Genomic DNA, 144,179 nt, shown 5'->3' with positions numbered 1-144,179 from the left:
TCTGTCTCTCTCTCTCTCTCTCTCTGTCTCTTTCTCTCTCTCTCTGTCTCTCTCTCTATCTGTCTCTATCTGTCTCAAACTTTCTCTCTCTGTCTGTCTTTGTCTCTCTCTCTGTCTCTCTTTGTCTCTCTCTCTGTCTGTCTCTCTCTCTCTCTCTCTCTCGCTGTCTGTCTGTCTGTCTCTCTCTCTGTCTCTCTCTCTCTCGCTGTCTGTCTGTCTCTCTGTCTCTCTCTCTCTGTCTCTCTCTCTCTCTCTCTCTCTGTCTCTCTCTCTCTCAAACTCTCTCTCTCTCTCTCAAACTCTCTCTCTCTGTCCGTCTGTCTCTCTCTCTCTGTGTCTGTCTGTCTCTCTCAAACTCTCTCTCTCTTTCTCTCTCTCTCTCAGTCTGTCTCTCTCAAACTCTCTCTCTGTCTCTCTCAAACTCTCTGTCTGTCTGTCTCTCTCAAACTCTCTCTCTGTCTCTCTCTCTTTGTCTGTCTCTCTCAAACTGTCTGTCTGTCTGTCTGTCTGTCTGTCTGTCTGTCTGTCTGTCTGTCTGTCTGTCTGTCTGTCTGTCTGTCTGTCTGTCTGTCTGTCTGTCTGTCTGTCTGTCTGTCTGTCTGTCTGTCTGTCTGTCTGTCTGTCTGTCTGTCTGTCTGTCTGTCTGTCTGTCTGTCTGTCTATCTTGCATGCGCTCCTGCTCTCTTCTCTCTCCTTTGTATCTTTTTCTCTGTCTCTCATTCTCCCTGACCCCCTCTCTCTTTCACTCCTATTCTGTCTGTTTCAGATAGAAAAGACAAAGAGAAGTGTCAACCGAACGAAAGAGCGAAAGATATAATGACGTCGAGATGGAGAGGGGGCGTGAAAGAAAAGAAGATAGTTATTTATTTAACAAACACTCACACACAGCTTGCTATCAGCTGGGTTGAATCCAACTAAATCATCATATTTAAGTTCCTGTAGGTGTGTGATTATCTTTGGTCCAGAGAGCTCAATGGGCGAAGAGGGCAGGAAGCTGCAGTGTGTTTGAGCATTGCTAGCAAGGGGTTCAATACTCAATACACCTGACACCAGCTGGGCAATGTCTATAACTGCATGTTAAAGATCTACTGGACTGTGAGCAAAATATGGTATTCTGTGCACACACTCACTCTGGCTTTGTCAATTAATCCATTATAGCAGTGTGTGTGTGTGTGTGTGTGTGTGTGTGTGTGTGTGTGTGTGTGTGTGTGTGTGTGTGTGTGTGTGTGTGTGTGTGTGTGTGTGTGTGTGTGTGTGTGTGTGTGTGTGTGTGTGTGTGTGTGTGTGTGTGTGTGTGTGTGTGTGTGTGTGCGTCATTGTTGTGTGACCATATTTCCGTGTCTGTGTGTGCCCATATTTACTACCTGTCTCTTCCTGTGCCATCCTTAACACACACGGCATGACTCATTGGGATGACTCACATCCCCCTCCCTCTCCATTCACATCTCATTATTCCACAGAGACGGAGAGAGGGGGAGGGAGCGACAGAGAGAGAGGGGGAGGGAGCGACAGAGAGCGACAGAGAGAGAGAGCGACAGAGAGAGAGCGACAGAGAGAGAGCGACAGAGAGAGAGAGCGCAACAGAGAGAGAGCGACAGAGAGAGAGCGACAGAGAGAGAGCGACAGAGAGCGACAGAGAGAGAGGGGGAAGGAGCGACAGAGAGAGAGGGGGAGGGAGCGACAGAGAGAGAGCGACAGAGAGAGAGAGCGACAGAGAGAGAGCGACAGAGAGCGACAGAGAGAGAGGGGGAAGGAGCGACAGAGAGAGAGGGGGAGGGAGCGACAGAGAGAGAGCGACAGAGAGAGAGAGCGACAGAGAGAGAGCGACAGAGAGAGAGCGACAGAGAGAGAGAGCGACAGAGAGAGAGCGACAGAGAGAGCGCAACAGAGAGAGAGCGACAGAGAGAGAGCGACAGAGAGAGAGCGACAGAGAGCGACAGAGAGAGAGGGGGAAGGAGCGACAGAGAGAGAGGGGGAGGGAGCGACAGAGAGAGAGCGACAGAGAGAGAGAGCGACAGAGAGAGAGCGACAGAGAGAGAGCGCAACAGAGAGGGCTAACAAGAGAATGCGAGAGAGAGATGGGAGGGTGGAGAAAGCCAGGAAGAAAGACAAGAAAAGAGAGATGAGAAAGAGAGAAAATTACTTATCATTGTTGACTAGAGGCACATATGAAACGTAATGTATTTGAAATGACTTACAAGCCAGCTTTTACATATCTGATAAAGTCAAAATCACTTCACTTACCACCCAACCATTTCACGTAGGCAAGAGGTGTCATACGGCACCAAAGCCTTCAGTATGGGGTTCTATTGTGTAAAGGTTAGCACTCTGAATCCAGCGATCTTACTTCAAATCTCGGGTGGACCTGCCTGACTACTGTGCTGAAATTCATACATGAACTGGTAGTCCTTGATTCGTCTGACTAGCTATTTGTAATCTACCAAAATCAAAAGGCACAGATAGCCTAGCCAACTCAATTATCCTCCAAAAAGTAGAACTAAAGTAAAGGTGTATAATGTTTTCCAATTAGATTCATTATTTAATCCAAATATTTATTTAAAAAACATTTAAAAGAGTCAGATCCCTTTTAGCCATTTGTTTTGTTAGCTACAGGTTGGTGTTGTTTCACTTTGTAGACATACTCTGACCCTAGGCTACTGACCCCAGGCTACTGACCCCAGGCTACTGACCCTAGGCTACTGACCCCAGGCTACTGACCCTAGGCTACTGACCCTAGGCTACTGACCCCAGGCTACTGACCCTAGTCTACTGACCCTAGGCTACTGACCCCAGGCTACTGACCCTAGGCTACTGACCCCAGGCTACTGACCCTAGTCTACTGACCCTAGGCTACTGACCCTGGGCTACTGACCCTAGTCTACTGACCCTAGGCTACTGACCCTAGGCTACTGACCCTAGTCTACTGACCCTAGTCTACTGACCCCAGGCTACTGACCCTAGTCTACTGACCCTAGGCTACTGACCCCAGGCTACTGACCCTAGGCTACTGACCCTAGGCTACTGACCCTGGGCTACTGACCCTAGTCTACTGACCCTAGGCTACTGACCCTGGGCTACTGACCCTAGTCTACTGACCCTAGTCTACTGACCCTAGGCTACTGACCCTAGGCTACTGACCCGAGGCTACTGACCCTAGGCTACTGACCCTAGTCTACTGACCCTAGTCTACTGACCCTAGTCAACTGACCCTAGTCTACTGACCCCAGGCTACTGACCCTAGTCTACTGACCCTAGTCTACTGACCCTAGGCTACTGACACGAGGCTACTGACCTTAGGCTACTAACCCTAGTCTACTGACCCTAGTCTACTGACACTAGGCTACTGACCCTAGGCTACTGACCCTAGGCTACTGACCCCAGGCTACTGACCCCAGGCTACTGACCCCAGGCTACTGACCCCGGGCTACTGACCCCAGGCTACTGACCCCAGGCTACTGACCCTAGGCTACTGACCCTGGGCTACTGACCCCAGGCTACTGACCCTAGTCCACTGACCCTAGGCTACTGACCCCAGGCTACTGACCCTAGGCTACTGACCCTAGGCTACTGACCCTAGGCTACTGACCCTGGGCTACTGACCCTAGTCTACTGACCCTAGGCTACTGACCCTAGTCTACTGACCCTAGGCTACTGACCCTAGTCTACTGACCCTGGGCTACTGACCCTAGTCTACTGACCCTAGGCTACTGACCCTAGTCTACTGACCCTAGTCTACTGACCCTAGGCTACTGACCCTAGTCTACCGACCCTAGTCTACTGACCCTAGGCTACTGACCCTAGTCTACTGACCATAGTCTACTGACCCTAGGCTACGGACCCTAGTCTACTGACCCTAGTCTACTGACCCTAGTCTACTGACCCTAGGCTACCTACCCTAGTCTACTGACCCTAGACTACTGACCCTAGTCTACTGACCCTAGGCTACTGACCCTAGTCTACTGACCCTAGGCTACTGACCCTAGTCTACTGACTCTGGGCTACTGACCCTAGTCTACTGACCCTAGTCTACTGACCCTAGGCTACTGACCCTAGTCTACTGACCCTAGTCAACTGACCCTAGTCTACTGACCCTAGGCTACTGACCCTAGTCTACCGACCCTAGTCTACTGACCCTAGGCTACTGACCCTAGTCTACTGACCATAGTCTACTGACCCTAGGCTACTGACCCTAGTCTACTGACCCTAGTCTACTGACCCTAGGCTACCTACCCTAGTCTACTGACCCTAGTCTACTGACCCTAGGCTACTGACCCTAGGCTACTGACCCTAGTCTACTGACCCTAGGCTACTGACCCTAGGCTACTGACCCTAGTCTACTGACCCTAGGCTACTGACCCTAGGCTACTGACCCTGGGCTACTGACCCTAGGCTACTGACCCTAGGCTACTGACCCTAGTCTACTGACCCTAGGCTACTGACCCTAGGCTACTGACCCTAGTCTACTGACCCTAGGCTACTAACCCCATTCTGGGTCGTGTGGTAGAAAGAGTATAGCCTATAGCACATAGGCCGGCAGATGAAGATATTGAGTCGTTTCCATTTTACCATCCAAAGGCATTTCATGGAAATACACTCCTATCCCCTGTAACCGGGTTAAATGCGTAGATGTTCTCCTTAACTCGATTTAACGGAGAGAAGGCGGGGGAGGGGGGCGGGGGGGAAATGCATACTTTCAACATGAAATACAATGCTCCACCTCCGTGCTAAAGTGGCTAATGCTTACGAATGCTCGTCCCAGATGTTGCATATCGCGTCCAGCCAATCAGGCTACAGCCACAGAGTTTCTAAACCAAGAGGTGCATGAGAGACTTCCGGGAACGATTGGGAAAAAGACCAAACCGACTAGGCAGGGGACTGGGGGTTAAAGTTAAAGTTAAAGAGAGAAGTGAAAAATGATTGTTTAGTTGTTAATTTTCTCAAATATCTAAACGCAAAACATAGATTCGAGCCAATGTCTTAAGTAGTTGAACATGTTATTACTCCATACTTTATAGTTGGATTGGACGGCCTGTACATGCAGCTCGTTAGACCCGATTACGTGATTACTACCTATGAGTTTATGCTGCATTTCTATGCTAGTCGGAACTAGGAAACTCGAAAAATCAGACTTGATGATATGTTGATCGTGGTACGTGTATAACTACAAGAAGTTAGCAAATATGACATTTCAGAGTTTCCTACTTCCGAGCCGGAATGTTTCAGAGTGTGAATGAAGAGGCTCCAACCTCCGGTACCGAGTCAATGTGCGGGGGTACAGGTTAGTCGAGGTCATTTGTAAAGTGACTATGCATAGATAATAAACAGCGAGTAGCAGCAGCCTAGTTAAATAAAGGTTTAATAAATAAATACAATTTAGAAGCTGTGTAAAAACAAGGGGGGGGGTCGATGTTAAAAATCAGACTGAAAGAGTACAGTTTTTCTTTTTGTTTGAAATCCAGGATAATGGTGTGAATTTGGTTAATGTTTTTGGTAATTAGTATGAATTTGTTAATTCAAAACATATTTTGATTTTGGGCAATATTTTACTACCACGTGGCGGCAGTACATCTTATGAGTGTAGTCTGCCAATAAACCTCATAGATGAAGAAGACTTCCGGCGCCGACAGAGATGGCCGCCTCGCTTCGCGTTCCTAGGAAACTATGCAGTTTTTTTTTTTTTTTTTACGTGTTATTTCTTACATTAGTACCCCAGGTCATCTTAGGTTTCATTACATACAGTCGAGAAGAACTACTGAATATAAGATCAGCGTCAACTCACCATCAGTACGACCAAGAATATGTTTTCCGCGACGCGGATCCTGTGTTCTGCCTTACAAACAGGACAACGGAATGGATCGCATGCAGCGACCCAAAAAAACGACTCTGAAAAAGAGTGAAACGTAGCGGTCTTCTGGTCAGACTCCGGACAAGGGCACATCGCGCACCACTCCCCAGCATTCTTCTTGCCAATGTCCAGTCTCTTGACAACAAGGTTGATGAAATCCGAGCAAGGGTAGCATTCCAGAGGGACATCAGAGACTGCAATGTTCTCTGCTTCACGGAAACATGGCTTACTGGGAAGACGCTATCCGATGCGGTGCAGCCAACGGGTTTCTCCACGCATCGCGCCGACAGAAACAAACATCTTTCTGGTAAGAAGAGTGGCAGGGGCGTATGCCTCATGACTAACGAGACATGGTGTGATGAAAGAAACATACAGGAACTCAAATCCTTCTGTTCACCTGATTTAGAATTCCTCACAATCAAATGTAGACCGCATTATCTTCCAAGAGAATTCTCTTCGATTATAATCACAGCCGTATATATCCCCCCCAAGCAGACACATCGATGGCTCTGAACGAACTTTATTTAACTCTTTGCAAACTGGAAACCATTTATCCGGAGGCTGCATTCATTGTAGCTGGGGATTTTAACAAAGCTAATCTGATAACAAGACTCCCTAAATTTTATCAGCATATCGATTGCGCAACCAGGGGTGGTAAAACCTTGGATCATTGTTACTCTAACTTCCGCGACGCATATAAGGCCCTGCCCCGCCCCCCTTTCGGGAAAAGCTGACCACGACTCCATTTTGTTGATCCCTGCCTACAGGCAGAAACTTAAACAAGAGGCTCCCACGCTGAAGTCTGTCCAACGCTGGTCCAACCAAGCTGATTCCACACTCCAAGACTGCTTCCATCACGTGGACTGGGACATGTTTCGTATTGCATCAGATAAAAATATTGACGAATACTCTGATTCGGTGTGCGAGTTCATTAGAACGTGCGTTGAAGATGTCGTTCCCATAGCAACGATAAAAACATTCCCTAACCAGAAACCGTGGATTGATGGCAGCATTCGCGTGAAACTGAAAGCGCGAACCACTGCTTTTAATCAGGGCAAGGTGTCTGGCAACATGACTGAATACAAACAGTGCAGCTATTCCCTCCGCAAGGCTATTAAACAAGCTAAGCGTCAGTACAGAGACAAAGTAGAATCTCAATTCAACGGCTCAGACACAAGAGGCATGTGGCAGGGTCTACAGTCAATCACGGACTACAAGAAGAAACCCAGCCCAGTCACGGACCAGGATGTCTTGCTCCCAGGCAGACTAAATAACTTTTTTCTTTGAGGACAATACAGTGCCACTGACATGGCCTGTAACGAAAACATGCGGTCTCTCCTTCACTGCAGCCGAGGTGAGTAAGACATTTAAACGTGTTAACCCTCGCAAGGCTGCAGGCCCAGACGGCATCCCCAGCCGCGCCCTCAGAGCATGCGCAGACCAGCTGGCCGGTGTGTTTACGGACATATTCAATCAATCCCTATACCAGTCTGCTGTTCCCACATGCTTCAAGAGGGCCACCATTGTTCCTGTTCCCAAGAAAGCTAAGGTAACTGAGCTAAACGACTACCGCCCCGTAGCACTCACTTCCGTCATCATGAAGTGCTTTGAGAGACTAGTCAAGGACCATATCACCTCCACCCTACCTGACACCCTAGACCCACTCCAATTTGCTTACCGCCCAAATAGGTCCACAGACGATGCAATCTCAACCACACTACACACTGCCCTAACCCACCTGGACAAGAGGAATACCTATGTGAGAATGCTGTTCATCGACTACAGCTCGGCATTCAACACCATAGTACCCTCCAAGCTCGTCATCAAGCTCGAGACCCTGGGTCTCGACCCCGCCCTGTGCAACTGGGTACTGTACATCCTGACGGGCCGCCCCCAGGTGGTGAGGGTAGGCAACAACATCTCCTCCCCGCTGATCCTCAACACGGGGGCCCCACAAGGGTGCGTTCTGAGCCCTCTCCTATACTCCCTGTTCACCCACGACTGCGTGGCCACGCACGCCTCCAACTCAATCATCAAGTTTGCGGACGACACAACAGTGGTAGGCTTGATTACCAACAACGACGAGACGGCCTACAGGGAGGAGGTGAGGGCCCTCGGAGTGTGGTGTCAGGAAAATAACCTCACACTCAACGTCAACAAAACTAAGGAGATGATTGTGGACTTCAGGAAACAGCAGAGGGAACACCCCCCTATCCACATCGATGGAACAGTAGTGGAGAGGGTAGCAAGTTTTAAGTTCCTCGGCATACACATCACAGACAAACTGAATTGGTCCACTCACACTGACATCGTCGTGAAGAAGGCGCAGCAGCGCCTCTTCAACCTCAGGAGGCTGAAGAAATTCGGCTTGTCACCAAAAGCACTCACAAACTTCTACAGATGCACAATCGAGAGCATCCTGGCGGGCTGTATCACCGCCTGGTACGGCAACTGCTCCGCCCTCAACCGTAAGGCTCTCCAGAGGGTAGTGAGGTCTGCACAACGCATCACCGGGGGCAAACTACCTGCCCTCCAGGACACCTACACCACCCGATGTTACAGGAAGGCCATAAAGATCATCAAGGACATCAACCACCCGAGCCACTGCCTGTTCACCCCGCTATCATCCAGAAGGCGAGGTCAGTACAGGTGCATCAAAGCTGGGACCGAGAGACTGAAAAACAGCTTCTATCTCAAGGCCACCACTAACATTGAGTGGCTGCTGCCAACACACTGTCATTGACACTGACCCAACTCCAGCCACTTTAATAATGGGAATTGATGGGAAATGATGTAAATATATCACTAGCCACTTTAAACAATGCTACCTTATATAATGTTACTTACCCTACATTATTCATCTCATATGCATACGTATATACTGTACTCTACATCATCGACTGCATCCTTATGTAATACATGTATCACTAGCCACTTTAACTATGCCACTTTGTTTACTTTGTCTATATACTCATCTCATATGTATATACTGTACTCGATACCATCTACTGTATGCTGCTCTGTACCATCACTCATTCATATATCCTTATGTACATATTCTTTATCCCCTTACACTGTGTATAAGACAGTAGTTTTGGAATTGTTAGTTAGATTACTTGTTGGTTATCATTGCATTGTCGGAACTAGAAGCACAAGCATTTCGCTACACTCGCATTAACATCTGCTAACCATGTGTATGTGACAAATAAAATTTGATTTGATTTAGAATAACGTTTTCTCACACCAAATATGGTAGTGAGAGGAAGTCCAGTAGTGAGAGAGGAAAGAACTACGTGAAACTGGGCCGACATTCTGCAAATTTTCTCATCGATTAAACATCTGATCTCAATACATTTTTCGGTTTCCAAAACTAAAATACGTTTCGAACAGAGTGCACGAAGTAGTGCATTAAGTTGTATAGACTTGACGCTTTGCCAAAGTAAAAAAGAAATGCATTGTTTAGTAGGAGTGTAATGTCAAATTGAGTTTGTGCACATGAGCACTTCACAGCGGAACAAATACATGCTACAATGCGCCAATAGGATCTTGCTTGCTCTTGGTTGGTTTATCCCACCTCCTTGCTTGCTCTTGGTTGGTTTATCCCACCTCCTTGCTTGCTCTTGCATGGTTTATCCCACCTCCTTGCTTGCTCTTGGTTGGTTTATCCCACCTCCTTGCTTGCTCTTGCTTGGTTTATCCCACCTCCTTGCTTGTTCTGCCCCGCTATGCTTAATTAGCTCCCACTGTGAACGACACAGATTAACTTAACTTGAGTTGGTTAAACATATTTTTGTCTTAGCTAGCCAACCTTGCTTTTTTATATATAAAAAAAGTTGGGGTGGCCATTTGATTAATTGTTCAGAAGTCTTATGGCTTGGAGGTAGAAGCTGTTAAACTTGGCGCTCCGGTACCGCTTACCGTGTGGTAGCAGAGAGAACAGTCTATGACTTAGGTGGCTGGGGTCTTTGACCATTTTTTGGGCCGCCTTCTGACACCGCCTAATACATAGGTCCTGGATGGCAGGAAGCTTGGCTGGGCCGTAAGCACTACCCTCTGTAGCGACTTATGGTCGGATGCTGAGCAGTTGCCATACCAGGTGGGGATGGAAGCGGTCAGGATGCTCTCAATGGTGCAGCTGTAGAACTTTTTGAGGATCTGGGGAGCCATGGCAAATCATTTCAGTCTCCTGAGGAGGAAAAGTGGTTGTCGTGCCCTCTTCATGACTGTCTTGGTGTGTTTGGACCAAGATAGTTTGTTGGTGATGTGGACACCAAGGAACTTGAAACTCTTGACCCCGTCGATGTGAATGAGGGCTTGTTCGGCCCTCCTTTTCGTGTAGTCCACGAACAGCTTCTTTGTCTTGCTCACGTTGAGGCAGAGGTTGTTGTCCTGGCATCTCTGACCTCCTCCCAATAGACTGTCTCATCGTTGTCGGTGATCAGGCCTACCACCGTTGTTGTCAGCAAACTTAATGATGGTGTTGAAGTCATGCACGGCCACGCAGTCGTGGGTGAACAGAGAGTACAGTAGGGGACTAAGTACACACCCCTGAGGGGCCCCTGTGTTGAGGAGCAGCGTGGCGGGTGTGTTCTTACCTACCCTTACCACCTCTGGGCAGCCCATCAGGAAGTCCAGGATCCAGTTTAGTCCCAGGGTCCTTAGCTTAGTGATGAGCTTTGTGGGCACTATTGTGTTGAACGCTGAGCTGTAGTCAATTAATAGCATTCTCACATAGGTGTTTCTTTTGACCAGATGGGAAAGGGCAGTGTGGAGTGCGATTGAGATTGCGTCATTTGTGGATCTGTTGTGGCGGTATGCGAATTGGAATGGGTCTAGGGTTTCCGGGATGATTGTGTTGACGTCTAGCCATGACCAGCCTTTCAAAGTCCTTAATGGCTACTGACGTGAGTGCTACGGGGCTGTAGTCATTTAGGCAGGTTACCTTCGCTTTCTTGTGCACAGGGACTATGGTGGTCTGCTTGAAACATGTAGGTATTACAGACTCGGTCAGGTAGAGGTTGAAAATGCCAGTAAAGACACTTCAAATTGTATTTGTCACATGCGCCGAATACAACAGTGAAACGCTTACTTACTAGCCCTAAACCAACAAATCAGTTTTAAGAAAAATAACAGCAAAATTAAGAAATACAAGTAACAAACAACTAAGGAGCAGGAGTAAAATTACAATAGAGGGGCTATATACAGGGTGTTACGGTACAGAGTAAATGTGGAGGCTATATACAGGGTATTACGGTACAGAGACAATGTGGAGGCTATATACAGGGTGTTACGGTACAGAGACAGTGTGGAGGCTATATACAGGGTGTTACGGTACAGAGACAATGTGGAGGCTATATACAGGGTGTTACGGAACAGAGACAATGTGGAGGCTATATACAGGGTGTTACGGTACAGAGTCAATGTGGAGGCTATATACAGGGTGTTACGGTACAGAGACAATGTGGAGGCTATATACAGGGTGTTACGGTACAGAGTAAATGTGGAGGCTATATACAGGGTGTTACGGTACAGAGACAATGTGGAGGCTATATACAGGGTGTTACGGAACAGAGACAATGTGGAGGCTCATATACAGGGTGTTACGGTACAGAGACAATGTGGAGGCTATATACAGGGTGTTACGGTACAGAGTCGCTCAGTGAGAGGCTATATACAGGGTGTTCCCGTCCTACAGAGACAATGTGGAGGCTGTATACAGGGTGTTACGGTACAGAGACAATGTGGAGGCTATATACAGGGTGTTATGGTACAGAGTCAATGTGGAGGCTATATACAGGGTGTTACGGTACAGAGACAATGTGGAGGCTATATACAGGGTGTTACGGTACAGAGACAATGTGGAGGCTATTACAGGGTGTTACGGTACAGAGACAATGTGGAGGCTATATACAGAGGTGTTAAGGTACAGAGACAATGTGGAGGCTATATACAGGGTGTTACCATACAGAGAACAATGTGGAGGCTATATACATGGGTGTTACGTTGTACAGAGACAATGTGGAGGCTATATAGCAGGGTGTTACGGAACCGACGGGACAGAGACAGTGTGGAGGCTATATACAGGCCTGTTACGGTACAGAGACAATGTGGAGGCTATATACAGGGTGTTACGGAACAGAGACAATGTGGAGGCTATAACAGGGTATTACGGTACAGAGTCAATGTGAGGCTATATACAGGGTGTTAAGGTACAGAGACAATGTGGAGGCTATATACAGGGTCCCTTACGGCTACAGAGTAAATGTGGAGGCTATATACAGGGTGTTACGGTACAGAGACAATGTGGAGGCTATATACTATATACAGGGTGTTACGGATGACAGAGACAATGTGGAGGCTATATACAGGGGTTACGGTACAGAGACAATGTGGAGGCTATATACAGGGTGTTACGGTACAGAGTCAATGTGGAGGCTATATACAGGGTGTTACGGTACAGAGACAATGTGGAGGCTGTATACAGGGTGTTACGGTACAGAGACAATGTGGAGGCTATATACAGGGTGTTATGGTACAGAGTCAATGTGGAGGCTATATACAGGGTGTTACGGTACAGAGACAATGTGGAGGCTATATACAGGGTGTTACGGTACAGAGACAATGTGGAGGCTATATACAGGGTGTTACGGTACAGAGACAATGTGGAGGCTATATACAGGGTGTTACGGTACAGAGACAATGTGGAGGCTATATACAGGGTGTTACGGTACAGAGACAATGTGGAGGCTATATACAGGGTGTTACGGTACAGAGACAATGTGGAGGCTATATACAGGGTGTTACGGTACAGAGACAATGTGGAGGCTATATACAGGGTGTTACGGTACAGAGACAATGTGGAGGCTATATACAGGGTGTTACGGTACAGAGACAATGTGGAGGCTATATACAGGGTGTTACGGTACAGAGACAATGTGGAGGCTATATACAGGTGGTACCGGTACAGAGACAATGTGGAGGCTATATACAGGGTGTTACGGTACAGAGACAATGTGGAGGCTATATACAGGGTGTTACGGTACAGAGGCAATGTGGAGGCTATATACAGGGTGTTACGGTACAGAGACAATGTGGAGGCTATATACAGGGTGTTACGGTACAGAGACAATGTGGAGGCTATATACAGGGTGTTACGGTACAGAGACAATGTGGAGGCTATATACAGGGTGTTACGGTACAGAGACAATGTGGAGGCTATATACAGAGGGTACTTGTACAGAGTCAATGTGGAGGCTATATACAGAGGGTACTTGTACAGAGTCAATGTGGAGGCTATATACAGGGGGTACTGGAACAGAGACAATGTGGAGGCTATATACAGGGGGTACCGGTACAGAGACAATGTGGAGGCTATATACAAGGGGTACCGGTACAGAGACATTGTGCGGGGGCACCGGTTAGTCGAGGTAATTGAGGTAATATGTACATGTAGGTAGAGTTAAATATAAATATAAATATATGCCATTTAGCAGACGCTTTTATCCAAAGCGACTTACAGTCATGTGTGCATACATTCTACGTATGGGTGGTCCCGGGGATCGAACCCACTACCCTGGCGTTACAAGCGCCATGCTCTACCAACTGAGCTACAGAAGGAGTTATTAAAGTTACTATGCATAGATATTAACAGAGAGTAGCAGCAGCGTAAAAGATGGGTGGGGGGGGGAATGCAAATAGTCTGGGTAGCCAATTGATTAGATGCTCAGGAGTCTTATGGCTTTGGGGTAGAAGCTGTTTAGAAGCCTCTTGGACCTAGACTTGGCGCTCCAGTACCGCTTGTCATGCGGTAGCAGAGAGAACATTCCACGACTAGGGTGGCTGGAGTCTGACCATTTTTAGGGCATTCCTCTGACACCGCCTGGTATAGAGGTCCTGGATGGCAGGAAGCTTGGCCCCAGTGATGTACTGGGCTGTACACACTACCCTCTGTCGTGCCTTGCGGTCGGAGGCTGAGCAGTTGCCATACCAGGCAGTGATGCAACCCGACAGAATACTCTCAAATGCTGCAGCTGTAGAACCTTTTGAGGATCTGAGGACCCATGCCAAATGGGCCCTCGCATGCTCTGAGGACACGTCCTGGTAATCAGTCTGGCCCCGCGTCCTTGTGAATGTTGACCTATTTAACGGTTTTTCTCACGTCGGGTACAGAGAGCGTGATCACACAGTCGTCCGGAACAGCTGGTGCTCTCATGCATGCTTCAGTGTTGCTTGCCTCGAAGTGAGCATAAAAGGCATTTATCCCGTCTGGTAGGCTCGTGTCACTGGGCAGCTCGCGGCTGGGTTTCCCTGTGTAGTTTACATATTTAATTGTGTCCATGGAAGTTTTTGTAGGTCATCTTGTTTTTTGGAGTCCAGCTTTGTTCTTGTTTTTATTCTGTTCTGAGTTGTTTAAAAATAATGTCATAGGGGACAAAAATTTGTTTTATAGTCATCATAAAGCTTGTCTTCCAAATCTTATTGTTCACAATGCATATTATTGCCCATCATAGATCTTTAGTATTGTCATCCATGTGATTATAAAAAAACATAGTGAAAGACTGTCTTGGAATTTATACACTGCTCAAAAAACTAAAGGGAACACTTAAACAACACACTGTAACTCCAAGTCAATCACACTTCTGTGAAATCAAACTGTCCACTTCGGAAGCAACACTGATTGACAATACATTTCACATAATGTTGTGCAAATGGAATAGACAACAGGTGAAAAGTATAGGCAATTACCAAGACACCCCAATACAGGAGTGGTTCTGCAGGTGGGGACCACAGACCACTTCTCAGTTCTTATGCTTCCTGGCTGATGTTTTGGCCACTTTTGAATGGTGGCGGTGCTTTCACTCTAGTGGTAGCATGAGACGGAGTCTACAACCCACACAAGTGGCTCAGGTAGTGCAGCTCATCCAGGATGGCACATCAATGCGAGCTGTGGCAAGGTTTGCTGTGTCTGTCAGCATAGTGTCCAGAGCATGGAGGCGCTACCAGGAGACAGGCCAGTACATCAGGAGACGTGGAGGGCAACAACCCAGCAGCAGAACCGCTACCTCCGCCTTTGTGCAAAGAGGAGCAGGAGGAGCACTGCCAGAGCCCTGCAAAATGACCTCCAGCAGGCCACAAATGTGCATGTGTCTGCTCAAACGGTCAGAAACAGACTTCATGAGGGTGGTATATGAGGGCCCGACGTCCACAGGTGGGGCTTGTGCTTACAGCCCAACACCGTGCAGGACGTTTTTCATTTACCTGAGAACACCAAGATTGGAAAATTCGCCACTGGCGCCCTGTGCTCTTCACAGATGAAAGCAGGTTCACATTGAGCACATGTGACAGACGTGACAGTCTGGAGACGTCGTGTAGAACGTTCTACTGTCTGCACCATCCTTCAGCATGACCGGTTTGGCGGCGGGTCAGTCATGGTGTGGGGTGGCATTTCTTTGGGGGGCCGCACAGCCCTCTATGTGCTCACCAGAGGTAGCCTGACTGCCATTAGCTACCGAGATGAGATCCTCAGACCACTTGTGAGACCATATGCTGGTGCGGTTTGTTCCTCCTAATGCAAGACAATGCTAGACCTCATGTGGCTGGAGTGTGTCAGTAGTTCCTGCAAGAGGAAGGCATTGACGCTATGGACTGACCCGTCCGTTCCCCAGGCCTGAATCCAAATGAGCACATCTGGGACATCATGTCTCACTCCATCCACCAACGCCACGTTGCACCACAGACTGTCCAGGAGTATCAGGAGCATGCCCAGGCGTTGTAGGGAGGTCATACAGGCACGCGGAGGCCACACACACTACTGAGCCTCATTTTGACTTGTTTTAAGGACATTACATCAAAGTTGGATCAGCCTGTAGTGTGGTTTTCCACTTTAATTTTGAGTGTGACTCCAAATCCAGACCTCCACGGGTTGATAAATTTGATTTCCATTGATCATTTTTGTGTGATTTTGTTGTCCGCACATTCAACTAATGTAAAGAAAAAAGTATTTAATAAGAATATTTCATTAATTCAGATCTAGGATGTGTTATTTTAGTGTTCCATTTATTTTTTTGAGCAGTGTACATCGAAATCAATACTTCTCGCCAGGTCCCATATTTCTTTAGTTCTGTAGCTAGCAGTTCAATAAATGTGCTCTAAACTCTCTTCATCACTACAATTAGACAACCATGGTATGACATGGCCTACAAGGGTGATCGGGGATTGGAGAAGCAGTTTTAGCGTATCTTCATACTGTACTGTCTTTGTCACAATAGACGACTGCATACAATGCTTTTGGAGCCATCAATACCACATCAATATCGCCATCTGCCGGCCTTTCGGCTAAGTAGAGCCTAATGTTCAAGCTTGGCTTCTGTGCCCAGAATGACAAACAAGTTGTTTATCTAAACGCGTTTCTCTGCGGGCGCGTTTGTGTTTTGTCCCTCCGAGTCGCCGTGTGTTTGTGTTGTTGGATATAGACGAAGATGGCGGACGAATTAGACCTCAGTGAACTAGACAGAGTACGGATTTCTGCTGCGGAGCTTCGAGTTGAAGCGTCGACTTTCGTCAACCACGGCGATGTCCACAGAGGTGAGAACGATCGCAGAAAGTGCTCAATACACTAAGAAAAATAACGCAAAATGAGCTAGCCAAAGTATAAAGTGCCACGGAACTAAGAAGCTAACGCTAACTTGCTAGCTAACGGTAGCTAGGCTCATCATGTGGTCGTTTGTTTTCAAACGCCTCCCCCATGCTTACATAGGTATGGGAAACATGTTTACATTGCCAAAGCAAGTGAAATAGATCATAAACAACATTTAAATGAAAAATAAACATTACACTGACAAAACAAAAGTTTCAAAAGAATAGAGACATTTCGAATGTTATTATGGCTATGTAAAGTTACGATGTTGTAACACAGTGTAAACAGTTGAAGAACATAATGGGAAATAAATCAACATGGGTTGTATTTAAAATGGTGTTTGTGCTTCACTGGTTGCCTTTTTCTTGTGGCAAGTGAAATGCTTACAAGCCCTTAACCAACAATGCACTTTTAAGAAAATACACACACAAAAAAAGTAAGAGATAAGAATAACAAATAATTAAAGAGCAGCAGTAAATAACAATAGCGGGGCTGTATACAGGGGGTACCAGTACAGAGTCAATGTGCTGGGGGCACCAGTACTGAGGTAATATGTACATTAGGTAGAGTTATTAAAGTGACTATGCATGGATAATAACAGAGTAGTAGCAGCAGCGTAGAGGGTCGGGGGGAAATGCAAATAGTCTGGGTAGCCATTTGACTAGATGTTCAGGAGTCTTGTGTCTTGGGGGATAGAAGCTGTTTAGAAGCCTCTTGGACCTAGACTTGGCGAATTTTATTTTATTTTATTTTTTATTTCACCTTTATTTAACCAGGTAGGCAAGTTGAGAACAAGTTCTCATTTACAATTGCGACCTGGCCAAGATAAAGCAAAGCAGTTCGACAGATACAACGACACAGAGTTACACATGGAGTAAAACAAACATACAGTCAATAATACAGTACAAACAAGTCTATATACAATGTGAGCAAATGAGGTGAGAAGGGAGGTAAAGGCAAAAAAGGCCATGGCGATGACGAGGATGAGGGCCTGTACGTGTTTGGAGTATATCTTTCCTGTCCTACTCATTAAAGATAAATTCTTTGTCCAGTTTGAGGTGAGTAATCGCTCTTCTCATGTCCAGAAGCTCTTTTTGGTCATAAGAGACGGTAGCAGCAACATTATGTACAAAACAAGTTCCAAACAACGTGAAAAAACAAACCAAATAGCACAGTTGGTTAAGAGCCAATAAGACGCCAGCATCCCCTCCTGCGCCATCTTGAACAGACGATGATTCCAACATTTTAGAATACCATATCAATCAATCACTTTTTATTCGTCACGTGCTTCAAAAACAAAAGGTGTAGACTAAGCAAAATGTTTACATACTGCCCTTCCCAACAATGCAGAGAGAGAGAAAAAAAGAGAAGTATTAGAAAAATAATAACACATGGAATAAATACAGAATGAGTAAGGATAACTTGGCTATATACACGGGGTACCAGTACCGAGTTGATGTGCAGGGGTAGGAGGGAATTGAGGTAGATATGTACATATAGGCAGGGATAAAGAGACTAGGCAACAGGATAGATAATAAAGAGTAACAGCAGCATATGTGATGAGTCAAAAGTGTTAGTGTGAAAAGGGTCAATGCAGTAAGTCCAGGTAGCTATTGGTTAACTATTTAACTAACTAGTTAGCAGTCTTATGACTCAGGGTATAAGCTGTTTAGGGTCCTGTTGGCTAACTATTTAACTACCTATTTAGCAGTCTTATGACTCAGGGTATAAGCTGTTTAGGGTCCTGTTGGTTAACTATTTAACTACCTATTTAGCAGTCTTATGGCTCAGGGTATAAGCTGTTTAGGGTCCTGTTGGTTAACTATTTAACTACCTATTTAGCAGTCTTATGGCTCAGGGTATAAGCTGTTTAGGGTCCTGTTGGTTAACTATTTAACTACCTATTTAGCAGTCTTATGGCTCAGGGTATAAGCTGTTTAGGGTCCTGTTGGTTCCAGCCTTGGTGCGTTGATACTGCTTGCAGTGCGGTAGCAGAGAAAACAGTATATACCTTGGGTGGCTGGAGTCCAGATGATCTCACTAGTGCAGCTGTAGAACGTTTTGAGGATCTGATGGCCCATGCCAAACCTTTTCAGCCTCCTGAGGGGGAATAGACGTTGTTGCATCCTCTTCGCAACCGTGTTGGTGTGTGTGGACCATGATAATTCCTTAGCGATGTGGACACCAAGAAACTCGAAGCTCTTGACCTGCTCCGCTACAGCCATTTCAATGTGGATAGGGGCTTGCTTTGGCCCTCCGTTTCCTGTAGTCCACTATCAGCTGCTTTGTCTTGCTGACTTTGAGGGAGAGGTTGTTGTCTTGGCAACACACTGCCAGGTCTCTGACCTCCCTGTAGGCTGTCTCATCGTCGTCGGTGATCAGACCTACCAACGTTGTGTCGTCGGTAAACTTAATGATGGTTTTGGACGGCCACGGCTCCATAGTACCGTTCCATATGATATAAAAAAAACATTTGGTTCCTACCGATCTAAAAAGCTCACACCTATTATAAGATGTTTATAAAGTAAGTTTGGTTTATAAATGTAGTAAAAAAAATAAACAACAGCAACTAGTTTCTTGTATGTGCTGTAACGTCCACTTCACTTTCATGCACATCTCAAGTGTGGCAGTTGTGGTCAGCCAGCCACATCCCCTTCCAGCCATCACTCACCTGCTTCTCTCCGTCCACTCTTCCTGTGCATCTATTCTGCCGTCAGTTTTTAAAATAAAAATTTGAGTTGATGTTGTTACATTTGTACATTTGATACATTGGAGCTGCGCCTAGGGCTTGTTACTCTAATACTGACTGTATTACCGCCACGCTGGTAGTCACGAGTAATAACTGTAGTTAAATTCCACGTGACCGCTTAGTCACGGTAATTAGGCTTCTCCAAGCTCTAATGCTGCTGATGGTCATTAGTAGCCTACCAAACTTGCTAACTGCCTGGTACTCAGTACTCTATTGTCCCTCTAATCACTCTGACATCAATGCAAATGTAATCCCAATAGCTTTCTGTAGGCAAGGAATACTATATTTATTTCTCAACTTTCCCAATATTAAGAACATTGTTTGGCTTAAAACAGGAGTATAGCCTAGCTGGCTGATATGAAAGGAGTATAGCCTAGCTGGCTGATATGAAAGGAGCATAGCCTAGCTGGCTGATATGAAAGGAGTATAGCCTAGCTGGCTGATATGAAAGGAGTATAGCCTAGCTGGCTGATATGAAAGGAGTATAGCCTAGCTGGCTGATATGAAAGGAGTATAGCCTAGCTGGCTGATATGAAAGGAGTATAGCCTAGCTGGCTGATATGACAGGAGTATAGCCTAGCTGGCTGATATGACAGGAGTATAGCCTAGCTGGCTGATATGAAAGGAGTATAGCCTAGCTGGCTGATATGAAAGGAGTATAGCCTAGCTGGCTGATATGAAAGGAGTATAGCCTAGCTGGCTGATATGACAGGAGTATAGCCTAGCTGGCTGATATGACAGGAGTATAGCCTAGCTGGCTGATATGACAGGAGTATAGCCTAGCTGGCTGATATGAAAGGAGTATAGCCTAGCTGGCTGATATGAAAGGAGTATAGCCTAGCTGGCTGATATGAAAGGAGTATAGCCTAGCTGGCTGATATGTCAGGAGTATAGCCTAGCTGGCTGATATGAAAGGAGTATAGCCTAGCTGGCTGATATGACAGGAGTATAGCCTAGCTGGCTGATATGACAGGAGTATAGCCTAGCTGGCTGATATGACAGGAGTATAGCCTAGCTGGCTGATATGACAGGAGTATAGCCTAGCTGGCTGATATGAAAGGAGTATAGCCTAGCTGGCTGATATGAAAGGAGTATAGCCTAGCTGGCTGATATGAAAGGAGTATAGCCTAGCTGGCTGATATGAAAGGAGTATAGCCTAGCTGGCTGATATGAAAGGAGTATAGCCTAGCTGGCTGATATGACAGGAGTATAGCCTAGCTGGCTGATATGAAAGGAGTATAGCCTAGCTGGCTGATATGAAAGGAGTATAGCCTAGCTGGCTGATATGAAAGTTAACAACAGGAAAAGAGTCCTCCATTCACTATTTAAGTGCATAGATTACTGGTATTTTTCACTATTTAAGTGCATAGTTTACTGGTATTTTTCCCCTGACCCGCTACAGGTGCCTGATAATGGTCCATTCTAAACTCATTTCACACACACTAACCCTACCAGTCAAAGGTTTGGACACACATTCCATTTGTTTCCCTCTTGATTTTTACAATTTTCTACATTGTAGAATAATAGCGAAGACATCAAAACTATGAAATTACACATATGGAATCATGTAGTAACCACAAAATCTAAATCGATTTTAGATTCTTGAAAGTAGCCACCCTTTGCCTTGATGACAGCTTTGCACACCATAGCTAAAAGCTTCAATCCCGGCCTTGGGGCAGCTGTGAGTGTGTGCCATGTCTGTTTTTTGTTGTTGAAATATGGGGCATAGGTTTGACCATTTTCATGCAGGCTCTCTCTCTTCTCTTCTCTTCTCTGGCTTTATTAACATGGTAAACATATGTTAACGTTGCCAAAGCAAGTGAAAAAGATAATAAACAAAAGTGAAATAAACAATACAAATTCACAGTAAACGTTACACTCACAGAAGTTCCACAAGAATAATGACATGTCAAATGTCATATTACGTCTGTATACACAGTGTTGTAACGATGTGCAAATAGGTAAAGTACAAAACGGGGGAAAAAACAACGTAAATCTGGGTTGTATTTACAATGGTGTGTGTTCTTCACTGGTTGACCTTTTCTTGTGGCAACAGGTCACACATCTTGCTGCTGTGATGGCACACTGTGGAATTTCACCCAGTAGATATGGGAGTTTATCAACATTGGGTTTGTTTTCAAATTCTTTGTGGTTCTGTGTAATCTGAGGGAAATATTTGTCTCTAATATGGTCATATATTGGGCAGGAGGTTAGGAAGTGCAGCTCAGTTTCCACCTCATTTTGTGGTCAGTGTGCACATTGCCTGTCTTCTCTTGAGAGCCATGTCTGCCTACGGTGGCCTTTCTCAATAGCAAGGCTATGCTCACGGAGTCTGTACATAGTCAAAGCCTTTCTTAAGTTTGGGTCAGTCACAGTGGTCAGGTATTCTGACACTGTGTTCTCTGTTTAGGGACAAATAGTATTCTAGTTTGGTCTGTTTTTTTTTGTTAATTATTTCCAATGTGTCAAGTAATTATCTTTTTGTTTTCTCATGACTTGGTTGTGTCTAATTGTGCTGCTGTCCTGGGGCTCTGTGGGGTCTGTTTGTGTTTGTGAACAGAGCCCCAGGACCAGCTTGCTTAGGGGACTCTTCTCCAGGTTCATCTCTCTGTAGGTGATGTCTTTGTTATGGAAGGTTTTTCTGGATCTTTTCTGGATTTTGATCATTAGCGGGTATCTCCCTAATTCTGATCATTATTTGGTGTTTTACGTTGTGCAAAGAGGATATTTTTTCTGAATTCTGCATGCGGTCTCAATTTGGTTTTTGTCCCATTTTGTGAATTCTTGGATGGTGAGCGGACTCCAGACCTGTCAACCATTAAGGGCAATAAGTTCTATAATTGATTCATGTATTTTTAATTGGTATTAGGGATGTACCGATATGCCATTTTTGGCCGATACCAATAACCGATTTTAAAAATTATAGCGTCCTTTTAAGCATTCTAGTACAATTAAATAGTTAACACACACATGGACGCAGTGGTCTAAGCCACTGCATCTCAGTGCAAGAGGTGTCACTACAGTCCCTGGTTCAAATCCAGGCTGTATCACATCCGGCCATCCCATAGAGCAGCGCACATTTTGCCCAGCGTCGTCCGGGTTTGGCCGGTGGTAGGCCGTCATTGCCCAGCGTCGTCCGGGTTTGGCCGTTGGTATGCCGTCATTGCCCAGCGTCGTCCGGGTTTGGCCGGTGGTGGGCCGTCATTGCCCAGCGTCGTCCGGGTTTGGCCGGTGGTGGGCCGTCATTGCCCAGCGTCGTCTGGGTTTGGCCGGTGGTGGGCCGTCATTGCCCAGCGTCGTCCGGGTTTGGCCGGTGGTGGGCCGTCATTGCCCAGCGTCGTCCGGGTTTGGCCGGTGGTGGGCCGTCATTGCCCAGCGTCGTCCGGGTTTGGCCGGTGGTGGGCCGTCATTGCCCAGCGTCGTCCGGGATTGGCCGGTGGTGGGCCGTCATTGCCCAGCGTCGTCCGGGTTTGGCCGGTGGTGGGCCGTCATTGCCCAGCGTCGTCCGTGTTTGGCCGGTGGTGGGCCGTCATTGCCCAGCGTCGTCCGGGTTTGGCCGGTGGTGGGCCGTCATTGCCCAGCGTCTTCCGGGTTTGGCCGGTGGTATGCCGTCATTGTAAATAAGAATATGTTCTTACTGACTTTCCTAGTTAAATAAAGGTTACACACACACACACACACCAAAAAGTTATTTTGTTGGCATTTACGTTATGTCCCCATTACCAGTAATAATCAACCTGACGATTTTGCAGGTTTTCCTACTTACAAAGCATGTAGAGGTCTGTAATTTTCACCATAGGTACACTTCAACTGTGAGAGACGGAATCTAAAACAAAAATCCAGAGAATCACATTGTATGATTTTTAAGTAATTAATTAGCATTTTATTGCATGAGATAAGTATTTGATCACCTACAAACCAGTAAAATTCCGGCTCTGACAGACCTGTTAGTTTTTCTTTAAGTAGTCCTCCTGTTCTCCACTCATTACCTGTATTAACTGCACCTGTTTGAACTCGTTACCTGTATAAAAGACACCTGTCCACATACTCAATCAAACAGACTCAAACCTCTCCACAATGGCCAAGATCAGAGAGCTGTGTAAGGACATCAGGGATAAAATTGTAGATCGGCACAAGGCTGGGATGGGCTACAGGACAATAGGCAAGCAGCTTTTTAGATTCCGTCTCTCACAGTTGAAGTGTACCTATGATAAAAATTACAGACCTCTACATGCTTTGTAAGGAAAACCTGCAAAATCGGCTGTGTATAAAATACTTGTTCTCCCCACTGTATATCGTCCATCCCTAATTGGTATGTCGAATTTGATGCACCTTTTGATGGCATAGAAGGCCCTTCTTGCCTTGTCTCTCAGCTCGTTCACAGCTTTGTTGAAGTTACCTGTGGCGCTGTTGTTTAGGCTGAGGTATGTATAGTTTTTTGTGTGTTCAAGGGCAACGGTTTCTAGATGGAATTTGTATTTGTGGTCCTGGCAGCTGGATCTTTTTTGGAACACCATTATTTTTTGTCTTACTGAGATTTATTGCCAGGGCCCAGGTCTGACAGAATCTGTGAAGAAAATCTAGGTGCTGCTGTAGGCCCTCCTTGATTGGTGACAGAAGCACCAGATCATCTGTAAACATTTGACTAGAGATTCTAATAGGGGGAGGCCGGGTGCTGCAGATTGTTCTAGTGCCCTCACCAATTCGTTAATATATATGTTGATGAGGGTGGGGCTTAAGCTGCATCCCTGTCTCACCCCACGGCCCTGTGGTAGGAAATGTGTGTTTTCTGCCAATTTTAACCGCACACTTGTTTTCTTTCTCTCTCTGTTTCTCTCTCTGTTTCTCTCTCTCTGTTTCTCTCTCTCTCTGTTTCTCTCTCTCTGTTTCTCTCTCTCTCTGTTTCTCTCTCTCTCTGTTTCTCTCTCTCTCTCTGTTTCTCTCTCTCTCTCTGTTTCTCTCTCTCTGTTTCTCTCTCTCTCTGTTTCTCTCTATCTCTCTCTCTCTGTTTCTCTCTCTCCTTTTTAAACTGTCTCTTGCTGAGGGTTAGTTGAAGAGCCTGATGAGTCAGTTTAGTTCATTAGCCGACTGGGAGATGAATCACACATAAGAAGTTGAGATAGGGTGTGATGTGCTCTGTGCAGGTGGACCTGTGTCTGTGTGTTAACTCTGCAGTGTTACTGTGTGTAGGACAGATAAAGAGGTCTGTCTGTTGTCTGAATGTTCTCTCTACAGCTTCTTAGAACACTTTCAAGTTCATAACACACACCTTGTCATCACTGCTAATATATCTCTCCCTTTCTCCTCATTCCTCTCCCTCTCAATATCTTTCCCCAACTATTTCTCTCTTTTCTATCTCCCCCTTCTCTCTCTCCCTGTCACAGAGGAGCAAGGAGAGGAGGGGCGTGGCGAATGCCAGCAGCAGAGTAACCACGGCAACGACGCATCAAAAACCGATCTGCAATGCTACACGTCCGAGGCCATCCATGGCAACCGTCACCATGACAGCAAGGAAGGCGAAGAGTTGACCTCCCCTCGTCACCCTGTAACCATGACCTCTGACCCTGAGGAGGAGCTGGTGATGTTACCACCGCCACAGGAGGAGGAAGAAGGACACAAGATGGCCGCCACTGAGGTGGTTTCAACAGAACCTGAATGTATAGATGGAGAGATGGGGACAGAAGGAGAAGATAAATATGGAGGAGGGGGTAGTCATGGTAGGGGAGGTTTTACTTTTAACCGCGAAGGCTCTCGAGCATCTGCACAACAGAGGACTCAAAGAGGTGACCACCACACCAATAGAGTCGACAACAACAACAGTAGCAGTGCAGGGGGGCCATCGTGCTCAGGCAACGGACCACAGAGCTCCATACAGAGGGATGGAGGGAGAGAGGACCAGAGAGATGGAGGGAGAGAGAAGGACCAGAGAGATGGAGGGAGAGAGAAGGACCAGAGAGATGGAGGGAGAGAGAACAACCAGAGGGATGGAGGGAGAGAGAAGGACCAGAGGGATGGAGGGAGAGAGAAGGACCAGAGGGATGGAGGGAGAGAGAAGGACCAGAGGGATGGAGGGAGAGAGAAGGACCAGAGAGATGGAGGGAGAGAGAAGGACCAGAGGGATGGAGGGAGAGAGAAGGACCAGAGAGATGGAGGGAGAGAGAACGACCAGAGGGATGGAGGGAGAGGGAAGGACCAGAGGGATGGAGGGAGAGAGAAGGACCAGAGGGATGGAGGGAGAGAGAAGGACCAGAGGGATGGAGGGAGAGAGAAGGACCAGAGAGATGGAGGGAGAGAGAACGACCAGAGAGATGGAGGGAGAGAGAACCACCAGAGAGATGGAGGGAGAGAGAACCACCAGAGGGATGGAGGGAGAGAGAACGACCAGAGGGATGGAGGGAGAGAGAACGACCAGAGGGATGGAGGGAGAGAGAAGGACCAGAGGGATAGAGGGAGAGAGGACCAGAGAGATGGAGGGAGAGAGAACGACCAGAGAGATGGAGGGAGAGAGACGGACCACAGTGGGAGAGACCCAGACCTCCTGGAGCCAGCAAGGGGTTCCCCTGGCTCTGCCAAGCCCACCAGGAAGACTCGTAAACCGGACCGGGAGATCTATCAGCCGGGGGGCCGAAGGAGCACCACCAGCACCCAGGGGAAGGAAGTGGGAAGAGAGACAAAGAAACCGAATACCCCTGGTCCTGGGTCTGGTTCTGTTAAAGAGGAGGCTGTAGTCAGGAGAGAGCCAGCCCCACAAAAAGAGACTGGAGGAGAGAGAGGGGGAGGGGAGGAGAAGGGGAGAGGTGGCAGGTGTGAGGAGAAGGAGAGAAGGCAGGGGAGGAGAGAGACTGGCAAAGCGGCAGCAGCAGTCTCAGACCCTGTATCAGAGAACCTGACTGGGAAGATGGAGAAACTCAGTGTGACTGTCCCAGCCGGGGGAGAGGAGGAGAATGAGAGAGGAGGAGGAGAGAAAGGAGAGGGTCAGGAAGTAGACAGGAGGAAGAAGGCTAGCGTTGAGGGCAGGAGGAGCAGAGGAGTTGAGGGAGGAGGTGAGAAGACAGAGGAGAAGAAGAGGGAGAGGGGAAACCGCAGGAACAGAGGAGGAGGGGAGAAGGGGGGCAATCAGGACTCCAAGAGAAGAGGAAGGGGGGAAGGAGGAGGGGGGAAGGGTGAACGAGTGATTAAAGAGAGAAATAAGAGAGAGTCAGAGGGGGACAAAGAGGGGGAAGCAAACCGTCCTGCAGATACACAGCCAACAAAAGGAAGAGAAAAACAGAGGGATAAAGAGATGGAAAGAGAGGAACCGAGGGACAGGGACAAGCAGAGAGGGAACAACAGACCCCGAGACATAGACAGAGAAAGAGAGGAACCGAGGGACAGGGAGAGGGACAAGCAGAGAGGGAACAACAGACCCCGAGACATAGACCGAGAAAGAGAGGAACCGAGGGACAGGGACAAGCAGAGAGGGAACAACAGACCCCGAGACATAGACAGAGAAAGGGATGGAGAGATGGAGAGAAACAGAGAGAGGCCAGCGGAGGGGAACGAGAGGAGCAGAGCCAACACTAGTCCTAACAACAACCACCACCACCCATCATCATCCTCTAAGCGTTACTCCAAATCAGACATCAGAAGACCCAGGAACCGCACCTACAGCACCAGCTCTGCCAGCAGTGGCACCAGTCTGGACGGACCTGGACTGGGACAGGGGGGGGGTTTGGGGGAGGACAGGGCCCGACGAGACCGGTTGGGGCGCAGGGAGCGAGAGAGAGGGGACGGAGGAGGAGGTCAGCTCCAGAACAGGAGGAGAAGCACTAGAGACTCCTCTACTGACTCACTGGAAGAGAGCAAGGTGGGAGAATGGATGGATGAGAGGAGGAGAAGGAGGAGAGACGGAGGAGAGGAGGACTGGAGCCCGGAGAGGAGGAAAAGGGGGGATGAGAGCAGAGGGACAGGAGGGAGGCACAGAGGAGGAGGAGGGAGAGGAGGTCTCCTGAGAATATCTCACAGTGACAGACAGTCAGGCTCCTCCCAGGCTACCTCAGGCCCTGGCGAGGACCCCCAGGGGCGACGCAGACAGGGCACTGGGCCTCGCAGCAGGGGGAGGGGCATCCTCATCCTCCCCGCCCACACCAACCTCTCCAATTTGCCGGCGGAGCCCGGGCCGAGGCTTCTGTTTGGTGGGATCCGTGGAGGAAGAGATGCGGGGCTAGGGAGAGGAGGAGGAAGGGGCGGAGGAACTAGGCGTCTCTGGGACCCAAACAACCCCGACCAGAAACCCGCCCTCGGGCTCTCCCAGCATCCATCGCTCCAGCAGCAGCCCATGTACCTGCAGACAGGCGTTGGTTACGGAGCGCTGCACTTCCTGGATACAGATGACGAGGCTGCAGGGAGTCCCCCGGTCCTCCAGGGGGAGCACTTCCACCTCCAGCAGCAGGCTGCAGCCAGGGCCCAGGCCTTCTACAAGTACCAGAACTCTGACAACCCTTACAACGCCAACCCTAACCCCAACACACGCTACCCCTACCCTTACCACACTATGCCCGCCGGCCCTTACCAGATCCCCCCCTCTAACGACATGTACCACCCGGGTCAGTTCTACGGGGGGTACAGGGGCCAGGGGTACCTGGATGGACCCGAGGCTGTAGCAGGGGGTGGATCCGGAGCGGGTGTAACCCCTGAGGAGGCTGGGCAACATGCAAGAGGAGAGCTGGGGAGACTGCTGAGAGCTGCAGACAGTCAGGAGTTACAGCTCACCAACCTGTTGTCTCGAGACAGACTCAGTGCTGATGGACTGGACCGCATGGCTCAGCTCAGGTAAGATAGAGGGATGGAGAGGAGAGGAAGCAACAGCTCACTAACCTGCTAAAGGAGGAGGGGGGGGTGGATGAATGGTGAAAGCTGCAACCTGCTGTCTAAAAACAAACTGCTCCTTTCTTTAACTTGCCCCCCCCCCCAGAGCTGACCTGTTGACCCTGTACGAGCGGGTGATCCTAACAGACATAGAGTTCAGTGACAGCCAGAACCTGGACCAGGCTCTATGGAAGAACGTGTTCTACCAGGTTATAGAGCGCTTCAGACAGCTCCTCAAAGACCCCAGTGGAGACTCAGCTCCGCGCATCACCACCATGCTACTGACACTGCTGGACGAGGTACACACACTGAACACACAGCATGTACACACACACAGACATCAATCGGCTGTTACCTAAAACACGTGTAAATATTGGACTATAAATTGTGCCTTCCTTTATTGTATTTACGCTGAAATGTTTAATCTATTCTACTGAGAAATGTACTTTTTGTTCTTATTCTTATCCTTCGTTATTTATTATTGTTATCCAAAAGGAACCTGTAAGTGAGCATTTCGTGGGACGGTGTGTATCATGTGTGTCCCGTACATACGACTAATAAAACTGACCTTGAAACTTGTACAGACAGACACACACCACGTACAGACACACACCACGTACAGACAGACACACACCACGTACAGACACACACCACGTACAGACAGACACACACCACGTACAGACAGACACACACCACGTACAGACAGACACACACCACGTACAGACAGACACACACCACGTACAGACAGACACACACCACGTACAGACAGACACACACCACGTACAGACAGACACACACCACGTACAGACAGACACACACCACGTACAGACAGACACACACCACGTACAGACAGACACACACCACGTACAGACAGACACACACCACGTACAGACAGACAGACACAGACACCACGTACAGACAGACAGACAGACAGACACACACCGCGTACAGACAGACAGACACACACCGCGTACAGACAGACACACACCGCGTACAGACAGACACACACCGCGTACAGACAGACACACACCACGTACAGACAGACACACACCACGTACAGACAGACACACACCACGTACAGACAGACACACACCACGTACAGTCAGACACACCACGTACAGACAGACACACACCACGTACAGACACACACCACAGACAGACAGACAGACACCACGTACAGACAGACACAGACAGACACACACCGCGTACAGACAGACAGACACACACCGCGTACGGACAGACAGACACACACCACGTACAGACAGACAGACACCGCGTACAGACAGACACACACCACAGACAGACAGACACCACGTACAGACAGACAGACACCACGTACAGACAGACAGACACCACGTACAGACAGACAGACACCGCGTACAGACAGACAGACACCGCGTACAGACAGACACCGCGGACAGACAGACAAGACACTGTGTACAGACAGACAGACACCACGTACAGACAGACAGACACAGACACCACGTACAGACAGACAGACAGACAGACACACACCGCGTACAGACAGACAGACACACACCGCGTACAGACAGACACACACCGCGTACAGACAGACACACACCGCGTACAGACAGACACACACCACGTACAGACAGACACACACCACGTACAGACAGACACACACCACGTACAGACAGACACACACCACGTACAGTCAGACACACCACGTACAGACAGACACACACCACGTACAGACACACACCACAGACAGACAGACAGACACCACGTACAGACAGACACAGACAGACACACACCGCGTACAGACAGACAGACACACACCGCGTACGGACAGACAGACACACACCACGTACAGACAGACAGACACCGCGTACAGACAGACACACACCACAGACAGACAGACACCACGTACAGACAGACAGACACCACGTACAGACAGACAGACACCACGTACAGACAGACAGACACCGCGTACAGACAGACAGACACCGCGTACAGACAGACAGACACCGCGTACAGACAGACACCGCGTACAGACAGACAAGACACTGTGTACAGACAGACAGACACCACGTACAGACAGACAGACACCACGTACAGACAGACAGACACCACGTACAGACAGACAGACACACACCACGTACAGACAGACAGACACACACCACGTACAGACAGACAGACACACACCACGTACAGACAGACAGACGCCACGTACAGACAGACAGACGCACACACCACGTACAGACAGACAGACACACACACCACGTACAGACAGACAGACAGACACCACGCACAGACAGACAGACACCACGCACAGACAGACAGACACCACGCACAGACAGACAGACACCACGCACAGACAGACAGACACCACGCACAGACAGACAGACACCACGCACAGACAGACAGACACCACGCACAGACAGACAGACACCACGCACAGACAGACAGACACCACGCACAGACAGACAGACACCACGCACAGACAGACAGACACCACGCACAGACAGACACACACCACGTACAGGCAGACAGACAGACGCCACGTACAGACAGACAGACACACACCACATACAGACAGACAGACAGACAGACGCCACGTACAGACAGACACACACCACGTACAGACAGACAGACAGACACACACCACGTACAGACAGACAGACAGACACACACCACGTACAGACAGACAGACACACGCCACGTACAGACAGACAGACACACGCCACGTACAGACAGACAGACACCACGCACAGACAGACAGACACCACGCACAGACAGACAGACACCACGCACAGACAGACAGACACCACGCACAGACAGACAGACACCACGCACAGACAGACAGACACCACGCACAGACAGACAGACACCACGCACAGACAGACAGACACCACGCACAGACAGACAGACACCACGCACAGACAGACAGACACCACGTACAGACAGACACACACCACGTACAGACAGACAGACACACACACAAGCACTGATTGCGTGAACAGCACTGTAATGCGAATAGTGTTGGTGACAGTATGCAGACTACATTTCTTCAGGGAACTAAACTTTTTCTATCATGCTGTTGTTTGTTTCCCAGGGGGCAGTATTCTTTGATGCGCTGCTACAGAAGCTTCAGATGGTGTTTCAGTTTAAACTGGAGGATTACATGGACGGCATGGCCATCAGACCACGACCACTACGCAAAACGGTTACTACTGTGTGTGTGTGTGTGTGTGTGTGTGTGTGTGTGTGTGTGTGTGTGTGTGTGTGTGTGTGTGTGTGTGTGTGTGTGTGTGTGTGTGTGTGTGTGTGTGTGTGTGTGTGTGTGTGTGTGTGTGTGTGTGTGTAATTAACCATGTTTAATGTGTGTTGGTTCAGGTGAGGTATGCTCTGATCAGTGCCCAGCGGTGTTTGATCTGTCAGGGGGACATCGCCCGTTACCGGGAGCAGGCCAGCGACTCGGCTAACTACGGCAAGGCCCGCAGGTACGTAGCACATCAACCGTGGCTATTGGCTATCACAAAACACATAATTGTCTGACCATTCATACATGTCCATTCACGTGTGTTCCTGTTTGTCTTCTCAGGTCTCTTTTGCTAAATATATTTTTCTCAGGGAGACTATTCCCCTGACTAGTAAATGTAGCATACACCACAGCATTGTTGAATACTAATTTCTGATTGGCTAGAAGGGCATTCTAGAATGTATATTAAAACCAGATAATGGGAGAGTTAGAAAATAAATCGTAACACCTTTATTGCAATTATGCACCTACACATATACTTGCTACACAGTAACAGAAAGCTAAACCAACAACCACACTGTCGTGTCTTTAGTATCATTGAAGGTGAAGACTTATTTTATCAAATCAGTTCTCTGTAATTATTATTACGTGATTAAACTGATCATGTAAATGTAATTAATTAGGAAGTCGGGGCACCGTGGAAAATATTCACCTCTTCAGATATTTTTTAATATCTGATCAATTCTTCTTCTATTAATGAATTATTATTATTACATTTGTCAGTCTCATCTGAACGTCGTGAATTGTTGGTTATCTGCACGAACCCCCCCTTTACTACAAATCATCCATACACCAATTGGCTCAATTATTTATTTACTAACTAATTAAACAATTTCAGAATATACAATACATAATAACATTATACAGTAAAATGCCGTCCCTAGTGGACTAAACAAGACAAAACAGTGGGGTTATAACTTGGTAAATTCAGAGAGAAGAGAAGGAGGTTTTGGAAGGAAGACTAAGGAACATGGGTCTCTATAGGACCTGGGAAGCTATTCTCACATAAATATATATGCCACTAACGATCGCTCATTCAGGAAAAAGCAATGCATTGTATTTACGTGAAGCTGGTGATGTGAGGCTCTGGTTTGCCCAGTTGATGTCGCCCTCGTCCTTTGTGGAAACTTTCGGGTCATCATGTGAGAAGTTCACGTGGTCAGAGAGGTTCATCTCACTCTGGAGATTGGTCCACGTCGGTCAGTGTTGTCGGAATAGATTTGCTACCTTTCCAGCTGCAGTCTTGTAGGCTGTCACCTAGGACTAATTTCTTCTTGAGTGATCAATAGTTCAGAGTTCATACCATTTCAAGCTCCCATGTTTCCTGGCCTGTATGGTTGACCCCTTTAAACGTGAAGACAAATCCTCGCGCTATTCGGAACATGAATGAATTTTTGTTATGTAGAGTGGATGTCCAACTATTCGCCAGCTCACGCTGGGGTTTGCTTAGTTCAATGTGGATTGGGTCATGTGGGCTCTTATAGAAATGTAGAAAAGGGGATGGTTCATCATTTCCAACCAATGCCTATTCACTTGGGCGTGGCTACTGACTTAGTTCAACTTTACAGGGAAGACAATTTTCTCATTTTTAAAAGTGAACATCACATTACATCATTTCGTAAATAGTTTCATCTTTACTCATTAATTTTCTATAAGAATTAGATGCAAACCTCATAGCTGAGGCACCTGTATAAACAGAGGGTAATGTGGCTGTATGAGGTCACAAACATGAAACAAAACGGACGGGTCGTAGTTGGCTTCTCCACCGACCCTTTTCACATTCTCCAAAATACGACTATTGTTCCATTCTCAAATTCTGGGATGTAGTAGAATTGAGCGGGAGAATCCCTTTGTCTTACTGTGAAGCTCTCTCTCAATTGCATGGTCAGGGAAAGTCTCTGTGGTATTTACGACGTGGTTGTAAGGTCATAAAACTGCCCCGTAAAACTGTGTGTGTGGGGGGGGGGGTGTGTTTACATCTCTGCTAGCCAATTCACTGAAAGGGCCAGCATTGACAATGCAAACTGAAATTGGATACATTGTAAACGCAGGTCCAACGAGAATTTTTTTTTAAATCCATAAAATTAAAATATCAATTAAATGTTTTTTATTTCTACTGGTAAATGTTTGCTTTACTATTGTTTTCTTCTAAAAACATTCTAAGTATAAACCATAAACTTGGTGAATACCATTGGTGTTTAATATGAGGGTTTCAGCATCAGCTGTCAGAGCAGTTTACGGATTACTGTACCTGTACACAGCCCATCTGTAAATAGCGCACCCAACTACCTCATCCCCATATTGTTATTTATCTTTTTGCTCTTTTGCACCCCAATATCTCTACTTGCACATAATCATCTGCACATCTATCACTCTAGTGTTAATGCTAAATTGTAATTATTTTGCCTCTATGGTCTATTTATTGCCTGACCTCCCTAATCTTCTACATTTGCGCACACTGCATATATATTCTTCTATTGTGTTATTGAATACGTTTGTTTATCCCATGTGTAACTCTGTTGTTGTTTTTGTCACACTGCTTTGCTTTATCTTGGCCAGGTCACAGTTGTAAATGAGAACTTGTTCTCAACTGGCATACCTGGTTAAATAAAGGTGTTCTCAACTAGCCTACCTGGTTAAATAAAGGTGTTCTCAACTAGCCTACCTGGTTAAATAAAGGTGTTCTCAACTGGCCACCTGGTTAAATAAAGGTGTTCTCAACTAGCCTACCTGGTTAAATAAAGGTGTTCTCAACTAGCCTACCTGGTTAAATAAAGGTGTTCTCAACTGGCCACCTGGTTAAATAAAGGTGTTCTCAACTAGCCTACCTGGTTAAATAAAGGTGTTCTCAACTGGCCACCTGGTTAAATAAAGGTGTTCTCAACTAGCCTACCTGGTTAAATAAAGGTGTTCTCAACTAGCCTACCTGGTTAAATAAAGGTGTTCTCAACTGGCCACCTGGTTAAATAAAGGTGTTCTCAACTAGCCTACCTGGTTAAATAAAGGTGTTCTCAACTAGCCTACCTGGTTAAATAAAGGTGTTCTCAACTAGCCACTTGGTTAAATAAAGGTGTTCTTAACTGGCCACCTGGTTAAATAAAGGTGTTCTCAACTAGCCACCTGGTTAAATAAAGGTGTTCTCAACTAGCCACTTGGTTAAATAAAGGTGTTCTTAACTGGCCACCTGGTTAAATAAAGGTGTTCTCAACTAGCCACCTGGTTAAATAAAGGTGTTCTCAACTGGCCACCTGGTTAAATAAAGGTGTTCTCAACTAGCCACCTGGTTAAATAAAGGTAAAATAAAAAACATTTAAAAAATGAAATATCCCCCTTTTTCTTTTTTGCACTATATTTAATTTACTATGTCAATATGTTTTGCCGTTAAACTGGTGGCAGTTGTGAAAATAGTCAATCATTGGACAAGTTGCAGAGGTAATTGAAAATAATGCTATTACTGATTAGATGCTTTTTTTCATTCATTAGATTCTCCTGGAGCATATGGTCTCTCTACTAAGAACTGTTGGACAATGTGGACACAGATATATATATATAAATATATATATGAATTTTAAAAAATGCAGTTATTAAAGTATAAATGACCAAAGTTGCAATAGATTGCCATAGACTTTCTGTTAATTACCCAAATTACAGGATTCCAGTAACTTCAGTAAATTACCGGTAGCTATCAAATCACATGCGCCGAATACAACCGTGAAATGCTTACTTACAAGCCCTTAAAACAACAATGCAGTTCAACAAATAGTTAAGAAAATATTTACTAAATAAACTAAAGTAAAAATTTTTTTTTACACAAAATGACTTAACAATAATGAGGCTATATACAGGGGGTACCGGTACCGAATCAATGTGCGGGGGGGTACAGGTTAGTCAAGGTAATTTGTACATCTAGGTATGGCTAAAGTGATTATGCATAGATAATAACCAGTGGGGGGGTCAATGTAAATAGTCCGGGTGGCCGTTTTATTAATTGTCTTTTGGACCTAGACCTGGTGCTCCGGTACCGCTAGCCGTGCAGCAGCAGAGAGAACAGTCTATGACCTGGGTGGCTGGAGTCATTGACACTTTTCTCTTCCTCTGTTACCGCCTAGTATAGAGGTCCTGGATAATATATAATAATAATATATAATAATATATATGCCATTTAGCAGACGCTTTTATCCAAAGCGACTTACAGTCATGTTGTGCATACATTCTACGTATGGGTGGTCCCGGGGATCGAACCCACTACCCTGGCGTTACAAGCGCCATGCTCTACCAACTGAGCTACAGTAGGAACCTTGGATGGCAGGAAGCTAGGCCCCAGTGATGTATTGGGCCGTACACACTACCCTCTGTAGTGCCTTACGGTCGGAGGCCGAGCAGTTGCCATACCAAGCGGGGGTGGAAGCAGTGAGGATGCTCTCGATGGTGCAGCTGTAGAACAATTTTTTAACATCTGGGGAGCCATGACAAATCTTTCCAGTCTCCTGAGGGGGAAAGGTGTTGTCGTGCCCTCTTCACGACTGTCTTGGTGTGTTTGGACCATGATAGTTTGTTGGTGATGTGGACACTAAGGAACTTGAAACTCTCGACCCGTTCCACTACAGACCCGTCGAAGTTAATGGGGGCCTGTTCAGCCCACCTTCTCCTGTAGTCCATGATCAGCTCCTTTGTCTTGCTCACATTGAGGGAGAGGTTGTTGTCCTGGCACCATACTGCCAGGTCTCTGACCTCCCTATAGGCTGTCTCATCGTTGTCAGTGATCAGGCCTATCACTGTTGTATCGTCAGCAAACTTCATGATGGAGTTTGAGTCGTTCTTGGCCACGCAGTCATGGGTGAACAAGGAGTACAGGAGGGGACTAAGCACGCACCCTTGTTGGACCACGGTGTTGAGGATCAGTGTGGCAGAAGTGTTGTTGCCTACCCTTACCACTTGGGGGCGGCCCATCAGGAAGTCCAGGATCCAGTTGCAGAGGGAGGTGTTTACTCCCAGGGTCCTTAGCTTCGTGATTAGCTATGTGGGCACTATGGTGTTGAACGCTGAGCTGAAGTCAATGGACATCATTCTCACATAGGTGTTTCTTTTGTCCAGGTGGAAAAGGGCAGTGTGGACTGAGGTTGCGTCATCTGTGGATCTGTTGGGCGGTATGCAAACACTTAATGGATACTGACGTGAGTGCTACAGGGCGGTAGTCATTTAGGCAGGTTACCTTCTCTTTCTTGAGCACAGTGACTATAGTGGTCTGCTTGAAACGTGTAGGTATTACAGACTTAGTCAGGGAGAGGTTGAAAATTTCATTGAAGATACTTGCCAGTTGGTCCATGCATGCTCCGAGTACACACCCTGGTAATCCATCTGGCCCCGCGGCCTTGTGTATGTTGACCTGTTTAAAGGTTTTGCTCACATCGGCTACGGAGAGCATGATCACACAGTTGTCCGGAACAGCTGGTGTTCTCATGCATGCTTCAGTGTTGCTTGCCTCAAAGCCAGCTTTACAACCCCTACACAGGAGTGGTCTATCTTGTGTAAAGTCATCTTCTCTTCTCTCTCTACCTTCTCCCTCTTCCCTCCTCTTCCTCCTCCTGTCTAGTTGGTACCTGAAGGCCCAGCAGATTGCTCCTAAGAATGGACGACCCTACAACCAGCTGGCCCTGCTGGCTGTCTACACGGTGAGAGGATGTGTTATTTTCTACAGGATGAGACGAGACAAATATCTGTGGTGTTGATGTAATGCTGTGTAAAGTATGTATTGCTGATTTCTCCCCCCCAAAAAATAATTTCTATGGAAATGGTGAATAATGTATATAGTTAGTAATATTTTGACAGAGAAAACCGACAGACACAAGAAAGATCTCTCTCTCTCTCTTTGTCTCTCTTTCTCCCTCTCTCTCTCTCTCTCTCTCCCTCTCTCTCTCTCTCTCTCTCTCTCTCTCTCTCTCTCTCTCTCCCTTTCTCTCTCTTTCTTTCTCTCTCTTTCTCTCTCTCTCTCTCTTTCTCTCTCTTCTCTTCTCTCTCTAGAAGAGGAAGTTGGATGCAGTGTATTATTACATGCGTAGCCTGGCGGCCTCCAATCCCATCCTCACTGCCAAGGAGAGCCTCATGAGTCTGTTTGAAGAGGCCAAACGCAAGGTCAGACACACACACACACACTGGCCACATATACACCTATAGCTCAAACGACACTGCTTTCATAGACCAGCTAATGTATTCATAGACCAACCACATCCAAGCATTTCATCTCCTGGTTCTGTCCCCTGTTTGTGTATTCAGGCAGACCAGATGGGGCGGAGGCAGGAGTCAGAAGGGGGTTCCAGGGGCCCGGGGGTCCAGGGTGGAGGAAGAGGACGGGGGGAGCCGGGGGCCAGAGTAGAGATCTGGCTTCGCCCTGTCGTCCAGGCAGGGGCTCTCTCATCGCACCGCGGGGGCAGCGAGTCCAGCAGAGACTCTGAACAGGACGGAGAGCTCGGCAACCTCAGCGCTAGTGATGTGAGTACAATACACTCTTTATGGCTTCTCTTCTGCTTCTCGTCTGCTTCTCTTCTGCTTCTCGTCTGCTTCTCGTCTGCTTCTCGTCTGCTTCTCGTCTGCTTCTCGTCTGCTTCTCGTCTGCTTCTCGTCTGCTTCTCGTCTGCTTCTCGTCTGCTTCTCGTCTGCTTCTCTTCTGCTTCTCGTCTGCTTCTCGTCTGCTTCTCTTCTGCTTCTGTTCCGGTTTTGTTCCGGTTCTTCTATATTGGACGCTGTTAATACTCCTCTGTGTCTCTTTGTGTCCATCTGTGGGTCTGCACATGTTCACTCATGCTCCAGAAGAAGTATACACACACACACACAGCAACAGAGACACACACAGCAACATAGACACACACAGGAATGGAGGCACACATGACCTTGTTTCCAGACACACAACAGGAACTATTCACCATTATACATCTCTCTCTCTCTGTGTCGGTCTTTCTTTCTGTCTTTCCGGCTAATATTCCCCTCTTCCTCTCATTGGGAAAAAAATCTTAAACCTGTTTTTGCTTTGTCATTATGGGTTACTGTGTGTCGATTGATGAGGGGGGGAAAATAATTTAATCCATTTTAGGATAAGGCTGTAATGTAACAAAATGTGGAAAAGGGGAAGGGGTCTGAATACTTTCTGAATGCACCGTATATGCTGTCACTCCCTCTGTTAAATACCTCTGGTTCTCAGGTATATATTAGAGGTCGACCGATTAATTGGAATGGCCGATTAATTAGGGCCGATTACAAGTTTTCATAACAATCGGAAATCTGTAAAAAAAATCAATCAATCATAATCACTAGTTAACTACACATGGTTGATGATATTTCTAGATATTATCTAGCGTGTCCTGCGTTGCGTATAATCTGACTGAGCATACAAGCATACAAGTATCTAAGTATCTAACTGAGCGGTGGTAGACAGAAGCAGGCGTATAAACATTCATTCAAGCAGCACTTTTGTGCTTTTTGCCAGCAGCTCTTCGTTGCGCGTCAAGCATTGCGCTGTTTATGACTTCAAGCCTATCAACTCCCGAGATGAAGCTGGTGTAACCGAACTGAAATGGCTAGCTAGTTAGCGCGCGCTAATAGCGTTTCAAACGTCTCTCGCTCTGAGCCTTGGAGTGGTTGTTCCCCTTGCTCTGCATGGGTAACGCTGCTTCGAGGGTGGCTGTTGTCATTGTGTTCCTGGTTCGAGCCCAGGTTGGGGCGAGGAGAGTGACGGAAGCTATACTGTTACACTGGCAATACTAAAGTGTCTATAAGAACATCCAATAGTCAAAGGTTAATTAAATACAAATGGTATAGAGGGAAATAGTCCTATAATAACTACAACCTAAAACTTCTTACCTGAGAATATTGAAGACTCATGTTAAAAGGAACCACCAGCTTTCATATGTTCTCATGTTCTGAGCAAGGAACTGAAACGTTAGCTTTTTTACATGGCACATATTGCACTTTTACTTTCTTCTCCAACACTTTGTTTTTGCATTATTTAAACCAAATTGAACATGTTTCATTATTTATTTGAGGCTAAATTTATTTTAGTGATGTATTATATTAAGTTAAAATAAGTGTTCATTCAGTATTGTTGTAATTGTCATTATTACAAATAAAATGGGGGAACAAATTGTCCGATTAATCGGTATCGGCTTTTTTTGGGGTATCGGTATCGGCGTTGAAAAATCATAATCGGTCGACCTCTACTGTATATGCTGTCACTCTCTCTGTTAAATACCTCTGGTTCTCAGGTTCCCTTGTCCACAGGGCACAGTCAGAGAAACACACCCATATTCTCTCTCTCACACAGACTGACATAAACACACATATATACACACACTAGAGATGTTTTCTCTCTCAGGATGTGGTGGCTCTGTGACTCACCCTCCTTAGTGGACAGACAGAGTGCGTCGTGGGCCGCGGCGCTCTCGCCGTCTCCATGGAGATACGCCCTCGTAAACACACACATACGCAGGCAGACACACAAACACGCACACACCCACTCACAAACACAGTCTTGTACAACTAACCTTGTTGGCGACACACAATTTAGTCCCATTCAAAATACAATTTTCCCTAACCCCTAAACCTAACCCTTACACTAACCTTAACCAAAAAAGCTAACCCTAACCCAGTTTTTGTTAGTTTACTTTTCTTGTGGGAACTTCTAGTTAAACATGTTCAGACAAGGCCTCCCAGGTGGCGCAGTGGTTAAGGGCGCTGTACCACAGCGCCAGCTGTGCCATCAGAGTCCCTGGGTTCGTGCCCAGGCTCTGTCGTAACCGGCCACAACCGGGAAGTCCGTGGGGCGACGCACAATTGGCCTAGCGTCGTCTGGGTTAGGGAGGGATTGGTCGGTAGGGATGTCCTTGTCTCATCGCGCACCAGCGACTCCTGTGGCGGGCCGGGCGCAGTGAGCGCTAACCAAGGCTGCCAGGTACACGGTGTTTCCTCCGACACATTGGTGCGGATTGCTTCCGGGTTGGATGCGCACTGTGTTAAGAGGCAGTGCGGCTTGGTTGTGTTGTGTATCGGAGGATGCATGACTTTCAACCTTCGTCTCTCCCGAGCCCATACGGGAGTTGTAGCGATGAGACCAGATAGTAGCTACCATGAAAATTGGGGAGAAAAAAAGAGTACAATTCACAAAAAAACAAACAAACAAAAAAAACATGTTCAGGCACACACAAGCAGGCAGAAACATGAAGGCAGAAACACACAGATGCCGACACACACATACAGACACATACACAGACACATACACAGACATTAGGGATGGGCACTGTTATATGAATTAGAATACTTGCGAGAGCATTCATTTTTTTAAAGAAAAAATAAAGAAACGCCCTATTTTAACAATGAAATAGATTTGTCTAAATGATCTGTGATATTGCTACACACGGATATACCATGACATTTTAAATTCAATAAAACACAAATACAAATACAAATTTTAATGTAGTTTTTAAGACGTGCCCCCAATAAAAATACATAATGTAGTCTTACAAAGGTTTCGCTGGCTGTGTAGCAAGCCATTTCCCAAGTTGAAACACCGTTCCAAATGTTTGTTGTTTTTACTCTGGACGTGTTTGTTGTAATTGTTGGCCAATCAGTGGCACCACAGTCCGAGGCTACACGTGTAGAAAGCAATGTGGGAGATCTCTAATCATTGCAAAATTGAATTAAAAATTACGGAATTAAGTTAGCTAAACGAGAAGGTAGTAGGTTGCGACGAGCAACCATCGGGTTGGCTGTTTAATCTGAATGGAATTGTTGTAGACAAGGATGGGAAGCACAGCAAATAGACTCAATTAGCCTAGTAGCTAGCTAACTGACTAACATAGCTAGCTGACTAACATAGCTGGCTGACTAACATAGCTGGCTGACTAACATAGCTGGCTGACTAACATAGCTGGCTGTCTCAGCTAGCTGACTAACATAGCTGGCTGTCTCAGCTAGCTGACTAACATAGCTGGCTGACTAACATAGCTGGCTGACCAACATAGCTAGCTGTCTCAGCTGGCTGACTAACATAGCTAGCTGAGTAACATAGCTAGCTGACTAACATAGCTGGCTGACTAACATAGCTGGCTGTCTCAGCTAGCTGACTAACATAGCTGGCTGACTAACATAGCTGGCTGTCTCAGCTAGCTGACTAACATAGCTAGCTGACTAACATAGCTGGCTGACTAACGTAGCTGGCTGACTAACATAGCTGGCTGACTAACATAGCTGGCTGTCTCAGCTAGCTGACTAACATAGCTGGCTGACTAACATAGCTGGCTGTCTCAGCTAGCTGACTAACATAGCTGGCTGTCTCAGCTAGCTGACTAACATAGCTAGCTGACTAACATAGCTGGCTGTCTCAGCTAGCTGACTAACATAGCTGGCTGTCTCAGCTAGCTGACTAACATAGCTGGCTGACTAACATAGCTGGCTGACCAACATAGCTAGCTGTCTCAGCTGGCTGACTAACATAGCTGGCTGACTAACATAGCTGGCTGTCTCAGCTAGCTGACTAACATAGCTGACTAACATAGCTGGCTGACTAACAGCTAGCTGACTAACATAGCTGCTCTCAGCTAGCTGACTAACATAGCTGGCTGTCTCAGCTAGCTGACTAACATAGCTAGCTGACTAACATAGCTGGCTGTCTCAGCTAGCTGACTAACATAGCTGGCTGTCTCAGCTAGCTGAGTAACATAGCTAGCTGACTAACATAGCTGGCTGACTAACATAGCTGGCTGTCTCAGCTAGCTGACTAACATAGCTGGCTGTCTCAGCTAGCTGACTAACATAGCTGGCTGACTAACATAGCTGGCTGTCTCAGCTAGCTGACTAACATAGCTAGCTGACTAACAGAGCTAGCTGACTAACATAGCTGGCTGACTAACGTAGCTGGCTGACTAACATAGCTGGCTGACTAACATAGCTGGCTGTCTCAGCTAGCTGACTAACATAGCTGGCTGACTAACATAGCTGGCTGTCTCAGCTAGCTGACTAACATAGCTGGCTGTCTCAGCTAGCTGACTAACATAGCTAGCTGACTAACATAGCTGGCTGTCTCAGCTAGCTGACTAACATAGCTGGCTGTCTCAGCTGGCTGTCTCAGCTAGCTTCTTCACATCGATTTGATGCCGTCAAGACAGGCACTACAAGATGGGATGATGGATAACTTATGGCATCCAGGGTTTCTTCTGCCATAGAAACCCTTGGGCGGGCAGCCTAAGTCCAAACAGTATATGTATTTTTATTTTCAACATTTTCGGGGTGGAAAAATGCTACGTGTAAACCTAAAGGAAAACTCCATCAAAAAACAATATTTTGGTGTTTGTTTCATTCGTCCATTGTTGATATAGTCATAATATATGCATAATGCATCATACGGGCCGGATGTCTGTACAATATTCTGAACAATTCAACCGTTGCCATTCCCACGCCCCCTGCCACACCACCTAAGCCCTTTTTTTGTCTAGAAAAAACCCTGGCATCTACAAGTTTGTCTAACTAGCACAAGTAAGTATTGGCTACTCTCTCTCCTTCCCGTCTCAAACACACCGACCCCCGCACAGCTGCAAGCAGAGCAGCACCTCTCTCCCATGTTTCTCTGGCTGTGTAGCAAGCCATTTCCCAAGCTGAAACACCGTTCCAAATGTTATTTTTTTATTTACTTGTAGTTCGACTATCCGGGATATCTGTAAAAAAAAATATATATATATATTATTCGAATAGTGAAATAATTTTAAACGCCCTTTACTAACACACACACACACACACACATCCATGTGTCAAACCTGTTAGTTAACAGGCTTCCCCATGACTATATCAGTAGTTAATGAGAAATGTCTGTCTTTGTGTCTGGAAGACTGTTTACCATAGTTTAACCTTCCTCTCTTTTTCTTTTCATCTCTTCAATTACCTTTGTTGTTTTTCTGATGTAAGTTGGCCTATAGTCAGGTTCTGGTGCCCACCTTTCTGTTCAGTCTCTTTCACCTACCTAGCTGTTATAACAAGTGTTATAACCAGTCCCCTTCACCTAGCTGTTATAACCAGTGTTATAACCAGTCCCCTTCACCTAGCTGTTATAACCAGTCCCCTTCACCTAGCTGTTATAACCAGTCCCCTTCACCTAGCTGTTATAACCAGTCCCCTTCACCTAGCTGTTATAACCAGTCCCCTTCACTTAGCTGTTATAACCAGTCCCCTTCACTTAGCTGTTATAACCAGTGTTATAACCAATCCCCTTCACCTAGCTGTTAGAACAAGTGTTATAACCAGTCCCCTTCACTTAGCTGTTATAAAGTGTTATAACCAGTCCCCTTCACCTAGCTGTTATAACCAGTGTTATAACCAGGTCCCCTTCACCTAGCTGTTATAACCAGTCCCCTTCACTTAGCTGTTATAACCAGTCCCCTTCACCTAGCTGTTATAACCAGTGTTATAACCAGTCCCCTTCACTTAGCTGTTATAACCAGTGTTATAACCAGTCCCATTCGCCTAGCTGTTATAACCAGTGTTATAACCAGTCCCCTTCACTTAGCTGTTATAACCAGTGTTATAACCAGTCCCCTTCACTTAGCTGTTATAACCAGTCCCCTTCACCTAGCTGTTATAACCAGTGTTATAACCAGTCCCCTTCACTTAGCTGTTATAACCAGTGTTATAACCAGTCCCATTCGCCTAGCTGTTAAATAGCATAGAACAATGAAAGAAGGCGACAGGACAGACATGACTAATCAATGCTAGACCTACTATCTGACTCATCCGTGCTCTGTTGCTCCTGTCTGTCTTCAGCTCAATAAGAGGTTCATACTCAGCTTCCTCCACGCTCATGGAAAACTCTTCACTAAAGTGGGGTGAGTTATTTTGGTGTGTGTGTGGTCGTGAATTAAATATGTAGACTTCATTTTTTTTAAAGCCCGTGTGGTTATGTGTGTGTGCTCTAACACACATATTTAACAGATCATGCTGTTGTATTTGAAGAAGGATTTTACTTCCAATCACTGTGATATGTGGTTGTCTTACCTAGTATCTCTGGGTAAGAGTGTTAAATGAGCAACATGTCCACTGTGTGGCAGCATGGAGTCGTTTCCAGAGGTGGTCAGTCGTGTTCTCCAGGAGTTCAGAGTGCTGATCCAACACAGCCCCTCCCCCCTGGGCAGCACACGCATGTTACAGATCATCACCATCAACATGTTCACTATACACAACGCTCAGAGCAGAGGTAACACATGCGCACACACACACACACACACACACACACACACACACACACACACACACACACACACACACACACACACACACACACACACACACACACACACACACACACACACACACACACACACACACACACACACACACAGAGAAAAGCGACCTTGTACAAAAGTATTGTGCAAAAACACTGAAGCCTATGATCTCTTTCTCTCTCCCTCTCTCCTTCCCATCTCCCTCTCCCTTCCTCCCTCCCTCTCCTCCCATCTCCTTCCTTTCTCTCTCCCTCCCTCTCCTTTCTCCTTCCTCCCTCTCCTCCCCTTCCTTCTCCCTTCTTCTCTCCCTCCCCCTTCCTCTCTCTCCCCCTTCCTCTCTCTCTCCCTCCCTCTCCTTTCCTCTCTCTCTCCTTTCCTCTCTATCTCTCCCTCCCTCTCCCCCTCCCTCCTCCCCCTTCCGTCTCCCTCCTCCCACTTCCTCTCTCCCTCCCTCTCCTTTCCTCTCTCTCTCTCCCTCCCTCTCCCCCTCCCTCCTCCCCCTTCCGTCTCCCTCCTCCCACTTCCTCTCTCCCTCCCTCTCCTTTCCTCTATCTCTCCCTCCCTCTCCCCCTCCCTCCTCCCCCTTCCGTCTCCCTCCTCCCACTTCCCTCTCTCTCTCCCTCCCTCTCCTTTCCTCTCTCTCTCCCTCCCTCTCCCCCTACCTCCTCCCCCTTCCGTCTCCCTCCTCCCACTTCCTCTCTCCCTCCCTCTCCTTTCCTCTCTCTCTCTCCCTCCCTCTCCCCCCTCCCTCCTCCCCCTTCCGTCTCCCTTCCTTTAGGAGGAGATGGTGAGGTGAGGTCTGTTTTACAGGAGCAGACTACATCTCTGGGTTTGGCCATGTTCTCTCTGCTGGTCCAGCGCTGCACAGAACTACTGAGAGACACACCTGCAGGTATGTCATTCACAGATGGGATATTTGTATATATTGTATGGTTGTAAAATGACTGTCTGACTGACAGTTCATATGAGGGAAGAGCACTCTAACCCTCTAACCCACTAACCCTCTAACCCACTAACACTCTAACCCACTAACACTCTAACCCACTAACACTCTAACCGTCTAACACTCTAACCGTCTAACACTAACCCACTAACACTAACCCACTAACACTAACCCACTAACACTCTAACCCACTAACACTATAACCCACTAACACTCTAACCCACTAACACTCTAACCCACTAACACTAACCCACTAACACTCTAACCCACTAACACTAACCCACTAACACTCTAACCCACTAACACTCTAACCCACTAACCCTCTAACCCACTAACACACTAACCCATTAACACACTAACCCATTAACACTCTAACCCACTAACACTCTAACCCACTAACACACTAACCCACTAACCCACTAACACTCTAACCCACTAACACTATAACCCACTAACACTCTAACCCACTAACACTCTAACCCACTAACACTCTAACCCTCTAACACTCTAACCCACTAACACTCTAACCCACTAACCATCTAACACTCTAACCCACTAACCATCTAACACTCTAACCCACTAACACTCTAACTGTCTAACACTAGCCCACTAACCATCTAACACTCTAACCCACTAACACTCTAACCCACTAACACTATAACCCACTAACACTATAACCCACTAACACTCTAACCCACTAACACTCTAACCCACTAACACTCTAACCCACTAACCATCTAACACTCTAACCCACTAACACTAACACTCTAACCCACTAACACTCTAACCCACTAACACTCTAACCCTCTAACCCACTAACCATCTAACACTCTAACCCACTAACCATCTAACACTCTAACCCACTAACACTCTAACCCACTAACACTCTAACCCACTAACACTCTAACCCACTAACACTCTAACCCACTAACACTATAACCCACTAACACTCTAACCCACTAACACTCTAACCCACTAACCATCTAACACTAGCCCACTAACCATCTAACACTCTAACCCATCTAACACTCTAACCCACTAACACTCTAACCCACTAACCATCTAACACTCTAGCCCACTAACACTCTAACCCACTAACCATCTAACACTCTAGCCCACTAACACTCTAACCCACTAACCATCTAACACTCTAGCCCACTAACACTCTAACCCACTAACCATCTAACACTCTAACCCACTAACACTCTAACCCACTAACCATCTAACACTCTAACCCACTAACACTCTAACCCACTAACCATCTAACACTCTAACCCACTAACCATCTAACACTCTAGCCCACTAACACTAACCCACTAACCATCTAACACTCTAACCCACTAACACTCTAACCCACTAACCATCTAACACTCTAACCCACTAACACTAACTGTCTAACACTAGCCCACTAACCATCTAACACTCTAACCCACTAACACTCTAACCCACTAACACTCTAACCCACTAACACTATAACCCACTAACACTCTAACCCACTAACACTCTAACCCACTAACACTCTAACCCACTAACCATCTAACACTCTAACCCACTAACACTAACCCACTAACACTCTAACCCACTAACACTCTAACCCACTAACACTCTAACTGTCTAACACTACCCCACTAACCATCTAACACTCTAACCCACTAACACTCTAACCCACTAACACTCTAACCCACTAACACTATAACCCACTAACACTCTAACCCACTAACACTCTAACCCACTAACCATCTAACACTCTAGCCCACTAACACTCTAACCCACTAACCATCTAACACTCTAGCCCACTAACACTCTAACCCACTAACCATCTAACACTCTAGCCCACTAACACTCTAACCCACTAACCATCTAACACTCTAACCCACTAACACTCTAACCCACTAACCATCTAACACTCTAACCCACTAACACTCTAACATTTACATTTACATTACATTTAAGTCATTTAGCATACGCTCTTATCCAGAGCGACTTACAAATTGGTGCATTCACCTTATGACATCCAGTGGAACAGTCACTTTACAATAGTGCATCTAAAACTTAAGGGGGGGTGAGAGGGATTACTTATCCTATCCTAGGTATTCCTTAAAGAGGTGGGGTTTCAGGTGTCTCCGGAAGGTGGTGATTGACTCCTCTGTCCTGGCGTCGTGAGGGGGTTTGTTCCACCATTGGGGGGCCAGGGCAGCGAACAGTTTTGACTGGGCTGAGCGGGAGCTGTACTTCCTCAGTGGTAGGGAGGCGAGCAGGCCAGAGGTGGATGAACGCAGTGCCCTTGTTTGGGTGTAGGGCCTGATCAGAGCCTGGAGGTACTGAGGTGCCGTTCCCCTCACAGCTCCGTAGGCAAGCACCATGGTCTTGTAGCGGATGCGAGCTTCAACTGGAAGCCAGTGGAGAGAACGGAGGAGCGGGGTGACGTGAGAGAACTTGGGAAGGTTGAACACCAGACGGGCTGCGGCGTTCTGGATGAGTTGAAGGGGTTTAATGGCACAGGCAGGGAGCCCAGCCAACAGCGAGTTGCAGTAATCCAGACGGGAGATGACAAGTGCCTGGATTAGGACCTGCGCCGCTTCCTGTGTGAGGCAGGGTCGTACTCTGCGGATGTTGTAGAGCATGAACCTACAGGAACGGGCCACCGCCTTGATGTTGGTTGAGAACGACAGGGTGTTGTCCAGGATCACGCCAAGGTTCTTGGCGCTCTGGGAGGAGGACACAATGGAGTTGTCAACCGTGATGGCGAGATCATGGAACGGGCAGTCCTTCAATGGGAGGAAGAGCAGCTCCGTCTTGCCGAGGTTCAGCTTGAGGTGGTGATCCGTCATCCACACTGATATGTCTGCCAGACATGCAGAGATGCGATTCGCCACCTGGTCATCAGAAGGGGGAAAGGAGAAGATTAATTGTGTGTCGTCTGCATAGCAATGATAAGAGAGACCATGTGAGGTTATGACAGAGCCAAGTGACTTGGTGTATAGCGAGAATAGGAGAGGGCCAAGAACAGAGCCCTGGGGGACACCAGTGGTGAGAGCGCGTGGTGAGGAGACAGATTCTCGCCACGCCACCTGGTAGGAGTGACCTGTCAGGTAGGACGCAATCCAAGCGTGGGCCGCGCCGGAGATGCCCAACTCGGAGAGGGTGGAGAGGAGGATCTGATGGTTCACAGTATCGAAGGCAGCCGATAGATCTAGAAGGATGAGAGCAGAGGAGAGAGAGTTAGCTTTAGCAGTGCGGAGCGCCTCCGTGATACAGAGGAGAGCAGTCTCAGTTGAATGACTAGTCTTGAAACCTGACTGATTTGGATCAAGAAGGTCATTCAGAGAGAGATAGCGGGAGAGCTGGCCAAGGACGGCACGTTCAAGAGTTTTGGAGAGAAAAGAAAGAAGGGATACTGGTCTGTAATTGTTGACATCGGAGGGATCGAGTGTAGGTTTATTCAGAAGGGGTGCAACTCTCGCTCTCTTGAAGACGGAAGGGACGTAGCCAGCGGTCAGGGATGAGTTGATGAGCGAGGTGAGGTAAGGGAGAAGGTCTCCGGAAATGGTCTGGAGAAGAGAGGAGGGGATAGGGTCAAGCGGGCAGGTTGTTGGGCGGCCGGCCGTCACAAGACGCGAGATTTCATCTGGAGAGAGAGGGGAGAAAGAGGTCAGAGCACAGGGTAGGGCAGTGTGAGCAGAACCAGCGGTGTCGTTTGACTTAGCAAACGAGGATCGGATGTCGTCGACCTTCTTTTCAAAATGGTTGACGAAGTCATCTGCAGAGAGGGAGGAGGGGGGGAGGGGGAGGAGGATTCAGGAGGGAGGAGAAGGTGGCAAAGAGCTTCCTAGGGTTAGAGGCAGATGCTTGGAATTTAGCGTGGTAGAAAGTGGCTTTAGTAGCAGAGACAGAGGAGGAAAATGTAGAGAGGAGGGAGTGAAAGGATGCCAGGTCCGCAGGGAGGCGAGTTTTCCTCCATTTCCGCTCGGCTGCCCGGAGCCCTGTTCTGTGAGCTCGCAATGAGTCATCGAGCCACGGAGCGGGAGGGGAGGACCGAGCCGGCCTGGAGGATAGGGGACATAGAGAGTCAAGGGATGCAGAGAGGGAGGAGAGGAGGGTTGAGGAGGCAGAATCAGGAGATAGGTGGGAGAAGGTTTGAGCGGAGGGAAGAGATGATAGGATGGAAGAGGAGAGAGTAGCGGGGGAGAGAGAGCGAAGGTTGGGACGGCGCGATACCATCCGAGTAGGGGCAGTGTGGGAGGTGTTGGATGAGAGCGAGAGGGAAAAGGATACAAGGCAGTGGTCGGAGACTTGGAGGGGAGTTGCAATGAGGTTAGTGGAAGAACAGCATCTAGTAAAGATGAGGTCGAGCGTATTGCCTGCCTTGTGAGTAGGGGGGGAAGGTGAGAGGGTGAGGTCAAAAGAAGAGAGGAGTGGAAAGAAGGAGGCAGAGAGGAAAGAGTCAAAGGTAGACGTGGGGAGGTTAAAGTCGCCCAGAACTGTGAGAGGTGAGCCGTCCTCAGGAAAGGAGCTTATCAAGGCATCAAGCTCATTGATGAACTCTCCGAGGGAACCTGGAGGGCGATAAATGATAAGGATGTTAAGCTTGAGAGGGCTAGTAACTGTGACAGCATGGAATTCAAACGAGGCGATAGACAGATGGGTAAGGGGAGAAAGAGAGAATGACCACTTGGGAGAGATGAGGATCCCGGTGCCACCACCCCGCTGACCAGACGCTCTCGGGGTGTGCGAGAACACGTGGGCAGACGAAGAGAGAGCAGTAGGAGTAGCAGTGTTGTCTGTGGTGATCCATGTTTCCGTCAGTGCCAAAAAGTCGAGGGACTGGAGGGAGGCATAGGCTGAGATGAACTCTGCCTTGTTGACCGCAGATTGGCAGTTCCAGAGGCTACCGGAGACCTGGAACTCCACGTGGGTCGTGCGCGCTGGGACCACCAGAGTAGGGTGGCCGCGGCCACGCGGTGTGGAGCGTTTGTATGGTCTGTGCAGAGAGGAGAGAACAGGGATAAACAGACACATAGTTGACAGGCTACAGAAGAGGCTACGCTAATGTAAAGGAGATTGGAATGACAAGTGGACTACACGTCTCGAATGTTCAGAAAGTTAAGCTACGTAGCAAGAATCTTATTGACTAAAATGATTAAAATGATACAGTACTGCTGAAGTAGGCCAGCTGGCAGTGGGTGCGTTGTTGACACTACACTAATCAAGTCGTTCCGTTGAGTGTAATAGTTTCTGCAGTGTTGCTATTCGGGGGCTAGCTGGCTAGCTAGCAGTGTTGTTTACGTTACGTTGCGTTAAAAGAACGACGATAGCTGGCTAGCGAACCTAGAAAATCGCTCTAGACTACACAATTATCTTTGATACAAAGACGGCTATGTAGCTAGCTATGTAGCTAGCTACGATCAAACAAATCAAACCGTTGTACTGTAATGAAATTAAGTGAAAATGTGATACTACCTGTGAATGCGACCGGGTTGTTGAGTTCTATACAGAAGACGTTGGCTAGCGTTGGCTAGCTAGCAGAGTCACCTACGTTAAGGACGACAAATAGCTGGCTAGCTAACCTCGATAAATTAAGATAATCACTCTAAGACTACACACTCTACACCTAAACAGCACAATTATCTTGGATACGATGATACGAAGACAGCAAAGACAGCTATGTAGCTAGCTAACACTACACTAATCAAGTCGTTCAGTTGAGTGTAATAGTTTCTCCAGTGCAGCTAATCAGTGGACGTTAGCTAGCTGGCTAGTGAAGACTACGTTAGGACGGCGAAATACGATAATTACGCAATTATCTTTGATACAAAGACGGCTATGTAGCTAGCTAAGAAGAAATTGCTAAGATTAGACAAATCAAACCGTTGTGCTATAATGAAATATAATGAAGAAGTTATACTACCCGCGGGAGCGAAGTGCAGATGCGACCACTCGCTCCAACCGGAACCGGAAGTCACTAACCCACTAACCATCTAACACTCTAACCCACTAACCATCTAACACTCTAGCCCACTAACACTCTAACCCACTAACCATCTAACACTCTAACCCACTAACACTCTAACCCACTAACCATCTAACACTCTAACCCACTAACCATCTAACACTCTAACCCACTAACACTCTAACCATCTAACACTCTAACCCACTAACCATCTAACCATCTAACACTCTAACCCACTAACCATCTAACACTCTAGCCCACTAACACTCTAGCCCACTAACACTCTAGCCCACTAACACTCTAGCCCACTAACACTCTAACCCACTAACACTCTAACCCACTAACACTCTAACCGTCTAACACTAACCCACTAACCATCTAACCCTCTAACACTCTAACCCACTAACCATCTAACACTCTAACCCTCTAAAACTCTAACCCACTAACCATCTAACTCACTAACACTCTAACTCACTAACCCACTAACCCTCTAACAGGCTATTGTGAAATGGTAGAACCTGCAGTAGCTAACTAGCCATGTGCTTTTCCACCATGCCCAAAACATGGTGTTTTATTTAGGTGCTATGGGAATGAATACACACAAACTGGGATCATGTTTTTAGGTTGGATGGATTCTTGGTTCTGACTCCTAAAACTTAGGGTTAATTATCAGGTATCCTATTGAAATATTGAGTGCGGTGGTTTAGAGGGCCTACACCAGAAGTGAATGGTCATCTGTAGGAGGAAGGTATAATGGTGGGTGAGCAATGAACCTTGGGAATGTACTGATCACATGTGTCAGCCATTGATAAGGGGAGAGAGCCATGGACTAGTGATGTAAGGGGGTCGAGGTCAGGTCACGATAAGGGAGAAGGAACAGTTTATTTCCTGCCTAGCAATAAAGTCGCCACCACTGGAGGAACCATGTCTTGGTCGGTTCAGCTGTTCGTCCCTCTGGGATGAATTCACTTGGTTTAAGCTTTCGTAGTGTCCGTTGAGTTCTTACTCTGATTATTACAACCTAACGGGTCACACCGACAAGTAGAAGAATATTTTCCGGGGGCATATTTATTTTCAATGATGAATCTGATTATGTCGCATTGGAGAAGTGAGAAGCTAAAAAGGCTAGCTAGCTTGCTATGTTTTTTGCCAGGCTAAAGCCAGCTAGCCAGGCTTGGTAGCTAGTTACTACTAGCAAGAGAAGGCGACTGTTCCTTGTTTTAAAAAAATGTAATGACAAATGTTTTTTTTTAAACTTTGCTATTGGGAGTGGGAGTGGGACCGGTGAGGATATCATGTTACCAAAAATCCAACTCCACCCACACAGCTTGTAGTAACCTTGATGGAGAGGTTTGCCTGACCTATGAACTCTACTCCCTAGGAAGGTAGACAATGATTCTCTTTCTCTCCCTATCCTTTTCTCCCTCTCCCTCACTCCATCTCTCAGAGTCCATCCCCGAGGAGGAGAGAGAAGATGGGGATGAGTGGGAGGAGGGGATGGTAAGAGTTTCTGCCTTCCCATTGGACCTGAGGGAGCTGCTGCCCAGCGTTAAAGTCTGGTCTGATTGGATGCTTGGACACCCCGACCAATGGAATCCTCCGCCTTGTAGTATAGAGTGAGTATACAATCCAAACACAGGACGATCTTCCTGTGGGGAGGTGTTACTGTCTCCTCTCTCTGCCTGTGGGGAGGTGTTACTGTCTCCTCTCTCTGCCTGTGGGGAGGTGTTACTGTCTCCTCTCTTCCTGTGGGGAGGTGTTACTGTCTCCTCTCTCTTCCTGTGGGGAGGTGTTACTGTCTCCTCTCTCTTCCTGTGGGGAGGTGTTACTGTCTCCTCTCTCTTCCTGTGGGGAGGTGTTACTGTCTCCTCTCTCTTCCTGTGGGGAGGTGTTACTGTCTCCCTCTCTTCCTGTGGGGAGGTGTTACTGTCTCCTCTCTCTTCCTGTGGGGAGGTGGGAGGTGTTACTGTCTCCTCTCTTCCTGTGGGGAGGTGTTACTGTCTCCTCTCTCTTCCTGTGGGGAGGTGTTACTGTCTCCTCTCTTCCTGTGGGGAGGTGTTACTGTCTCCTCTCTCTTCCTGTGGGGAGGTGTTACTGTCTCCTCTCTTCCTGTGGGGAGGTGTTACTGTCTCCTCTCTTCCTGTGGGGAGGTGTTACTGTCTCCTCTCTCTTCCTGTGGGGAGGTGTTACTGTCTCCTCTCTCTTCCTGTGGGGAGGTGTTACTGTCTCCTCTCTCTTCCTGTGGGGAGGTGTTACTGTCTCCTCTCTCTTCCTGTGGGGAGGTGTTACTGTCTCCTCTCTTCCTGTGGGGAGGTGTTACTGTCTCCTCTCTCTTCCTGTGGGGAGGTGTTACTGTCTCCTCTCTCTTCCTGTGGGGAGGTGTTACTGTCTCCTCTCTTCCTGTGGGGAGGTGTTACTGTCTCCTCTCTCTTCCTGTGGGGAGGTGTTACTGTCTCCTCTCTCTTCCTGTGGGGAGGTGTTACTGTCTCCTCTCTCTTCCTGTGGGGAGGTGTTACTGTCTTACTGTCTCTCTTCCTGTGGGGAGGTGTTACTGTCTCCTCTCTTCCTGTGGGGAGGTGTTACTGTCTCCTCTCTCTTCCTGTGGGGAGGTGTTACTGTCTCCTCTCTCTTCCTGTGGGGAGGTGTTACTGTCTCCTCTCTCTTCCTGTGGGGAGGTGTTACTGTCTCTCTCTTCCTGTGGGGAGGTGTTACTGTCTCCTCTCTCTTCCTGTGGGGAGGTGTTACTGTCTCCTCTCTTCCTGTGGGGAGGTGTTACTGTCTCTCTCTCTTCCTGTGGGGAGGTGTTACTGTCTCCTCTCTCTTCCTGTGGGGAGGTGTTACTGTCTCCTCTCTCTTCCTGTGGGGAGGTGTTACTGTCTCCTCTCTCTTCCTGTGGGGAGGTGTTACTGTCTCCTCTCTCTTCCTGTGGGGAGGTGTTACTGTCTCCTCTCTCTTCCTGTGGGGAGGTGTTACTGTCTCCTCTCTCTTCCTGTGGGGAGGTGTTACTGTCTCCTCTCTCTTCCTGTGGGGAGGTGTTACTGTCTCCTCTCTCTTCCTGTGGGGAGGTGTTACTGTCTCTCTCTCTCTTCCTGTGGGGAGGTGTTACTGTCTCCTCTCTCTTCCTGTGGGGAGGTGTTACTGTCTCGTCTCTCTTCCTGTGGGGAGGTGTTACTGTCTCCTCTCTCTTCCTGTGGGGAGGTGTTACTGTCTCCTCTCTCTGCCTGTGTGGAGGTGTTACTGTCTCCTCTCTTCCTGTGGGGAGGTGTTACTGTCTCCTCTCTCTTCCTGTGGGGAGGTGTTACTGTCTCCTCTCTCTTCCTGTGGGGAGGTGTTACTGTCTCCTCTCTTCCTGAGGGGAGGTGTTACTGTCTCCTCTCTCTTCCTGTGGGGAGGTGTTACTGTCTCCTCTCTTCCTGTGGGGCAGGTGTTACTGTCTCCTCTCTCTTCCTGTGGGGAGTTGTTACTGTCTCCTCTCTCTTCCTGTGGGGAGGTGTTATTGTCTCCTCTCTCTTCCTGTGGGGAGGTGTTACTGTCTTGTCTCCTCTCTCTTCCTGTGGGGAGGTGTTACTGTCTCCTCTCTTCCTGTGGGGAGGTGTTACTGTCTCCTCTCTTTTCCTGTGGGGAGGTGTTACTGTCTCCTCTCTTCCTGTGGGGAGGTGTTACTGTCTCCTCTCTTCCTGTGGGGAGGTGTTACTTTACCACACTGATTGTCCCTCGTCTCTCTACCAGTGGTTGTAGCTCTGGTGTGTGGCGTAGCTTGGCCGACCTGTGTAATGCGTTGGCTCGTGTCGACCACGGGGAAGCGCCGCTGTACAAGGCAGACGGGGACGGAGACGAGGGGGATGAGGAGCTCCGCCTGCTGCTATTGGAGGAAGACAGGCTACTGGCCGGCTTCGTCCCGCTGCTCGCCGCCCCACAGGAACCTTGCTACATAGAACTCACCAGGGATACTGTGAGTTTATACACCATATATACATTACATACATGCTCTCCCTCTCTCTCTCCCTCACTCTTTCCCTTTCTCTCTCTCTCCCTCTCTCTCTTGCTCGCTCTCTCTCTTTCTCTCTCCCTCACTCTCTCTCTTTCTCTCTCCCTCACTCTTTCCCTTTCTCTCCCTCCCCCTCACTCTCTCCCTTTCTCCCCCTCTCTCTTTCTCTCTCTCTCTTTCTCTCCCTTTCTCTTTCTCTCCCTTTCTCTTTCTCCCCCTCACTCTTTCCCTTTCTGTCTCTCTCTCCCTCCCCCTCACTCTCTCCCTTTCTATCTCCCCCCTCTCTCTCTCTCCCTCTCTCTCTCCCTCTCTCTCTTGCTCGCTCTCTTTCTCTTCCCCTCACTCTTTCCCTTTCTGTCTCTCTCCCTCACTCTCTCCCTTTCTCTCTCCCTATGTCTCTCTCTAGGCAATAGCAGCAGACTGTAAAAGGGTAACAGTGTTGAAGTATTTCCTGGAGGCTCTGTGTGGACAGGAACAACCTCTTCTGGCCTTCAAGGGAGGGAAGTATGTCTCCATGGCAACCTCTCCCCAACCCAGCAGCCCTGGCGACGCCCACAGTCGACACGATTCACTGACCGAGAGAGAGGTGTTTGTTTGTTTCTCTCTCTTACTTATCAAATGTGTTCTCCAAGTTTCTCTGTCTCTCAATCCTTGATGATTTGTTTTAAGTCTAGCACTGAGTTAGACACCTGTCTCAACTAGTCACTGTGATGAATGCCTTGGTTAGCTGAATCAGGTGTGTAGGTGTTGTCTGCTAACATGTCCCTCTGTTCCCCTCTCTCCTGTGGTGCTGTATCTTAGAGCGATGACGTCATCGTGGAGGCGGAGTCGTCTGTTTCCGAGGGGGATGAGGGCGGGGGCAGCGAAGATGACATCAGAGAGCTCCGGGCCAGACGCAGCGCCCTCACTAACAGACTGGCTCAGCAGCAACGACGCAGGGACAAGATACAGGTCACACACACACTATATACACACTCACAGACACGCACACTATATACAGACACACACACACACACTATATACATACACACACACACACTATATACACACTCACACAGACACTCACACTATACACACTCACAGACACGCACACTATATACACACTCACAGACACGCACACTATATACACACTCACAGACACGCACACTATATACACACTCACAGACACGCACACTATATACAGACAAACACACACACACTATATACATACATACACACGCACACAGACACACACACACACACACACACACACACACACACACACACACACACACACACACACACACACACACACACACACACACACACACACACACACACACACACACACACACACACACACACACACACACACACACAGACTATATACACACACACAGACTATATACACACACACACAGACTATATACACACAGACACACACACACTCGCACAGCCTCACACTATATACAGTCGTGGCCAAAAGTTGAGAATAACACAAATATTAATTTTCACAAAGTCTGTTGCCTCAGTTTGTATGATAGCAATTTGCATATACTCCAGAATGTTATAAAGAGTAATAAGATGAATTGCAATTAATTGCAAAGTCCCTCTTTGCCACGCAAATGAACTGAATCCCCCAAAAACATTTCCACTGCATTTCAGCCCTGCCACAAAAGGACTAGCTGACATCATGTTAGTGATTCTCTCATTAACACAGGTGTGAGTGTTGACGAGGACATGGCTGGAGATCACTCTGTCATGCTGATTGAGTTCGAAAAACAGACTGGAAGCTTCAAAAGGAGGGTGGTGCTTGGGAATCATTGTTCTTCATCTGTCAACCATGATTACCTGCAAGGAAACACGTGCTGCCATCATTGTTTTGCACAAAAAGGGCTTCACAGGCAAGGATATTGCTGCCAGTAAGATTGCACCTAAATCAACCATTTATAGGATCATCAAGAAGGGCAGCAAAGAAGCCACTTCTCTCCAGGAAAAACATCAGGGACAGACTGATATTCTGCAAAAGCTACAGGGATTGGACTGCTGAGGACTGGGATAAAGCCTGATGAATCCCCTTTCCCATTGTTTGGGGCATCCGGAAAAAAGCTTGTCTGGAGAAGACAAGGTTAGAGCTACCATCAGTCCTGTGTCATGTCAACAGTAAAGCATCCTGAGACCATTCATGTGTGGGGTTGCTTCTCAGCCAAGGGAGTGGGCTCACTCACAATTTTGCCAAAGAACACAGCAATGAATAAAGAATGGTACCAACACATCCTCCGAGAGCAACTTCTCCCAACCATCCAGGAACAGTTTGGTGACGAACAATGCCTTTTCCAGCATGATGGAGCACCTTGCCATAAGGCAAAAGGGATAACTAAGTGGCTCAGGGAGCAAAACATCAATATTTTGGGTCCATGGCAAGGAAACTCCCCAGACCTTAATCCCATTGAGAACTTGAGGTCAATCCTCAAGAGGCGGGTGGACAAACAAAAACCCACAAATTCTGAACAAAATTTCAATTGGTCAGAGTTCTTTTAGAATTTAGTTAGTAGCGACTCCCCTATACTGGCTGAGAGGTTGACTTGAAGTCGGCGGTTTACTAAATTGAGAGATTCAAGTTTGGACTGGATAAGAGATCCCGCTGGTGATTCCCTGCCCCACTGGAATATCGAAGAGTCTGTGCCACACAACTAGGGCGAGGTACTGAGCTCAACCGAGAGTTGCAGTTTCAAAGACTGGCTCTGGGTATAATTTGCATCAGTATACAAGCACCAAAGCCGCGGGCGACAGGGTCAATTCAGATAACCGTAGGTATTAACAGGAGATCAACTTAAGGACTAGAGTGACTCTCAGTCCCGTTGAACTACCGCAGCGTCCGTGCCATGCAACTAGGGCGAGGTACTGAGCTCAACCGAGAGTTGCAGTTTCAAAGACTGGCTCTGGATATAATTTGCATCAGTATACAAGCACCAAGGCCACAGGCGAGAGAACAGCTTGTCAGGACCCGGTTACGAACCCGGGTCTCCGGAGTGAGAAACAGTCACTTAACCAACTGAGCCACGAATAGTCGGCAGAACCCAGAAGATGAGGCAGACACAGCAGTACTTGAGACGGTGTATTTAATGAAGTAAAAAGTGAAGTTCTTCAGGAAAACATGTAACTCCACAACCTCAAAAGGAATTCCATAAGAACAAAGGTAATCCTCCAAGACAAAAAGGTAAATCCACAAGGTGGAAGGTAAAGCACAAAAAGCCTCAAAAGATACTAAAAAAAAAAAACAAACAAGAACAAAAAAACAGAATTCCTCAAGAGAGTCCACCGGGATCAACAAGAGTTCTCAGAGTACTAGGGCTGGGTGCTAACATACAAACACAGAGCACAGAACTGAGGAAAACAAAGGGTTTAAATGCAATCAGGGGAAACGAGGCACAGGTGCAAATAATAATGGGGATCAAGGGAAAACAAAAGGTCAAAAGGCACATATTATTATTATTATTATATTACAATGGGGGCATCTAGTGACCAAAAACCGGAACAACCCTGGCCAAATCCTGACACAGCTGTTCAATAGTTAAACGGTATATCGGAGTGGCCCTTCTCAGATCCAACAAGTTAGAATCTTTAAGTAATTTGAGTCAGGTGGCAATTACCCGAAGTCAACTGGTTGTCTAAATGAATTCAGAATTCAAGAAGTCAGCGCCAAAGTAATGGCAAATGTCTCTTTATATACCTTTTGATTCTCTGCACCCGATCTGCTGCTCCTCCCATTCCCTCAGAGCAGAGAGGGTGATGACATATCTTACAACAGGAAACACTTTTCTTACAGTGCGCATATGGGCCTCTGGTTATGACAGAGCCTATTACTCTAGCAACAATGAGGAAACACTTTTCTTACAGTGCGCACATGGGCCTCTGTTTATGACAGTGCCCTCACTCTATCAGCAATGAGTCTATCAGCTGTTCCCATTCAGAGGTGTCACTTGAGACAGAGGGTGATTCTTCCTGACACCAGTCAGGTTCAATAGTTGGTTGGCTTGAGTCGTTTCTGGTGGCTTTGCCCAATCCGGTATTTCAGTAGGCGAGGTCATCTATGTCTCTACCCTTGGTGGGTGAGACGGGAAGAGGACCAGGAGGTAGATCCATTTGGCGTTTTACTACAGTAGCTGAAAACGTCTGGTTTTTAATGGAATATCTACATAGGCGTACAGAGGCCCATCATCAGAAATCATCACTCCTGTGTTCCAATGACACGTTGGGTTAGCTAATCCAAGTTTATCATTTTAAAAGGCTAATTCATCATTAGAAAACCCTTTTGCAATTATATTACCACAGCTGAAAACTGACCCGATTTTAAGATAAGCAGAGTATATTGTTTATATGACTTTATTCCTGTGCATGTGAAAAAATACTCATTGCACGCTCGGAATATGGGACCAAATACTAAACTTAGACTTTATTCCTGTGCATGTAAACATACTCATTGCACGCTCGGAATATGGGACCAAATACTAAACTTAGACTTTATTCCTGTGCATGTAAACATACTCATTGCACGCTCGGAATCTGGGACCAAATACTAAACTTTTGACTCATTTATTTACAAGAATGTTTAGGTGTGTCAATTTTGACCCCTACCTTTTTTTGAGGAAAAAAATATGACTTAATAAACAACATCTCTTTCTCTGAGCAATTGTATTGGTATAAATGCATATAATTTCCCCATTTGTTTTGTGCATACTATACAGTACTAGTCAAAGGTTTGGGCATACTATACAGTACTAGTCAAAGGTTTGGGCATACTATACAGTACTAGTCAAAGGTTTGGGCATACTATACAGTACTAGTCAAAGGTTTGGGCATACTACACAGTACTAGTCAAAGGTTTGGGCATACTATACAGTACTAGTCAAAGGTTTGGGCATACTATACAGTACTAGTCAAAGGTTTGGGCATACTATACAGTACTAGTCAAAGGTTTGGGCATACTATACAGTACTAGTCAAAGGTTTGGGCATACTATACAGTACTAGTCAAAGGTTTAGGCATACTATACAGTACTAGTCAAAGGTTTGGGCATACTATACAGTACTAGTCAAAGGTTTGGGCATACTATACAGTATTAGTCAAAGGTTTAGGCATACTATACAGTACTAGTCAAAGGTTTGGGCATACTATACAGTACTAGTCAAAGGTTTGGGCATACTATACAGTACTAGTCAAAGGTTTGGGCATACTATACAGTACTAGTCAAAGGTTTGGGCATACTATACAGTACTAGTCAAAGGTTTGGGCATACTATACAGTACTAGTCAAAGGTTTGGGCACGTCTACACATTCAACGTTTTTTTCTTTATTTTGACCATGTTGAAAATAGTATAAAAATAAATAAATAAATAAATAAAAACCCCTGGAGTGAGTAGTTGTCAACATTTACCTGGTTTTGTATAGCTCAGCATTGACTTTCTACTGTCATTATTGATCATCTTTTTTTTAGGGTGTCAATAATTTCAGACGCCACTGTATGTCCTGAATTCTTGAGCGTATTAACCTGTGTGTTAACCTGTGTGTTAACCTGTGTGTTAACCTGTGTGTTAACCTGTGTGTTAACCTGTGTTTATACCATGTGTTTATACCATGTGTTTATACCATGTGTTAACACCATGTGTTTATACCATGTGTTTATACCATGTGTTAACACCATGTAACGTGTGTTAACATGTGTTTATACCATGTGTTTATACCATGTTTATACCATCTGTTTATACCATGTGTTAACACCATGTAACGTGTGTTAACATGTGTTTATATCATGTGTTTATACCATGTGTTTATACCATGTGTTAACACCATGTAACGTGTGTTAACATGTGTTTATACCATGTGTTTATACCATGTGTTAACACCATGTAACGTGTTTATACCATGTGTTTATACCATGTGTTTATACCATGTGTTAACACCATGTAACGTGTGTTAACATGTGTTAACATGTGTTAACATGTGTTAACATGTGTTTATACCATGTGTTTATACCATGTGTTTACACCATGTAACGTGTGTTAACACCATGTGTTTAACCATGTGTTTATGTGTTAAACATGTAACGTGTGTTAACATGTGTTTATACCATGTGTTTATACCATGTGTTTATACCATGTGTTAACACCATGTAACGTGTGTTAAGATGTGTTTATACCATGTGTTTAGATGTGTTTATACCATGTGTTTATACCATGTGTTTATACCGTGTGTTAACACCATGTAACGTGTGTTAACATGTGTTTATACCATGTGTTTATACCATGTGTTTATACCATGTGTTTATACCATGTGTTTATACCATGTGTTAACACCATGTAACGTGTGTTTATACCATGTGTTTATACCATGTGTTTATACTATGTGTTTATACCATGTGTTTCTACCATGTGTTTATACCATGTGTTAACACCATGTAACGTGTGTTAACATGTGTTTATACCATGTGTTAACACCATGTGTTTATACCATGTGTTTATACCATGTGTTAACACCATGTAACGTGTGTTAACATGTGTTAACATGTGTTTATACCATGTGTTTATACCATGTGTTTATACCATGTGTTTATACCATGTGTTAACACCATGTAACGTGTGTTAACATGTGTTTATATCATGTGTTTATACCATTTGTTAACACCATGTAACGTGTGTTAACATGTGTTTATACCATGTGTTAACACCATGTAACGTGTGTTAACATGTGTTTATATCATGTGTTTATATCATGTGTTTATACCATGTGTTAACACCATGTAACGTGTGTTAACATGTGTTTATACCATGTGTTTATACCATGTGTTAACACCATGTAACGTGTGTTAACATGTGTTTATACCATGTGTTTATACCATGTGTTTATACCATGTGTTTATACCATGTGTTAACACCATGTAACGTGTATTAACATGTGTTTATACCATGTGTTTATACCATGTGTTTATACCATGTGTTAACACCATGTAACGTGTGTTAACATGTGTTTATACCATGTGTTTATACCATGTGTTTATACCGTGTGTTAACACCATGTAACGTGTGTTAACATGTGTTTATACCATGTGTTTATACCATGTGTTTATACCGTGTGTTAACACCATGTAACGTGTGTTAACATGTGTTTATACCATGTGTTTATACCATGTGTTTATACCATGTGTTAACACCATGTAACGTGTGTTTATACCATGTGTTTATACCATGTGTTTATACCATGTGTTAACACCATGTAACGTGTGTTAACATGTGTTTATACCATGTGTTAATACCATGTGTTAACACCATGTAACGTGTGTTAACCTGTGTGTTAACCTGTGTTTATACCATGTGTTTCTACCATGTGTTTATACCATGTGTTAACACCATGTAACGTGTGTTAACATGTGTTTCTACCATGTGTTAACACCATGTAACGTGTGTTAACATGTGTTTCTACCATGTGTTTCTACCATGTGTTTCTACCATGTGTTTCTACCATGTGTTAACACCATGTAACGTGTGTTAACATGTGTTTCTACCATGTGTTTATACCATGTAACGTGTGTTAACATGTGTTTATAACATGTGTTTATACCATGTGTTTATACCATGTGTTTATACCATGTGTTAACACCATGTAACGTGTGTTAACCTGCGGTGTGTCTCTCTCTCCGTGCAGGCGGTGTTACAGACGTGTGGTCAGTTGGAGTTGGAGGTACGTCCTCTTTTCCTGGTTCCAGACACCAATGGCTTCATCGACCACCTGACCGGCCTCAAGACGCTGCTGCAGTCTGGGACTTACATACTGGTGGTGCCCCTTATAGGTAACTAGCACACATACTGACTGACTGACTGACTGACTTCATCATCAACCACCTCACTGGCCTCAAGACACCTCTCCCCCTCCTTTTATCTCTCCCTCACTCTCTCCCCTCTCTCTCTATCTCTCTATATCTCTCTCTCTATCTCTATATCTCTCTCTCTCTTAATCTCTCTCTCCCCACTGTCTCTCTCCCTTCTCCAGTGATAACAGAGTTGGATGGTCTGGCGAAGGGTCAGGAGAGCTGCGGAGGCTCTGGCGGTGGTCATGGTGGCGGCGGTTCCCGTGGTAACCCTGGCGCAACTCATGCGCGGGCGGTCCAGGAGAAGGCCAAGGTAGCCGTGGCGTTTCTGGAGCGAGGGTTTGAGGCCAGAGAGCCCTGTCTCAGAGCGCTGACCAGCAGAGGAAGTCAACTGGAGTCTATCGCCTTCCGCAGTGAAGACACCTCCGGACAACAGGTGTGTGTGTGTGTGTGTGTGTGTGTGTGTGTGTGTGTGTGTGTGTGTGTGTGTGTGTGTGTGTGTGTGTGTGTGTGTGTGTGTGTGTGTGTGTGTGTGTGTGTGTGTGTGTGTGTGTGTGTGTGTGTGTGTGTGTGTGTGTGTGTGTGTGTGTGTAAACACCCAGATCCTCTGTTTACAGTGCGATGTTTTACCATCTGTAGTATGTGAATTAGTTTGGAGTAGTCTGACTGCATATCAATGCATTTTCATCCAATTTTGGGCTGTCATTGAAAATCAACTTTAGATTTACCAGTCTCTCCTCCCTCCCTACCTCCTCCCTTCCTTTCTCTCTCTCCAGGGGAACAATGATGATGTCATCTTGTCCTGCTGTCTCCACTACTGCAAAGACAAGGCTAAGGACTTCATGCCTGCAAAGAGAGGTAGACAACCACACACACCACCACCCACACACACACACCACCACCCACACACACATTGTTCCTGATTTGTCTATACTTTTATATTAACCCCCCTCTTTCCCTCTTTCCCTCTATCCTCTCCTTCCTCAACCCCCCCCCACTTCTTCCCCTCTATCCTCTCCTTCCTCAACCCCCCCCCCCCCCACTTCTTCCCCTCCCAACCTCTCCTCCCCTCCACACTCTCTCCCCTACCTATTTGCCCTCTTCCTCCAACCTCTCCCCCCTCCAACCCATCTCCCCCTCCAACCCCCTCCAACCTCTCCGCCCCCTCCAACCCATCTCCCCCTCCAACCTCTCTCTCCCCCTCCCAACCTCTCTCTCCCCCTCCCATCCGCTCCCCCTCCCCCATCTCCAACCGCTCTCTCCCCCCTCCCAACCTCTCTCTCCTCCCCTCCACACTCTCTCCCCTATCTATTTGCCCTCTTCCTCCCTCCAACCTCTCTCTCCCCCTCCCATCCTCTGCTCCGCTCTCCCCCTCCAACCCATCTCCCCCCACCTCCCCCTCCAACCCATCTCCCCCCACCTCCCCCTCCAACCCATCCCAACCCCCCTCCCAACCTCCCCCCTCAACCTCTCCCCCCTCCCAACCTCTCTCTCCCCCTCCCAACCTCTCTCCCCCTCCCAACCTCTCTCTCCCCCTCCCAACCTCTCTCTCCCCCTCCCAACCTCCCTCCCCCTCCCCCCCCTCCCAACCTCTCTCTCCCAACCCTCTCTCCCAACCTCTCCCCCCCCTCCCAACCTCTCCCCCTACCCCTCCCAACCTCTCCCCCCCACCCCCCTCCAACCTCTCTCTCCTCTCTACCAGACGGTCCGGTGCGGTTGCGTCGGGAGGTGGTTCTTCTGACAGATGACCGTAACCTGCGGGTCAAAGCCCTGACCAGGAATGTGCCGGTCAGAGACATCCCCGCATTCCTCACCTGGGCCAAAGTGGGCTGAACTGGGGCACACCTTAGACCACGCCCAGAGCACCCAAACAACCAATCAACTGCTGAGAACTGCTGGCCACCTCCCATACCATCGGAGTGGAGGAGGAGCCTGTAAGCTAATGCAGAAGTGAAGACTGATGGAGAGAAGGAGAAGAAAGCTTTTTTTGTGGAAAAATGAAATATGGAAACGAAAAAGCATTTTTTGTTGTTGTGTGGAATGAGTTGAAATAGGCTGAGATCTTTTTACCCTCTCATTGTGATGAGGTGTGTGTGTTTGCTGCTGAGCTCAGGGAGCGGGAGGGAGGAGAGGAGCAGGGAGAGTTTTAAGAGATGCAGGAAGGCTGGCCCATGAAGAGATGTAGAAGACAGAAGGAGGAGAGGTATTTGTGTTCATTTCTGGTTTCTTCGGTCCAGCCAGGCTACAGACCCTGGAATCGAACCAGGGTCTGTAGTGAAGCCTCTAGCACTGAGATGCAGTGCTATAGACCGCTGCGCCACTCAGGGGAGTGGCAGGGGAGCCAGGTTGTAGTATCGGGGTACCAGCCAGGTTGTAGTATCGGGGTACCAGCCAGGTTGTAGTATCAGGGTACCAGCCAGGTTGTAGTATCAGGGTACCAGCCAGGTTGTAGTATCAGGGTACCAGCCAGGTTGTAGTATCAGGGTACCAGCCAGGTTGTAGTATCAGGGTACCAGCCAGGTTGTAGTATCGGGGTACCAGCCAGGTTGTAGTATCGGGGTACCAGCCAGGTTGTAGTATCAGGGTACCAGCCAGGTTGTAGTATCAGGGTACCAGCCAGGTTGTAGTATCAGGGTACCAGCCAGGTTGTAGTATCAGGGTACCAGCCAGGTTGTAGTATCAGGGTACCAGCCAGGTACCTTCATCTACCCACCCTCCTCCAGGTCCCCGTGACCCCGAACCACATTCTCAGCCTCTGATGACCCGGAAGTGGTCCGTTTCAGTTCCTGTAAAACCATGAAGTGATTTTCATCCCAGTTTCCCAGCAGCTTGTGGGAGTCTTTCCCAAGGCTGAGAGTCTTTCCCAAGGCTGAGAGTCTTTCCCAAGGCTGAGAGTCTTTCCCAAGGCTGAGAGTCTTTCCCAAGGCTGAGAGTCTTTCCCAAGGCTTCTGTAAAGGAACAGCTTTAAAGACAAAAAGACAAAGAAAAAAATACTTGTTATTTTTTAGCATTGTGAGGGAGTGTGTTGTTTCTGAGTTGGTTGGTGTATCCATTGGGAGTGTGATGTTTATGCTCTACAGAAGAGCTTTTCTGTCAGCAGACGTTCCCTTTTAGTTTGTTTTTAATCCTTTCAAAATATTATAATAAGATTGAACGTTAGTTTTAGGTCATTGTATTTTTTGTGTGTTTTGTTTTCCTTTGTTTTTATCACCACCCTCTGGGTAACTCGTTCAGCTTCTATAAATTATTTATCTATGTTCGTTCTAAGTGCAGAACTTTGTGCTGATCTGTTTCTTTATGAGTGGCTAAGACCCGGGCTGCGTCCCAAAATGGTACCCTGTGGGCCCTGGTCAAAAGTTGTGCACTAAGCCTATAAGGAACAGGGTGCCAACAGGGTGCCCTACACTGATCAGACAATTAACAATGTAATTATCTTTTGTAGCACCACAGTGTGCACACGTTAACAAGCGGTTATGATACGTGTGTGTTTACCACAAACGTGCGTGCCTGAGTGCACACTATTCTGCACTGCGTCAAGACAGACGGGGGAGTCTTTTCACAACCATAAAATGTCCCACACAATATAAACAAAGATGACATCAGTGACCGACATACCAGACGTACCATGTTTGATCAGCTATAATGGTTTACTCTGCATGCTGACGTTAAACGTGTTACCAGTCCTAATCTGTCCTCCAGACGTACCATGTTTGATCAGCTATAATGGTTTACTCTGCATGCTGACGTTAAACGTGTTACCAGTCCTAATCTGTCCTCCAGACGTAATATGTTTGATCAGCTATAATGGTTTACTATGCATGCTGACGTTAAACGTGTTACCAGTCCTAATCTGTCCTCCAGACGTAATATGTTTGATCAGCTATAATGGTTTACTATGCATGCTGACGTTAAACGTGTTACCAGTCCTAATCTGTCCTCCAGACGTACCATGTTTGATCAGCATGCTATAATGGTTTACTATGCATGCTGACGTTAAACGTGTTACCAGTCCTAATCTGTCCTCCAGACGGCACGAGGTAGTTGGTTTATTATCCGTCTATGACAGTAACACACACAGTTGAGTAATTTCACAAAACATTAAACATCAGTCTTGTAAGCTCAGGTCTATGAACAACTATAGATAGATTTGGTATAAATGAGTTGATACTCTCAAATCATTTGATCTTGACTTTTGTGTGTTGTGTATTTGCCAAAACCATAGCTAGTTAACTTGTTGATCCAACTTGTTTAGGAATATTTGAGTGCCTCCTCCCAATGATCTCTCCTTTCTCCCAAAGTGTGCACTTGTTCCCTTTTTGTGGGAGGTATTGGTGATCGAGTGCGCACTTCAGGAGGAAGGACAGATTCCCGGGACGCTCCCTCCTCCGCCTGCTCTCACTGTTCTGTCTATATGCTGGAGCCGACCCCAGGCCTGTACTATCCCATCACAAGGCTTTTTCATTCTTTTCCATGAGTTGTTTGATTAAATGATTTGTTTTGATTCAAATCACTTGTCTGTTTGTTTATTTATGTATGTGTGTGTGGTGTACAATGATGGGTTTACATCACGTGTCAAACTCATTCCACAAGAGGGCCGAGTGTCTGTGGGTTTTCACTCCTCCCTTGGACTTGATTGATGAATTAAGGTCACTGATTAGTAAGGAACTCTCCTCACCTGGTTGTCTAGGTCTTAGTAAGGAACTCTCCTCACCTGGTTGTCTTAGTAAGGAACTCTCCTCACCTGGTTGTTTTAGTAAGGAACTCTCCTCACCTGATTGTCTAGGTCTTAGTAAGGAATTCACACATGGTTGTCTAGGTCTTAGTAAGGAACTCCCCTCACCTGATTGTCTAGGTCTTAGTAAGGAATTCACACATGGTTGTCTAGGTCTTAGTAAGGAACTCCCCTCACCTGGTTGACTAGGTCTTAGTAAGGAACTCTCCTCACCTGGTTGTCTAGGTCTTAGTAAGGAACTCTCCTCACCTGGTTGTTTTAGTAAGGAACTCTCCTCACCTGGTTGTCTAGGTCTTAGTAAGGAACTCCCCTCACCTGGTTGTCTAGGTCTTAGTAAGGAACTCTCCTCACCTGGTTGTCTAGGTCTTAGTAAGGAACTCTCCTCACCTGGTTGTCTTAGTAAGGAACTCTCCTCACCTGGTTGTCTAGGTCTTAGTAAGGAACTCCCCTCACCTGGTTGTCTAGGTCTTAGTAAGGAACTCTCCTCACTTGGTTGTCTAGGTCTTAGTAAGGAACTCTCCTCACCTGGTTGTCTAGGTCTTAGTAAGGAACTCTCCTCACCTGGTTGTCTTAGTAAGGAACTCTCCTCACTTGGTTGTCTAGGTCTTAGTAAGGAACTCTCCTCACATGGTTGTCTAGGTCTTAGTAAGGAACTCTCCTCACCTGGTTGTCTTAGTAAGGAACTCTCCTCACCTGGTTGTCTAGGTCTTAGTAAGGAACTCTCCTCACCTGGTTGTCTAGGTCTTAGTAAGGAACTCTCCTCACCTGGTTGTCTAGGTCTTAGTAAGGAATTCACACATGGTTGTCTAGGTCTTAGTAAGGAACTCCCCTCACCTGGTTGACTAGGTCTTAGTAAGGAACTCTCCTCACCTGGTTGTCTAGGTCTTAGTAAGGAACTCCCCTCACCTGGTTGCCTAGGTCTTAGTAAGGAACTCTCCTCACATGGTTGTCTAGGTCTTAGTAAGGAACTCTCCTCGCATGGTTGTCTAGGTCTTAGTAAGGAACTCTCCTCACATGGTTGTCTAGGTCTTAGTAAGGAACTCTCCTCACATGGTTGTCTAGGTCTTAGTAAGGAACTCTCCTCACCTGGTTGTCTAGGTCTTAGTAAGGAACTCTCCTCACCTGGTTGTCTAGGTCTTAGTAAGGAACTCTCCTCACCTGGTTGTCTAGGTCTTAGTAAGGAACTCCCCTCACATGGTTGTCTAGGTCTTAGTAAGGAACTCCCCTCACCTGGTTGTCTAGGTCTTAGAAAGGAACTCTCCTCACTTTGTAGCTTCCGAACAATGACTTTCCTGAGAGTGGAAGACTCACACAGAGTATCCTGTATGTGGAAAAGGCTGTACATCACGGAGTTATCTCAAAGACCACCAGGGAATTCACACCGGAGAGAAACCTTATCTGTGCACTGTTTGCGGCAAAAGCTTCACTTGGAAGCGAGTCACACAGGGGAGAAATCACATCAGTGTAATGTTTTCAGCAAGTGCTTCAGTCAGAGCGGATACCTGTCATGTCATATGATGACTCACACAGGGGAGAAATCCAAGAAACCATTTAAGTGTTCTGTATGTGGACAACGTTGGATATCATTAAGTATTCTAAAACGCCACCAGAGAATTCATAATGCAGTGAAAACATACCAGTGCAACAGTATGCAGCAGAAGCTTCACTCAGAGCACAGTCCTGACACAACATATGAAGACACACACAGGGGAGAAGCGATATAAGTGTTCTATGTGTGAAAAATGCTTTACAACATTAGGTGATCTGACACACCACAAGCAAGTTTAAAATGGAGAGAAAATGTATAGCTGCAATGGTTGTGACAAATGCTTCAATCAAAGTAGTTCCCTTAAATCACCCAAGAAGAATATTCACAAGAGGGAGAACCCATAGGTGTCCAATGTGTCAGTCAGAAGATAGAAAGGCTTATTCTAACTGACAACTGAAAAACACAACATGGATTTTGGCCGCTGGTCAGCCGGGCTACTAGACCACAATTTTAACCAGGTCCAAAATCTGTGCCGTGTGATTTTTGAAGAGTGCAGTCTGTTGATCTGTGAGCAGCAGGAGTCCTTATTGATTGTTGAAATAATGAAATAGGATCATTTGAACTGTCTTCTATCTTCATTTAAAGGAAGCTTTAGTCATTGTTAAAGGACAATGCTCATTGTTCACAAAAACATCTGATTAAAATGGATGTTGAATGATTGTAATTTTGAATAAACTTGATCTTGTTTTTTTATTTTACATGGCTATCTGACTAAGACAGCAGGGATGGTGTTCATAATGCCTCTCATGGTGAATTTCCACCTGATACTTCCCCCTCACCAGTGTGTCCCCAGTGTTTATGTTGATGTTGGCTCTCGTGTTGATTTGTTTCCATCAGTTCTGTGACAGTACAACCTCTGCACCCTCAAGACAATTGCTTTGTGAGAAGGTGTTCATCGTGGAAGGTGTTAATTTATGTTCACAATTAGCCAGTGTTATGTAAATGAAGGCTGACAAAGTATCAGTGGCCTGTCCTTGGCCCCAAGTCACAGCAGGTCAACTGAGGCCATGGCCCAGAAAGATACTGGAGCCGGTCTGTGGAGTGGAAACACAAAAGTCTGAGCCTTTTTGTTGTTGTAAAACACTGTGGGTAAGTCTTAGGTGGATATGCAGCTTCAGAGTGCTGATATAGGATCAGGTTGTCAAATCTGATCTAGTCAAATCTGATCTAGTCAAATCTGATCCTAGATCAGCACTTCTACTTTGTGACTATGATAATAATACAGGTCCAGGAGCGAGGACTCGTTAACACAAAGCAAATTATTATACACTGGGTGGTTCGGGTCGTGAATGCTGATTGGCTGACAGCCGTGGTATATACCACACCCCCGTGCCTTATTGCTTAATTAGGAGAACAGTAGGTCTATGGTTTCTCCACCCTTGTTGATGTATATACTGTAGGTCTATGGTTTCCCCACTCTTGTTGGCGTATATACTGTAGGTCTATGGTTTCTCCACCCTTGTTGGCGTATATACTGTAGGTCTATGGTTTCTCAACTATTGTTGATGTATATACTGTAGGTCTATGGTTTCTCAACTATTGTTGGTGTATATACTGTAGGTCTATGGTTTCTCAACTATTGTTGGCGTATATACTGTAGGTCTATGGTTTCTCCACCCTTGTTGGCGTATATACTGTAGGTCTATGGTTTCTCCACCCTTGTTGGCGTATATACTGTAGGTCTATGGTTTCTCCACCCTTGTTGATGTATATACTGTAGGTCTATGGTTTCTCCACCCTTGTTGGCGTATATACTGTAGGTCTATGGTTTCTCCACCCTTGTTGGCGTATATACTGTAGGTCTATGGTTTCTCCACCCTTGTTGATGTATATACTGTAGGTCTATGGTTTCTCCACCCTTGTTGGCGTATATACTGTAGGTCTATGGTTTCACCGCCGTTGTTGACCTAGCTACAGTAGGTTTATACAGAAGAGATGTACGGTCTCCCAAACCCTCTGTTCAGTGGGGGACTTTCTGTCTGTCATTGGAGCCTTACTTTCTTTATTTGATTAACGCGCAAATCAAATTTTATCGGTCGCATACACATATTTAAAAGATGCTATTGCGGGTGTAGAGAAATGATTGTGTTCCTAGCTCCAACAGTGCAGTAATATCTAACAATTCACAAAAATACACACAAATCTAAAAGAATGGAATTAAGAAATAGATAAATATTAGGACAAGCAAAAGGTCCGGAGTATATATCTACACATATATATATATATATATATATATATATATATATATCTACACATATATATATATATATATATATATATATATATATATATACATATATATATATATATCTACACATATATATATATATATATATATATATATATATACATATATATATATATATATATGTATATATACATATATATATATATATCTACACATATATATATATATATATATATATATACATATATACATATATATATACTACATATATATATATATATATATATATATACATATATATATATACATATATATATATATATATACATATATATATATACATATATATATATATATACATATATATATATATATCTACACATATATATATATATATATATATATACATATATATATATACATATACATATATATATATATATATATATATATATATATATATATATATATATATATATATGTGATGGGATGTATAGACATTATGGACAGTATATGATAGAATATGTAGTATACCTGAAGAATAGATTGATATAATAGTATATGTACAGCAAAAGTTCAATAGGATGACCTTGACTAAAATACTGTTTATACAGTATATACATATGAAGTGGGTAAAACAGTATGTTAACATCATTAAAGTGACCAGTGTTCCATTAAAGTGACCGGTGTTGTCACGCCTTGGTCATTGTATTTTGTGTTTTTGTTATATGTTTGGGTAGGCCAGGGTGTGACATGGGTTTATATGTTGTTTCTCGTATTGGGGTTTGTAGTATTTGGGATCGCGGCTGAGTGTTCCATTAAAGGGGTGTTGTATAGGCTTGGCTGCCTGAGGCGATTCTCAATCAGAGTCAGGTGATTCTCGTTGTCTCTGATTGGGAACCGTATTTAGGTAGCCTGAGTTTTGCTGTGTATTTGGTGGGTGATTGTTCCTGTCTTTGTGTAGTGTTCACCAGATAGGCTGTATAGGTTTCTCGTTCCGTTTGTTGTTTTTGTATCGTTTTCATTCATTAAAGATCATGAGTAACAAACACGCTGCATTTCCGTCCGACTCTCTTCCTTCAACAGACGAACGCCGTTACAGGTGTTCCATTATTAAAGTGACCAGTGTTCCATTATTAAAGTGACCAGTGTTCCATTATTAAAGTGACCAGTGTTCCATTATTAAAGTGACCAGTGTTCCATTATTAAAGTGACCAGTGTTCCATTATTAAAGTGACCAGTGTTTCATCATTAAAGTGACCAGTGTTCCATTATTAAAGTGACCAGTGTTCCATTAAAGTGACCAGTGTTCCATTATTAAAGTGACCAGTGTTCCATTATTAAAGTGACCAGTGTTCCATTATTAAAGTGACCAGTGTTCCATTAAAGTGACCAGTGTTCCATTATTAAAGTGACCAGTGTTCCATTATTAAAGTGACCAGTGTTCCATTATTAAAGTGACCGGTGTTCCATTATTAAAATGACCGGTGTTCCATTAAAGTGACCAGTGTTCCATTATTAAAGTGACCAGTGTTCCATTATTAAAGTGACCAGTGATTCCATGTCTATGTACATAGGGCAGGAGCTTCTAAGTTGCAGGGTTGAGTAACTGGGTGATAGCCGGCTGGTGACAGTGACTAAGTTCAGGGCAGGGTACTGGGTAGAGGTTGGCTAGTGATGGCTATTTAATAGTCTGATGGCCTTGAGATAGATGTTTTTCAGTCTCTCTGTCCCAGCTTCGATGCACCTGTACTGACCTCGCCTTCTGGATGATAGCAGAGTGAACAGGCTGTGGCTCGGCTGGTTGTTGTCCTTGATATTATTTTTGGCCTTCCTGTGACATCGGGTGCTGTATGTGTCTGGGAGGGCAGGCAGTGTGCCCCCGGTGATGGGTTAGGAAGACAGCACCATCCTCTAGAGAGTTCTGGATTACGGGCGGTGCAGTTGCCGTACCAGGCAATGAAGCTCAACAGGAGGCTCTCAATAGTGCATCTGTATAAGTTTGTGAGGGTTTTAGGGGCCAAGCTGATTTTCTTCAGCCTCCTGAAGTTAAACATTCATGCACCACTGGAAGAAACTCATAACTTGTGTTTTCTAACAGCAGATTTAGCTAATGCAATTGAAAAACACTTGTATTTAACTTGAAGCTACTCAGTGTGGAGGTGGGATGGGCTTTGAGCTGGGATAGGATGAGGGGGAGTGTTTATGTAACGGCTGTTGGTGGAAGAAGGTGAGTACCAAGGTACAGCGTGTTCATTATTTCATAGAACACTGAATGACAAAACAACAACCGAAACAGTTCTGTCTGGTGCAGACACAAAAACAGAAAGCAACTACCCACAAAACCCATGTGGGCAAGAGCTACCTAAGTATGGTTCTCAATCAGAGACAACGACAGACAGCTGTCCCTGATTGAGAACCACACCCGGCCAAAAACAAAGAAATACAAAAACATAGAATGCCCACCTTAGTCACACCCTGGCCTAACCGAAATAGAGAATAAAAAGCCTCTCTATGGCCAGGGCGTGACAGTTTATTTTGTAATTAAGATGTAGATAAGGAATTAAGATCTCAATAAGGAAATACACACCTAGACAAAATGAGAATGACGAAACAGATTTTATCCTACTTTCAGTGTTAGTAGATGCACAACTGGAAATAGTATTTAGGATTGTATTCCTCTCACCTTAGCTTGAATTTCATTGGGTCACCAATGTCACTTACATCACCAACCCGGAAGTTGATTTACCTCAGTATTTTGCACACAATCAGTCGTTTTTCCTGTCCAGTGTTATATTCATGTGATGTATACAGAGATGAGTTGTTCTTTCCTTTGACCTTGGAACATGTTCTGAAACCCAAATGCAATGCAAATTTAACCATATGAACACATTTGAATCATTGTTCATATTATTTGTCATATTTCAATTATAAATACTGATTATTTACACTTTTCTACTCAGGGATGGAATTGAATGATTTTGGGCACTGGCCAGCCAAGCTACTAGACCACAATTTGAACGAGCCCCGGTCCAACATCTGTGCCATGCTATATTTGAAAAGACAAAGATAACATCTCAGTTACATACTTGTCGTCCTCTCTCTTCATCTCCTCAAAACCCATTGGATGAAAAGCCAGAGGTCCCTCCCCTCCGACCTTCTCCTCTAATGGTTTTTGAGAAGGAGAGAACATGAGAAGTATGCAAGTGAGATCTTACCCAGGTTTCTCTAGCAGTCAGGCTAGTTGATATGGAGCGAGATACCTGCCAAAAGGTTGAACGTACATATCGCTAGGTTCGTAAGAAAATCCATATGTTATTTGCAACGCTCATAAGAAAAGCAATTTATGAAACGGAAACGTGGCATTTCATCTGTGAACATACAAACACCGTGTTATGATTGCGGACCAACATTTTAGGCTTGAACAAATCTTGTTGTTGCAATTCTGACGTACAATTATACCTTTCTGTCACGCCCTGGGGCCTGTTGCACAAAAGTAGAATTAAGACATCCGGGATAAATGACTCAGCTGAGCTCAATGAAGCCAAAACATGTGCGTCCAGGCTTAATTGGTTGCACAAAGACCAAGCCAGGATGAGCAGACACGGATTCATTAAACCAGGTGAAACCAATCCTGGATAGGTGCGCGCTCACGGCTCACTCAAATAGACCCCGCCACAGATCACAGATTAACTGATTTACCATGGCAACTAGAGCCGCGTACTTTTCCCCGTCGGAAGCACAAATCCTCATGGAGGCATACGAGGAGGTAAAAGATATAATTAAGAAGAAAGGAAACACCGCCACAGTGATAAAGCAAAGAGAAAAAGCGTGGCAAAGTATTGCAGACCGCCTGAATGCGTAAGTAGTGCACAATTACACACTCACCGCTCCGCTGAAACATCACAATTACAATTCAAATATTTAATTCACATCTCCAAAAACGCAGTTGTACTGTAATTATGAAACGGTTAAATTTTTAATTGAAATGCACTGCAGATATGAGTGAAATTGTGTAAAGTAAGTCCATCACACTGTATAAAGCTATGATAAATTATTATTAAAGCCTTACATTATTATTTAACGTTACTACGCTCAGTACGGTTTAATCTTAGCCGTTGTACTCTGCTTCTTATGTTGTCCACCGTTTTTTTGTGTTTCTCCTGCTTTCATTAATGTAAAGCTGCTTTGACAGAATGAAACAATTGTGAAAAGTGCTATATAAATAAAATTTAATTGAATAAATAGATGAGCTATAATAATAATCACTTTAATTTATATAGCGCCTTTCAAAGGACCCAAGGTCGGTTGCTCACTGCACTGCAAAAATGTCTTTCTTACTTAGTATTTTTGTCTTGTTTTCAGTAAAAAAAAAATATCTAAAAAACATCTTGAATATTTTCTTGAGCAAAATTACCTAGGAAAATAAGCAAAAAAATCTGCCAGTGAAACATTACATTACATTACATTTAAGTCATTTAGCAGACGCTCTTATCCAGAGCGACTTACAAATAAACGAGAACTTTTCTAAAATTAAGTGTTTATGGAAAAAGTAAACTTATTTCAAGAGAATTTTTATTATATTGACAGATTTTTTATTTGCTTGTTTTAAGCACACATTTACTTAAAGTTTATATTTTTTGTCTAAACTATACTTATTTTGCTAGGTCATTTAGCAAATCAAGAAAATACATCTTTATTTAAGTTTTTCTTTTGTTGATATTTTTACTGAAAACAAGACAAAAATACCAAGTAATTTTTTGCAGTGTGACTCCATTAAATGTGTGTGCGTATGTGTAGATTAAACATGAACGGGCCAAAACGGACATGGCAGCAGGTCAAAATCAAATACAAGAACATTCTGCAGAATGGTATGGTCCCTGACTAATATTTAACAAAGCACAAGCATATATTGTACCCAGAAGGTGCCTGCTCACACATTGTCTGTACTGTTTTAGCAGTGAAAAAGAATACCCACAGACAAGGCACGGGTGGTGGGTCACCAAAGGCTGACCTTACCCCAGCAGAGGACATGGCCTTGGAGCTAAATAAAGGCAGGCCCGTCTTAGAGGGGATCCCTGGGGGGAAAGAGACGAGCATAGGTTCCTCCCAAGATGCCACCCGCTTCATTCAAGGTATGTCCTTCCATCTCTACATGGGATACAACCACATTCATATTGAATCAATTTGGACTGTCTGACTTTGGTTTACCTATTGCCTTGCAGTGTCTGGCAGCACTGTGTTCCTGTTAGAGCCACCAGCACAAGCACCAGACGATGCTGATCCAGTGAGTACTCCATCAAAGGCATACTGTAGGCCTGGCATGTCTTGTCTACTAGCTTCAATATGAATCCGATTAAATGTGATAGGGTGAAGGCCCCAGTGCAGCAGCAACAGCACATGATGGAGACGATGATGATGAGGAGGAGACCATCTCTCTGGATTCCAGAAGGCATGAGGTATCATGGTAAGACTGTGAAAGTACTATTTACTCTACAATGGTGAGGAGTCCTCATCAAAATCAAAAAATCTAATTTCTTTTACAGGACCCAGATGCTATACAGTGGGAAAACCAGCCTGGCAACATAGTGCGTATTAATAAAAGGACACCACATCCTGCCAAATTCCAGCTGCGCTAATTGTATTGTGTTCACAGAGCTCACAAGCTATCAGAAAGTTGTATGGCAACCACCTCCGGCGCCAAATAGAACTGGCAGACATAGACATTCAGTACAAGAAGAAAAAGATGGAAAATCTTGCACTGGAGTCCGAAATAAAAAAGAGGACAATTAGGAAACTGGACCTTGAAATAAAAAAACTTGAGAGGGAGGTGAGATATGCCTTCAATGTACACTGTATGCTAACTGTAACACAAATGTATTAATCATTATTTGTATTTCCTCCCCCAGCTCCAAGAAGATGACACAGCTCAAAATAAAAATGAGGTATATTCTCGTAAAGTCAAGTGAGCCATGACATATGAGCTCTTATTGTGAGCACACAGGACGGTGGCATCTTTCTAAGGTTTTTTTTATTTCCCCAGCAATCAGTACAACCAAGTCATCGTTATAAGGCATCGCCTCTTTTGCCCACCCCCAGCACCAGGTGTGGCCACTAGCCTATATGAAGGCCCAAAATTGTGTGTTCCTTTCTGCTCTGACAATGGCATGCCCATTCGTGCGAGATGTGGTGGATGAAGAAGCACTTGTGCTGAGGAGAGCGTTCAGGCGAGAAAGGGTCTTCAGGGACCGGTTGGACCCACTGGCCTTCCCTGACGACCATCTATATGAAAGATACAGGTTTTCTGCAGATGGCATCAGGTATCTATGCAGACTACTGGGTCCCAGGATTAAGCACCGCACTGCACGGAGCCATGCACTGAGTGTGGAGCAAATGGTTTGTGTGGCCTTGTGCTTTTTTGCTAGTGGAGCCTTCCTGTACTCAGTGGGGGATGCAGAACAGCTGAACAAGGCCACAATTTGCCGCACAATAAGGAGTGTGTGTCTGGCTATCAAAGCATTAGCAGATGTCTTCATCTCCTTCCCTGGCCACAGAAGACTCTGTGACATCAAAGAGGAGTTCTATAGGATTGCAGGTAAGAGGATCTACAAATTACAGGACAACTGTTAACACATAGTAGGATACTCATTACTTTGTGTGACAGGTTTCCCCAATGTCATTGGTGCAGTGGACTGCACACACATAAGGATAAAAGCCCCTCAGGTGCCCATGAGGCCGATTTTGTGAATAGGAAATCCTTTCACAGCATTAATGTTCAGGTGAACATAACTTTTGATATTGTCCATTGACGAACACTCTGCATTGCCAGTGATGTGCATTGATTGGTGTAATATTCCTCATCTTATGATTTCAAATGGTCTGCAATGCTGACTGTGTGATCAGCAATGTTGTGGCAAAATGGCCTGGCTCAGTCCATGACTCCAGAATCTTTCGGGCCTCTGAAATCTATCAGTGCCTATCACAAGGTAAGCCACACAACCCCTATTTATAACCATCATGGCTGTGTCAAGAATATCACTGTGTTTATGAGGTAGTAATGATGAGATTTTGTGTTGACAGGTCAATTCTCTGGTGTGTTGCTGGGAGACAGGGGGTATGGCTGCCAGCCTTTTCTCCTGACACCTTTCACAGACCCCCAGGAAGCACAGCAGGCCTACAACCATGCCCATGCCAGGACCAGGGCCAGAGTTGAAATGACCTTTGGCCTCCTGAAGGCACGCTTTCACTGCCTTCACAAATTAAGGGTCAGCCCTGTTAGGGCATGTGATATTACTGTGGCTTGTGCTGTCCTCCACAATGTGGCCTGCCTGAGGAAGGAGAGGGCCCCCAGAGTGCCACCAGCCATGGACTGGGACAATCCGGCAATCTTACATTTACATTTACATTTAAGTCATTTAGCAGACGCTCTTATCCAGAGCGACTTACAAATTGTACAAATCTTCCCTGATGACGACAGTGGTCGGCTGCTGAGGGACCAATATGTGTTGAATTATTTTAGTTAGTATGTGTGCTTTCAATTTTGGTTAAATATGTCCTGCGGTGGCAGAGGAATTTGTTTTTTTTGGGTTCGTTTTTTTACGAATTTGGCCTCTTATGATGTTTGTGCGGTATACTGTGTGTAATACAAGGCTGCAGGGAGGCTACTGCATCCATTCATTTGTCTGTTCAGTTGATGTGTATGGATTTGTCCTGCATTTATTTTAGTGTGCAGACATGCAGGGTGTGTTATATACAGACCTTTGAATGTGTATGTATCATTTTGTATAATATGCTTGGATTCTGTGCTTTCCATCTTGTAGAGTCACTGTGACTTAAGTTTCGAAAGGAGCTGATGGTTTACCTGCTTTGTTTTGTCCTTATTCAATAAAGGAACATAATGTTACACATTGTGTTTTTATATTCATATGGAATGTGTATTTGTTTATATGACAGAGTACTAGGGCCACACTGAAGAAAAAGGATAAAGTCATAAATTTATGAAGCTGGTTCTTTCTGCAGAAAAGCTACATATTGTTTTTACAGTTTTGATACTTATGACAATGTGATACTTAATATTCTGGCACATCAGCATGTCTTTGTTTATGAAACCATACTGAAGTACAATTTCACGAAATGCCCCACATCTGTCATTTTAACAACTGTCCTCCTTTAAAACAACTGGTTACAATATTATGACTTGTCTTTTTTTTCCCCTCTGTGGCCCTAATATTCTATCATTTTATATATAGTCTATGGGAAACTGTAAATTATCTAATGATAGCAACATCTAAAAATAATTTTTTATCCAAAATCATTGAAATTAATGATCACAAACGTTTAAATAATGACAGTGGGTCTAGTTATATGTGATAACAATGTATAGTGAGCAGTGAAATAACTATTGGTTTCCATTTGTGGTGACTGCTGACTGACATTAGGGATGAGATTAAATAGATCCTGGAATTTAGCCTGGTCTGGAGCAGGCTAGCTCCACAGAATAAATCTCCATGGTAATTTATACCATAACATATCCTCCTGCCCCCTATCCATCTTTAGTGCAACCGGATTACGGATCAATTGAGCCAGGATCACCAAGATATCCTGGCTTAATCCCTTATCCTACTTTTGTGCAACAAGCCCCTGGTCTTAGTATTTTGTGTTTTCTTTATTTGGTCAGGCCAGGGTGTGACATGGGTTTTTTATGTGGTGTGTTTTGTCTTGGGGTTTTTCGTAGGTATTGGGATTGTGGTTTAGTGGGGTTTTCTAGCATAGTCTATGGCTGTCTGGAGTGGTTCTCAATCAGAGTCAGGTGCTTATCGTTGTCTCTGATTGGGAACCATATTTAGGCAGCCATATTCTTTGAGTGCTTCGGGGTGATTGTTCCTGTCGCGGTGTTTGTTGTCGCCAGATAGGCTGTATAGGTGTTCACGTTACGGTTTTTGTATTGTTCGGTTTTTTTCATCGTCATTAAATTAACTTTCAAAGTTTTGGCAGTTTCATCTCTCCAACAAAATAAATGTACACCAAACAGCCTGTGATGAGTTCTACACAAACAAGCAGTTTAGCCTTTACGAAGACTCCCTAAAACCACTGCTACAGAGTTATTGTAAAGTGGGGGAATAAATTTATGCCAGACTTAGCCTACATTTAATCTCTCCCTTGTTCCTTTCAAAGTCCATATGTTCATGACCCGAATCATGTAAAATGATTTTACATTTATATTAACCCCTCTCACAGAATATGCTTTGGCAAGATGTTAAGGGATGAAAAATACAAATATTCTATAAAGAAAATATTTGGAGTGGCAAAGGCTCCAGTGGTCATACATAAATAATAGATCAACCAAACATCTATTATTATGATTATTACTGTATGATTCATTATTCTGGTAGATACTACTGGTTATGATTCATTATTCTGGTAGATACTACTGGTTATGTTTCATTATTCTGGTAGATACTACTACTGGTTATGATTCATTATTCTGGTAGATACTACTGGTTATGATTCATTATTCTGGTAGATACTACTGGTTATGTTTCATTATTCTGGTAGATACTACTGGTTATGATTCATTATTCTGGTAGATACTACTGGTTATGATATTCCTGGTAGATACTACTGGTTATGATTCATTATTCTGGTAGATACTACTGGTTATGTTTCATTATTCTGGTAGATACTACTGGTTATGATTCATTATTCCTGGTAGATACTACTGGTTATGATTCATTATTCTGGTAGATACTACTGGTTATGTTTCATTATTCTGGTAGATACTACTGGTTATGATATTCCTGGTAGATACTACTGGTTATGATTCATTATCCTGGTAGATACTACTGGTTATGATTCATTATTCTGGTAGATACTACTGGTTATGATTCATTATTCTGGTAGATACTACTGGTTATGATATTCCTGGTAGATACTACTGGTTATGTTTCATTATTCTGGTAGATACTACTGGTTATGATTCATTATTCTGGTAGATACTACTGGTTATGATATTCCTGGTAGATACTACTGGTCATGTTTCATTATTCTGGTAGATACTACTGGTTATGATATTCCTGGTAGATACTACTGTTTATGTTTAATTATTCTGGTAGATACTACTGGTTATGTTTCATTATTCCTGGTAGATACTACTGGTTATGTTTCATTATTCTGGTAGATACTACTGGTTATGATATTCCTGGTAGATACTACTGGTTATGATATTCCTGGTAGATACTACTGGTTATGTTTCATTATTCTGGTAGATACTACTGGTTATGTTTCATTATTCTGGTAGATACTACTGGTTATGTTTCATTATTCTGGTAGATACTACTGGTTATGATATTCCTGGTAGATACTACTGGTTATGCTATTCCTGGTAGATACTACTGGTTATGTTTCATTATTCTGGTAGATACTACTGGTTATGACTCATTATTCTGGTAGATACTACTGGTTATGATATTCCTGGTAGATAATACTGGTTATGTTTCATTATTCTGGTAGATACTACTGGTTATGTTTCATTATTCTGGTAGATACTACTGGTTATGATATTCCTGGTAGATACTACTGGTTATGCTATTCCTGGTAGATACTACTGGTTATGACTCATTATTCTGGTAGATACTACTGGTTATGCTATTCCTGGTAGATACTACTGGTTATGACTCATTCTTCTGGTAGATACTACTGGTTATGATTCATTATTCTGGTAGATACTACTGGTTATGTTTTATTATTCCTGGTAGATACTACTGGTTATGATTGCAGACAGAGCCCAGAGAATGGGATGGTGCAATATTGAATTAGTCATATTTTGATAAGGTGCATGCATGGGGATGTCCACCGTCACCCAGAGATATGCCCATGCTGTAGAGATCCACCCAGCGGACAGAAACGTCACTGTTGTTGGCATAATACAGCTAGTGCTATCTAGACTTGCAGTGGCAAACACATCCATTACATTAGCAACCTAAATGTGAGATAAACTCAACTGAGGAGTAATAGAGAATGGAGACTTTTAACTTGAAAACGTGCAGGATACCTCTTTCTGGTTTCCCTGACTACCTTTTTTAAAGCATTTGTGTAAATAAAACCTATCTAATATGCACATATTTGGATATAAGCGGATTTTCCACTCTTAAAGGGCCACAATAGTAGCAATGATGACGCTGGGGGTGGAAACCCGGTGCATTTGGAAATGAGAAGTGCTCCTGAATAGAATGGACCCCCCCCCCCCCCCCTTTACTGAGACACAGCATACAATTATGTAGGGTGCAATATGTATGACCAATATGAAGGAAAAAAACGACTGGATTTAAGCTGATGGGCCCCTCTTTAAGGGCTGCAAAATGAGCAGTGATGCTCCTCGTGGTTTACACTTTGTGGATTTGGAAAGTAGAAGTGCTCCTGACTAGAATGGAACTCTTTTATTTTGACAGAATGTTCAGGCAATTATGTATGCTGCAATGAATAATAGAAGTACCCACACAAAAAACATTGTTGACCACTTCATATAGACTATCTTATAGAAACACTTAAAATTATTATTTGTATGATAAGTAGTATAACATTTCGATAATTGTGCACATTATCCACCATTTTCCCCATCATTATTCATTGACAAAATATACAGGACAAAAGAAAATCCATGACCCGGAAGTACTTAGTTATTATTGCGTATTTCACAGCGGTAATGGCGCTTGTTTGCATGTTTTCAGCAGAAAGTGTGGGTCTAATAGCAATATGTAGTTTGAGCGTCTGAAATGTTGATTTGTACGTAAAATGTCTAAACTACAGGTGTTGAGTGTGTTTATTAACGAGCGGCTAACAGCAGCGGCTGTAGATATATTTGGTTCGGCGGAGAAGACGTTAGCAGAGTACCGGGAGCGGCTGACAACAGCGGCGGTAGAGATATTTGTTGTGGTAGAAAAGACGGTAGCAGAGGTTCAGGGAGAGAACGACCGTCTACGGGGGCTTCTTCTGGATCATTTCGGAGCAGGTTTGTAGCCACCACTTACACCAAGTTATCGACTTACACCAAGTTACCGAATAACAACATATTGTGTTTGCTGAATCACTAGCCGTGGACGTATCGTATTCACTACTAAGGTCAGGTAACTTAAGCTGTTTTGACCTAAAGTTTAGTAGCTAACGTTAATTATCTAGCCTGGCTGACGCGACTCACGCTGAGATCCTATAGGCCTTTCTCTGCTGCGTTAACGCAGCTGCTGAACACTACGGGCACAGATCGAACAAGGACTTGGCTAGTGATTTAAAGTGTGTATCGAAGGAGGTCATTCTCCGGTCAAATGTTTTACTGAAGTCTTCTAAACAAATATACTAATGTTTTAACGACCTTTTTTCTTCTATCGTCTACACTTGATGCTAAGTAGCTAACGTTTGCAAAACTAACGTTTGTTAAATATTATAACTAAAAAAATAGCTTAGCTTAGCATAGCTTAGCTTAGGTATATAACGTATATACAATAAAATAAATATGTTATTTCCATTTTGTTTTAACAGTTAACAATGCATTGTACCGTATATATACAAAAGTATGTTGACACCCCTATTTCAACTACACCCGTTGCTGACAGGTGTAACGTTATAAAGTCGAGCACACGGCCATGCAATCTCCGTAGACACACATTGGTAGTAGAATGGCCCCTTTCTGAAGAGCAGGGTGGGTACAATTTGTGGAACATTCCAAACAGGAATCTGTTTTAAAAAACTTTGTAAAGTACAAGGTTGCCAACAAACCCTACCCAGTATCTTATTCTGCCGCGTTGTTTGTTGGCAACCTTGTTATTTACAACGTTTTTGGAACAGATTCCTGTTGGAACATTCCACAAATTATACCCACCCGAAGGCAACAAGGCAACAGTGACTTTAAATGTGGCATCGTCATAGGATGCCACCTTTCCAACAAGTCAGTTAGTCACATTTCTGCCCTGCTAGAGCTGCCCCAGTCAATTGTAAATGATGTTATTGTGAAGTGGAAACGTCCCAGAAGATTGTTACCAGCCCCAATGCATAGTACATTTCGGCGGAGGCAGAGTAAAGGCTGTTCTTCATGGTTCGGGCTAACCCCCTAGTTCCAGTGAAAGGACATTTTAATGCTGCAGCATACAATAACATTCAAGATGATTCTGTGCTTCCAACTTTGTGGCAACATTTTGGGGAAGGCCCTTTCCTGTTTCAGCATGGCAATGCCACTGTGCACAGAGTGAGGTCCTTATAGAAATGGTATGTCTATCGGTGTGGAAGAACCGGATTGGTCTGCACAGGGCCCTGACCCCAACCCCATCTAACACCTTTGGGATGAATTGGAACGCCAACCTTGAGGCAGTCTTAATCGCCCAACATCAGTCCCTGACCTCACTAATCCTCTTGTGGCTGAATGGAAGAATGTCCCTGCAGCAATGTTTCAACGTCTAGTGGAAAGCCTTCCCAGACGAGTGGAGGCTGTTATAGCAGCAATAGGGGGGAGACCAACTCTATATTAATGCCCATAATTTTGGAAAGAGTTGTTCGACGAGCAAATGTCCACATACTTTTGGTTATGTAAGCTAGCTATAATATTAGTGTTAGGGGTCAACATTGAAACTGGTTCTGGTGTTATACTTTGTATTTCATGTTATAGAGAAGCATCTCAGGAACACGCAACACTTTCATGAGGTTAGGACTTACCATTGAGCCACACAGGGGACGTGTTGAAAACTTAGCAATCAAACACGGAAATGGTTCCAATCGTTTTTCCACAATTCCTTTAATCCAATGTGTATTTTTATTTTTTTAACTTCAAATAAAGGCTGTTGTTTTGTGTAGGCTTTACCCTGTTTAAATTCATTGTGTCAGAATGCACTGCTGTCTGTAGTAAAGCAATTCAGAACTAACTTGACATGTTCTGTTGCAGATTCAAACCCAGATGAACTCATTGCAGAATGTATCCATAATCATTCATTAATAAAGCATATTTATATGACAAGAATATACCTAGTCACCCATCAAACACCTGAACTCCAACAATTACATGGTTTTAAAGAAATCAAAATGGTAAACAATGCATACATATGCCTTTTACACATAACATCTGAATTTAAGTAAACATTCAATGATTTATTCATCAATGCCACAAACCTGGGATATCGAAGAGCATTATATGAACTGTTCTATCTGAGAGCCCACGGGTTCTTCTGCTTGTCCATTATAGGAATTAGACCAGCACAAATAACACAATGTAAAACAGCATATTGAGATTTTGGTGGGTGAGTTACAAATGAAACAACTGGATGTGTGAGGTAGGTGTTAATAAAATACTAGGTCAACTCCAGCAGAATGAGAAACACTCATAACAGACTGACTCCAGCAGAATGAGAAACACTCATAAGACTGAAAACAAGGAAACCATGCCTAAACACAGCTATATCAACACCCTTCTAGTCAATTTAACAGGTCCATGTTGCTGCTGTCTACTGTGAGCAGCACATTTACCACTGCATTTAGTCTGAACCCTAGAATAAACAGCAGGAGAAGGACCGCATTAAGACAGGTGGCAAAGGTTAGCAAGAACAGGACACCACATGTTACTGAGTCTAGATGTTATTCAATCAGGAAAATAACAAGTGTAGGAAGCAGCATACTACATCACTACAGCATACTACATCACTACAGCATACTACATCACTACAGCATACTACATCACTACAGCATACTACATCACTACGGCATACTACATCACTACGGCATACTACATCATACTACATCACTACAGCATACTACAGCATACTACATCACTACAGCATACTACATCACTACAGCATACTACATCATACTACATCACACTACATCATACTACATCACTACAGCATACTACATCACTACAGCATACTACATCACTACGGCATACTACATCACTACGGCATACTACATCACTACGGCATACTACATCACTACGGCATACTACATCACTACGGCATACTACAGCACTACGGCATACTACATCACTACGGCATACTACATCACTACGGCATACTACATCACTACGGCATCACTACAGCATACGGCATCACTACAGCATACGGCATCACTACAGCATACGGCATCACTACAGCATACTACAGCACTACAGCATACTACAGCACTACAGCATACTACAGCACTACAGCATACTACATCACTACAGCATACTACAGCACACTACATCACTACAGCATACTACATCACTACAGCATACTACAGCATACTACATCACTATATCACTACAGTAACGTATCTTTATGCTTTATGTAACACTTAAAGTTTGTTATATTTTAAAACAATTTAAGAAATGAACATGCAACTTTTATAGGAACTTAATATGCTAATTAGTACATATGGAATTGAAAGGAAAAAAAATCCAGTATGTTAGGCCCATTCATTTAAAGTTGGTCATATTAACATATACTGAGTACACATAACATTAAGAACACATGCTCATATTTCGTTTGTCATTTCTCTAAAAACTTTCCACCGACACTTGCGAATAAGGCCGGCCTTATTGATTGATTTTCTTTGAACGATTCATGATTATTTTTGACACACAAAATGATTCACTTCGCCATTGCGTTAGTTCAGATTGCGGTGAATCGAATAATGAAACTCATTTCATGACGCTCCCGACAAACAGTTCTTGTGCTGACGTTTCTACCATTTTAGAATTCTCTCTCTCATTATTACCATTGTCATGTTGTTTTTGTCTGTTCACAAACACAACTTTCTGCAATAGAACTCTATTACTGGCGTTCTGGATTCAGTTGAAAGTTGATCATGAAAGATTTGTTTAGATTAAAGTCTCATTCAAACAAAAAGCGAAATGACCCTCATTCCCTCTCCACCAAGCCAATGGGTGGTCATCTCCTCTGAAGACATCAGTAGGGAGGATGTGAGTTCTGCGCTGGTCCGCTGTTGAACACTGAGAATGACTGTTTGCTTTGCTCTCACAAGAGGACTGCCCAGTGATGTCTTCTATGGTCAACATGCGTCCACGATCTCAGGTGAAATTGTCGGTAATCACCATTGAAAGGGTCTCCTATCACAATGTAGGCCTACAACATTTGGTTCCAAATCACCAATCAAAGTTATTGGTACCACATGTAACCATACGATTGGTTCATATTGATGTACTTATTTACACACAGGGAAATACAATATTGGTAAGATGATTTTCATATTGTAGTCTTATGATTTGACTTTGGTTTGTGGTTTGTAGAGAACCCAGGCTGAATTGCTAGGCAACGCAAAGACTCCCTGCCCCGGGTAAAAAAATAAATAGACCATACAATGTTCGGACAGGTCGAAGGGACGATGTGTCATTCCAGAGATCGATGTGTCATTCCAGACAGCTTCTCAATTACCGTTAGACCGGCAGTTATTTGCTTCACAATCACCAGCTGACAATTTCATGACCTCCACAGCCCTAAGCACGGCATAGAGAATTCAGAATGTGAAGTATTTTGAATTGTTATTCACTATTTTTACTCCTTTCATTCTCTACAGACCCCAAGCAGGTAACTCTCCCTGAAGAGGAGGTTCCCCCTAACCAGCAGCCGCACTGTGAGCAGGAGTGGAGCCCCAGTCTGAGGCAGGAGGACCCAGAGCCCACCCAGATTACAGAGGAACTCCGGACCAGTCAGGAGGAAGAGCAGCTTCAAAGACTTAGGTCTGCTACCACAGAGGTCATACAGTTGATATTTATTCCTCCCTGTGTGGAAAGTGACTGTGATCAGGACAGCAAAAGGGACTCTCTACCCACCAATGCAACTGAACAGACCCAATCAGATGAAGAGCACTACAGTATCAGAGTATCAGAACCAACCAGTGACTCTCAGACGCTCTCTGTACTACATCCAGACTGTTCTGCAACTCCAAGTGAAATCATTGTAAGTATTGATGAGGAGGAGAGTGAAGAATTACCGTCAGGGTCAAAGAGAACCCGGGACAAGAAAGGACAAAGCTCTCAAGTCTGCACTGAGGCCAAGACAACCAACGAGCAGAAAGCACCATTGAAGTGTCACACAAGCAAGAGGCGATACAAGTGTCCTGTGTGCAGTAAACTGTTTAAGGCACCAGTCAGTTTAAAAGTACATCAGAGAATTCACAAAACGGAGAAACGACACGCATGTCCTTTCTGTGGAAAAGGCTTTAAATCACTAAATGGTCTACAACGACACAAAAAAGTTCACACAGGGGAGAAAGCACCACAGCGGTGTTCTTTGTGCAGTGAATCCTTTCTTTGCACAGCTTCTTTAAAAGATCATCAGCGAATTCACACAGGTGAAAAAACACATCTGTGCAAAGAATGTGGCAAATCCTTCAGTGTCAAGACCGACTTCAACAAGCATATGAGCACTACTCACCCAGATGCAAAACCGTACAATTGTCCAGTGTGCAAGGAATGTTTCAACACACCAGGCTCTCTGAAAATACATGGGAAAACTCACGGAGCGAATCCATGCGTCTGTCCTGTGTGTAACACATGCTTTAAGAGGCCACGCTACCTAAAGGAACACCAACAGAAGTTTCATGGTAGTGAGAAACCATACACGTGTGCGGTGTGCAGTAAAACCTTTTATAATGTAAGCCATTATAAAGTACATCAGAGAAATCACACAGGGGAGAAACCATTCAAGTGTCCTGTGTGTATTAAAAGCTTTACTAGCTCAGGCCTGTTAAAAATACATCAGGTAATTCATACAGGTGAGAAACCACATAGGTGCAAAGAATGCGACAAATGCTTCTACCGCAAGGGACATCTGGTCAAGCATATGAGGACTCACACAGGGGAGAAACCATATGGTTGCCGTGAATGTGAGAAATGCTTCACTCAAAGGTCATCATTAAAAGACCATATGAGGATTCACACAGGGGAGAAACCGTTTTGTTGCACTGAATGTGAGAAACGCTTCACTCAAAGGGCAACATTAAACGTGCATATGAAGATTCACACAGGGGAGAAACCATATCAGTGTAAAGAATGTGACAAATCTTTCAGTCAAAAACATGAACTGAGAAAGCATATGAGAATTCACACAGGGGAGAAATCATACAAGTGCCCTCTTTGTGAAAAATGCTTTAAATCATTGGGTGGTCTGAAACAACACGAGCTGAATCACTCTGGAGAGAAACCATCATATCTATGCAGCGATTGTGGTAAAAGCTTCCGAACAATGAGTTACCTGAGGGTTCATATGAAGACTCACACAAAGAGCGAACCGGGGAGTCGGACAGAGAGCGAACCGGGGAGTCGGACAGAGAGTGAACCGGGGAGTCGGACAGAGAGCGAACCGGGGAGTCGGACAGAGAGCGAACCGGGGAGCCGGACAGAGAGCGAATTGGGGAGCCACAAAAAGAGAAGACTGCATATGTGTCCTGTATGCGGGAAAGGCTTTGCATATCCAAATGTTCTAAAAATCCACCAGCGAATTCACACTGGGGAGAAACCACATCAATGTCACATTTGCAACAAAAGATTCATTCAGAAATGTGATCTGACGAGACATATGAGGACACACACAGGGGAGAAAAGGAGAGAAAATCAATCAGAGAAACAGTTGTATCTTTGCAGTGATTGTGGCAAGTGCTTCCGGGAGAAACGTTATCTGAGAAAGCATATGAGAATTCACACAGAGAGAGATTCGGGAAATAAAACCGAGCGAGAGCTGCATAAGTGTCCTGTTTGTGGAAAAGGCTGTACATCACTGAGTTATCTCAAAGACCACCAGGGAATTCACACCGGAGAGAAACCGTATCTGTGCACTGTTTGCGGTAAAAGCTTCACTTGGAAGGGAGTCCTTAGAGAACACATGAAGACTCACACAGGGGAGAAATCACATCAGTGCCATGTCTGCAGCAAAAGGTTCATTTATAGCAGAAAACTGTCACTTCATATGATGACTCACACAGGGGAGAAGCCATTTAAGTGTTCTGTATGTGGGAAAGGTTTTACATCATCGGGTGATCTGACTCGCCACAAGCGAATTCACACTGGAGAGAAACCGTATCGCTGCAACGATTGCAACAAATGCTTTAGTCAGATAAGTTCCCTTAAATCACACATGAAGAATATTCACTAAAAACAGTGTCCATTGTGAAAAATGTCCGTTTTTTGAAGATGAAGGCTTATTCAAACTGACACCTGTAAGTGAACATACCCCTCAGGTTTGATATTAACTGAATTATACTGTACTGGCCCTTACTTTATGTGCTTTGTCTGGGTCTGCATGGCAAATTGCCCAGGAAAACACTAAAGGGCCCTTCCTGACTATTGAAATGTGTGTTAGTGATGCTGTTGCCTCCATGTTTGCTATCTCATAAACTTCTGAAGAGAACGTTGATGTCATCTATATGGATGTATGATCTGTGGTAACTTGTATCTGGACAGGGTGAACTTTAAGCTACTATGTGTTAAGTGATTTTTATTGTCCTTAGGAATTCTGCCTTATTTGGTTTCATCCCCCACACAAGCTGTTAGACTCTGACACCCTGTGGATTTTGGGCCTGGGTGATCAGGTTACTGTAACTTATGGTTTGATTAAGTCACCTTGAAATGTTAGAAAGGGCCTTTTTTCTGTCTGTTCCTCATATAGCTCTACAGAAAAGCTATATGAACATGTGTTTCTGTCTGTTCCTCTGGTCCTACGCTCTACAGAAAAGCTATATGAACATGTGTTTCTGTCTGTTCCTCTTGTCCTACGCTCTACAGAAAAGCTATATGAACATGTTTTTCTTGTAGGCTGCTCGGCCTGAGTAGGTCTGTTTTTGGTCATGCTTATCCTTTTAACTGTAAGATCCCAGCCCCTCCATTTTTTTTTCTCTCACACACACCGGATAAGTGCAGTGAAATGTGTTGTTTAGTAGTACAGCACCCCTGGAGTAAATTAGGGTTAAGTGCCTTGCTCATGGGCAAAGACAGATTTTTCACCTGGTATTCAAAACAACGACCTTTCGGTTACTGGCCCAATGCTCTGACCACTAGGCTACCTTGCCGCCCCTTGTCATATGCCTTGTCACACTTGTAAATGCTTTATAACTTAAGCTTCATGCCTGTGAATCGTTAAAGTTAATTCTGTTTTCCTTTACCATTTAGTTCAATCTGTTTTCCTTTACCATTAGCCTATTACTGTAAAAAAACAATCTAAGTATATTCTTTATGGAATCAGATAATTCATTAAGATATAAATTGTGAAGTCTTATCACATGTCACATGTGAGGTGTGTGTGTATATATATGTATATATATATATATGCATATGCATTATATGATCAGTATTATTTCACTACAAACCTGTATTATGTAATGGTTATTACTTTGAAACCTTCAATAAATGTTTTTGTAAGTTATTTTGTTTATTTATATATTTCTGTTTAAGATGGTAACTTTCTTTTGGAGTTGCAGGGTTTTTATCTACTCCAGCACTAACATGCTTCGGGATGGGTTATATTATGAAGAGTACATGTACAGGTAAGATGTGACGTGTTGCTCGTACACCATGCCACAGTGTGACACCATGCCACAGTGTGACACCATGCCACAGTGTGACACCATGTCAGTGTTCTACCTGTGAGTCCAGCTTCACTTGCTGGAATGTAACCATCCCATCTTCACTGCAGCTCAGGACTCATGTTATAAATCACCAACATGTTTATCTTATGAACTGGATTTCACCATGTGTCTGTGTTGTGTGAAGTATCTGTATGTAGGCTCCTGTCATGTAGAATTAACTGCGTTTCGGTTTACAAACGCGTTCATTCATACTCAAACCCCATAGTTAAAAAAAACAAAACAATTATAAACAAACCCCAGAGTAAAAACACAACAATTATAAACAAACCCCAGAGTAAAAACACAACAATTATAAACAAACCCCAGAGTAAAAAACACAACAATTATAAACAAACCCCAGAGTAAAAACACAACAATTATAAACAAACCCCAGAGTAAAAAAACAACAATTATAAACAAACCCCAGAGTAAAAACACAACAATTATAAACAAACCCCAGAGTAAAAACACAACAATTATAAACAAATCCCAGAGTAAAAAAACAAAACAATTATAAACAAATCCCAGAGTAAAAAACAACAATTATGGATCGTCTTTATTAAAAGGAGGTAGTTTCAACAGGCAGAAAATGAATGGCGGCAGACCACTGTACACTTACCCAGTGCTAATCTTTAAGCCTTTCCCTAGCTCTTACACTAATCTCACTAAAGATATCCCAAACCTTAACCTAACCCTTGTCCCAAACCTTAACCTAACCCTTGTCCCAAACCTTAACCTAACCCTTGTCCCAAACCTTAACCTAACCCTTGTCCCAAACCTTAACCTAACCCTTGTCACAAACCTTAACCTGACCCTTGTCCCGAACCTTAACCTAACCCTTGTCCCAAACCTTAACCTAACCCTTGTCCCAAACCTTAACCTAACCCTTGTCCCAAACCTTAACCTAACCCTTGTCCCGAACCTTAACCTGACCCTTGTCCCGAACCTTAACCTGACCCTTGTCCCGAACCTTAACCTGACCCTTGTCACAAACCTTAACCTAAACCTTGTCACAAACCTAACCCTTGTCACAAACCTTAACTCAACCCATTTTGACCCCTGATGGTTTTTTTGTTTCCCAGTTGATTTCCACTTTGTTCAAATATGCCAGGAAATGACCCTCTGGTCCACTCCCTGTCTGCTGAACTCTGGGACAGTCTTGGACTAGGATAATCTCTCTTGATCGTCCTACTCTAGGACAAGGTTCTATACTGTCTTGTATTTCTTATTAATGACAAATACAAAGAGTTCTGTGGGAAATGTAATAAAAAGTTAAATTCCACAAACTGCACGAACACAGCTACAAGATATCAGTATACAGTGGAAAGAAAAAGTAGGTGAATCTTTTTGGAATTACCTGGACTTGTACATAAATTGGTCATAAAATGTGATCTTCATTTAAGTCTCAACAATAGACAAAACAGTCTTCTTAAACTAATAACACACAATGGTATGTTTTCATGTCTTTATTGAACACACCGTGTAAACATTCACAGTGCAGTATGGGAAAAGTATGTTTTAATAACTGGTTGACCCTCCTTTGGCAGCAATAACAACCAAATGTTTTCTGTTGTTGCGGGTCAGACCTGCACAACGGTCAGGAGGAATTTTGGGAAAATTACAAAACTGTTTCAGTTCAGCAATATTCTTGGGTTGTCTGGTGTGAACCACTCTATTGAGGTTATGCCACAGCATCTCAATCGGGTTGAGGTCAGGTCTCTGACTGGGCCACTCCAGAAGGTCAGGTCTCTGACTGGGCCACTCCAGAAGGTCAGGTCTCTGACTGGGCCACTCCAGAAGGTCAGGTCTCTGACTGGGCCACTCCAGAAGGTCAGGACTCTGACTGGGCCACTCCAGAAGGTCAGGTCTCTGACTGGGCAACTCCAGAAGGTCAGGTCTCTGACTGGGCAACTCCAGAAGGTCAGGTCTCTGACTGGGCAACTCCAGAAGGTCAGGTCTCTGACTGGGCCACTCCAGAAGGTCAGGACTCTGACTGGGCCACTCCAGAAGGCATATTTTCTTCTGTTGTAGCCGTTCTGTTGTTGATATACTTCTGTGTTTTGGGTCGGTGACCTGTTGCCTCACCCAACTTCTGTTGAGCTTCAATTGTTGGACAGAGCCTAACATTCTCCTGCAAAATGTCTTTATAAACTTAGAAATGCATTTTTCTGTCGACGATAGCAAGCTGTCCAGACCTTGAGACAGCAAAGCAGCCCCAAACCATGATGCTCCCTCCAACAAACTTTACAGTTGGGGTGAGGTTTTGATGTTGCTGTGCCTTTTTTTTCTCCACACATTGTGTTGTGTGTTCCTTCCAAACAACTGTAGTTTCATCTGTACACAGAATATTTTGCCAGTAGCGCTGTGGAACATCCAGATGGTCTTTTGCAAAATTCAGACAGCAGTGGCTTCTTCCGTGGTGTCCTCCCATGAACACCATTCTTGTTTAGTGTTTTACGTATCGTAGACTTGTCAACAGAGATGTTAGCATGTTCCAGAGATTTCTGTAAGTCTTTAGCTGACACTCTAGGATTCTTCTTAACCTCATTGAGCGTTCTGCGCTCTGCTCTTGCAGTCATCTTTGCAGGACGGTTACTCCTAAGGAGAGTAGCAACAGTGAACTTTCTCCATTTCTCTTACCGTGGACTGACAAACGTCAAGGCTTTTTAGAGATACTTTTGTAACCCTTTCCAGCTTTATGCAAGTCAACAATTCTTAATATTGGTTCTTCTGAAATCTCTTTTGTCCAAGCCATGGTTCACATCAGACAATGCTTCTTGTGAATATTTTTTTTTATAGGGCAAGGCAGCTCTAACCAACATCTCCAATCTCGTCTCAATGATTGTACTCCAGGTTAGCTGACTCCTGATTCCAATGAGCTTTTGGAGAAGTCATTAGCCTAGGGGTTGAAATACTTTTTCCAACCTTCACTGTGAATGTTTAAATGATGTATTAAATTAAGACAAAAATACAATAATTTGTGTGTTTATTAGTTTAAGCAGACTGTGTTTTGTTTGTTCTGACTCAGATGAAGACCGGATCAAATTTTATGACCAATATTATACAGAAATCCAGATAATTCCAACGGGTTCATGTACTTGCCACTGTACCTACACACCTAATATAAACATCTCTGAAAGAACATTTTATAGCGGTGTTTCTATGATTGTTTGCAGTGTTATTGATATCACTCTACCGATTCAGAACCATGTTCCCTGTCCTCAGGTGACAAAAAGCTGTGGATTGCGTACAGGTTCCAGTAACATGCTTTAAAAAATAAAATGTTGTCCCCCCCCTAGGCATCATCATGCTGTCCCCCCTAGGCCTTATCATCATGCTGCCCCCCCCCCCCTAGGCATCATCATGCTGTCCCCCCTAGGCCTTATCATCATGCTGCCCCCCCCCCCCCCTAGGCCTATGCCTTATCATCAAGCTGTTCCTCGCCATAAGCCTTATCATCAAGTTGTTCCTTCCAGTAGGTGGCAATGTAGAGGTTAATCCAGGCCCTGCAGTGCCTAGCTCCACTCCTATTCTCCAGGCGCTCTCTCTTGATGACTTCTGTAACTGTAAAAGCCTTGGTTTCATGCATGTTAACATTAGAAGCCTCCTCCCTAAGTTTGTTTTATTCACTGCTTTAACGTAGATATCATCTTAACCAACTTGCCCTCTAAATACACCTCTGCTGTTTTCAACCAAGATCTCAGCGATCACTGCCTCATTGCCTGCATCCGTAATGGGTCTGCGGTCAAACGACCTCCCCTCATCACTGTCAAACGCTCCCAGAAACACTTCAGCGAGCAGGCCTTTCTAAATGCCGTATTCGACTCTGTCAATCACCGCATCCTTAACAGCCTTGGTTTCTCAAATGAATGCTTCGCCTGGTTCACCAACTACTTCTCTGATAGAGTTCAGTGTTTTAAATCGGAAGGCCTGTTGTCCGGGCCTCTGGCAGTCATTATGGGGGTGCCACAGGGTTCAATTCTTGGGCCGACTCTCTTCTCTGTATACATCAATGACATCGCTCTTGCTGCTGGTGAGTCTCTGATCCACCTCTACACAGATGACACCATTCTGTATACTTCTGGCCCTTCTTTGGACACTGTTAACTACCCTCCACACGAGCTTCAATGCCATACAACTCTCCTTCCGTGGCCTCCAACTGCTATGAAATACAAGTAAAGCTAAATGAATGCTCTTCAACTGATCGCTGCCTGCACCTGCCCGCCCATCCAGCATCACTACTCTGGATGGTTTTGACTTAGAATATGTGGATAACTACAAATACCTAGGTGTCTGGTTAGACTGTAAACTCTCCTTCCAGACCCATATCAAACATCTCCAATCCAAAATTAAATCTAGAATTGGCTTCCTCTTTTGCAACAAAGCATCCTTCACTCAAGCTGCCAAACACACCATCGTAAAACTGATCATCCTCCCGATCCTTGAATTCGGCGATGACATTTACAAAATAGCCTCCAACACTACTCAATAAATTGGATGCAGTCTATCACGGTGCCATCCATTTTGTCACCAAAGCCCCTATACTACCCACCACTGTACGCTCTTGTTGGCTGGCCCTCGCTTCATACTTGTCGCCAAACCCACTTGCTCCAGGTCATCTACAAGACCCTGCTAGGTAAAGCCCCGCCTTATATCAGCTCGCTGGTCACCATAGCAGCACCCACCCATAGCACGCACTCCAGCAGGTTCATCTCACTGGTCACCCCCAAAGCCAATGCCTCCTTTGGCTGCCTCTCTTTCCAGTTCTCTGCTACCAATGGCTGGAAAGAACTACAAACATCACTGAAGCTGGAGACTCATATCTCCCTCATATCTTCCTCACTAGCTTTAAGCACCAGCTGTCAGAGCAGCTCACAGATCACTGCACCTGTACACAGCCCATCTGTAAATAGCCCAAACAACTACCTCATCCCCTACTGTATTTATTTATTTATCTTGCTCCTTTGCATCCCAGTATTTATACTTTGCACATGAATCTACTGCACATATACTATTCCAGTGTTTTTCTTGCTATATTGTATTTACTTCACCACCTTGGCCTTTTTTTGCCTTTACCTCCCTTATCTCACCTCATTTGCACACATTGTATATAGACTTGTTTTTCTACTTTATTATTGACTGTATGTTTGTTTTACTCCATGTGTAACTCTGTGTTGTATGTGTCGAACTGCTTTGTTTTATCTTGGCCAGGTCGCAGTTGTAAATGAGAACTTATTCTCAACTAGCCTACCTGGTTAAATAAAGGTGAAATAAAAAAAGTGAAGCTCCAGAACAGACACAACCAATGTTCCCTAAAAATAATTTAGGCACTGAGAAAATTTCAGGTCTGCAGAGCACAACTTGAATGTTGTTATAATTCTGTGCATATTCCAACTCTCGTATACTGTGAACACTGAGGCTGTACCTACTTTTCGGTACAGTTTTAAGAGGCCAAGTAGGCTACTGGCTACTAAGCTTATTCAAACCTGTCTCAAAATACAACACTGCCCCTTTAGGACAAAAAAAGCTCTACCTACTAACTCGCTTTTCAAAGATGTCTAGAAATGTGCACTCTTGTCAGAAGCAATCACTCACCTATTTTTGACGATATAACAAACTGACCCTAGCCCCCCGACACAAACTACTGCAGCATAAATACTGGAGGCTGAGACAGGAGGGGTGAGGAGACACTGTGGCCCCATCCTATGATACCCCCGGACAGGGCCAAACAGGAAGGATATAACCCCACCCACTTTGCCAAAGCACAGCCCTCACACCACTAGAGGGATATCTTCAACCACCAACTTACCATCCTGAGACAAGGCCAAGTATAGCCCACAAAGATCTCCGCCACGGCACAACCCAGACAGGAAGATCACATCAGTGACTCAACCCATTCAAGTGACACACCCCTCCCAGGGACGGCATTGAAGAGCACCAGTAAGCCAGTGACTCAGCCCCTGTAATAGGGTTAGAGGCAGAGAATCCCAGTGGAAAGAGGGGAACCGGCCAGGCAGAGACAGCAAGGGCGGTTCGTGGCTCCAGAGCCTTTCCGTTCACCTTCACACTCCTGGGCCAGACTACGCTCATTCATATGACCCACTGAAGAGATTAATCTTCAGTTAAGACTTAAAGGTTGAGACCGAGTTTGCGTCTCTCACATGGGTAGGCAGACCGTTCCATAAAAATGGAGCTCTATAGGAGAAAGCCCTGCCACCAGCTGTTAGCTTAGAAATCCTAGGGACAATTAGGAGGACTGTGTCTTCTGACCGTAGTGTACGTGTAGGTATGTACGGCAGGACCAAATCAGAGAGATGGGTAGGAGTAAGCCCACCATGTAATTAAAAGGTCATTTACCACCTTCACAAGTGCAGCCTCAGTGCTATGATGGGGTCTAAAACCAGACTGAAGCATTTTGTATACATTGTTTGTCTTCAGGAAGGCAGTGAGTTGTTGCGCAACAGCCTTTCTAAAACTTTGGAGAGGAATGGAAGATTCGACATAGGCCGATTTAGTTTTGAAAATATTTTCTGGGTCAAGGTTTGGCTTTTTCAAGAGAGGCTTTATTAATGCCACTTTTAGTGAGTTTGGTACACATCCGGAGGATAGAGAGCTGTTTTATTATGTTCAACATAGGAGGGCCAAGCACAGGAAGCAGCTCTTTCAGTAGTTTAGTTGGAGTAGGGTCCAGTATGCAGCTTGAAGGTTTAGAGGCCATGATTATTTTCATCATTGTGTCGAGATATAGTACTAAAACACTTGAGTGTCTCTCTTGATCCTAGGTCCTGGCAGAGTTGTACAGACTCAGGCCAACTGAGCTTTGAAGGAATATGCAGATTTAAAGAGGAGTCCGTAATTTGCTTTCTAATAATCATAATCTTTTCCTCAAAAGTTCATGAATTTATTACTGCTGAAGTGAAAGCCATCCTCTCTTGGGAAATGCTGCTTTTTAGTAGCTTTGTGACAGTATCAAAAATACATTTTGGATTGTTCTTATTTTCCTCGATTAAGTTGGAAAAATAGGATGATCGAACAGCAGTGAGGGCTCTTCGGTACGGCACGGTACTGTCTTTCCAAGCTAGTCGGAAGACTTCCAGTTTGGTGTGGCGTCATTTCCGTTCCAATTTTCTGGAAGCTTGCTTCAGAGCTCAGTTTTTTTCTGTATACCAGGGAGCTAGTTTCTTATGAGAAATGTTTTTAGGGGTGCAACTGCATATAGGGTATTGCGCAAGGTTAAATTGAGTTCCTCAGTTTGGTGGTTAACTGATTTTTGTCCTCTGACATCCTTGGGTAGACAGAGGGAGTCTGGAAGGACATCTAGGAATCTTTGTGTTGTCTGTGAATTTAGAGCACGACTTGTAAGTCGCTCTGGATAAGAGCGTCTGCTAAATGACTTAAATGTAAATGTAATGTAAATGTTTTGATGTTCCTTGGTTGGGGTCTGAGCAGATTATTTGTTGCAATTGCAAACGTAATAAAATGGTGGTTCGATTAAAAAAAAACATTAAGATCCACAATATTTATTCCACGGGACAAAAGTAGTTCCAGAGTATGACTGTGACAGTGAGTAGGTCCAGAGACATGTTGGACAAAATCCACTGAGTTGATGATGGCTCCGAAAGCCTTTTGGAGTGGGTCTGTGGACTTTTCCATGTGAATATTAGTCACCAAAGATTAGAATATTATCTGCTATGACTACAAGGTCCGATAGGAATTCAGGGAACTCAATGAGGAACGCTGTATATGGCCCAGGAGGCCTGTAAACAGCAGCTATAAAAAGTGATTGAGTAGGCTGAATAGATTTCTAGAAGCTAGAAGCTCAAAATATGAAAACGTCATTTTTTTTTGTAAATTGAAATTTGCTCTTCTAAATTTTAGCAACACCTCCGCCTTTTGCAGGATGCACGGGGGATATGCTCACTAGTGTAGCCAGGAGGTGAGGCCTCATTTAACACAGTAAATTCATCAGGCTTAAGCCATGTTTCAGTCAGGCCAATCACATCAAGATTATGATCAGTGATTAGTTCATTGACTATAATTGCCTGAACGAGGCAGTTAACCTGCTGTTCCTAGGCCGTCATTGAATTTGTTCTTAACTGACTTGCCTAGTTAAATAAAGGTAACAAAAATATTAACAAAATGTACACACGTGGATACATGCAGCTCTCGCTTTGATCTCAAAACAAGCGCATCTACTCACAACCGCACATGCTGTAAATACAGTCCAGTTCAAAGTTAATGGCATAGATCCATATATGGCATGGTGTATTTGCATATAGACCTCCTGCAGCTCTGATTGGTTATGCTGCACAGGTCTGTACAGTACTGGCTGAGTCATGCGTGTCAATGCAATAGAATCCTAGTTCGATGCGTTCTGCCTACAACAAAATCCCTTGCATAGTTTTTGTTTCGTTATGTTGCATTGAAAGTGGCTCATATTGTGTTGATTCGATCACAATTGCCACATTTAAAGGTAAACAAACGTTGATAGTGTTAACAGAGAACTCTAGAACAGTGGTCACAAACGTTATCTGAGTCAAGATCACTTTTTGAGTCAATTTAAAAAAAACTCCAATGCAACATTAACCAATTAAAGAGTGCCGTATGATAACAAAGCTATGATACAGTAATGCACAGGAGGCTGCTGAGGGGAGGACGGCTCATAATAATGGTTGGAATGGAGCGAATGGCATGGCATCAAATACACAGAAAGCATGTGTTTAACATTCCACCGATTCAGCTCCAGCCCTTACCACGAGCCCATCCTCCCCACCAACCTCCTGTGAGTCACATGCTGCAGCCCTTACCACGAGCCCATCCTCCCCACCAACCTCCTGTGAGTCACATGCTGCAGCCCTTACCACGAGCCCATCCTCCCCACCAACCTCCTGTGAGTCACATGCTGCAGCCCTTACCACGAGCCCATCCTCCCCACCAACCTCCTGTGAGTCACATGCTGCAGCCCTTACCACGAGCCCATCCTCCCCACCAACCTCCTGTGAGTCACATGCTGCAGCCCTTACCACGAGCCCATCCTCCCCACCAACCTCCTGTGAGTCACATGCTGCAGCCCTTACCACGAGCCCATCCTCCCCACCAACCTCCTGTGAGTCACATGCTGCAGCCCTTACCACGAGCCCATCCTCCCCACCAACCTCCTGTGAGTCACATGCTGCAGCCCTTACCACGAGCCCATCCTCTCCACCAACCTCCTGTGAGTCACATGCTGCAGCCCTTACCACGAGCCCATCCTCCCCACCAACCTCCTGTGAGTCACATGCTGCAGCCCTTACCATGAGCCCATCCTCCCCACCAACCTCCTGTGAGTCACATGCTCCAGCCCTTACCGCGAGCCCATCCTCCCCAGCTAAGGTGCCACCAACCTCCTGTGAGTCACATGCTCCAGCCCTTACTGCGAGCCCATCCTCCCCAGCTAAGGTGCCACCAACCTCCTGTGAGTCACATGCTCCAGCCCTTACCGCGAGCCCATCCTCCCCAGCTAAGGTGCCACCAACCTCCTGTGAGTCACATGCTCCAACCCTTACCGCGAGCCCATCCTCCCCTGGTAAGGTGCCACCAACCTCCTGTGAGTCACATGCCCCAGCCCTTACCGCGAGCCCATCCTCCCCAGCTAAGGTGCCACCAACCTCCTGTGAGTCACATGCCCCAGCCCTTACCGCGAGCCCATCCTCCCCAGCTAAGGTGCCACCAACCTCCTGTGAGTCACATGCTCCAGCCCTTACCGCGAGCCCATCCTCCCCAGCCAAGGTGCCACCAACCTCCTGTGAGTCACATGCTCCAGCCCTTACCGCGAGCCCATCCTCCCCAGCTAAGGTGCCACCAACCTCCTGTGAGTCACATGCTGCAGCCCTTACCGCGAGTCCATCCTCCCCAGCTAAGGTGCCACCAACCTCCTGTGAGTCACATGCTGCAGCCCTTGATTGGAGTCCATCCTCCCCAGCTAAGGTGCCACCAACCTCCTGTAAGTCACATGCTGCAGCACATTCTTACTTGATTGGAGATGTGGCACAAAGCAGAATAACAACCTCAACTCTGAAATCGTCATATTAAAGTCTTAGATTTGAAAAAGTTGGGGGGGAAAAACAGCCACATCTTGCACCTGTTGAATAGCAGCAGTGATAGGATGTGTTCGTATAGGCCTTAGCTTTGAGCAATGAGCACCCTCCTGTGGCAACTAGTGTAATTACATTCGTGCTTGGAAGCAACAGCAACAAAACACGAGAGAGCAGAGCATTCGAGAGCAGGAGGGAGAATCGTCATAAACACTCTTCTCAGGGAGGGAGAAGCCCAGAGCTGGAGGGCAGGAAATGCTGGAGGTGACCGGGGTTGCATCCCATATGCCACCTTATTCCCTATATAGTGCACTACTTTTGACCAGAACCATTTGGGAATGGGATGCCATTTGAGGATGCGCACAGAGACAGGGGCAGACCAGGGCAACTCTCTCTGTTTGCCAACACAGCCCATGGTCCTGTTTGTGATTATGGACCCTGGAGGTTTGTGGACACTAACTGACCAACTAAACTGTTGTTTTTTTTGTGTGTGTGTGAGTGAGTGAGAGAGAGACACAGACAGACAGCAAGAGAGACACAGACCGAGAGAGAGAGCTATAGAGAGACTCACAGACAGAGAGAGAGAGCTATAGAGAGACTCACAGACAGAGAGAGAGAGCTATAGAGAGACTCACAGAGAGAGAGAGAGAGCTATAGAGAGACTCACAGACAGAGAGAGAGAGAGAGCTATAGAGACTCACAGACAGAGAGAGAGCTATAGAGAGACTCACAGACGGAGAGAGAGAGCTATAGAGAGACTCACAGACAGAGAGAGAGCTATAGAGAGACTCACAGACAGAGAGAGAGAGCTATAGAGAGACTCACAGACAGAGAGAGAGAGCTATAGAGAGACTCACAGACAGAGAGAGAGAGAGCTATAGAGACTCACAGACAGAGAGAGAGCTATAGAGACTCACAGACAGAGAGAGAGCTATAGAGACTCACAGACAGAGAGAGAGCTATAGAGACTCACAGACAGAGAGAGAGCTATAGAGACTCACAGACAGAGAGAGAGCTATAGAGACTCACAGACAGAGAGAGAGCTATAGAGAGACTCACAGACAGAGAGAGAGAGCTATAGAGAGACTCACAGACAGAGAGAGAGAGAGAGAGAGAGCTATAGAGAGACTCACAGACAGAGAGAGAGTGTTGTGCAGTGTTTCTCTCTGCCACTGCTCCAGCAGCATACTTCCCCAGCGCCTGGATACAGACCACACAGACAGGACCTGATTCCCATCGTCAGGACAATGGCCGCCCAGCAGCCAATCAGGGCTCTAGAAGACCCGTTCTGCAAGCTGATTGGCTGCCTGGCCTGAAGCCTGTTGTGGAATGCCCATCCTTAACCCTTTCACTACCACACACATTTCACTGCCTCTTCTCAGCAAACCATCTTTGTCACAAATCTTATTTCCTTTCAGAGCCATATACATATGTAGTTGTCTTTTCCTTATGATGTGATATTATGATGTGATATGTGATATGCTGTGAATTGCTGTGAATTGAGTGTATGTAATCTTCTGACCCACTGGGAATGTGATGAAAGAAATAAAAGCTGATATAAATCATTCTCTCTACTATTATTCTGACATTACACATTCTTCAAATAAAGTGGTGATCCTAACTGGGGTTGCAGGGTAGCCTAGTGGTTAGAGCGTTGGACTAGTAACCGGAAGGTTTAAAGTTCAAACCCCTGAGTTGACAAGGTACAAATCTGTCGTTCTGCCCCTGAACAGGCAGTTAACCCACTTTTCCTAGTCCGTCATTGAAAATAAGAATTTGTTCTTAACTGACTCGACTAGTTAAATAAAGGTAAAAGAAAAAAGAAAACTGACCTAAGACAGGAAATATTTACTTGGATTAAATGTCAGGAATTGTGAAAAACTAGTTAAATATATTTGGCTTCAACTGTAAGTAATTCAGAGCCTTTACTTTGTTAAAGCACCTTTGACAGTGATTACAGCCTAGAGTCTTCTTGGGTATAATGCTACAAGCTTGGCAAACCTGTATTTTGGGTGTTTCTCCCATTGCTCTCTGGAGATCCTCTCAAGCTCGGTCAGGTTGGATGGAGAGCATCGCTGCACAGCTATGTTCAGGTCTCTCCAGAGATGTTTGATTGGGTTGAATTCCGGGCTCTGGGTGGGCCTCTGAATAACATTCAGTGACTCGTCCTGGAGCCACTCATGTGTTCCCTTGGCTGTGTACTTAGAGTCGTTGTCCTGTTGGAAGGTGAACCTTCGCCCAAGTCTGAGGTCCTGAGTGCTCTGGAGCAGATTTTCATCCTTATGTACTTTGCCCATTCATCTTTCCCTCTATGCGGACTAATCTTCCAGTTCCTGCAGCTGAAACACATCCCCACAGCATGATGCTGCCACCACCATGCTTCACCGTAGGGATGGTGCTAGATTTCCTCCAGACATGACACTTGGCATTCAGGCCAAAGAGTTCAATCTTGGTTTCATCAGACCAGAGAATCTTGTTTCTCATGGACTGAGAGTCTTTAGGTGCCTTTTGGCAAAAACTTCAAGCGTGCTGTCATGTAACTTTTACAGAGGAGTGGCTTCTGTCTGGCCACTCTACCACGAAGACCTGACTGGTGGAGTGCTGCAGAGATGGTTGTCCTCCTGGAAGGTTCTCCCATCTCCACAGAGGACCTCTGGAGCTCTGTCAGAGTGACCATCAGGTTCTTGGTTACCTCCCTGACCAAGGTCCTTCTCCCCGATTGCTCAGTTAAGCCGGGTGGCCAGCTCTAGAAAGAGTCTTGGTGGTTCTAAACTTTTTCCATTTAAGAATGATGGAGGCCCCTGTGTTCTTGGGGACCTTCGATGCTGGAGCCCACTGTGTTCTTGGGGACCTTCAATCAAGGATATATTTGGAAACAGGATGCACCTGAGCAAAATGTTGAGTCTCATAGCAAAGGGTCTGAATAGTTATGTAAATAAGGTATTCCTATTTTTTATGTTTAATAAATTTGCAAACATTTCTAAAAACCTGTTTCTGCTTTGTCATTATGGGGTATTGTGTGTAGATGGATGAGGACATTTTTATTTATTTAATCCATCTGAGAATAAGGCTGTAACATAACAAAATGTGGAAAAAGTCAAAGGGTGTATGTATGTAATGTATGTATGTATGTATGTATGTATGTATGTATGTATGTATGTATGTATGTATGTATGTATGTATGTATGTATGTATGTATGTATGTATGTATGTATGTATGTATGTATGTATGTATGTATGTATGTATGTATGTATGTGTGTGGGAATACGGTGCCCTTCGGGACTCAACCTATGTGATGTTGTCTGTCTCTCACTGATGTTTTATGTCCAGTCAAAATCTCACTTTAGCTTGGATTACATACATGATTCATCACTTTAAATTACAGTTTGACACTTTTGGGGGTTCACATTTGAAGGACACAATGCTATTGACAGAACTGTATATGAAGTATTGGTGGTCATGGTATATGAGATATCTGGAAATCAGGGATACACATATACAGGTGACCAGACCTGAACCAGACAGCACCTTGTGTGTGTGTGTGTGTGTGTGTGTATGAGAGAGAGAGACTGACTCTACCCTATGAGTGGCAAACTGACTATTCAAAATAAAAAAGGTTTCAGTCACTATTGGACACTGTACGTGTTTATACATTATAATTGCAGCAGTGCATGCCTCATCCAGATTTTTAGTGAATGCTGAAGCTCAGTCAGGACTATGGGTGTGTGGAGGTTATTTGGGCTATTTGTGGCAAAGACTTAGATCATAATCGGCTAAGGAGCTCAGCAAGACTCAGGACACACACACACACACACATGCAATAAAGCATATAGCTATGAACAGAATTGCCAGGAAACCAAACATTGAATTGAGTTGAATTCTATCTCAGGCAGAAAGGAGCGTGTGAAGTTAGGAAAGATTCCTCTCATAACCTCTCCGAGACAGAATGCTAAATAAAATGTTCTTTTAACGTACTGGTTGTCCGTGCCCTTGGTACTTTTTGGCGGTAGGAATGTGAGACGATATATCTACAGGAAAGTATAATGACATCAACTTTTCAAAGCTCTGGTGATACACTCAGATTTCTATGACCCGAAGCATGTGCAGAACCATGTAAACACGTGCACGAGCTCGGCAAGTATGCGTGTGTCTGGTGCATGTGTTTTTATACACCAGATGAAGGCAATAAGAAAGTACTATCAGCACTTTGAACAGGTTATGTAATTATACTTTCCTGTAGATATATTGTCTCACATTCCTATCACCAAAAAGGACCTGACAGACAACCGGTAAAGTACTTTAAAATGTAATTTTATTCAACATTCTGGCTCGTTGAGGTCATGAGAGGAAATGTTCCTGATTCAAAAGCAATTTTCTAGCCTGACGTAGAATTCAATGCAATTCTACACCGGGTTTCCAGGCAATGAAGAGGATTGTGTGTTTACTTTGAATGTTGAACTAGACTTGAACATTTGAGAACATAAAATGAATAATAATAATATTTGATAAGTATTGTGAATCTACCCTGACTGTCAACCACCAACAACTTGTGTGCTTTTACTCATAACCAACTACCAAATCCCTCTTGTGTTGTCACGCCCCGCCAACTTGGCATCAGGGAGGAATCAGGGAGGATTCAGATTGCGGATCTTGGCTAGATGTTTCGCAGGAGGATAGCTAGCACGGAGAGGAGGGGACAGTAACTTCAGCACCCACCCGGGGGTAAACAGCGACAAGGCCACCCAAGTGCGGCACACTAATCGTTTTAGTCAGAACTAGGTGCTTCTCAGTTTTAACAGTTGTCGTGGTTTGTAGATATTTTGCCCTATGATTGTCACGTTAGTAAGGAGGAGGTGAATTCTCGCCGCCGCCATCTTTGGAAACTGATTGGGAGGAAGTGGAGAACTTCGTTGGCTGACTGGTTTATTAACCCAGCTATTGGTAGTTATTTTCAGGGCCTCGAACTGGCCTTACTGTACACACACATTACACTTGTTTTTCTGGGTTGACCAAACACAACGAGTCGGCATCGTACAAACCTGGAAAAAGGCTAGCTAACAAAACTCCCAATCTGTGCTCCACCTCCAGACAGTTTGTTCCTTGCCTCGCTGGACATTTGCTTCCTGTTATTCTACCTGGACCTGTGGCCTCTGACAGGTAAGGTGTCCGCTGTGCATTCAAGACAACTTCTGCTGGTGAGAAATGTGTTTATGTGGATAACTTGCCGTCTAAGCTAGGCTTCTTAGTTAGACAACATCATTAAATACTGTAGTTTTAAGTTTACGACGTGGATGGTTAATGTTAGCTCGATGACATCCAACGAGCTAACTTTAGTCAGAGAGGAATGTTTTTTTTTTCCTCTTAACGTTTGTGAATTGGGGAATGCTAACTGGCTACATGGCTAACTAGCTACATGGCTAACCGTTGATAAGCTTATGAAGCGACGGTCTCCTTTTTTAAACTTGTAAAACAATTCAATGGCAGCTAACTGAAAAGACAGATTGTGAAAAGCTGGGAAGGACATGGCTAGCTAGTTAACGTTCGTCCAGCGATAAATGCTGGCTTTGTTAACAGCTAACGTCTACTGTTTTTTTTACTAGCCAGATGGCTAACTAGCGAATCCTCTCTGAATGTAGACAGGTAGTTTTGATGTGACACTCCCTGGTGTGTTTTTCCCTCACAGCAGTAGCTTCACGACCAAATGTCAACCACTCCAGTCTAAACTGTGAACTGAATACAGCACTAGTTATGTCCTAAGTGTTGCTAGGTTTAATGTTTACAGTCAGCAAATAAGAAACTTTGACAAATCTATTGTATTTTCTTGGTACGCCTGCATTCATTGCTGGCTTGTTTGTGGGCAGTGACGCGAGTCACATTCCTAATTTCTGTGTTGACATTGCGTTACATTCTTTCTCGGCCTTGACTATCTATGCCTGTTCGCCAGCATTGCACACTCCAGATGGTGACAAACTGTATTTAATGGAAAACAGCTCTACATAACGATTGATTTTGTTAGACAATGACATCCTAAATGTAAGTTGGCAACAACTCCCCATCACACCTTTCCTACACATTAAGGTTGGAGGTGTTGGGAATGACAAAGCAAGAACACTTTTTTCCCCGTTAACAATGCACACCTTTTGCATTGATTTAACAACATTGCTTTCAAACACTTGGCTTTCTTGGAGTTTGAATGTACAGTAGGCTATATCACAACCAGTGATATAAGGTAGCTATCCACAGACTGTCCTCACATCTGCACTCAATGATTTGAGGTTTCGTCCATCACTCGACCAGTGAGAGTTTAAATAAAACTGTATTTGTCACATGCGCCGAATACAACAGTGAAATGCTTACTTACAAGCCCTTAACCAACAATGCAGTTTTAACAATGGCAACAATACCAACAATGCAGGGGCACCGGTTAGTCGAGGTAATTGAGGTAGTATGTACATGTAGGTAGAGTTATTAAAGTAACTATTCATAGATAATAAACAGAGAGTAGCAGCAGTGTAAAAGGGGGGCAATACACATAGTCTGGGTAGCCATTTGATTAGCTGTTCAGGCTTGGGTGTAGCCATTTGATTAGCTGTTCAGGCTTGGGTGTAGCCATTTGATTAGCTGTTCAGGCTTGGGTGTAGCCATTTGATTAGCTGTTCAGGCTTGGGTGTAGCCATTTGATTAGCTGTTCAGGCTTGGGTGTAGCCATTTGATTAGCTGTTCAGGCTTGGGTGTAGCCATTTGTTTAGCTGTTCAGGCTTGGGTGTAGAAGCTGTTGAGAAGCCTTTGGACCTAGACTTGGCGCTCCGGTACTGCTTGCCGTGTGGTATAGCAGAGAGAACAGTCTACGACTAGGTATAGAGGTCCTGGATGGTAGAAAGCTTGGCTCCAGTGATTTACTGGGCCATACGCACTTTATTTTACCTTTATTTAACTAGGCAAGTCAGTTAAGAACAAATTCTTATTTTCAATGACGGCCTAGGAACAGTGGGTTAACTGCCTGTTCAGGGGCAGAACGACAGATTTGTACCTTATCAGCACAGGGATTTGAACTTGCAACCTTTGGGTAACTTGTCCAACGCTCTAACCACTAGGCTACCCTGCCGCACTACCCTCTGTAGTGCCTTGCGGTCAGAGGCCAAGCAGTTGCCATACCAGGCGGTGAAGCCTGGTATGGAGTTTAGCTACAAGGGTAAGTCGCGTCATAGTTTAGCTACAAGGGTAAATAGCGTCATAGTTTAGCGTCATAGTTTAGCTACATGGGTCGGTAGCGTCATAGTATAGCTACATGGGTCGGTATTTACATGGGTCAGTAGCGTCATAGTTTAGCTACATCTGTTGGTAGCGTCATAGTTTAGCAACAGTTGAAGACGGAAGTTTACATACACCTTAGCCAAATACATTTAAACTCAGTTTCACAATTCCTGACATTTAATCCTAGTAAAAAGACCCTGTCTTAGGTCAGTTAGGATCACCACTTTTATTTTAAGAATGTGAAATGTCAGAATGATAATAGTGATTTATTTCAGATATTTCTTTCATCACATTCCCAGTGGGTCAGAAGTTTACATACACTCAATTAGTATTTTGTAGCATTGCCTTTAAATTGTTTAACTTGGGTCAAACATTTTGGGTAGCCTTCCACAAGCTTCACACAATAAGTGGGGTGAATTTTGGCCCATTCCTCCTGACAGAGCTGGTGTAACTGAGTCTCATTTGTAAGCCTCCTTGCTCATACACTCTTTTTCAGTTCTGCACACAAATTTTCTATGGGATTGATGTCAGGGCGTTCTGATGGCCTCTCCAGTACCTTGACTTTGTAGTCCTTAAGCCATTTTGCAACAGCTTTGGAAGTATGCTTGGGGTCATTGTCCATTTGGAAGACTCATTTGCAACCAAGCTTTAACTTCTTGACTGCTGTTTTGAGATGTTGCTTCAATTTATCCACGTAATTTTATTGCCTCATGATGCCATCTATTTTGTGAAGTGCACCAGTCCCTCCTGCAGCAAAGCACCCCACAACATGATGCTGCCACCCTCGTGCTTCACGGTTAGGATGGAGTCCTTTGGCTTGCAAGCCCTCCCCCTTTTTCCTCCAAATATAACGATGGTCATTATGGCCAAACAGTTCTATTTGTGTTTCATCAGGCCAGAGAATATTTCTCCAAAAAGCACAATATGTGTCCCCATGTGCAGTTGCAAACCGTAGTCTGGCTTTTTTATGGCGGTTTTGAAGCAGTGGCTTCGTCCTTGCTGAGCGGCCTTTCAGGTTATGTTGATATAGGACTTGTTTTACTGTGGATATAGATACTTTTGTACCTGTTTCCTCCAGTATCTTCACAAGGTCCTTTGCTGCTGTTCTGGGATTGATTTTTCACTTTTCGCACCAAAGTACCTTCATCTCTAGGAGACAGAACGCGTCTCCTTCCTGAGCGGTATGACGGCTGCGTGGTCCCATGGTGTTTGCTTGCATACTATTGTTTGTAGAGATGAATGTGGTACCTTCAGGTGTTTGGAAATTGCTCCCAAGGATGAACCAGGCTTGTGGAGTTCTTTGGCTGATTTCTTTTGATTTTCCCATGATGTCAAGCAAAGAAGCACTGCGTTTGAATTAGGCCTTGAAATGCATCCACATGTACACCTCCAATTGACTCAAACGATGTCAATTAGCCTATCAGAAGCTTCTAAAGCCATGACGTCATTTTCTGGAATTTTCCAATCGGTTTAAAGGTACAGTCAACTTAGTGTATGTAACTTCTGACCTACTGGAATTGTGATATAGTGAATAAAAGTTAACTAACCTGTCTGTAAACAATTATTGGAAAAATTACTTGTGTCATGGAGAAAGTAGATGTCCTAATCGACTTGCCAAAACTACAGTTTGTTAACAAGAAATTTGTGGAGTGGTTGAAAAACGAGTTTTAATGACTCCAACCTAAGTGTATTTTAACTTCCGACTTTAACTGCTCTTAGTTGAGCTACGTGTGTAGGTAGCGTCTCAGTTGAGCTACGTGGGTAGGTAGCGTCTCAGTTGAGCTACGTGGGTAGGTAGCGTCTCAGTTGAGCTACGTGGGTAGGTAGCGTCTCAGTTGAGCTACGTGGGTAGGTAGCGTCTCAGTTGAGCTACGTGGGTAGGTAGCGTCTCAGTTGAGCTACGTGGGTAGGTAGCGTCTCAGTTGAGCTACGTGGGTAGGTAGCGTCTCAGTTGAGCTACGTGGGTAGGTAGCGTCTCAGTTGAGCTACGTGGGTAGGTAGCGTCTCAGTTGAGCTACGTGGGTAGGTAGCGTCTCAGTTGAGCTACGTGGGTAGGTAGCGTCTCAGTTGAGCTACGTGGGTAGGTAGCGTCTCAGTTGAGCTACGTGGGTAGGTAGCGTCTCAGTTGAGCTACGTGGGTAGGTAGCGTCTCAGTTGAGCTACGTGGGTAGGTAGCGTCTCAGTTGAGCTACTTGGGTAGGTAGCGTCTCAGTTGAGCTACCTGGGTAGGAAGCGTCTCAGTTGAGCTACCTGGGTAGGAAGCGTCTCAGTTGAGCTACCTGGGTAGGTAGCGCCATAGTTGAGCTACCTGGGTAGGAAGCGCCATAGTTGAGCTACCTGGGTAGGTAGCGCCATAGTTGAGCTACCTGGGTAGGTAGCGCCATAGTTGAGCTACCTGGGTAGGTAGCGTAACAGCCTGTTAATGTTTGTGTTCTACTATGTGTTATAACAGCTTCAGGCCTGGTCACTGTTGCCACACTGACAGTACTGTAGTCTTTAGGATTTCTGCATCTCCCAGGAAAAAGCGATCAGAGATGGAGTAATGTAAAGCCTGTTCTCTCGGCCCGCCACACAGTACAGTCCACAGGATCAGTGTTGTTATCCTGACCTCCCCCAACCCGCTCTATACCAGCCGCCACCTGACATAACCCACCCTAGCAGCAGCCTCTGTCCCAGTAAAACACTGGCATGCTCAGAAACACCCTCTCAGCCATCTAGAAACACCCCTCTCAGCCAGCCAGTCCACCCCAGGACACATACAGTGACCCTGGGTACATTTTCAACAACCACCAACTCAGATTGTTCTGAAATTGTTTGTGGTTAGCAACGGATAAGATTAGCATTCCTTCAAAATGTATTTTGTTGATCTAAATAATTTGATCTCTGAGAAATAATGCTAATTGATTGTATCCAAATTGGCCATTTTTAAATGATTTGTGTTCATATAATATTAAATAAATATAGTACCTAACAACTGATTTTGGCTCACGCGTCGTGCTGCGGTCTAAGGCACTGCATCTCAGTGCTAGAGGCGTCACTACCAGACCCTGGTTCGTTTCCAGGCTGTTTCACAACCGACCGTGATGCACAATTGGCCCAGCGTCGTCTGGGTTGGGGTTTGGCCAGGGTGTCATTGTAAATAAGATTACTTTTTCCTAACTGACTCTGTCTAGTTAAATATTAAATACATTTAGACCAAACTTTATTCTGACAGCAAGTTAGACGTGAGGAATCTAAAGGAATGGTAAAAAGCCAACCACGGCCCCATGCCAATCCCACCCCAACAACCAGAATACAGTATCACTTCTCAGTAAATAGTATCAGTGTCTGATAAGTAGTATGTAATGTGCATTTGGTGATGTTTTTCCACCCTGTTAAGTTAAATGAATCATTGATACGGCTGTATTGGTACATGTAGGGAACCGTTTGGTACTGGGACCTCGGTTCTGTCCGCACTGTGAACCCCACCTACATGTACAGATTACCTCAACTAGCCTGTACCCCTGCACACTGACTCGGTACCGAGTGTATAGCCTCGTTATTCTTATTGTGATACTTTTTATTATTACTTTTTATTTAAGCCTAAATATTTTCTTCTTCTTGAACTGCACTGTTGGTTAAGGGCTTGTACGTCAGCATTTCACTGTTGGTTAAGGGCTTGTAAGTCAGCATTTCACTGTTGGTTAAGGGCTTGTAAGTCAGCATTTCACTGTTGGTTAAGGGCTTGTAAGTCAGCATTTCACTGTTGGTTAAGGGCTTGTAAGTCAGCATTTCACTGTTGGTTAAGGGCTTGTAAGTAAAGCATTTCACTGTTGGTGAAGGGCTTGTAAGTAAAGCATTTCACTGTTGGTTAAGGGCTTGTAAGTAAAGCATTTCACTGTTGGTTAAGGGCTTGTAAGTCAGCATTTCACTGTTGGTTAAGGGCTTGTATGTAAAGCATTTTACTGTTGGTTAAGGGCTTGTAAGTCAGCATTTCACTGTTGGTTAAGGGCTTGTAAGTCAGCATTTCACTGTTGGTGAAGGGCTTGTAAGTAAAGCATTTCACTGTTGGTGAAGGGCTTGTAAGTAATTCATTTCACTGTTGGTGAAGGGCTTGTAAGTAAAGCATTTCACTGTTGGTGAAGGGCTTGTAAGTAAAGCATTTCACTGTTGGTGAAGGGCTTGTAAGTAAAGCATTTCACTGTTGGTGAAGGGCTTGTAAGTCAGCATTTCACTGTTGGTGAAGGGCTTGTAAGTCAGCAGTTCACTGTTGGTGAAGGGCTTGTAAGTCAGCATTTCACTGTTGGTGAAGGGCTTGTAAGTCAGCATTTCACTGTTGGTGAAGGGCTTGTAAGTCAGCAGTTCACTGTTGGTGAAGGGCTTGTAAGTCAGCAGTTCACTGTTGGTGAAGGGCTTGTAAGTCAGCAGTTCACTGTTGGTGAAGGGCTTGTAAGTAAAGCATTTCACTGTTGGTGAAGGGCTTGTAAGTCAGCATTTCACTGTTGGTGAAGGGCTTGTAAGTCAGCAGTTCACTGTTGGTGAAGGGCTTGTAAGTCAGCATTTCACTGTTGGTGAAGGGCTTGTAAGTCAGCATTTCACTGTTGGTGAAGGGCTTGTAAGTCAGCATTTCACTGTTGGTGAAGGGCTTGTAAGTCAGCAGTTCACTGTTGGTGAAGGGCTTGTAAGTCAGCATTTCACTGTTGAAGGGCTTGTAAGTAAAGCATTTCACTGTTGGTTAAGGGCTTGTAAGTCAGCATTTCACTGTTGGTGAAGGGCTTGTAAGTCAGCATTTCACTGTCAAGTCCACACTTGTTGTATTTGGCGAATGTTGCAAATAAAGTTTGATTTGAATGAATACATAAAATATATATTTAAAAAAATGGAAACACCAGGCCTATAGCCAGGCCTATAGCCATAGATAGCCATAGATAGCCAGGCCTATAGCCAGGCCTATAGCCAGGCCTATAGCCAGGCCTATAGCCTATAGGCTATGCCAAGGCTGCGTTGAGCTGAAACAACAAATCCGTTACCAAATTCTTTCAGTAATTTCACAATTTATTTTGTTTTTATTTAAACATTTGTGTACTTTTTTACATTTGACTGGATTGTTTGTAGCTAGTAACATACGCATTTCAGAGGTCTCCCGAGTGGCGCGGCGGTCTTAAGGAATGCAGTGCAAGCTGCGTTACTACATATCCTGGTTTGATTACTGGGCTGTGTCGCAGCCGGCCACGACCGGGAGACCCATGACGCGACGCACAATTGGCCCAGCGCTGTCCGGGTTAGGGGAGGGTTAGGCCGTCCCGGGATGTCCCATCGAGCTCTAGCGACTCCTGTGGCGGGCTGGGCACATGCTCGCTGACACGGTCGACCAGTTGTACGGTGTTTTCTCTGACACATTGGTGCGTCTGGCTTCCGGGTTAAGTGGGCAGTGTGTCAAGAAGCAGTGTGGCTTGGTTGGGTGTGTGTTTCGGAGGATGAGCGGCTCTCGACCTTCGCCTCTCCAGAGTCTGTAGGGGAGTTGCAACGATGAGACAAGATTATAACTACAAATTTGGATTCCATGAAATTGGGGATAAATAAAAAGAAACAAAAGCATTTCACTGCACCCTATTTAACATTGCTGTGTAACCAATAAACTTTGATTTGACTAGTGATGTGGTAGCATAGTGAGAGTTAGGCTAAACACTGGCTTTATCCTAATGACAGAGGAGTGTGTGTGTGTGTGTGTGTGTGTGTGTGTGTGTGTGTGTGTGTGTGTGTGTGTGTGTGTGTGTGTGTGTGTGTGTGTGTGTGTGTGTGTGTGTGTGTGTGTGTGTGTGTGTGTGTGTGTGTGTGTGTGTGTGTGTGTGTGTGTGTGTGTGTGTGAGAGAGAGAAGGGCTAAATCGTCGTACGTTTGTCTCTACTGTGACTGTGTCCATGGACTGTGTTTTATGCACTGATTCAGGCCAGAACTGCTGTGTTGATTGGTTGACAGCGTTTGCTCCCTACTTTCTCTGTTCACGGGGTGTGAATTATAGTATGTTGATTGGTCAGTTGTCTTTTTACTCTCTGGGTTCATGCTGTACACACTGTTAAACCTATTGTTCAACTTAGAAAACTGAGGCAACTATTTACTATGTGCTTTTTGAATTTCCAACATGAGCATTTAAAAAAGTACAATATACCTACCCTTTTAGTGTTTTACAAGCACTAATATATTAGGTACGGCATCATTATTATTGTTGTTGTTGCTTGGATCCAACTTCATTTGATCAATTCAAGAAGGGTTATTATACATTTAGATTGACCTGATTAGTTACTTTCAGTGAACTTGTCTTAATGTTGAACATTTTCCGTTTCAACCCCCTTTAGCAGGGATTGATGAGCACGGTGCTCATTCCACTAGCAGTAACTGGGGTTAGAACTGGAAGCATGGCCTCTGTCATTGAATGTGGTGCGTATGACCTTAGTGATGGTGGGATTGGGTCGTCTCAACGTTGAACGACAATCTGTCCGACAGGTTTTGATATGACTTCATCGTGATCCATAACACCTCATACCACAACAAACTGCCTATAACACTAATGTGTAAATATACTTTTCTTTCTTCAAATAGATCCTATTTTTTTTTTTTTACGTAGCAGAAATATTGTTTCATATTTACATATACTAAATAATATATGTGTGAAATTAGTTTTAATTTAAAATGGACCATTATCATGCACCTGTCTGGAAACAGGGTCAGGGGGAAAAACATGTAATCTCTGCTCTTAAATAGTGAATGGAGGACGCTTTTCCCGTGGTTCATTTTCATGCCAACCAGGTTGGTTATATTTACAACAGGAGTTTAACCTATGTGCTTAATATTAGGGAAGTTGAAAAATAAATCTAATGGGCCTAACCTATAGAAAGCTGATGGGATTCTCCTCTTTTTAATCAAGGCTGTCCCTCTGTTTTCTCGCGCAATTGCAAAGCCTTTAGAAATGTTGCGCAACATGAGCTCTCACAAAGTGTTTTTTGATACGATTTTTGGTTGCATTTGCATTGACGTCAGAGTGATTAGAGGGACAATAGAGTGCTGAGCACCAGGCAGTTGGCACGTTTGGTAGGCTATTAATGACCATCAGCAGCATCAGAGCTTGAAGAAGACTAGTTACCGTGACTATGTGGTCATGTGGAATTGGACTTCCTTCATGACCCATGGCTGGCGGTAATACGGTCAGTGTAAGATCCCCTGTAGTGCGTATGGCCCAGTACATCTCTGGGGCTGAGTTCCCTGCCATCCAGGACCTCTATACCAGGCGGTGTGAGAGGATAGCCCTACAAATTGTCATAGACTCCAGCCACTCAAGTCATAGACGGTTCTCTCCTACCGCACGACAAGCGTGGAACCAACAGAATCCTGAACGGCTTCTAACCCCTAGCCAAAAAGACTGCTGAATAGTTCATCTGGGTAGCTATTTGGTTAACTATTTAACAATCTGCATTGACCCTTTTTGCACTAATATTTTGACTCATTACATATGCTGCTGTTACTGTTTATTATCTATCCGGTTGCCTAGTGACTTTATTCCTACGTACACCATCGTTCAAAAGATTGGGGTCACTTTAGAAATGTCCTTGTTTTTGAAAGAAAAACACTTTTTTTTTTGTCCATTTGAAATGACATCAAATTGATCAGAAATACAGTGTAGACATTGTTAACGTTGTAAATGACTATTGAAGTTGGAAACGGTTGAGGACTTGTGAGGCGTCCGTTTCCCAAACTAGACTCTCTAATGTACTCTTGCTCAGTTGTGCACCGGGGCCTCCCACTCTTTCTATTCTGGTTAGAGCCCGTTTGCACTGTTCTGTGAAGGGAGTAGTACATAGCGTTGTACAAGATCTTCAGTGTCTTGGCAATTTATCGCATGGAATAGCCTTCATTTCTCAGAACAAGAATAGACTGACGAGTTTCAGAAGTAAGTTGTTTTGTTTCTGGCTATTTTGAGCCTGTAATCTAACACACAAATGTTGATGCTCCAGATACTCAACTAGTCAAAAGAAGGACAGTTTTATTGCTTCTTTAATCAGAACAACTGTTTTCAGCTGTGCTAACAAAATTGCAAAAGGTTTTAAAAATGATCAATTAGCCTGTTAAAATCACAAGCTTGGATTAACTAACACAACATGTCATTGGAACACAGGAGTGATGGTTGCTGATAATGGGTCTCTGTACTACTATGTAGATATTCCATTAAAAATCAGACGTATCCAGCTACAATAGTCATTTACAACATTAACACTGTCTACACTGTATATCTGATTAATTTGATGTTTGTGTGTGAATTCAATTTAAGAGCTTTATTGGCATGGGAAACATGTTTACATTGCCAAAGCTAGTGAAATAGATAATAAACAAATAACACTCACAGAAGTTCCATAAAGAATAAAGACATAAAATCTCTCTCTCTCCTCTTTCTCTCGTTCCTCTCTTCTTTTTTTTCTTCATTCTTAGATATATAGATATAGAGATATAGAGATATAGAGATATATACCCCTAACCCATAGTGGTGTGTGCTTTATTGAGAACTCTGCTGTGTTGATTTGCACATCAGAGGCTGATGTTTCAGTCCCAGAAGAAATCAGTGCACACACACTTATCAATACAGTCAATAAAACACACACCACTCATCAATACGTGACTTAATGACGCACACACACACTGAATCCCTCACTGCACTCTGACCCCACTTCTCTCTCTCATTAAGGCAATAGCCTAGTTTAAACCTGGATGTTAAATCAATGATCAATCCACATGATGTGTGTGCGTCTACTCGCCCAGGCCAGTAGTTTAAAGATCTACACGATGTTAAATCAATGATCAATCCACATGATGTTTGTTCGTCTGCTCGCCCAGGCCAGTAGTTTAAAGATCCACATGATGTTTGTTCGTCTGCTCGCCCAGGCCAGTAGTTTAAAGATCCACATGATGTTTGTTCGTCTGCTCGCCCAGGCCAGTAGTTTAAAGATCCACATGATGTTTGTTCGTCTGCTCGCCCAGGCCAGTAGTTTAAAGATCCACATGATGTTTGTGCGTCTGCTCGCCCAGGCCAGTAGTTTTAAAGATCTAGTGGATGAAAAAGTCCAATAAATTTACCAGAATTCCCAGGTGTAATTTAATGTAGTGAGTTTAGAACAATTTAATGACCAACTCATCAATCTACCACAACTTTCCCCTAGCCTCGCAGTCCTTTTGATTCGATCGAATTAAATGACATTTTACTGCATAAGACCACTCCCATTTATTTATTTTATTTATTTAACCTTTATTTAACCAGGAAGGGCTCATTGAGATTTAAAATCTATTTTTCAAGAGCGTCCTGGCCAAGATAGGCAGCACCAAGTCATTACAAAGAAATTACAGACAGACAACGTGAAAAACCATTGAATTCACAAGAGTATAAAACAGCAAATTAAAACCATTGACAGGTCAGGGAATCAGCCTCAAAATCCTTCACCGGTGATTTAAAAACACCAATCGGGACGAGTTCTTCCAGTTTAAAAGTATTTTGTAAGGTGTTCCAAGATGATGGCGCAGAGTAAAGCCCTTTTACCAAATTCAGTTCAGACATTTGGAACAGTGAGCAGGATAAAGTCCAGCGAACGAAGAGACGACCCACCACATTTCTGAACAATAAAAATGCTCAAATAAAAAGGTAGTAAAAACCAAAATCTCTTTTTGTAAATAAAATAATTCTATGGACACTCCCACGCTGTGCACAATAGGTTTGTAAATCAAATAATTCTATGGACACTCCCACGCTGTGCACAATAGGTTTGTAAATCAAATAATTCTATGGACACTCCCACGCTGTGCACAATAGGTTTGTAAATCAAATAATTCTATGGACACTCCCACGCTGTGCACAATAGGTTTGTAAATCAAATAATTCTATGGACACTCCCACGCTGTGCACAATAGGCTGGGGATGAGGTTCATCTGAGTGCGAGGCAATATTTGATCTGACGTTTCTCCAGCGGAGTAACAAAGCTGTTCCCGTCTCATATTCTTCCTACTTCCTCTTCCCCCTCCCTCCAGGTGCCCATGCTCCGGCCCCTCTGGCTCCTCCCCACTGGCAGATGAGTTGTCAGCTGCTCTGGCGTAGACCCAGCTGCGCTCCAACGGCCAGATAGTCTGCTGGCCCTTCCTCCTTCCCCCGCCCTTCCGGGAGACAGCAAACTACATTACCCAGCATGCCCTCCACTGTGCGGGCGGGCAGTCTGAAGGACCCGGATGTAGCCGAGCTGTTCTTCAAGGAAGACCCTGAGAAACTGTTCTCTGACCTCAGAGAGATAGGTCATGGCAGCTTTGGAGCAGTCTACTTTGTATGTACACACACACACACACTCAAACATGCAAACACACACACCGATTCCTGTGCTGTAATAGTCCTACTGTTCCACATGTGTTCTCTCTGTGTCTAAGGCCTGTGTGTTTACTTTGTCTGTGTCTAAGGCCTGTGTGTTTACTTTGTCTGTGTCTAAGGCCTGTGTGTTCTGTGTCTAAGGCCTGTGTGTTTACTTTGTCTGTGTCTAAGGCCTGTGTGTTTACTTTGTCTGTGTCTAAGGCCTGTGTGTTCTGTGTCTAAGGCCTGTGTGTTTACTTGGTCTGTGTTATAAGGCCTGTGTGTGTGTTCTCTGCCTGTGTATGTTCCGTGTCTAAGGCCTGTGTGTTCTGTGTCTTAAGGCGCGGGATGTGCGAACTACCGAGGTGGTGGCCATCAAGAAGATGTCCTACAACGGCAAACAGTCCAACGAGGTGAGAGCGACTGCACACACACACACACACACACACACACACACACACACACACACACACACACACACACACACACACACACACACACACACACTCTCCCCGATAGGTGAGAGCGACTGCTACACACACACTCTCCCCGATAGGTGAGAGCGACTGCTACACACACACTCTCCCCGATAGGTGAGAGCGACTGCTACACACACACTCTCTCCCCGATAGGTGAGAGCGACTGCTGCACACACACACACACACACACACACACACACACACACACACACACACACACACACACACACACACACACACACACACACACACACACACTCCCAGATAGGTGAGAGCGACTGCTACACACACACACTCTCCCAGATAGGTGAGAGCGACTGCCACACACACACACACACACACACACACACACACACACACACACACACACACACACTGTCCCAGATAGGTGAGAGCGACTGCCACACACACACACACACACACTCTCCCAGATAGGTGAGAGCGACTGCCACTACACACACACACACACTCTCCCAGATAGGTGAGAGCGACTGCTACACACACACACACACACACACACTCTCCCAGATAGGTGAGAGCGACTGCTACACACACACACTCTCCCAGATAGGTGAGAGCGACTGCCACACACACACACACACACTCTCCCAGATAGGTGAGAGCGACTGCTACACACACACACACACACACACACACACACACACACACACACACACACACACACACACACACACACACACACACACACACACACACACTCTCCCAGATAGGTGAGAGCGACTGCTACACACACACACTCCCAGATAGGTGAGAGCGACTGCTACACACACACACTCCCAGATAGGTGAGAGCGACTGCTACACACACACACTCCCAGATAGGTGAGAGCGACTGCTACACACACACACACACACACACACTCTCCCAGATAGGTGAGAGCGACTGCTACACACACACACACACACACACACACACACACACACTGTCCCAGATAGGTGAGAGCGACTGCTACACACACACACACACACACTGTCCCAGATAGGTGAGAGCGACTGCTACACACACACACACACACACACTCTCCCAGATAGGTGAGAGCGACTGCTACACACACACACACACACACACACACACACACACACACACACACACACACTCTCCCAGATAGGTGAGAGCGACTGCTACACACACACTCTCCCAGATAGGTGAGAGCGACTGCTACACACACACTCTCCCAGATAGGTGAGAGCGACTGCTACACACACACACACACTCTCCCAGATAGGTGAGAGCGACTGCTACACACACACACACACTCTCCCAGATAGGTGAGAGCGACTGCTACACACACACACACACACACACACACACACACACACACACACACACACACACACACACACACACACACACACACACACACTCTCCCCGATAGGTGAGAGCGACTGCTACACATCCCCCCTGTCTTCCTTTAGAAAGTTTATTTCAACAGAAACACATTTCAGACGGCACACACACACACTCTCCGATAGAAATATGTGAGCTGAACACATTATCTCCAAGGTCACCCCACGGCTCTAATACACTTTCACTTTCGCCTCGCTCTCCTCGTAATTTCAGATTAGCTGTAATCAGATTACGCCTAATCTGTGTAGGAAGAAAAGCACCCCAGTAGACAGACAGACAGACACCCTTCTGGCTGTGTGTCACGTATGAGAACATGCCCTTAATGGAGACTTACAGAGAATTCTCTATATTTTGTGTTCTTTCAGAGTGATCTGAGTAGTCACTCTGCACCCATCTCATTTCCCCAGTTGGTTGAACCAATAAATCATTTGTAGTTTCACCATGTCTCCACAGAAATATATTAAGTCTTTCTTTATATGGCTTTATTCTCTTTTTACACTCTCCTTCCCTCTTTCTCTCACTCTTTATTTGTTTTTAATGATGCAGCTTTTGGGCCAATACAGGTATTTAAAAAAAATAAAAAATAAAACAATATCTCTCTCAGAAATGGCAGGACATCATAAAAGAGGTGAAGTTTCTCCAGAAGATTCAACATCCCAACAGCATAGAGTATAAGGGCTGCTACCTACGAGAACACACAGCATGGGTAAGACACACACACACAGTGGAGTATGGAGGGCTACTACCTATGAAACCCAGAAAAACACACCATCACACACATTTTGAGGTTAAAACTCCCAGTGAGATGTTTCAGTAACCTTACCTTCAGGTGTATATCCATGGACCTGTTTTCTTCCTGGATGTGTGTTTAGCTGGTGATGGAGTACTGTCTGGGCTCCGCTTCTGATGTTCTAGAAGGTAAAACATTCTAGAAACATTAACCTTCCTTTTTGTGTTGTACTACATCGTGGTCAATTTCGACTGTGTTTGACACAATGTGTCTTTTTACAAATTTTTAGCAAATGTTTTCTAAAATATCCTCTCTCACTCATCCCGTAGTTCATAAAAATCCCCTTCAGGAAATGGAGATCGCTGCCATTACCCATGGAGCTTTGCAGGGGTTGGCCTACCTTCACTCACACAACATGATTCACAGGTGAGACAGAGGAGAATTCAGGAACAAGATGACACCTACTGACCCAGTGGTACTTGTCCATAATGAGATTACACCTACTGACCCAGTGGTACTTGTCCATAATGAGATTACACCTACTGACCCAGTGGTACTTGTCCATAATGATATTACACCTACTGACCCAGTGGTACTTGTCCATAATGAGATTACACCTACTGACCCAGTGGTACTTGTCCATAATGAGATTACACCTACTGACCCAGTGGTACTTGTCCATAATGAGATTACACCTACTGACCCAGTGGTACTTGTCCATAATGAGATTACACCTACTGACCCAGTGGTACTTGTCCATAATGAGATTACACCTACTGACTCAGTGGTACTTGTCCATACCGAGATTACACCTACTGACCCAGTGGTACTTGTCCATAATGAGATTACACCTACTGACCCAGTGGTACTTGTCCATAATGAGATTACACCTACTGACCCAGTGGTACTTGTCCATAATGAGATTACACCTACTGACCCAGTGGTACTTGTCCATACCGAGATTACACCTACTGACCCAGTGGTACTTGTCCATAATGAGATTACACCTACTGACCCAGTGGTACTTGTCCATAATGAGATTACACCTACTGACCCAGTGGTACTTGTCCATAATGAGATTACACCTACTGACCCAGTGGTACTTGTCCATAATGAGATTACACCTACTGACCCAGTGGTACTTGTCCATAATGAGATTACACCTACTGACCCAGTGGTACTTGTCCATAATGAGATTACACCTACTGACCCAGTGGTACTTGTCCATAATGAGATTACACCTACTGACTCAGTGGTACTTGTCCATACCGAGATTACACCTACTGACCCAGTGGTACTTGTCCATAATGAGATTACACCTACTGACCCAGTGGTACTTGTCCATAATGAGATTACACCTACTGACCCAGTAGTACTTGTCCATAATGAGATTACACCTACTGACCCAGTGGTACTTGTCCATAATGAGATTACACCTACTGACCCAGTGGTACTTGTCCATAATGAGATTACACCTACTGACCCAGTGGTACTTGTCCATAATGAGATTACACCTACTGACCCAGTGGTACTTGTCCATAATGAGATTAAACCTACTGACCCAGTGGTACTTGTCCATAATGAGATTACACCTACTGACCCAGTGGTACTTGTCCATAATGAGATTACACCTACTGACCCAGTGGTACTTGTCCATAATGAGATTAGCATGTGGTCCAAAGTACTGTTTTGAAAATCTCGTTCCCTCTCCAGAGACATCAAGGCTGGTAACATCCTCCTGACGGAGCCAGGACAGGTCAAGCTAGCTGACTTTGGCTCCGCCTCCATTGCCTCGCCAGCCAACTCTTTTGTGGGGACTCCATATTGGTGAGGGACAGCAGAGCCCAACAGTCAGCGGGGTCTACCAGGGGGTGAAGCTTTGACCGTGTGATGACAAGTTTTTATTTCTTGACATGCCTTCTATAGGCTCTACCCGACATGCCTTCTATAGGCTCTACCCGACATGCCTTCTATAGGCTCTACCCGACATGCCTTCTATAGGCTCTACCCGACATGCCTTCTATAGGCTCTACCCGACATGCCTTCTATAGGCTCTACCCGACATGCCTTCTATAGGCTCTACCCGACATGCCTTCTATAGGCTCTACCCGACATGCCTTCTATAGGCTCTACCCGACATGCCTTCTATAGGCTCTACCCGACATGCCTTCTATAGGCTCTACCCGACATGCCTTCTATAGGCTCTACCCGACATGCCTTCTATAGGCTCTACCCGACATGCCTTCTATAGGCTCTACCCGACATGCCTTCTATAGGCTCTACATGTGCCATTATACACCATCTCTGTTGGCAAAATGTTCAATGATTGTAATTGAGCTCTCTGTCTGTCTATCTCTCTCTCTCTCCTCTTCACCTCCTCCTTGCTCTTGCCCCTCCCCCTCTTTCTCCAGGATGGCCCCAGAAGTGATCTTGGCCATGGACGAGGGCCAGTATGACGGGAAGGTGGACGTCTGGTCCCTGGGGATCACCTGTGTAGAACTAGGTAGGTAGATGTGTGTGGGTGGTTTTCAATTGTTTATATGTGCAACATACCGTGTGTGTAAACCCATGTCTGTGTATGTGACTAATGTGTGTGTAAACCCATGTCTGTGTATGTGACTAATGTGTGTGTGTAACTCTGTGTATGTGACTAATGTGTGTGTAAACCCATGTCTGTGTATGTGACTAATGTGTGTGTGTAACTCTGTGTATGTGACTAATGTGTGTGTAAACCCATGTCTGTGTATGTGACTAATGTGTGTGTGTAACTCTGTGTATGTGACTAATGTGTGTGTAAACCCATGTCTGTGTATGTGACTAATGTGTGTGTGTAACTCTGTGTATGTGACTAATGTGTGTGTAAACCCATGTCTGTGTATGTGACTAACGTGTGTGTATGTGACTAATGTGTGTGTAACTCTTGTGTCTTGTGTGCAGCGGAGAGAAAGCCTCCTCTGTTCAATATGAACGCTATGAGTGCCTTATACCACATAGCGCAGAATGAGAGCCCTACGCTGCAGTCCAGCGACTGGTGAGTGTGTTCTACACAGACTATCTCACACACACAGACACACACACCAGAGTTTCCGTTAGCTGTAAAAATATTTAAAAAACAACGTTCAGTGCAGAGAAATCAAATTTGTACCGGCCAATAGTGTGGGCGTGAAAAAGGAATCTCATTGCGGAATAATTATTTTTAGCCTATTCATTGTTGGAATACCAGTTGATGTAAATACATTTGACCGGTCATACTTAACAGTTTATGGGTTCATTTGCATAATTTAGTGGAATTAAATTGGTGTGTGTGTGTGTGTGTGTGTGTGTGTGTGTGTGTGTGTGTGTGTGTGTGTGTGTGTGTGTGTGTGTGTGTGTGTGTGTGTGTGTGTGTGTGTGTGTATATTCGTTCTGTGTGTGTGTGTATATTCGTTCTATCTTATCACATGTGGAAAATCTGTCAGACTGTGCTTTTATAAGTCCAGTCCTGTTGAGAGAAAAAAAAATACAAAATTGGGCCACGATTAAAAAGAGCTACTATTTTTATTTCTAAACTGGTAATTGAAACGCGCTTCCCATTCGCCATTCAAATGCATACTGGAAGGCAGGCTTCATCAGCACGTCACACGCCACTTTGCAATGAGGTAGAGGCAGGGTGCATTTTGAAAACATATACTTGAAACCTGAACATTTTACAACATATTATAAAATAAAAAAAATTAGTTCACCTTTATTTAACTAGGTAGGATGGTTGAGAACAAGTTCTTATTTACAACTGCGACCTGGCCAAGATAAAGCAGTGCGACACAAACAACAACACCATGTGTGTTACACATGGAACATACAGTCAATAATAAATTTAAGACATTTACATTTAAGTCATTTAGCAGACGCTCTTATCCAGAGCGACTTACAAATTGGTGCATTCACCTTATGACATCCAGTGGAACAGTCACTTTACAATAGTGCATCTAAATCTTAAAGGGGGGGGGGTGAGAAGGATTACTAGGTATTCCTTAAAGAGGTGGGGTTTCAGGTGTCTCCGGAAGGTGGTGATTGACTCCGCTGTCCTGGTGTCGTGAGGGAGTTTGTTCCACCATTGGGGGGCCAGAGCAGCGAACAGTTTTGACTGGGCTGAGCGGGAGCTGTACTTCCTCAGTGGTAGGGAGGCGAGCAGGCCAGAGGTGGATGAACGCAGTGCCCTTGTTTGGGTGTAGGGCCTGATCAGAGCCTGGAGGTACTGAGGTGCCGTTCCCCTCACAGCTCCGTAGGCAAGCACCATGGTCTTGTAGCAGATGCTACAAAGAGGATAATTTAGTTTCCCCTAGCTGTAAAAAAAAATAAAAAGCTACGTTGTGGATCGTTTTAAATCACATTGCCTACGGTCGGGAAAGAAAAGCAGCGCATGCTGCAAATACCAAATAGATGAGCTGAGTTGTGACTGTCAGTGAAAAGTAGAAGGGCTCTGCCAGGCATATCGCTGTATTTCTAAATGAAATTGTGAGAACATAGTTTGGAAAACAAATGGCTGTTGTAAAGCAAATAAAAGACTCTAACCTGTCTTTATATTTATCAAAGTTCTCAACTTAATTGAGTGAACAAATGTAGTCCTATATGCTAGCTTATTGGCACCAGCAGAGAGCATCGGCCGTATCCCCAGTGAGTGGACACTGAGCATGTTCACTCTTTATCATCGTTGGGTCAGTGCCACTTATGTTTGTTTCTGGACAATACTTTCCTCCTCCAGTTTAGATGGACGTCATTTTCTATGTGTCTCCCCTTCTCTGAGGCCTGTTTATATGGACAGCTTTGATGTTATTGATCTGTTTGTCATTGTCTGCAGAGTAGGCTACCCTGTTATTTGTCATATTAAGAAAAGATTCAGCTGACGTCTCCAGTCATACAAAGTGTAGTAGAATTGTATGAAATGTGTTTTCCCGTGCAAAGAAAGAAGCATGTCTGATATAGCCTATAGCCCAGGCCTCTACTCTATACGCCACTTAGCCACACATTGAACTGTCTTTTTTGAGTTGTATTATAAACCTAAATCATGACTAGCCAATCTACTCATCACATTCTGAATAGTGGACTGTCTTACATCAGTCTCTGCAAAAGTGATATTGCATGTGATGACTCCTTGATGTCCCCAGTCCACCTGACCGTGCTGCTGCTCCAGTTTCAACTGTTCTGCCTTGTTATTATTCAACCATGCTGGTCATTTATGAACATTTCAACATCTTGGCCATGTTCTGTTATAATCTCCACCCGGCACAGCCAGAAGAGGACTGGCCACCCCACATAGCCTGGTTCCTCTCTACGTTTCTTCCTAGGTTTTGGCCTTTCATGGGAGTTTTTCCTAGCCACCGTGCTTCTACACCTGCATGTCTTGCTGTTTGGGGTTTTAGGCTGGGTTTCTGTACAGCACTTTGAGATATCAGCTGATGTACGAAGGGCTATATAAATCAATTTGATTTGGAATGCTTAATTTTAAATGTGCATTCACGGTGAACATTTGCTTCCCCCAAACTTAACTCACACGAGCCGGCTCGTATGCTTTGGCTTGTGATTTAGCTCTTCGTTACTCATCTTGTTGTCTTAGGAAACGTAAAGGTGGACAGTTCTTCTAATGTCTTCAATGTGAGCGGTAAAGAAGGACGTGTCGTTGCATCCTCCACGTTCTGTTCGGATGAATTACCATGATCAACATGTGATTTCTGTCATTCTGAGCACCGTGGGTGGACTCCCTAATCAGGGTACGCACCCTGAGCACGGTGGGTGGACTCCCTAATCAGGGTACGCACCCTGAGCACGGTGGGTGGACTCCCTAATCAGGGTACGCACCCTGAGCACGGTGGGTGGACTCCTAATCAGGGTACGCACCCTGAGCACGGTGGGTGGACTCCCTAATCAGGGTACGCACCCTGAGCACGGTGGGTGGACTCCCTAATCAGGGTACGCACCCTGAGCACGGTGGGTGGACTCCCTAATCAGGGTACGCACCCTGAGCACGGTGGGTGGACTCCCTAATCAGGGTACGCACCCTGAGCACGGTGGGTGGACTCCCTAATCAGGGTACGCACCCTGAGCACGGTGGGTGGACTCCCTAATCAGGGTACGCACCCTGAGCACGGTGGGTGGACTCCCTAATCAGGGTACGCACCCTGAGCACGGTGGGTGGACTCCCTAATCAGGGTACGCACCCTGAGCACGGTGGGTGGACTCCCTAATCAGGGTACGCACCCTGAGCACGGTGGGTGGACTCCTAATCAGGGTACGCACCCTGAGCACGGTGGGTGGACTCCCTAATCAGGTACGCACCCTGAGCACGGTGGGTGGACTCCCTAATCAGGGTACGCACCCTGAGCACGGTGGGTGGACTCCTAATCAGGGTACGCACCCTGAGCACGGTGGGTGGACTCCCTAATCAGGGTACGCACCCTGAGCACGGTGGGTGGACTCCCTAATCAGGGTACGCACCCTGAGCACGGTGGGTGGACTCCCTAATCAGGGTACGCACCCTGAGCACGGTGGGTGGACTCCCTAATCAGGGTACGCACCCTGAGCACGGTGGGTGGACTCCCTAATCAGGGTACGCACCCTGAGCACGGTGGGTGGACTCCTAATCAGGGTACGCACCCTGAGCACGGTGGGTGGACTCCCTAATCAGGGTACGCACCCTGAGCACGGTGGGTGGACTCCCTAATCAGGGTACGCACCCTGAGCACGGTGGGTGGACTCCCTAATCAGGGTACGCACCGTGGGTGGACTCCCTAATCAGGGTACGCACCGTGGGTGGACTCCCTAATCAGGGTACGCACCGTGGGTGGACTCCCTAATCAGGGTACGCACCGTGGGTGGACTCCCTAATCAGGGTACGCACCGTGGGTGGACTCCCTAATCAGGGTACGCACCGTGGGTGGGCTCCCTAATCAGGGTACGCACCGTGGGTGGACTCCCTAATCAGGGTACGCACCGTGGGTGGACTCCCTAATCAGGGTACGCACCCTGAGCACGGTGGGTGGACTCCCTAATCAGGGTACGCACCCTGAGCACGGTGGGTGGACTCCCTAATCAGGGTACGCACCCTGAGCACGGTGGGTGGACTCCCTAATCAGGGTACGCACCCTGAGCACGGTGGGTGGACTCCCTAATCAGGGTACGCACCCTGAGCACGGTGGGTGGACTCCCTAATCAGGGTACGCACCCTGAGCACGGTGGGTGGACTCCCTAATCAGGGTACGCACCCTGAGCACCGTGGGTGGACTCCCTAATCAGGGTACGCACCCAATACATACGGGGTCCGGTACATTTCTTAAATGTCCGGTGCCACATTTTCATAACGGAAACCCTGAGACACACACACACACACACACACACACACACAACTCCAGGTATTTTCACAAGGATATATCATTTTATTGTAGTACTATAGCTATCACCCATTAGGTGATGGATTTTACTGTTACTTCAATGGAATTGTGACTGTTTTTTTTTTTCTTCTTCACTTACTCTTTATCCCTCCCTCCTTCCCTTCCTCTCTCTATGCAGGACGGATTACTTTAGAAACTTTGTTGATTCCTGCCTTCAGAAAATCCCCCAGGATAGACCCAAGTCTGACCATCTACTAAACGTGAGAACACTTTAAAAAAAAAAAAATAATAAATTGACATGAAGATTTTAGTTTTTTTTTTTTTTTTCGCATAAAGTCCTCTTTTAAAATAACCGATCTCAGTCCTCTTTAAAGTGAACTCGGGGTAAAAAAAAAAAAAAAAAAAGCTAAAGAACTGTTCTCTTTATATTCACAAAATAGTTTACAGAGTACTTGTTGCATTCACATCACTATGTTTAAAAACGAACCAAGATATTCACTCAATGCACTTTGGGGTTTTTACAAAGTGCAGGATGAGCCATTCCATCAGAATCTGTTCTCAGACAGCTATATATATATATTAACCTTTATTTAACTAGGCAAGTCAGTTCAGAACAATTTCTTATTTATAATGACTGCCTACACCGGGCAAACCCAGACGACACTGAGCAAATTGTGCTCCGCCCTATGGGACTCCCAATCACGGCTGGTTGTGATACAGCCAACTTACATTTTGGAATCTTATAGATTGCAATTGGTTAAAATGTGAGACAAAAGTCTTCTGAGTGGCGCTGTGATGAAAGGCACTGCATCGCAGTACTGGCTGTGCCACTAAAGATTCTGGGTTCAATCACAGGCTCTGTCGCAGCCGGAAGCGACCGGGAGACCCATGGTTCGGTGCACAATTGGCCCAGCATCGTGTCCTTGTCAAATCGTGCACTAGCGAATCCTGTGGCGGGCCGAGCGCAGTGCACGCTGACACGGTCGCCAGGTGTACGGTGTTTCCTCCGACACATTGGTGCAGCTGGCTTCCTGGTTAAGTGGGCATTTTGTCAAGAAGCAGTGCGGTTGGTTGTGTTCGTACGGGAGTTACAGCGATGAGACAAGACTAACTACCAATTTGGATTCCACGAAATTGGGGGGAAAAAGCCGTAAAGCAACAAATAATAATAATAATAATAATCGATTCAAAATATGAGACATAATAAATGTAATCAGAAGATACTATTAACATGTAAATATTATTGGTAACAGAATAAATAGCAGAAGAGTTAACTGCAGATTGAATAATTAATTTATACACCCAATATAGGCGACTGCCCCTTTAAGAGCGAGAATTGTTCCCAGCCTATAGATTACGGTGTTCTCTCTATTCAAACCCCTCTATGGAATATACCACTGACTTAACACCCAGCCTATAGATCACATATTGCAAACACATAATCTGAACAAAAAAATTCCACGCATATTTTGGCATTTCTGTGCATCCTTGACAATTGCTAATCAATATCCAACGACTGCACACATTTTCTTTCTGCAAAACTGCACACCATCTTCTCTCACCTATGGCACCAATGTGAGGGGTTATGGCAGTAGTCTAGGGGTTATGTCAGTAGTCTAGGGGTTGTGTCAGTAGTCTAGGGGTTGTGTCAGTAGTCTAGGGGTTGTGTCAGTAGTCTAGGGGTTGTGTCAGTAGTCTAGGGGTTGTGTCAGTAGTCTAGGGGTTGTGTCAGTAGTCTAGGGGTTGTGTCAGTAGTCTAGGGGTTGTGTCAGTAGTCTAGGGGTTGTGTCAGTAGTCTAGGGGTTGTGTCAGTAGTCTAGGGGTTGTGTCAGTAGTCTAGGGGTTGTGTCAGTAGTCTAGGGGTTGTGTCAGTAGTCTAGGGGTTGTGTCAGTAGTCTAGGGGTTGTGTCAGTAGTCTAGGGGTTGTGTCAGTAGTCTAGGGGTTGTGTCAGTAGTCTAGGGGTTGTGTCAGTAGTCTAGGGGTTGTGTCAGTAGTCTAGGGGTTGTGTCAGTAGTCTAGGGGTTGTGTCAGTAGTCTAGGGGCTGTGTCAGTAGTCTAGGGGCTGTGTCAGTAGTCTAGGGGCTGTGTCAGTAGTCTAGGGGCTGTGTCAGTAGTCTAGGGGCTGTGTCAGTAGTCTAGGGGCTGTGTCAGTAGTCTAGGGGCTGTGTCAGTAGTCTAGGGGCTGTGTCAGTAGTCTAGGGGCTGTGTCAGTAGTCTAGGGGCTGTGTCAGTAGTCTAGGGGCTGTGTCAGTAGTCTAGGGGCTGTGTCAGTAGTCTAGGGGCTGTGTCAGTAGTCTAGGGGCTGTGTCAGTAGTCTAGGGGCTGTGTCAGTAGTCTAGGGGCTGTGTCAGTAGTCTAGGGGTTGTGTCAGTAGTCTAGGGGTTGTGTCAGTAGTCTAGGGGTTGTGTCAGTAGTCTAGGGGTTGTGTCAGTAGTCTAGGGGTTGTGTCAGTAGTCTAGGGGTTGTGTCAGTAGTCTAGGGGTTGTGTCAGTAGTCTAGGGGTTGTGTCAGTAGTCTAGTGTGAGGGGTTATGACAGTAGTCTAGGGGTTGTGTCAGTAGTCTAGGGGTTGTGTCAGTAGTCTAGGGGCTGTGTCAGTAGTCTAGGGGCTGTGTCAGTAGTCTAGGGGCTGTGTCAGTAGTCTAGGGGCTGTGTCAGTAGTCTAGGGGCTGTGTCAGTAGTCTAGGGGCTGTGTCAGTAGTCTAGGGGCTGTGTCAGTAGTCTAGGGGCTGTGTCAGTAGTCTAGGGGCTGTGTCAGTAGTCTAGGGGCTGTGTCAGTAGTCTAGGGGCTGTGTCAGTAGTCTAGGGGCTGTGTCAGTAGTCTAGGGGCTGTGTCAGTAGTCTAGGGGCTGTGTCAGTAGTCTAGGGGCTGTGTCAGTAGTCTAGGGGCTGTGTCAGTAGTCTAGGGGCTGTGTCAGTAGTCTAGGGGCTGTGTCAGTAGTCTAGGGGCTGTGTCAGTAGTCTAGTGTGAGGGGCTGTGTCAGTAGTCTAGTGTGAGGAGTTGTGTCAGTAGTCTAGTGTGAGGAGTTATGTCAGTAGTCTAGTGTGAGGAGTTATGTCAGTAGTCTAGGGGCTGTGTCAGTAGTCTAGGGGCTGTGTCAGTAGTCTAGGGGTTATGTCAGTAGTCTAGGGGCTGTGTCAGTAGTCTAGGGGCTGTGTCAGTAGTCTAGGGGCTGTGTCAGTAGTCTAGGGGTTGTGTCAGTAGTCTAGGGGTTGTGTCAGTAGTCTAGTGTGAGGGGTTATGACAGTAGTCTAGGGGTTGTGTCAGTAGTCTAGGGGCTGTGTCAGTAGTCTAGGGGCTGTGTCAGTAGTCTAGGGGCTGTGTCAGTAGTCTAGGGGCTGTGTCAGTAGTCTAGGGGCTGTGTCAGTAGTCTAGGGGCTGTGTCAGTAGTCTAGGGGCTGTGTCAGTAGTCTAGGGGCTGTGTCAGTAGTCTAGGGGCTGTGTCAGTAGTCTAGGGGCTGTGTCAGTAGTCTAGGGGCTGTGTCAGTAGTCTAGGGGCTGTGTCAGTAGTCTAGGGGCTGTGTCAGTAGTCTAGGGGCTGTGTCAGTAGTCTAGTGTGAGGGGCTGTGTCAGTAGTCTAGTGTGAGGAGTTGTGTCAGTAGTCTAGTGTGAGGAGTTATGTCAGTAGTCTAGTGTGAGGAGTTATGTCAGTAGTCTAGGGGCTGTGTCAGTAGTCTAGGGGCTGTGTCAGTAGTCTAGGGGCTGTGTCAGTAGTCTAGGGGTTGTGTCAGTAGTCTAGTGTGAGGGGTTATGACAGTAGTCTAGGGGTTGTGTCAGTAGTCTAGGGGTTGTCAGTAGTCTAGTGTGAGGGGTTGTGTCAGTAGTCTAGTGTGAGGGGTTGTGTCAGTAGTCTAGTGTGAGGGGTTGTGTCAGTAGTCTAGTGTGAGGGGTTGTGTCAGTAGTCTAGTGTGAGGGGTTATGTCAGTAGTCTAGTGTGAGGGGTTATGACAGTAGTCTAGGGGCTGTGTCAGTAGTCTAGGGGCTGTGTCAGTAGTCTAGGGGCTGTGTCAGTAGTCTAGGGGTTGTGTCAGTAGTCTAGTGTGAGGGGTTATGACAGTAGTCTAGTGTGAGGGGTTATGACAGTAGTCTAGTGTGAGGGGTTATGACAGTAGTCTAGGGGTTGTGTCAGTAGTCTAGGGGTTGTCAGTAGTCTAGTGTGAGGGGTTGTGTCAGTAGTCTAGTGTGAGGGGTTGTGTCAGTAGTCTAGTGTGAGGGGTTGTGTCAGTAGTCTAGTGTGAGGGGTTATGTCAGTAGTCTAGTGTGAGGGGTTATGACAGTAGTCTAGGGGTTGTGTCAGTAGTCTAGGGGTTGTCAGTAGTCTAGGGGTTGTGTGTAGAGTGTGAGGGGTTGTGTCAGTAGTCTAGTGTGAGGGGTTGTGTCAGTAGTCTAGTGTGAGGGGTTATGTCAGTAGTCTAGTGTGAGGGGTTATGTCAGTAGTCTAGTGTGAGGGGTTATGGCAGGGGGAACGGTGTTGCAGTAGTCCAGTGTGTCGTGCAGGAATAATGACAGCAAACCTGGGAAGCTTTGCGTTCACATTGCCCTAAAAAATAAATCGCACCGCAGAATTCAAGCGAACTGAACTCCGACCAACTCTCGATCTCAGTTCGGTTCGGGGTTCTTTTGAGAGGTCTCAGTTCCAAGCGCACCAAGTTCACTAAAATTGTCTGAAAGGCACGAAGTGTGAAAACGCCCTAAACAATAATGCTATGTAAATGTCAACTGCTGAACTGAATAGGCTTGAATTAATAAATGAACATTACCCCGTCCTTCCCCTCCTTCACACTTTCCCTCCCCCTCCTCCCTCCCCCTTCTCCCCCTTCTCCCCCTCCTCCCCCTCCTCCCCCTCCTCCCTCCCCCTCCTCCCTCCCCATCCTCCCTCCCCCTCCTCCCCCTCCTCCCTCCCCCTCCTCCCCCTCCCCATCCCTCCTCCCCCTCCTCCCTCCCCCTCCTCCCTCCCCATCCTCCCTCCCCCTCCTCCCTCCCCATCCTCCCTCCCCCTCCTCCCCCTCCTCCCTCCCCCTCCTCCCCCCCTCCTCCCTCCCCCTCCTCCCTCCCCCTCCTCCCCCTCCTCCCTCCCCCTCCTCCCCCCCCCTCCTCCCCCTCCCTCCCCTCCTCCCTCCCCTCCTCCCCTCCTCCCTCCCCCTCCTCCCCCCCTCCCCCTCCTCCCTCTCCTCCTCCCTCCTCCCTCCCCCTCCTCCCTCCCCCTCCTCCCTCCCTCTCCTCCCCTCTCCTCCCCCTCCCCCCCCCCTCCCTCCCCTCCCCCTCCCCTCCTCCCCTCCCTCCCTCCCCCTCCTCCCCTCTCCTCCTCCCTCCTCCCTCCCCCCCTCCTCCCTCCCCTCCTCCCTCCCCCTCCTCCCTCCCCCTCCTCCCTCCCCCTCCTCCCTCCCTCTCCTCCCTCTCCTCCCCCTCCTCCCTCCTCCTCCCTCTCCTCCCTCCCCCTCCCTCTCCTCCCTCCCCCTCCCTCCCCCTCCCTCTCCTCCTCCTCCTCCCTCCCTCCTCCTCCCTCCCCCTCCTCCCTCTCCTCCCCCTCCTCCCTCCCCCTCCTCCCTCCCCCTCCTCCCCTCCCTCCCTCTCCTCCTCCCTCTCCTCCCCCTCCTCCCTCCCCCCCTCCTCCCTCCTCCTCCCCCTCCTCCCTCCCTCCCCCTCCTCCCTCCCTCCTCCCCTCCCTCCCTCCCTCCCTCTCCTCCCTCCCCCTCCCTCCCCCTCCCCTCCCTCCCCCCCCCCCTCCTCCCCCCCTCCTCCTCCCCCTCCTTCCTCCCCCTCCTCCTCCCCCTCCCTCCCCCCTCCTCCCTCTCCTCCCCCTCCTCCCTCCCCCCCTCCCTCCCTCTCCTCTCCTCTCCTCCCCCCTCCTCCCTCCTCCTCCCTCTCCTCCTCCTCCTCCCTCCTCCTCCCTTCCCCTCCTCCCTCCCTCACCTCCCTCCCTCTCCCCCTCCTCCCTCCCTCTCCTCCCCCTCCTCCCCCTGTAGCATGCGTTTGTCCAGCGGGAGCGTCCAGACTCTGTTCTTATGGATCTGATCCTGAGGACCAAAGAGGCGGTCAGGGAGCTGGACAACCTGCAGTACCGTAAGATGAAGAAGATCCTGTTCCAGGAGGCTCACAACGGACCACAGGCTGAGACACAGGATGGAGACGAGGTGTGTGTGGTGGTGAAGGGGAAGAGGGTGTGTGTGTGTGTGTGTGTGTGTGTGTGGGGGGGGTAGTTTGCATGTAATCTTCAGTACCAATCAGAGCAGAGGTAGCAGCCAGGGGATGAAACTGAACATACTATCTGACCACTCTCTGTTTTCCTATTTGTGAGGCTGTCTGTCTCACTCCCCCTCTCTCTCTCTGTCTCTGTCTCTCTCTCTCTTGCTGTCTGTCTCTCTCTCACTGTCTGGGTGTCTCTCTCTCTGTCTGGGTGTGTCTAGGAGGTGGAGCACGGTGCAGGTCGTACAGACACAGTGAACAGTGTGGGCAGTAACCAGTCCATCCCCAGTATGTCTATCAGCTCTCAGAGCAGCTCAGTCAACAGTCTGAATGAAGCAGCACAGGACGACCGCAGTGAACTGGACCTGATGGAGGGAGACCACACGGTCATGTCCAACAGCTCTGTCATACACCTCAAACTGGTGGGGCTACTACACACTGAAGTGATGATGGCCGGGAAACCGCTGGCCGGGAAGACGCTGTTTTGGAGGATATATTGGCATGGGTGTTAGGCCCGAGACTAAGCGACCCCGTGCCAATATATCCTCCAAAACAACGGCTTCAAAGAAATTATCACTTTTATATATCGGGTTACCAACATATTCAAATGATTGACATACTTTAATTTAAAAACTTTATTTTGATATATTTATTCATACTATTTCCTTCTTCCGCGAGATATATACTGTACCAGTCAAAAGTTGACACATCTATTCATTCAATGGTTCTTATTTATTTGTGCTATTTTCTACATTGTAGAATAATAATGATGAAATCAGAACTATGAAATGACACATATGGTATCATGTAGTAACCCAAAAAAGTGTTAAACAAATCTAAATATATTTTAATATTTGAGGTTCTTCAAAGTATCCACCCTTTGCCTTGATGACAGTTTTGCACGCTCTTGGCATTCTCTCAACCAGATTCATGAGGTTGTCGTCTGGAATGCATTTCGATTAACAGGTGTGCCTTGTTAAAAGTGAATTGGTGGAATTTATTTTCTTATTAATGCATTTGAGCCAATCAGTTGTGTTGTGACAAGGTAGGGCTGTCGTATACAGAATATAGCCCTATTTTGTAAATGACCAAGAACATACTATGGCAAGAACAGCTCAAATAAGCAAAGAGAAACGCCAGTCCATCATTACTTTAAGACATGAAGGTCAGTCAATCTTGAAAATGTCAAGAACTTTAAAGGTTTCTTTAATTACAGTCACAAAAACCATCAAGCGCTATGATGAAACTGGCTCTCATGGGGAACGCCACAGGAAAGGAAGACCCAGAGTTACCTCTGCTGCAGAGGATAAGTTCATTAGAGTTACCAGCCTCAGAAATTGCAGCCCAAATGAATGCTTCAGAGAATTCAAGAAACGGACACATCTCAACATAAACATTTTTGGTTCCAACCTCCGTGTCTTTGAGACGCAGATTAGGTGAACGGATGATCTCTGCATGTGTGGTTCCCACCGTGAAGCATGGAGGAGGAAGTGTGATGGTGTGAGGGTGCATTGCTGATCATACTGTCTTTGATTTTATTTAGAATTCAAGGCACACTTAACCAGCATGGCTACTACAGCGATACGCCATCCCATCTGGTTTGTGCTTGGTGTGACGATCATTTGTTTTCCAACAGGACAATGACCCAAAACACACCTCCAGGCTGTGTAAGGGCTATTTGACCAAAAAGGATAGTGATAGATTGCTGCATCAGATGACCTGGCCTCCAGAATCACCCAAACTCAATCCAATTGAGATGGTTTGGGATGAGTTGGACCGCAGAGTGACGGAAAAGCAGCCAACAAGTGCTCAGCATATGTGGGAACTCCTTCAGGACTGTTTGAAAAGTGTTCCAGGTGAAGCTGGTTGAGAGGATGCCAAGAGTGTGCAAAGCTGTCATCAAGGCAAAGGATGGCTGCTTGATTCTAAAATATGTTTTGATTTCTTTAACACATGTTTTTGGTTACTACATGATTCCGTATGTGTTATTTCATAGTTCTGATGTCTTCACTATTATTCTACAATGTAGAAAATAGTAAAAATAACGAAAAACCCTTGAATGAGTGCGTGTGTCTAAACTTCTGACTATTACTGTAGTCCAGACACAAATCTAGGTTTGCTACCCAAGCTGGCTGGTCGTTTGTTCTATCGGTTTGGCTGCCAGAGACGCGACCCAGTCGTTCAGTCTTTTTGTTCTGTGTTTATGGACGTGACCCAGTCGTTCGTTCGTAACGTTCTTATCCCTTGCTGGCTAGCCAACTACAGCTTAGTCACGTCAAACAGTGCAGCCAGAATAACAACAGCAGTGCAGCCAGAAGTAGCTGCATTTGCATTTTTTTAAGCCGTTGTCTAGTGACATTTATTTGGAGACATCCATAACAATGTGCTAATGATGTGCGATTTCACCTGGCATAGAAAATGTGTTTCTCATCAGGACAGTGTTGTTCAGAGGAGCTAGCCAACAACACAGCTAACACAATGACTAAAAACTGAAGCTGGGAAGACTGCTAACTATCTGCATTTTGTTTAGTTTGACCTGTTTTCTGTTGACATTTCTTTGTATATGTCCATAAAAACAATGATGATTTCGTCTGGCTGAGAAAAGCTTCCTGTCTATCTCGTCCCGACTCCCAACACATTCATTACTATGGGACCGCTGAGGATGGATTTTCGGCAGTGAAGCCATGTTGCAAATGTCAGAGAGACAGACAGCAAGGTTTATACAAGTCTCCGCTGTTGAAAACTAAATGTTAGTCTAAAAGAAATCTGAGATAATGTCTAGATGCTTTTTATAGTGGAGATCAAGTTTATAAATTGCCTGGCTGGGCTGTTGAGACAGTGGATTATGCAGTCCGATGGAACAGAGTAAATAGGAATTTTAATGTCATAGATTTAGCCGGTGGTAACTTGTGGAATAGACACTGGCTGGAATGCGGTTTTAACCAATCGTCCAGGATTAGACCCACACGTTGTATAAACTGCTATACATACCATAGATACACACACCACTTTACACACCTTGATACACACACCGCTATATTATATATATATATATATATATATATATATTACACACACACACACACACACACACACTGCATGTACACGTGATGTTGATAATGATGACAATGCCTTTGCCAGGAGGAAGAGGAGGGTAACCATGGTGACCCAGAGGTGCAGAGCCATCCCACAGAGCCCCCGGCCGCTCAACCCCCAAGGAAACACTACAGAGAACGCAACAGAGAACACTTCGCTACCATACGCACTGCCTCACTGGTGAGAACACACACACCTACACACACTGCCTCACTGGTGAGAACACACACACACACTGCCTCACTGGTGAGAACACACACACTGCCTCACTGGTGAGAACACACACACTGCCTCACTGGTGAGAACACACACACCTACACACACTGCCTCACTGGTGAGAACACACACACCTACACACACTGCCTCACTGGTGAGAACACACACACCTACACACACTGCCTCACTGGTGAGAACACACACACTGCCTCACTGGTGAGAACACACACACCTACACACACTGCCTCACTGGTGAGAACACACACACTGCCTCACTGGTGAGAACACACACACTGCCTCACTGGTGAGAACACACACACTGCCTCACTGGTGAGAACACACACACTGCCTCACTGGTGAGACATCTCTCTTTTATTCTGTTATTTTAATCTCTTTTTTTTAAACTCTTTCTCTAAATTCCAAAAACCACTCAAGTCCTTCAACAGGTGACACTATAGCAGAGACTATCACAACAGTAAGTTAACAGAACTCCCTCTCTACCTTTCTCTCCCCCCCAGGTGACTCGTGAGATGCAGGAGCACGAGCAGGACAGTGAGCTGAGGGAGCAGATGTCTGGCTATAAGAGGATGAGGCGGCAGCACCAGAAGCATCTGATGGGTCTGGAGAACAAGCTGAAGGCTGAGATGGACGAACACCGGCTCCGTCTGGACAAAGAGCTGGAGAGCCAGAGGAACAGCTTCGCCCAGGAGATAGAGAAACTGGTCAAGAGACACCAGGCTTCTATGGAGAAAGATGTACGGAGATAAGAGAGATATACACACACACGATTGATGTGTATATTTTTTTATTTTACTAGTCAAGTCAGTTAAGAACAAATTCTTAACATTATTATTATTATTAACATATTTGTGCTCCCCAACATTGTAAAACACACTTTAGAAGCTATAGAAGTGCCTTTATCAATGTGTACTTTTTGTTTTTTGCCAAGTATATTTTATTACAGTGACCTTAATGCATACGCATACGCAATCCAGGGTTTATACTGTATACTTCATTAATACACACACACACACACGGAGACAGAGAGAGAGATTGATACACACACACCACCGTTCAAAGGTTTCGGGTCACTTAGAAATGTCCTCATTTTCGAAAGAAAAGCGAACTTTTTTTGTCCATTATAATAACATCAAATTGATCAGAAATACAGTGTCGACATTGTTAATGTTGTAAATTACTATTGTAGCTGGAAACGGCTGATTAAAAAAAAGGAATATCTACATAGGCGTACAGAGGCCCATTATCAGCAACCATCACTCCTGTGTTCCAATGGCACGTTGTGTTAGCTAATCCAAGTTGATCATTTTTAAAGGCTAATTGATCATTAGAAAAACCTTTTGCAATTACATAAGCACAGCTGAAACTGTTGTGCTGATTTTAAAGAAGCAATAAAACTGTCCTCCTTTAGACTAGTTGAGTATCTGGAGCATCAGCATTTATTTGTGGGTTCGATTACAGGCTCAAAATGGCCAGAAACAAATAACTTTCTTCTGAAACTCGGCAGTCTATTCTTGTTCTGAGAAATGAAGGCTATTCTATGCGATAAATTGCCAAGAAACTGAAGATCTCCTACAACCTTGTGTACTAGGCAGAGTTGCAAAGAAAAAGCCATATCTCAGACTGGCCAATAAAAAGAAAATATTGAGATGGGTAAAGGAACACCGACATTGGACAGAGGAACTCTGCCTAGAAGGCCAGCATCCCGGAGTCTCCTCTTCACTGTTGACGTTGAGACTGGAATGTGTCCCTGAACAAAGGGGGTGTCAAAATCGAAAGTAACAGTCAGTATCTGGTGTGGCCACCAGCTGCTTTAAGTACTGCAGTGTGTCTCCTCCTTATGGACTTCACCAGATTTACCAGTTATTGCTGTGAGATGTTATCCCACTCTTCCACCAATGCACCTGCAAGTTCCCGGACAGTTCTGAGGGCAATGGCATTCACCCTCCGATCCAACAGGTCCCAGATGTGCTCAATGGGTTGGGGTCCAGGCTCTTCATTGGCCATGGCAGAACACTGACATTCCTGTCTTGCGGGAAGTCACGCACAGAACAAGCTGGTGGCATTGTCATGTCAGGATGAGCCTGCAGGAAGGGTACCACATGAGGGAGGAGGATGTCTTCCCTGTAACGCACAGCATTGATATTGCCTGCAATGACAACAAGCTCAGTCCGATGATGCTGTGACACACCGCCCCAGACCATGTTGGATTCTCCACCTTCAAATTTGATCCCGCTCCAGAGTACAGGCCTCGGTGTAACGCTCATTCCTTTGACATTAAATGCGAACCCGACCATCCCCCCGGTGAAACAAAATCACTACTTGTCAGCGAAGAGCACTTTTGCCAGTTCTGTCTGGTCCAGCGATGATGGGTTTCTGCCCATAGGCGACGTTGTTGCCGGTGATGTCTGGTGAGGACCTGCCCTACAAATAGGCCTACAAGCCATCAGTCCAGCCTCTCTCAGCCCATTGCGGACAGTCTGAGTACTGATGGAGTGATTTTGCATTCCTGGTGTAACTCGGCCAATTGTTGTTTCCATCCTGTACCTGTCCTGCAGTGTGATGTTCGGATGTACTGATCCTGTGCAGGTGTTGTTACACGTGGTCTGCCACTGCGAGGATGATCAGCTGTCCGTCCTGTCTCCCTGTAGCACTGTCTTAGGCGTCTCACAGTACAGACATACAATTTATGCAATTTTTTGCCCTGGCCACATCTGCAGTCCTCATGCTTCCTTGCAGCATGCCTAAGGCACGTTCACGCAGAAGAGCAGGGACTCTGGGCATCTTTCTTTTGGTGTTTTTCAGAGTCAGTAGAAAGGCCTCTTTAGTGTCCTATGTTTTCATAACTGTGACCTTAATTTCCAACCGTCTGTAAGCTGTTAGTGTCTTAAAGACAGTTCCACAGGTGCATGTTCATTCATTGTTTATGGTTCATTGAAGAAGCATGGAAAACAGTGTTTGAACCCTTTACAATGAAGATCTGTGAAGTTAATTGTATTTTTACGAATCATCTTTGAAAGACAGGGTCCTGAAAAAGGGACGTTTCTTTTTGGTGAGTTTTTTTCTACTTAATAGATTAATAGTGAAGACATCAACTATGAAGTAATACACATGGAAACATTTCATAACCAAAGAAGTGTTAAACAAATCCAAATATTTATTTTATATTTGAGGTTCTTCAAATAGCCACCTTTTGCCTGAAAATATATATATTTTTTAACATTTTATTTCACCTTTATTTAACCAGGTAGGCCAGTTGAGAACAAGTTCTCATTTACAACTGCGACCTGGCCAAGCTAAAGCGATGCAGTGCGGAAAAACAACACAGTTACACATAAACAACCGTACAGTCAATAACACAATAGAAAATTATATGTACAGTGTGTGCAAATGTAGAAGAGTAGGGAGGTGAAATAATTAACATGATAGATGTGAAAAAGAGAATGAGGTAGTCTATATTGTAATGGACCTATATTTTTTTTATTTCTCTTGTTATTTTACCAGGTAAGTTGACTGAGAACACGTTCTCATTTACAGCAACAACCTGGGGAGAGGGATGAATGAGCCAATTGTAAACTGGGGATTATTAGGTGACCATGATGGTTTGAGGGCCAGATTGGGAATTTAGCCCTGACACCAGGGTTAACACTCCTACGATAAGTGCCATGGGATCTTTAACGACCTCAAAGAGTCAGGACACCCGTTTAACGTCCCATCTGAACAACAGCACCCTACACAGGGCAGTGGGATATTTTTTAGACCAGAGGAAAGAGTGCCTCCTACTGGCCCTCCAACACCACTTCCAGCAGCATCTGGTCTCCCATCCAGGAACTGACCAGAACCAACCCTGCTTAGCTTCAGAAGCAAGCCAGCAGTGGTATGCTGCTGTCTTACATACAGTATCTATATTATAATGGAACTATATACAGTATCTATATTGTAATGGACCTATATACAATGCCTATATATTAAAAAAATTACTGTCCATTTTCTGGCCTGTAAATTGGTTGATTGAATTTATAAATCCTGATTTGGCCCTCCAGTCTTAGCTGCTATACTCTCCCCACACAGAGGACAATGAGAACTTCATACATTGCAACTCCTGTTCATGCAGTTTTCTCTCTTTGTGTGTGTGTGTGTGTGTGTGTGTGTGTGTGTGTGTGTGTGTGTGTGTGTGTGTGTGTGTGTGTGTGTGTGTGTGTGTGTGTGTGTGTGTGTGTGTGTGTGCGCAGGCAAAGACATTTAACAACGATGAGAAGAAGTTCCAGCAGCACATTCAGGTCCAACAGAAGAAGGAACTCAGCAGCTTCCTGGAGTCTCAGAAACGAGAGTACAAACTACGCAAGGAGCAGCTTAAAGAGGTACACACACACACACACACACACACACACACACACACACACACACAGTGCATTCGGAAAGTATTCAGACCCTTTCTCTTTTTCCACATATCTATCAAATCTACACAATACTCCATGATGACAAAGCGAAAACAGGTTTTTAGAAATGCTTGCAGAAAATACCTTATTTACGTACAGTTGAAGTCGGAAGTTTACATACACTTAGGTTGTAGTCATTAAAACTAGTTTTTCAACCATTCTACAAATGTCTTGTTAACAAACTATAGTTTTGGCAAGTCGGTTAG

The 144,179-nt window shown here is 45.3% G+C and overlaps 4 protein-coding genes across 7 annotated transcripts in view; all 4 read left to right on the top strand.

Moving 5' to 3' along the window:
- The first annotated feature begins 26,399 nt into the window (after positions 1-26,399).
- Positions 26,400-67,847, top strand: LOC124006769 (telomerase-binding protein EST1A-like). The gene is made up of 18 exons (XM_046316906.1): positions 26,400-28,041; positions 28,184-28,376; positions 31,154-31,264; positions 31,435-31,541; positions 36,954-37,032; positions 37,382-37,492; positions 37,634-37,849; positions 44,159-44,220; positions 44,443-44,588; positions 45,395-45,508; positions 52,957-53,125; positions 55,239-55,461; positions 55,904-56,083; positions 56,299-56,448; positions 63,178-63,322; positions 63,523-63,776; positions 64,117-64,198; positions 65,043-67,847. Exons 1-18 carry the CDS (start codon positions 26,513-26,515, stop codon positions 65,171-65,173), a joined length of 4,002 nt encoding a protein of 1,333 aa, XP_046172862.1. The 5' UTR covers positions 26,400-26,512; the 3' UTR covers positions 65,174-67,847.
- Positions 67,848-75,414: 7,567 nt separating this feature from the next.
- LOC124006898 lies at positions 75,415-77,778 on the top strand. The gene is made up of 8 exons (XM_046317086.1): positions 75,415-75,670; positions 76,610-76,680; positions 76,768-76,944; positions 77,035-77,096; positions 77,179-77,268; positions 77,356-77,397; positions 77,466-77,639; positions 77,719-77,778. Exons 1-8 carry the CDS (start codon positions 75,513-75,515, stop codon positions 77,776-77,778), a joined length of 834 nt encoding a protein of 277 aa, XP_046173042.1. The 5' UTR covers positions 75,415-75,512.
- A 5,712-nt stretch (positions 77,779-83,490) lies between these two features.
- On the top strand, positions 83,491-91,946 carry LOC124006990 (zinc finger protein 271-like). Its single transcript, XM_046317217.1, has 2 exons — positions 83,491-83,816; positions 88,355-91,946. The coding sequence occupies exons 1-2, from the start codon at positions 83,600-83,602 to the stop codon at positions 90,928-90,930; spliced, it is 2,793 nt and encodes a 930-aa protein (XP_046173173.1). The 5' UTR covers positions 83,491-83,599; the 3' UTR covers positions 90,931-91,946.
- Positions 91,947-107,107: 15,161 nt separating this feature from the next.
- The window catches only part of LOC124007309 (serine/threonine-protein kinase TAO1-like), a 49,911-nt gene continuing 12,839 nt past the window's right edge, over positions 107,108-144,179 (top strand). The window contains exons 1-16 of one of the 4 annotated variants that reach the window (XM_046317776.1): positions 107,108-107,413; positions 107,561-107,629; positions 119,770-120,056; positions 120,418-120,489; positions 122,528-122,629; positions 122,796-122,841; positions 122,983-123,079; positions 124,367-124,480; positions 125,065-125,156; positions 125,591-125,684; positions 130,196-130,277; positions 135,985-136,152; positions 136,426-136,626; positions 139,346-139,480; positions 140,035-140,271; positions 143,767-143,895. In XM_046317776.1, the coding sequence (XP_046173732.1) occupies positions 119,925-120,056; positions 120,418-120,489; positions 122,528-122,629; positions 122,796-122,841; positions 122,983-123,079; positions 124,367-124,480; positions 125,065-125,156; positions 125,591-125,684; positions 130,196-130,277; positions 135,985-136,152; positions 136,426-136,626; positions 139,346-139,480; positions 140,035-140,271; positions 143,767-143,895 (1,701 nt within the window). In that variant the 5' untranslated portion in view covers positions 107,108-107,413; positions 107,561-107,629; positions 119,770-119,924. Of the gene's footprint in view, positions 107,630-119,769; positions 120,057-120,417; positions 120,490-122,527; positions 122,630-122,795; positions 122,842-122,982; positions 123,080-124,366; positions 124,481-125,064; positions 125,157-125,590; positions 125,685-130,195; positions 130,278-135,984; positions 136,153-136,425; positions 136,627-139,345; positions 139,481-139,665; positions 139,671-140,034; positions 140,272-143,766; positions 143,896-144,179 lie in introns of those variants that run through there. The other 3 variants (XM_046317775.1, XM_046317777.1, XM_046317779.1) reach the window with 3 other exon arrangements.

Source organism: Oncorhynchus gorbuscha, linkage group LG20 (genome assembly GCF_021184085.1).
Source record: "Oncorhynchus gorbuscha isolate QuinsamMale2020 ecotype Even-year linkage group LG20, OgorEven_v1.0, whole genome shotgun sequence".
NCBI classification, from domain to species: domain Eukaryota; kingdom Metazoa; phylum Chordata; class Actinopteri; order Salmoniformes; family Salmonidae; genus Oncorhynchus; species Oncorhynchus gorbuscha.
The sequence above is the reverse complement of the archived record's forward strand: the minus strand, read 5'-3'. Positions and strand labels throughout refer to the sequence as shown.

Bases quoted from the DNA above. Each gene is read 5' to 3' on its own strand.
- LOC124006769 (XM_046316906.1), top strand. From the start codon at position 26,513: ATGGAAAGAGAGGAACCGAGGGACAGGGACAAGCAGAGAGGGAACAAC. The intron at 37,850-44,158 runs GTGAGTACAATA...GTCTGTCTTCAG, and splicing joins GCAACCTCAGCGCTAGTGAT to CTCAATAAGAGGTTCATACT. The intron at 44,221-44,442 runs GTGAGTTATTTT...ACTGTGTGGCAG, and splicing joins AAACTCTTCACTAAAGTGGG to CATGGAGTCGTTTCCAGAGG.
- LOC124006898 (XM_046317086.1), top strand. From the start codon at position 75,513: ATGGCAACTAGAGCCGCGTACTTTTCCCCGTCGGAAGCACAAATCCTC. The intron at 75,671-76,609 runs GTAAGTAGTGCA...GCGTATGTGTAG, and splicing joins ATTGCAGACCGCCTGAATGC to ATTAAACATGAACGGGCCAA. The intron at 77,269-77,355 runs GTATCATGGTAA...TTTCTTTTACAG, and splicing joins TGGATTCCAGAAGGCATGAG to GACCCAGATGCTATACAGTG.
- LOC124006990 (XM_046317217.1), top strand. From the start codon at position 83,600: ATGTCTAAACTACAGGTGTTGAGTGTGTTTATTAACGAGCGGCTAACA. The intron at 83,817-88,354 runs GTTTGTAGCCAC...CATTCTCTACAG, and splicing joins TCTGGATCATTTCGGAGCAG to ACCCCAAGCAGGTAACTCTC.